The sequence below is a fragment of the Balaenoptera acutorostrata genome, chromosome 21 (assembly GCF_949987535.1).
Source record: "Balaenoptera acutorostrata chromosome 21, mBalAcu1.1, whole genome shotgun sequence".
Taxonomy (NCBI): domain Eukaryota; kingdom Metazoa; phylum Chordata; class Mammalia; order Artiodactyla; family Balaenopteridae; genus Balaenoptera; species Balaenoptera acutorostrata.
Window position 1 is genome coordinate 8,194,199 of NC_080084.1, and position 118,552 is coordinate 8,312,750.

Consider the following 118,552-nt stretch of genomic DNA (forward strand, 5'->3'; position numbering starts at 1 on the left):
TCTCCCAATTCCTCCCACCCCACCCCTTTCCCCCTCTATTCCTTATTATAGATTCATTATTGATTATTTGTGTCAACAGTTTTCAGATGGCTTAGATTCCCGCTAAGCAAGACCTACCTATGTCATGCATTTTTCTTTAGTATTTTTATAGTATGTACAAAAGAATATTTTAATTTTCATTGAATTTTCCTCTTTGATCCATGGATTAATTAGAAAAGTATTATATCAAATATTTGGGGATTTTTATATTTTTATAATATATTTGTCTTAAATTAACTTTCGTTAGAGAACATAATCTGAAATATTTCGGTCATGAGAAATTGGTTAAGAGTTATACCTAAGCATGTGGTATATATCATTAAATCTTTTTTTTTTTTAAAACTTTTAAAATTTTATTTTATTGATTTACTTATGGCTGTGTTGGGTCTTTGTTTCTATGCGAGGGCTTTCTCTAGTTGTGGCAAGCGGGGGACACTCTTCATCGCGTTGCGCAGGCCTCTCACTATCGCAGACTCTCTTCTTGCGGAGCACAGGCTCCAGACGCGCAGGCTCAGTAATTGTGGCTCACGGGCCTAGTTGCTCCACGGCATGTGGGATCTTCCCAGACCAGGGCTCGAACCCGTGTCCCCTGCATTGGCAGGCGGATTCTCAACCACTGCACCACCAGGGAAGCCCTAAATCTTTTATACATATTTAAAATGTGTATTTTGCAGAGGTTGGGTATACTGTTCTCTATATGAGGTAGGTCATGTGTTTTCATCATATTTTTCAAATCCCTCACTATATTTGTTGATTTTTCTAATTTTTTTCTGACAATATTTGCTTTATGTGTATTGAAGTTATATTAAGATTTATAAAATATTATAATTTTTGTGACTTATTTTATGTGTCACCTTAACTGGGCTAAGGGATGCCCAGGTAGCTGATTAAAACATTATTTCTGAACGTTTCTGTGAGGGAGTCTCTGGAAGAGATTAGCATCTGAGTCAGAAGACTGAGTAAAGACCACTCTCAAGGATGCTGGTGGGCAGCATCTAATCCACTGAGCTCCTGAATAGAATAAAAGGACAGAGGAAGAGTGAATTTGCTCTGTGCTTGATTTGAGACTTCTATTTTCTCCTGCTTTCAGACATTGGCACTCCTGCTTTTCAGACTGGGACTTATACTGTCACCACCCCCATTCCCATTCTAGACTTTCAGACTTGGGCGGAATTCATCATCAGCTTTCCTGGTTCTCCAGTTTGTAGATGGCAGATCATGAGATTTCTTGGCCTCCATAACCACATGAGCCAATTCCTATAATAAATCTCATGTCTCTCTCTCTCTCTCTCTCTCTCTCTCTCTCTCTCTATATATATATATATATGTATATATAAAATCTCCTATTTGTTCTGTTTCTCTGGAGAACCCTGACTAACTGACTAATACAGTTTTGGGGACTTAAAGGATGAGTTTTCTGAATTGGTTTTGGGATTCCTGGAACTGGCTTTGTAATCTGATTAAGTTTAAAGATGCTATTGACTCGGGGACTTCCCTGGTGGTCCAGTGGTTAAGACTTTGCCTTCCAATGCAGGGGTGTGCATTTATTCAATCCCTGGTCAGGCAGCTAAGATCCCACATGCCTCGTGGCCAAAAAACCAAAACATAAAACAGAAGCAATATTGTAAGAAATTCAATAAAGACTTTAAAAAAAAAAATGGTCCATATCAAAAAAAAAAAAAAAAAAAAAAAGATGCTGTTGTGTCTATTTCCAGTAGTAAAAAGAGCACTGATAGTCCATGGAACGAACTGTTTACAGAGATATGCAAAATATCTGCTTTGGATACTTCTAATCAACCACTTATAGGAAGAAAGGAGCCACGTAACTCTATATGATATTTTTGAACATTTTTGGAAAACTAAGGAATATAATAACATTGGTTGATTTCACTGGGGATGTGTGGGATGGGGATGTGTTGGAATATGCTGTTGAAGCTAGGGACATTGACCCCCTAAATCCTGATGAGTCCTCATCGTGCAAGAGGCCTCCCAGCCTCATTGATATTGGCCTTCCCATCCTCAGCAAAAGTCTTCTCCCCAACCCCAGTGGAATTGACCTTCTCACCCACAGTGTTGTCTCCACCCACGGTGGTTTCAGCCTTTCCACCTCAATTTGAGGGAATTAACCCTGAGGAAATGGTCTTGGACTCAAGACACTGCTGATTCTCCTCAGGACTGACCCCCACCATCCTTCTTTGCTTCTAGACCTATAACTAGACTGAGTCTAAGCAGATTCCTGAAGGTGAGGTAAACTACACTCCAAAAGAACTAATTGAGTTCTCTGATTTATATAAGCAGACATCGAGAGAAGCTCTGTGGGAAGGGATATTAAGGGTGTGGGATAAAAGTGGAAGGAACATAAACTTGCATCAAGCCAAATGTATTGACATGGGCTCACTAAGAAGAGATTCTGCATTTAATGCTGCAGCTTAGGAGTTAAAAGTGCTCTAACAGTTCGGTTGGTTGGCCAAAACATAGACCAAAAATAGCCATGATGAGCAAATTGTAAATGTCCAACCTCCTCTGATTTAATTTAGAGAAAGAGATTCAGAGGTTAGTGTCACCATCAAGGACTTGAAAGATGTACAGGTGGTGGTTCCCACCACATACTCATTCAACTCTCCTATTTAGCCTGCAAAGAAGACAGATGGATTTTGGAGAATAACCACAGATTACATTAAGCTTAACCAGGTGCTGACTCCAATTGCATCTGCCATACCCGTTGTGGTTTCATTGCTTGAGCAAATTAACACATCCTCTGGTCCCTGGTATGCAGCAGTTTGTTTCAGCAGGCAAAGTCAGCAATACACCTTCACTGTCCTACCTACCCGGGGTCTATCAACTCTCTAGCCCTATGTCATAATATAGATCTTGATCACCTTTCCCTTTCACAAGATATCATACTGGTCCATTACATTGATAACATGATGCTGATTGGACCTAGTGAGTGAGAAGTAGCAGCTATTCTAGACTTATCGGTAAGACATTTGCTGTCAGAAGGTGGGAAATAAATCCGACTAAAATTTTGGGGCCATCTATCTCGATTTCCAGTGAAATTTCTAGGAGATCAGTGGTGTGCGGCTTGTTGAGATACTCTTTCTAAGGTGAAAGATAAATTTTTGATTCTGGACAGTCCTATAGCCAAGAAAGAGGTACAATGCCTATTGGGCTTCTTTGAATTTTGGAGACAGCATATTCCACATTTGAGTGTGTTACTCCAACCCATTTGCCAAGTGACCCATAAAGCTGCTAGTTTTGTATGGGGCCCAGAGCAGGAGAAGGCTCTGCAACAGGTCCAGGCTGCAATGCAAGCTGCTCTTCCACTTGGGCCACATAAACCAGCAGATCCAATGGTACTTGAAGTGGGAAGTGGCAGATAGGGGTGCTGTTTGGAGCCTTTGGCAGGCCCCGTATGTGTATCACGGTGCAGGCCATTAGGATTATAGAGAAAGGCCCTGATGTAATCTAAAGAGAACTATTTTCCTTTTCAAAAACAACTTTTGGTCAGCTACTGGTAGAGCCTTAGTAGAGACGAACACACTTGACCATAGGCCACCAAATTATACTGCAACCTCAGCTGTTGATCATAAACAAGTGTTTTCTGACCACCAAGTCATAAAATTGGGCTGCACAGAAACATTCCATCATCACATGGAAATGGAAACTGTGATCAGGCCCAAGCAGGCCCTGAAGGCACAGGTAAGTTACAAGAAGAAGTGGAATAGATGCCTATAGTCCCAACTACCACTAGAGTGCCTTCTCTCAGCTTGCATTTATGGACTCACAAGGAGTTCCCTATAATCAGCTGACAGAGGAAGAGAAGACTTGGGCCTGGTTTACAGATGGTTCTGCCTGGTGTGCAGGTACCACAGTAACACTACAGCCCCTCTCTTGGACATCCTTGAAGGATAGTGGTGAACGGAAATCCTATTAAAAGGGCAGAACTTCAGGCAGTGTACCTGGCTGTGCAATTTGCTTGGAAGGAGAAATAGCCAGACATACGATTATATACCAGTTCTGGGCTGTAGCCAATGGTTTGGCTGGATGATCAGGGACTTGGAAGGAATGTAAATGGAAAACTGATGACAAAATTATTTGGGGAAGAAGTATGTGGCTAGACCTCCCTGAATGGGCAAGAAACATGAAGATGTTTGTGTCCCATGTGAATGTTCACTAAGGGTGATCTCCGCAGAGGACAATTTTAATAATCAGGTGGAAACAATGACCCATTTTGTGGATACTAGTCAGCCTATTTCCTAGGCATGCCTGTTATCACCAAATGGGCTAATGAATGAAGTGATCATGGTGGCAGGATGGGCTTAGCAACCTGGCAGCACCACTGCTGAGGGCCTGACCTTCCAGCAGCAGAGGCCAACACCGAGCCCAGGGTACGGTACCATTCTCAGGATGATCAGCCACCTACCTGCTGGCGGGTTGATTACATCGGACCACTTCCGTCAAGGAAGGGGCAGTGTTTTTTCCTTATTGGAATAGACACTCTGGGTTCAGATTTACCTTCCCTATATGTAATGCTTCTGCCAAAACTGCCATCCACTGATTGACAGGATGACTTACCCACCGTCACAGTATTCTACGCAGCATTGCTTCTGATCAAGGAACTAACTTCACAGCAAAAGAACTGCAGCAGTGGCCCTGGGCTCATGGAATTCACTCGTTCACCACCATCCTGAAGCTGCTGGCTTGATAGAATGGTGGAATGGCCTTTTGAACACTCTACTACAGTGCTGGCTAGGTGGCAGTGTTTCTCAGGGTTGGGGCAAGGTTCTCCAGAAGACCGTCCAATATATGATGCTGTTTCTCCAATAACCAGGATTCATGGGTCCAGGAATTGAAGGGTGGAAAGAGGAGTGACACCACTCACTATTACCCCAAGTGATCCACTAGCAAAATTTTTGCTTCCTGTTTCCTGACTTTAAGTTCTCTTGGCCTAGAGGTCTTAGTCCCAGAGGGAAGAATGCTGTTGCCAGGAAACACAACAGTGATATCTTTAATTGGAATTAAGACTGCTACATGGCTACTTCGGTTCCTCATACCTCTGAATCAATAGGAAAACAAGGGAGGTAAGGTATTGGCTGTGGTTAATGATCTTGACTACCAAAGGGCACTGTACTACTACTCAACAATGGCAGTAAGGGAGAGTATGTATGAAATACAGGAAATCCCGTGGAATGTCTCCTAGTATTACCGTGCTCTGTAATTAAGGTCAGTGAAGAACTACAACTCCATCCAGGAAGGATTACTAATGGTGCAGACCTTTCAGAAATGAAGGTTTGGGTCAGCAAAGCAGCTCAGGTGCTTGATGAAGTCAAAGGGAATGCAGAGCGGAGAGTAGAAGAAGGTAGTTATAAATACCAGCTACAACCATGTGACTAGTTACAGAAATGCAGACTGTAATTTCACAAGTATATTCTCCTTATTTTGTTATGAATACATTTGTCTGTATATAAACATATATTAAGAAAATATCTTTGCTTTCTTTCCTCTCTTATTCCGTTATCATGTATCGACTTTATTTAAGTATTTAAATATTTTAAATTTTACATCATGGTATTTAAGTTATAAAATATCAGGAGAAGAGTAAACATCACTCAAGGGTTTTATCTCCTCTTCTGGAAAGGAATTAGGGCATTTTTGGTTGTATACAGGATAGTTATATCACTTTAGGCAGAGGTATGACCTTTATTTGGAGATTAAGTATGGCTTAAGGAGATGCATATGGGTGCCAAGTTGACAAGGGGGAGACTTGTCATGGTTAATTTCATGTGTCAACTTAGGGATGTCCAAATGTCTGATAAAAACAGTATTTCTGGGTGTGTCTGTGTGTCTTGGGAAGATATTAGTATTTGAATCATTAGACTGAGTGAAGGAGACTACCCTTACCAATTCGAGTGGGCATCATTCAATCTTTTGAGGACTCGAGCAGAACAAAAATGTAGAGGAAGGTCAATATGCTTTCTGCTTGAGCTGAGACATCCACCTTCTCCTAACCTGGGACACCCACTGGCACTCCTGGTCCTCAGGTTTTTGGACTCAGATTGGGACTTACATCATTGGCCCCCCATTTCTCAGGCCTTCAGACTCACACTGAATTACACTACCAGTGCTTTCCTGGCTCTCCAGCTTGCAGATGGCAGATCTTGGGACTTCTTTGCCTCCAGAACCATGTGAGCCAATTCCTTTAATAAATGTCCTCATCCCTCCCACCCCCCATCTATCTATATAACTCCTATTGCTTCTGTTTCTCTGGAGAACCCTAACTCACACAATTATATTATTGTAGCTTCTTCTTAGATTTACCTTTTGCACTATGATATGTTCTTTATATCTACTAATGCTTTTTGTGTTAAAGTCTACCAAGCTTTCTTTTGTTTAAAGTTCCATGGTATATATATCTGTCTTTTACTTTGAACCTTTATATAACTGAAATTGTCTTTTATAAGCAGCATATAGTTGAAATTTTTTTCCAAATCTTTTTTTTTAAATTTTTACTGTTGTCTTTTGATTGGTTATGGACCATGAGACTATATCACAACCACATACCATTGCAACTTAAAATATAACAGTGGCCTTTAATCATGGTATTGCATGTATTATATTATAAACTTTCCTTACCTCATGCCTACTCATTAACAGAGTTAATGCCTACTGACTAACAGAATTAATATGAGGTAACTTTAAAAATAAGAAATATGTAATATAAAAACTCATAAACATGCATTCCTTGCAAATAAGTTATTTGTGGTATTATGTTATATATGAAAACTTCTCTTTTCTTGACAGATGAAAGACATAATGCACAGGTTTTGAATCCCAGGTAATCAGGCAAGGCATGTACGTTTTCTTTTCCATTTTTCCTGTCCATCAAAGATAATTACTCTGGTAGAATAAATAAAGGGGGAAAAGTCACCTGTATGATCAATCAAGTTAAAAATGATGATTAATTCAACAAATGGCATGAGGGTACACTTATTTTGAAGTAGAGTTCTATCATGTATCAATAATTTATTTGTAACCAACATTTTGAACACACAAATGCTAAAGAATTAAGCATTATTAGAAAAAAAGAGAAAAGATAGCACTCCAAGACATATTTTAGGTGACAGATTTACCATGTCTATGATATAGCTTACAATATTGAAAAATATGCCTCAATTTGATTTTTATTATATGCAGCTATATTACTATCTTCATTTAATATACATTTATGTTTACCTATCTAATATGTTGAATTTTCTGTTTGTCTGTTTCTTCCTCTCATCCTAAAATAGTTGATACTTACTGTGATACCATGGATTCTTTGTTTTCCAGGCTAGTCTTTGGTCCCACTCTCACTTTCCAGTTGCCTGTATATTTAAAAATAAAAATAATCATTTAAAATTGTATTTTCCTCAAAGATGGTTCTACAAAACTCTGTACCATTTATCAGTATTGAAATAGTTTTGAATCCCTATCTGAGATCTGGGAGTAGTCACTACTTAAGAATATCTTACCACTGAGAGCACCTCTTAACTGGTAAGAAAGACTAATATGAGAAAAAGCAAAGTAATATAAGTTTACCTGGAAATGGACTCAGATCATATTTATATTCATAACATTATTAGCTAGTTTTACACTTTTTTTTACCATTCATATTCTGCCCAGTTTTTCCACAATAAAGTCATCTAATATAAGAAAATTCCTTTAATATGTTTAAATATTATCTGAATTATGTGACTATTTTATGTGTTGCATATTACTTCAGCAATTTTACATAAACTTCTCAAAATATTTCTATGAAATGTATTCTCTTTTAATTAGTATTATCTTATCAACTTTAAATACTTCAATAAAATTCTTTAAATATTTGAATAAAATTCATTTCATTTTAATTAAGATGGAGGGCATAGATGTAAAACTCAAAGGCAGAAATTATTTTATAGCAATTTCCATGAAAGGAAATAAACCAATTTTAATATTTATTTTATTCTTGAAGTATATTTTCAGATATTTATAAGGTTATTTAATTAAAAAAATTTTTTGTCTGTAGATTAGCCATGGCTATATCTAGATTTTTCAGTTTTACTATTATATATTAATTTCTAATCTTTTCCAACTCTGGCTGCCTCTCAATTTATTTAAGTGCCTTAAAGCTTAACTACTCTCCTAAATTTCCATGCTATGTTTTAATAAAATAGTGTATGCAAAATTCTTTGAAATATATAAATATTAAAAAGTAAAGTAATAATATTTAATACATATTTAATAATTAAGATCAAATAGTAAAAGGAGGTAGATAAACACTAACTAGAAATCATTTATACTTAAATTTACCCTTAACACAGTCCAAGTTATTTTAAGATTAAAGAAATTTATTATTCATTATATTGATCATTAATATATTACATATTAAATTTCCATATAAAGATAAATATATAATCGGAATTATTACTAGTTATATCACCATAATGTTATTTATTGATAAGTTACTATGTAGGCCAACTAATTACAAAAGTAATGAATCTTAAATATGAAATTAATATACTCATCGCTTGTATAGTCCTCAGTTCTCCATTTTTTTCTTTGGAAATAAACTTTTACCAGTGTAGCAATCAGTACACAGAGAATAATGAAAAAAGGAATGAGTAAGAAAAATGGCCATCTCATAGGTTTGGAATAGTAAACATTCTCAATATAGCGCCTGTCTAGGAGAGAAAACACCAGTGATTTGAAAGCAACTACCAGGAATATAGCAAAACCATTTCTGCATTTTAATATGACTATTAGAATAAAATGTTTAAACATTTAACAATTTTATAATTAACATATTTAATATGAAGTGGGTAAGTTGACATCATAAGTGCTAAAAGTTAGACTTTCTCTTACATAATAGTCCTATATTCCTTGCTTGTTTATTAAGAACCTTCTATTCCATGTAGTCTCTTTTCAGATCTGTCTCATAATACGAAAAGGATTATAGTGTGATCCCAGGAAGAACTGAATTTTCCCTCAATACTCAATTTTTTTGTGTGTGTAAGAAATATTGCATATGTAAGAGCATTTCAATGAAGTCCAAATTCTTTTCTTTTATTGCACTGGTATTTATTTTCATGTTTCATCTAAGAAATTAATTGCTTATCTCAAGGTCATGTAGACATTTCCCGTGTTTCTTTCAAGAATAGTTTTAGCTTCTACATTTAGATTTGTCGTCTATCCCATATGAATTGTGAAGTAAGTTGTAATTTTGAGATTCATTTAGCCTTATGTGGATAGCCAGTTGTTAGAATACAATGTTTTGAACTGACTTTCCTTTCCCTTTGAACTATCTTTGTACTTTTCTTGATTACTGTAACTATATACTAAATCTATATTATTCTAAATTTAATATAAGGCAAATAGACTAAGTTGTCCTTCTTTGTTGTACTTTTTCAGAGCTCTTTCACTATTCTAAGCACTTTTGTGTATATTTTAGAATCAAATTGTTGATATCTAAAATGTTGCATGCTTTTATGATTGGTTATTTTTATGTATAGATTTAATTTGGTGAGAATTGACATCTTGCCAATAATAAACTTTCCAATAGGTGAGCATGGCATATTTCTCCATTTACTTGTATGTTTAGCGTCTATCTGCATTTTTGTTTTAGTTTCAGTCTTACACATCTTTTGTTAAACTTATTCCTAATATTTTATATTTTGATAGTATTGTACATGGTACTGATTTTAAGTTGGTTTTCATTTACTGCTGCTAGTATATAGCAATACTATCCACTTTTAAACATTTTCTTTGACCTTTCGAAAGGTTTTTATTACTTCTAGGAGTATTTTTGTAGAGTCCTTAGGATTTTTGATGTAATTAATCATATCGTCTGCAGTCTAATTTCATCCTTTCTAATCTTCATGCTCCTGATTTTTTGTTCTTTACTTATTGCACTGGCTAGGACTTAGGGTAAAATATTGACATGGTGAGAGCAGACTTCATTGCCTTGCTCTCAAATTTTGGAAAAAACAATGTATTTTATCATAAGATATATTGGCTAAGATATTTTTTGTTGATGCTTTTTATCATATTGATGAAGTTTGCTTCTGTTGGTAGTTTGTTGCCTTTAAAAAATTCATAAATAGGTGTTGAATTTTGTCAAATGACTTTTATGCATCAAAAGAGAAAATGATATACATTTAAAAAATTCTTAATTTGGTGAATTGCACTGATTGACTTTCAAATGAATGCTTATATTTGTGCTTATGAAGTATATTGTTCTGTAATTTTTTCTTTGTTAACTTTCTTTCTGGATTTGGAATCAGGGATATGTTTTCCTCATACAGCGAGGTGACAGGAGTCACTTCCACCACTACTTTTTAAAATGGTGTTTCTTCCTTGCAAAAACTTGCCAGAATTAACCTGTGAAACCATATACATCTGTACTTCTTGTTGCTGTTATTTTTGTTGGTGGTGATTTTCAAAAATCACAAATGCACAAATCATGAAGTTTGGGCTTCTGATTTCTTGGTTATACCCTATGATTTATAATTCCTTTTCCATAAGGAGTAGCCATTATAACCTTTTTACATTAGAGTAGCTTCAGTCTACTTTTACCCATAATTGATTAGTACTTGAAGAACATATGTATTATCTTGACCATTTTCAGTCTGACTGATGTAATTCCTTAAAAATGTATGGATTTCTTGTGTATTAAATAAAATATACACCCCATTAAATGAAACCACACCCACAAATCTTTTTGACATAAATCTGTCTATATTGGACTCTGGTGAGGCTGCTATAAAATAACCTATTTAAGATTCATAGTAACCTTATTGTTTGAGAGTTTTTAAGAGGCAGTCCAGTACAATACTTAGAAGGCTTTTTGTATATTGAGAGATGAAGATGTCTAAGAGGCATCACTTTAAGTTTTTCTGAGGTCTTAACAGAGGGGTTTACATACGCTTGACAATTTTTATCTGAGATCAAATTTTATTGCTTAGTATCTCAAATTTAGCTGTTAGCCATTTCTTACTTTAAGAATGTTTTGCTGGAAGAATTCAGGAATAAAAATTAATTTTATTTTCAAACCAAATAAATTCCAGCTCTTTTCAAGTAAAATAGACATTTTACTTGAAAACTGAATTGTTCCTTCATTAATAATTACTATCGTCTTGTATTTTATCATAGGTAACTTAAGTCACCCAACCTGGAAATCTTGCTGACCAGAACCATGAATTCTACTTTCCACATTACCACAGGCAGCAAGGATGCCACACAATTCACTGCTTCATAATAAATGTCCTCAATTTCTCCAACTTCTAATAACATGTTTTAAAGCTGTCTTTGAATTGCTCACCAACAGTCTTCTCAAGACAATGTCAACATACATCAATAGTCTTCAACAGTTTCCTGTCCTACCTTCTATGCACCATCCAATTCCAAAGCTAATGGCACATGTTTTAGATTCTTGTTATATAAATATAAATACACCATCTGGTACCAAACTGTATGTGTGTGTGTGTCTGTGTGTGTGTGGAGAGAGAGAGAGAGAGAGGTTGTGCAAGAAAGTACCCCTAAATTTAGTAACTTAATCATTTAATTTTAATTTTGTGTGTCATGAATTTGGGGAGGGCTTAGTTGCATGGTTGTATTTTTATTTTTATGTCTCAATGTAGTCAAATTTCATATACAGCAGATAATTTTCAACAGAATGAGTGTTCCAATAATGAGAGTTCCAATCATTAGTATTCTAAAAAACCCAATCAGAATCTGCAGGAAGACCATGGAAGTCTCCGAATCTCACTTCTGTATATTTTATTGCTCAGTCACATCGCTAAAACCAACCTGGATTCTAGGAAACAGTCCTCTTCTCACTGGGGAAGCAGCATGCATGTGCATGGATAGAAGCAGTTAATTGCTGTTAATTTGAAGATAAGCTGACCGTTCCCACTAACATAGAAATAGCTTGGTGATACGTAAGTATGTTATAATGTTTTTTACTTAATCTATTACTGTATGGTCTTAAATACTATATTTCAAATGCTGGAATGAATGTGGAAATGTTAAGAACTAAGTCTGGCTCAAAATCTGCTTGCTTTGATTTTCTGTAAATATAGGTTTTTATATGAAAGAAATCTGGTCCTAAGCAACACTGGATCTGCCAGCTTGCTCTAAAATCCATCTCTACTTTGAACCAAAAAATGTAGAAAATTATATCTCCTAAGCTCCTTAACCTTTGGTCTTCTAGTTAGATTTGGCTAATGGGATTCACTGGATAAAATTTGGAGGGTAAGAAGACAGAAATTGCCATGGTATTTAACCCTCTTCGTCTCTAGCATCTGCAATTGTGTCCCTGTATCCTCTACACCTTCACCTCATGCTGGAGAGTACCTCTACCTGTGTTCTAGACCCTGGTATATAGCCCTGACCACAGTTACATGTCATGCGAGATGGCTTAGATTCTGGTTCTAGTAATAACATCTCCATTTAATGTGCCTTTAGCCCTAAGAAGTGGTACTGGATTCCTGTGTTGCTAATCTCTGGTTGCCTCACTGTTCTCTGATTGGCTTTTATCTCTGCCGTTATGTGTTACCCCATGCCTTGTATTGAATTCCTTCTGTATGAAAGGCTAAAGTGATTTCTATTTTCATGCCTGGGCCTTTACTGACATACCTTATTTATAACATATATTTAATATGTTATAACACATTAGTCTCTGGAAGGAAAATGTAAATTAAATAGCCATATATGGTGTATTGTTTTATGTCCAAACATAATCTAAATATAAATTGGTAGACAAAATACTTATTTTATTAAATTTAATACATGAAAATGTTATTTTAATTATAATTTCAATTGAAATCAATATCAATCAAGTATCAATCAATACTTACCAGGTAAACGGTCTGGTAGGCCTGGTACTGAGGGTGGAAAGTTGCCACTGTCAATACTTCCACCTTCCCATGACTCTAGTGAAACTTGGCAATTTGGAGGTAAATATGTAGGGTTACAGTGACAGTGCCTTTTATTATTACATAGCTGAAACAGGAGAAATATCATCTTATAAAATAAGTAGCTAAAATTATTTGTGTTCACTTAAAATTTTAAAATAATACCTAGGTCAGATAAGACTGATTTTCTTATGTGGTTTATGAATATGACTGTGTGTGTGTGTGTTTAGCTGTGCGTTTGCTTTCCAACTATCAATCTCAGTGATTTCTATTCTAGTCTCATAGTGCTGATACTTACACCTTGATTGTGGCATTTTTCTGGAGTACAGTCATAATTCAAGACTGAAGAATCTACACATTTCTTATTCTTGCAAACCTAAATAGGAGATATCCCAAAGTAAGTTAACTGTACCACCATCTGCATTTGGCATCTAATTAAAAGGATTCCTTATTATACTGACATAAGAGGTATTCATTTAATAATAAATATTAATATACTAACAATAAGTGATTAATTCATAGTGCTACTGTGTTTTCAGCACTAGATGAGACTGATTATCTGAAAGTAAATAAAATAAAAGCATCTTCCCTGCTTATACTGGGATAGGAAGTACAGACATGAAATAAATAACAGGAAAGGTAAATGTGTAATAAATACTATAATAAAATAGTTTTATGAAATAATAAAAACACAGAATTTAATATATGAGGACAGTGAAACTTTTTTTTTAAATATTTTTTTAAGTACATTTTTTTAAAAATTAATTTATTTATTTTTGGCTGTGTTGGGTCTTCGCTTCTGTGCGAGGGCTTTCTCTAGTTGTGGCAAGTGGGGGCCACTCTTCATCGCAGTGCACGGGCCTCTCACTATCGCGGCCTCTCTTGTTGCAGAGCACAGGCTCCAGACGCGCAGGCTCAGTAGTTGTGGCTCACGGGCCCAGTCGCTCCGCGGCATGTGGGATCCTCCCAGACCAGGGCTCGAACCCGTGTCCCCTGCATTAGCAGGCGGACTCTCAACCACTGCGCCACCAGGGAAGCCCCAGTGAAACTTTTTTATTGAGCTCTGATGTTGAACATGATTTAAGCATAGAAATGAAAGACAAAGCACATATAGAAAAAGAATAAATATTGAAAATGACCCTACATCATATCTATTATGAAACTTTTAAGAAATATTAAGGGCAGTGCAGTTCTTACACAAAGAACAACCATTCAAACATTAATTAACTAAATATTTGAGTCTTACGATGCGCCTGGCCCTGAGAACACAGCAGTGAACAACAACAACAACAAAACTCATGTTGCTCATATTGCAGTAAAAGATATAGAAACACACACACAACAAAAAATCTATACGTGATGTGACAGAGGTTATTATGGAGGGTTTGTCTGTGTCTTATAGTCTTAATCAGAAAATTGGTCTATAACCTATAAGCAATTGGTGGTGTTTAGAGATTTAATTGGAAGATGGAAAGCTGATAAAAGGAGGTTTTGAAAAAGAGAATGTAAAAGGCAAGAGAAAATATAAAAAGACAAACTAGAATAACATTACAGTAGTCCAGAAAAATGACAACCATAGAGTGAAATTGAGTGGTAGTGGTGTTGATGAAAAACAGTGGTTGTGTTTGAGACAGAGTTAAATAGTTTGATCCACCTAAGTTCAGTGATAGATTGTATATAAAGGATGAAAAGAGAGATGGGGCAATGACACCAAGGTCTCTGGTATGTCTTAACTTTCTTGGTTGTGGTACAAGTAATGGAATAAGAAAGCTAAGCATAAAGCTCAAAAGTTTAGAAATATTATTTTTTGAGACTTCTTTTTACTTGTAATATCAAATAATACTACACACTTGAGATAAAATAAAAATTATTTTTAGGCACAGAAAATGTGAGACAATGTGATTCCACAAAAGTAACCAAAACCTGAAGCCAGCATTCCTCCCGTGGTCATCAATGGCTAAGGATGTAGTATTTAAGTGATTATATGCACCGTACACCAGTGACAGAATTAAAAGCAGGTTTTACCAAATCCTGAAAAAATAATCTGGAGGGTGACATCAGCAAAATGGTGCACTAGGAAGCCCCAAGTCTTGTTCTCCTTTAGAGATCCTAGAAGAAGAAGATGAAGAAGGAGGAGGAGGGGGAGGAATGGGGGAGGAGGAGGAGGTGGGGGTGGAGGGGGAGAAGAACTGGCTAAAGCAACCCATAGGAGCTCTGTAAGCAGTCAAAGGTCTACTGCAAATGCCCAAACAAACAAACAAAAAGCCACAATCAAAATGTTAGAAAGTTTTGTAGTATTTTGCTCAAACCTTGTCCCACTACTTTTTGGGCATGCCATAGTCTTGGTCTGGAGGAGACAGCAGCTGAGTTTCCAATTCCCTCCCTTGAACTGAACGGAGTAGAGGACACCTTATTTTCAATATTCTAACCTGTCTGGGAACTGCGTGAAGACTGGTCTCTGTTCCACCTAATTCAGATCTCAGATGCACACTGCTCAGGAAAACTGCAGGGAAACTAAGACTTGTAGACATCTGGAGCAGAGAGAATGGGTGGAAACATACCATAGACCATCTAAGGCTCCAAGGCAACCCTGGCATGAGACTATTTGGAAAAATAAGACATTAAAAAACATACATGTATGTGGGGAATAAGAAAAGCCACAAAAAGACCCAGGAAAGATGCATATTCACAAAGATCTCAGAGACCACAAGCTTTCTCCTCAGGCTACTCCCAAGGCTCAGAGCACACCCAAGAAATTAGAAAAGGACTACGCTAGCACAGAGCCAGACTGCAAACACTGGGAGAAACGGCTGTTTTTCAAAAGTCCAATTTTTAGCAAAAAAATCACATGCTATAAAAAGAAACAGGAGAAAAAGGAAGAAAGAATATGCAATGGAGATAAGACAGTATCACCAACAAGTGGTGCTGGGAAAACTGGACAGCCACATGTAAAACAATAAGATTAGAACAATCCCTCACAGCATTTACAAAAATAAACTCAAAATGGTTTGAAGACCTAAATGTAAGGCCTGTAACCATAAGACTCTTAGAAGAGAACATAGGTGGGATACATTTTGACATAAATTGTAGCAGTATTTTCGTGGCTCAGTCTCCTAAGACAAAAGAAGTAAAATCAAAACTAAACAAAAGGGAGCTAATTAAACTTAAAAGCTTTTGCACAGCAAAGGAAACTATCAACAAAATAAAAAGAAACCTATGGAATTGGAGAAAATATTTGCTAATTATGCAACTAACAAGATGTTAATATCCAAAATATATAGACAGCTCATTCAACACAATATCAAAACAAAAACAAAACAGTTAAACAACGGGCAGAAGACTGAATAGACATATTTCCATAGAAGATAAAAAGATGGCCCACGGGCTCATGAAAAGATGTTCAACATCACTAATTATTAGAGAGATGCAAATCAAAAACACAATGAGGTATCACCTCACACCTGTTTGAATGGCTCTCATCAAAAAGTCTACAAATAACAAATATTGGGGAGAATGTGGAGAAAAGGGAGCTCTTGTACACTTTTGCTAGCAATGCAAATTGGTACAGCCACTATGGAAAACACTATGGACGTTCCTTAAAAAAGTAAAAATAGAATTACCATACAACCCAGCAATCCCACTCCTGGGTATACATCTGGAAAAAAGAAAGACACTAATTCAAAAAGATACATGTTCCCCAATGTTCACAGCAGCACTGTTTACAACAGCCAAGACTCAGAAGCAACTCAAGTGCCCATCAACAGACTATTGCATTTAAAAATGTGATTTTTAAATATATATATATGTATATATATATGTATAAATTTATTTATATAATGGAATATTACTCAGCCATAAAAAAAGAATGAAATACTGTCATTTGCAGTAATGTGGGTGTGCTTAAAGAAAATTATGCTTAGTGAAATAAGTCAAAGAGAAAGTCAAATACTATATGATATCACTTATATGTGGAAACTTAAAAAGAATGCAAAGGAATATATATGCAAAACTGAAACAGATATAGAAAACAAACCTATGGTTGCCAAAGGGGAGATCAAAGTGGGGAGGGACAAATTAGGGGTATGGGATTAACAGATGCAAAGTGGTATATATAAAACAGATAGGCAACAAAGATATACTGTATAGCACAGGGAATTATACCCATTATCTTGTAATAACCTATAATGGAATATAATCTGCAAAAATACTGAATCACTATGCTGTACACCTGAAGCTAACACAATATTGTAAATCAATTATACTTCAATTAATAAAAAGAGTTGATGGAAGGTTCATGAAAATGGAGAGTAGTTATATCTCAGATTTATGTGCCTTTGATTGATTTTTCCTTTACTCTGTGAATCCTTTATTATTTTCATCACTAAAATGGGCATATGTTACTTTAACTGCTATTTTAAGTAATTATATCAAAATATAATTCATGACATTAAAAATACTCCCTGTGTAACATGAGATAATTAATAAAACAGTTAATGAACTGTATGATTCTCAGTTCAGTTAATATATATGACTTCCATGAAAAAAGTACTAAATAGCCAATGAAATATTCATAGTGATAATATCTATGCATGAATGCAGGTTATATTTTTTCTTTTAAAAATTTTCTCATTTTCAAAACTTTCTACTTTCTTATTTTTTGAAATTAAATGTGCACTTAAATTATGAGAAAAATACCAAATATGCATTTAAAATTTGAAATTAGGAAATTAGTTGGTAATAAAAGACTATATACCTTATTTAGACCACAAACAGTTCCATCTTTTACCCACATGTTTCCGCTGTCTTTATCATCATATGCATATTCCAATCCAACGCAGATGTGTCCATCTATGTTGCTATACAAAACAGTGGCGTTTGGAATATTAATTATAATTCCTTTATCATATGTACACAGTAATTTTCCACATCGCACATCCCTATAATTTACCAACAAATAAAAATCATTAGTTTTCAATACAGAGAAATATTAGAATATCATTTCTAAAGCAAACAGATTTAAATAAAGCATTAAGGGCTGCTAAAAGATGCATGCAATTAATTGTGCAACACCAAAAAATATGAGGGCCTTTCCTGCATTGTTAATAGTAACAACGTCTTAGTAATTATGAACTACTTTCTATTTAGACTTATCACTTTTTTGGTAACAATTCTTTATTCCTTTTTTGATTCTTAAACATGATTCCAAGCTTATTCTATTCTAAAAAATTAGTAAAATTTAAAAAATTACTGGTATGATTGGATTTCCTTTTCTGTTTTTCAAACATAATACGTACTCTCCACATCATGGGTCCCAAACTGACAAGACACTGAGGCATACACTCAAGAAGCAGTACATGCAATAAATATTAACGCTGAACCACTAAGATACATCACAATGATAGTGCCTAAACCACAGACAAAATCATGAAAGTAACCAGAAAATAAAAAAGCATTAACAACAAAAGAACAATAATACAACTTAAGGGCTTCCCTGGTAGCGCAGTGGTTGAGAGTCTGCCTGCCAGTGCAGGGCACACGGGTTCGAGTCCTGGTCTGGGAGGATCCCACATGCCACGGAGCGGCTGGGCCCGTGAGCCACAATTACTGAGCCTGCGCGTCTGGAGCCTGTGCTCCGCAACAGGAGAGGCCGTGATAGTGAGAGGCCCGTGCACCGCGATGAGGAGTGGCCCCCGCTTGCCGCAACTGGAGAGAGCCCTCGCGCAGAGACGAAGACCCAACACAGCCATAAATAAAATAAATAAATAAAATTTGAAAAAAGAAAATGCTCCCTATTAAAAAAATAATAATAATAATAATAATAATACAACTTAAGACTGACTTTCCAAGAGAAATAATGGAGATCAGATTATTGAATGACAGACTCAAAGGTGAGACAAAATATCTAGTGTCTTTCCATTTTGTACATAGAGAAAATATCTTTCAAAAGGAAATATGGCATTTTCAGACAATAATTAATAAAATTTATCAACAGACATCCCAGACTAAAGAAAATGTAAACTGAGTTCTTCCCATTGAAGGAAATTTATCTTAGATGTAACTTGTAGAAGTACAAAACACATATAGCTTTATCAGATTGAGGAAGTTTCTTTCTACTCCTAGTTAGATGAGAGTGTTTATCATGGGTCAGTTCTAGGATTTGTGATAAATCAGGCACAAAATAAATTGTGTAGTTAAATCTTAACAAGGGGGCTAGGAGAGAGAGAAGGTATAGGTAAATTATCTCCCCCCAAATAAGTATAAAAGTGTGCAAATTTGTCACAACAAACATTTCAGGGCTATGAAAACTGATCAAAAGCAAACAACAAATCGAGAAGCACTTATGTAAAGTTGCCATAAAATCAGTAATAATAGTGAAAGGCTGTGGTCTTCTTGCCTGGGTCTGCTTCCATACACTCTCTCAGCTGTCGTTTTACCAGGGTAAGGCTGGCCATTAAAACCAATAAATTCAGTGCCAGAGGGATCATCCTTGATTTGGTGCAGAGAGCAAAATAGTCTCAGCCAGCAGCATTTTGAGTAAAAGTAGCAAGTGTAGTAGGGAATGAATATAAAACCAGCAGCACTGGTTAGCCCAAGCCTGAGGTCACAGTTGAGGTTAGGGACGGAGTAGCTAGAAATTGGAGCCATGATCCTGGAGAGGGTAATTCCATAAAGGCTGGCTGTCAGCTCTCCTTACATCACATCCCTAGCTGGCTGCGAGACTCCATGTATGTGCAGGGAGACTTGACAAGTCTCTATTTGTTATAAAGCGGGAAACTAACACACCATTGTAAAGCAATTATACTCCAATAAAGGTGTTAAAAAATAATAATAATAAAATAAAATAAAATAAAGGGGGAAAACACAGAAGCTTCTCAAAGGACACAGAGAAAGCATTTCATAAAATCCAACACTGAACCATGATGAACTGTCACATCCAGCTAGGAACAGACAGAAACTTCCTCAAACTGATAAAACTGTATGTGTAACCTACTAGTATAGTATCATGGATAAAGTAGAAAGATTGAATGCTATAACCCTACAATCAGGAACTAAACAAACATTTCTGCTTTTATCACTTTTATGCAATGAGGCAAAGATTTCTTAGGTATTGTACCAAAAGCAAGATCTGTTTAAAAAATGAAGGGATAAGTTGGGCTTCATCAAAATTAAAATCTTTTGATCTTCAAAAAGTTGTCATTAAGAAAAGATAGACCTAGATAAAATATTTATAATTCATATATCTGATAAAGATTCTATTCTGATATGTAAAGAATTTTCACAATTCAATAATGACAACAAAACCCAATTTAAACATGGGCTACAGATCTACCAAGACATTTTACCAAAGAAGATATACAAATGCCTTATAATCACATGAAAGGGTGGTAATTTCATAAATCAGTAGGTAAATGCAAATTAGAGCCAGAGTAAGATACCTTTTTAGAATGACACACAAATAAGGAAACAAAAAGTCATGACAATATCAAATGTTGGTGATGTAGAGAAGGATGTAGAGAAGCTAGAACTCTGATACATATTTGCTGGAAATGTAAAATGGTACAGTAACTCTGGAAAATATTTGGGAAGCTTCTTGAAATGTTGAACATATACTTGCCATGTGACCGAGCAATTCTACTTCTAAGTGTGCATCCAAGTGAAATTTTAAAATATGTGTCTACATAAAGACTTGCACCTTCACACTTGTTATATCCCAAGAGAAACAAATACATGGCTTTACAAAGCAAACAAACAAAATACTGCACAAGAATGTTCATAGCAGCATTGTTCTTGATTTTTTTTATTGAAGTATAGTTGATTTACAATGTTGTGTTAATTACTGCTGTACAGCAAAGTGGTTCAGTTATACATATATATATTCAATATTCTTTTCTATTATGGTTTATCATAGGATATTGAATATAGTTCTCTGTGCTCTACAGTAAGACCTTGTTGTTTATCCATTCTCTATATAATAGCTTACGTCCACAGCAGCATTGTTCTTAATGGCCTTAAACTAGAAACATTCTAAATGCCCATTAACTGGTACATAATTTTAAAATGTTTATATCCACACCATATAATATTACCCAGTAATAAGAAGCTACAAACTACTGATATAGGCTACAAAATGGTTGAATCTCAAAAAAGAAGTAAAAGAAACCAGACAAAAAGATTACATATAGTGTGATTTCTCTTATATAAAAATTCCAGAAAAGGCAAATCTATGGAAACAGAAAGTAGGTCACTGGTTGCTTGGGACCGGGATCAGGAGTAAGGATCAATTCCAAATGGGCACAAAGGAAAATTTAGTGATTCTGGATTCTAGTGATTTTGGCATTTCTATAAATTTATCACAAAGTAAATAAATTATCCCATTAAAATAGATTGATTACTTTTTAATTGTTTTAAATATTACTAAAGCCATTAAAAATTATTTATGAGCTCTTACATAAAGTTTAGAAGTCATTTTTCCTGTCATTACAAGAAAATGCTGAGTAAACTGAGATCAGTGACTTTTCTTGGACCCATCAGAGAACTGAGGTTGCAGAGAAAACCACCTACATGGATCTGGAGAGCTAAGTATATGCAGAAACAACAAGTACAACACTTGCTATTTGCTTACCTGGAAAAGAAGCCACTGAATGACATAAGCCACTAATAATACTGACTATGGCAAATTGCTGGCAACTGAGTGTGGACTAACATGAGAATGAGAAGCTCCTAGGGAGTATAGTCATATTTTCACCAGCCTTTTCTCCAGGAACCCTATCAGGTTCTCTTGGGGAGGATCTGAGAAAGTTCTCCATATACACTTGCAGGGGAAGGAAAAAAGTGACCATCATGAAATTCCCAGACCCATCTCCCTAACAAAGACAATCTCCAGGTAGAATGACTTCCATCCCACTCTTGCCAACTCCACTCATCCTGTCTCACATAAAAGAATAAGTATAGGCATGATCAATAACAGAAGGGGTTTAAGAATATAGGTTGGGAATGCTGGAGCTGTAGAGCAGGGACTAAAGGATGGGGGCATGGGATGGGACACTCTACACCTGGAGGAGGAACAAAAACACTTCTGAAAGCCACACCCCTAAGACACAGGCTCATTAAAAGAAAGGCTTACGTGAAATCTAGAGAAGGCCCCCTCCCCACATCCTACAACCATACTGACAAGTCTCCAGCAGCAATAAAAGTAGATTACAATGGAGGGAGCTACATGACACAGGTTCCCTCTGAGGGATGGAATGAAGGGAAGCTCCAAACATAAGAGGGGAGGAAGAATCTACCTCACTAGTGAAATTTGAAGATTCTGGTGCCTATAGCTACAACAAACATTAGACACAATCTATCTCCTAAAAATATTAACATGAATTCTCACATTAGAGATTTATTCACTTCAGTGTCTATTACCCTATATAATATGCCCAGCTTTCAACACAAAAAAGTACAAGTTATGTGAACAGGCAAGAAAAAACAGTCTAAAGAGATAAAATAATCATCAGAATCAAATCAAATATAAAACAGACCTTGGGATTATTAGACATGAAATTTAAAATAACTGTGGTTAATATTTTAAAGGTTATAAAGGCAAAAGTTGACAACATGAAAGACCAGAAAGAAAATATCAACAGTGATATGAAAACTGTAAGAATATAAGAATAAAAAGGAAATAAAAGCAAAACAAAACAAAAAACCCAACAAAAATAAAGAATGGCTTCCAAGGATTCATCAATAAAACTCAAAGCAGCAGAGGAAAAACTTAGCTCAATGATAGATCAATAGAAACTTCCCACACTGAAGCACAATGATACAAAATAATGAAGAAAAAACAGAAAAATCCAAGAACTATGGGGCAATTTTTTAAAAGTGTAACATACTCATAATAAGAGTAACAGAAGGAGAAGAAAGAGAATAGGGTAGAAAAAATGTTTGAAAAAATAATTACCAAGATCTTTCCAAAATTATTGACAGAAATGAAAACACAAATGCAAGAAGCTCAGAAAACGCCAAGCAGGATAAATACCAAAATAAAAACCACCTGCAAATATATCACATCCAAACTGAAGAAAACCAAAATCAATGAGAAAATCTTGAAAGCAACTAGGTTGGGACACACCTTACTTACAGAGGAACAGAGATAAGAATTACAGCAGACTTTTCATTTTAAAATCATGCAATTAAGAAGAGTGTGGAGGGAAGTTCTGAGTGTTGTAAGAAAACAAAAATCTTTTCTACAAAAAGAAAAAAATATCTTTCTTACAAAAAGAAAAAGAAGAATTCTCTGTCCAGTAAAATTATCTTTCAAAAATGAAGACTTTCTCAGACAAACAAAAAGTGATAGAATTCTCAAGAAATGCCAAAAAAAAGGAAAAAAGTTCTTCAGGCAGAAGATAAATTATTTGGGTCCGAAACTTTGATCTACATAAAAAAAGGGAGAGCATCAGAAAATGAAAAAATTGAAAGCAAAATGTGTTTTTTTTTCTTATTCTTAACTGAACTAAAAGATAACTACTCAAAGCAATAATACAAAGAATGTATTGGATATTTATTGCATATGTATAAGTAGAATAAATAACAAGAAATGTCACAAGGGACTGGATGGAGGAATTGGGAAACTATTATAGTACACCTTCACTACACATGAAGGAGTATATAATTACAGTATTTGAAAGTAAACAATTACTGTGTTATATACTGTTATTTGAAGATAGTAGATGAGTTCAAGTACATTAGTAATCACTTTTAATGGGAATGGTCTAAACAACCAATTAAAAGCCAGATATTGTCAGAGTGAATAATAAAAACATGGCCCATGATTTTAACATCTGAAAATCGATAAATGTAATACACTATATCAATAGAATAATGGACAAAAACATAGATAGATTCATGTTAATTGATGTATGAAAAGCATTGAATAAACACAACCACCATTCAAGATTAAAAACTCTCAGCAAAGTAGAAATACAGTGGAACTTTCCCAATAAGATAAAGGGCATCAACAAAAAACCTACAGCTAACAATAAACTTAATGGTTAAAGGCTAAACTTGTCTTCTAAAATTGGAATGAGCAAATCTTTTCTTTCTCCACTTATATTTCAACATTTTAAATAGATATGTATACAGTGTAATCAGGCAAGAAAAACAAATTATACCAATTAGAAAAGAATAAATACTTCAGACTTCATTTGCAGATTACATGATCCTGGACATGGAAATACTATGAAACTCACAAACAAAAAGAGAGAGAGAGAGAGAGATTATGAAGCTCACACAATATAAAAGATCAATATAAGATATGATTTGTATTGTTATTATTATTATTAGATACCAGCAATGAACAATGAGAAAATGAAATTTAGAGAACAACTCTGTTCACAATAGTTTCAAAACTAAAATGTTTAGGAATATACTTAACAAAATAAACGCAACACTTGAACACTGAAAACTAAAACCTTGCTGAGAAAAATTAGAGAAGACTGAAATAAATCAAGACATTCTATATTTATCAGTTGCCAACTCAATATTGTCAAGATGGCAATTCAACACACACACACACACACACACACACACACCCCACAAATGAATCCATGAGGTCTGTGAATTTACCAGTGCCAATTTCCTGGTTTTGATATTTTACTATAGGTAAGATATATAAGTCATTTGAGGTGTTACCATTTGGGGAAAACAACTGGAGTATACAGGGGTTCTCTGGGATATTTATGAAACTTCCCATGAATCTACAATTAGTTCAGAATAAAAATATACACAAGTAAAATTCAATTGTGGGAAGGCTAAACCATTCCAAACAAAATGGAAAATAAATGAACAGATTCATCATACAGGAGGATACACACATTAACAAAAAGGCTTGGAAAATGCTCTAAATAATTATCAATTAGACAAATGCAAATTGAAACAAAAATATGTTACAAATAGAATGGCTAAAATAAAAAAGACTGACATTACCAAGTAGTAGCAAATTACGGAGAAAATAGATTTTTTAGACTCTGCTAGTGTGCATGTAAAATTGCACAGTCACTTTGGAAACCAGTTTGGTAGATTTTTTTAAATGTTAATATGAACTTATCATATGACTCAGCAATTATATTCCTATGTATCTATCTTTCCAACATAAGTGGAAATATATTTACTATAAAGACCTGACCTTGAAGGTTAGAGCAGCTTTATTCATAATAGCCAAAACCAAAAAACAATGCACCACATAACTGATCATCAATAAATGTGTTAATTGTATATATATGTAATTTTAGTGATATTCAGAATTATTCAGTAATAAAAAATGAAATACTATTATAAGAGCAGCTCATTTTAATCACAAAAAATTATCCTGGGCATGTTAAGTGTGACACACACAAAAAGCATATTGTAGGATTCCATTTATACGAAGTTTTTGAACAGGATACATTTGTCTATTATCATTGAGATAAGAACACAGGTTGTATGGGGCAGAGATTGGAGGGAACATTTCTGCATGATGGAAATATTAATCAAGTTGTGTACCTAAAGTATAATCAATTATTATAGTCTATGTAAATTAAAAAATAAAATAAAATCAAGCAAAATGAAGACAAAAGCCTCAACAGGAGTTTATATACACTCTATTATTAGTATGCTATGTTTATACTTGTACTTTAAACAAAACTTTATAAGCGTAAAGAAATAGTGTTTTGGGGGGTGGTGGTGGTGGTGAGATGAATTGGGAGATTGGGATTGACATATATACACTAATATGTATAAAATAGATAACCAGTAAGAACCTGCTGTATAAAAAAAATAAAATTCAAGAAAAAAAGAAATAGTGTTTTCAAATGTTTAACGTGAAAGTTAAATTCTTTAAAAAGTCTTATGAGGGGGCTTCCCTGGTGGCGCAGTGGTTGAGAATCTGCCTGTCAATGCAGGGGACACGGGTTCGAGCCCTGGTCTGGGAAGATCCCACATGCCGCGGAGCAACTGGGCCCGTGAGCCACAACTACTGAGCCTGCGCGTTTGGAGCCTGTGCTCCGCAACAAGAGAGGCCGCGATGGTGAGAGGCCCGCGCACCGCGATGAAGAGTGGCCCCCGCTTGCCGCAACTAGAGAAAGCCCTCGCACAGAAACGAAGACCCAACACAGCCATAAATAAATAAATAAATAAATAAAAAAAAAAAAAAAAAAAAAAAAGTCTTATGAGGTAGGAAGGAAAAGTACTACTAATTTCGCTTCACATACAAGTAACTAGCATTAAAAATGGTAGTTTTATTTTGCAAGACACATGGATAATATGTTGTAGCAGAGAACCTAGAACTACATATATTTTAGTTAGAAAGAGAAGATTATAAGGCTCAGGGTCCAATTATCACCTGCACTAGTCTCTGCAATATTCCTAGATTTTGTCTGTGAGGAAACACAATGACCATGGATAAAGATTTGTGCAGGAACTCTGAGCCATAAACATTATTATTCCTGTCATCCTGTTGTCTCCATTCCCCATACTTTGTTAGCTTCCATCCCTATTTTAGTAAAATTTTCACTGTGATTGAGTTATATAGTGTCTTCCTTAGCATCTTTGTGGATAAGGCCAGCCAATATCTTTTGGCCTTTACTTGGGAAGGAAGGCAATACACCTGGACAGTAATGCCCCAGGGTTTTACCAAAAGTCCCTCCTATTCCCAAACATTAAAAGCAGATTTAGATGATATACAGTTATCTGGAGGCTCTACTTTATTACAATATGTAGATGACTTTCTTCTCTACTTGCTTTCTCAGGCCTCTTTACAAGAAGACAGTATCCACCTGTTAAAACTTTTTGTCTTAAAGGGACACAGAGTCTCCAAGGGAAAATTGAGTTTGCTCAAACTCAGATTTGATATTTGGGGCACCTGATCTCAGAACAAGGGCTACATTTAGATCCAAATAGGAGCTTCATGGCATCCTGAACTTCCCAATATCCCAAACTAAGTGCCAGTTATGAGGTTTTCTTATGCTACCTAGCTAATGTTGAAATTAGGATTCCAAACTTCTCTCGTATGGCCCAACCTCTATATGTTTTACTAAAAATAACAAACCTGACCCTATTATTTGGGATGATCAGGGTGACTTAGCCTTTAAAGTCCTAAAAGAAAGCTTGATAAATCTCCCTGCCCTTGGACACCCCAATTATCAATTTTTCTTTCTCCTGTTTTTACTTTGAAAGGAAGGAAATGTCCTTGGGATACTGACACCAAAACACTGGGAAAACCATTGACCCATAGGGTATTAGAGCCAACAGCTAGACCCTGTAACATGAGGATAAATCTTTTGCCTCTTTACTGCCAGTGTCCCTTTAGTCAAGGCCACCAAGAGATAGTCATGGGATTCTCTTTACCATCTTTGTACCTCATATTAGAAGTCCTGAATTCTCAGCATGCTCAACATCTTCTGGCCAGTCATCTCACCTCCTATAAAATCATCTCGCTAACCATATAACTTTTTCTCATATAACTTTTTCTCACTGTAATAATCGTAATCCTGCCACACTTTCCCCCTCCTCTACATACAATACTCATGATTGTTTGAATCTGACAGATTACTTCCTTACTCTCTGTGATAACTTACAGGAAATTCCTTTGGATAACACTGATATTTCATGGTTTACCATTGCTTTTTATTTGAAAGCTGAAAATGGTAAGTATTATGCTGGGTATGCTATTGGATCTCCTTTTGAAATCATCAAGGCAGCACTTTTGCCCTCAGCGACCTCAGCCCAACAGGCTGAATTGCATGCTCTTGCTTGGGCCTGCATTTCAGCCAAGGGTAAAACTGCAAACAAATATCTATATTGACACTAAGTATGCCTTTGGAGTAACTCATGACTTTGAAATGCTATGAAAACAGCAAGGCTTTCTCACTTCCAATAAATGGGGACAAAATTTAAAATGGCTCTATGTGCAGTAATTATTAGATGCCATATTCTTTCCAGCTGCTTTGTTCATTATAAAAGTCCCTAGGCATTTCAAACTTGATTTCCTGGAGGTTAAAGGAAATCACCTTGCTGATATTTCCACAAAAAATGCTGCTCTCGGGGCTTCCCTGGTGGTGCAGTGGTTGAGAATCTGCCTGCCAATGCAGGGGACACGGGTTCGTGCCCTGGTCTGGGAGGATCCCACATGCCGCGGAGCAACTAGGCCCGTGAGCCACAACTGCTGAGCCTGCGCGTCTGGAGCCTGTGCTCCGCAACAAGAGAGGCCGCGATGGTGCGAGGCCTGCGCACCGCGATGAAGAGTGGCCCCCGCTTGCCGCAACTAGAGAGAAAGCCCTCGCACAGAAACGAAGACCCAACACAGCCAAAAAATAAATAAATAAATAAATAAATAAAAATTAAAAAAAAAAAAAATGCTGCTCTCAAAAGAGCCAACGACTAAATCCCTGTCGTGGTCCAAAGGGATGTTCCCCAAAATGATAACCTAGAAAAAGTGGTTAAAGATGCCCAAAAATTCACCTCAGAAAAAGAAAAATAATATTGGAAATCTAATAACTGTTAGCCCGATAAAAAGAGAAAACTCTGGTTTGAGCCAAATAATAATCCAGTGTGCCAGAGGCTCTAAACTTTCCATTACTGACTACTGGACATGCATTGAATCATTGGTCCACTTTATGAACCAATACTGGTGGAAACATTAACACAAACAGTGCGTACTTTGCCCCTCCTATCTGAAATACGATTCAGGAAAACCTGTCTGCATTTCCCCTGGACACTTTAAATTGCTCAATGTGTTGTACCATTTGAGGATTAGCAAATAGATTTCATTCAGCTTCCACACTTTAAATTGCTCAATGTGTTGTACCATTTGAGGATTAGCAAATAGATTTCATTCAGCTTCCGCCATCTTATGGATATAAACGTCTTGGTAATGGTCTGTATGTTTTCTCACTGGACTGAATCCTTCCCTTCTAGACAGGTTACTGCTACTTTTGTGGCTAAAATTCCCACTAGAAAATATTATCCCTACTAGGGGAAACCCCAGGTCTAGCCCCTTAGGAACCAATAAACCCTCACACTTTGAGATGATCACAGGGCACTCAATGCACTTGGCTCCTGCTTCTTCCAATCCACAGCTGGCAATTGGAATATACTGCAATATTGCAAACGCTAATTACTTCTGTTAAGAATAACCATGCTTTAGTAAGATGGTACAGAAAAAACCCTACTCAACTTTTTGGCCAATCCAAATAGAACTTTCTTTTCACAGTGCATTCCTGAAAAAAACCTCTTCTCTTTAGGCTGGAATGGTTCTATGCAAAATGTCTGTTCCTCATCTTATTCTGTATAATCATTTTTATGCTCTATACCTGTTTACTGTCAAACTTTTGTAGAAATGACATGCCCAATAGAATGATGCTAGCTCAGCACTTCAAAATAATCTCCAGCACTTATGACCTTGATAAGATATAGACCTCAGATGGAGAATGCTTGAGAGTTCTCCCCTTCTACCTTTCCTTGTTACTCAAACGTAGCCTCAACAGTTTCCAATCTGTGCACTTTCCCTCTGACATGGGACATGGCGACCAGGAAAGGTCCTTCCTGGCACCAAGGAATAAAATTACTTTAGTTGACAAAACGACTAAATACAAAAACCTGACTCTTGATCAGCGCTGCTTTCAAGGAAAGATCTTGATCAAAATGGGGAAATGTGAGAGTGAACAAAGGAAACCTCATATAAAGTGAAACTGGGGAGCTTTCGTGCACGTATCACTCACTACAGTTTACATACCCCAGCCGGAAAAATTTCTTTCTGACTCAGCAACAGCAAAAGGTGTGATGGGCACATCACTTGCAGCTGATAAAGAGCCACCACAGCCATCTCTAATTTCCTCCCATTCTCTATGAATACAAACCCCTCTTCTCTGTTCTCTGGACTTGTCTAAGGTTCACTGTAGTTTGCTAGTCCAAAATTTCAATTCTCTGCTATTCTCAAATTAACTTATTTTGCTGGTAAAATAACTAATTATTACTTTTTAAGGTCAACAACACACACACACACACACATACACACACACACACACACACACACACACACACACACAGCACCGAAATGTAACCAGAAAGGGAAGAATTGGATGATAATTGAGCCTTAAGAATGGGAACTGCATCATGAGATATTTTGGATTGTGGGGTTTCTTTTCAATTTACAATAGCACATTCAATTTTTTTAGCTTGAAAAATCAGAGGACAGAATTAGAAGATGGGAATAATGTCAATTAGGTGACTGAAAATTAAGAGTCTGAGCACTAAAATGTGCATATAAACGTCACCCTAAATCCTAGATTACCACTGAACTAAGCATGTGTGGTGAAGACTCCAGGAAGTTCAAAAAAGCATCTGAGGGAGTCAGGATCAAGAAAGTTGAACAGGAAGACCCTGGGCTCACCTCCCAGGAACACACCACAACCACAACTACATATAGAGCGACTCTCTCTGAGAATAACCTGAAGACTAGCTGATGGCTCTTTTACAACCAAGGAGAGATATCTATATCTATATCTATCTATCTATCATCTATCTATATCTATCTATCTATCTATCTATCTATCTATCTATCTATCTATCAGTTATCTAGCATCTATCTATCTATCATCTATCTATATAGATATATAGAGATATCCTACGAAGATGGGTAGGAGGGGAATAGAAATGATGTAGTCAGGACACACACACCTGGTAGTTGACCCAGAAAAGGAGGGTGATATCACAAGATCAGGGATCCTTTCTAAGGAATGAGAGGTTGAGCCCCACATTGGGTCCTCCATCCGTGGGGTCTGTCATTGAAGAGATGAGCCCCCTTGACTGGTTTTGAAAACCAGTGGGACTTACGATCAGGAGAACCACAGAGCTGTAGGAAACCAATACGTCACTCTTAAAAGGCACATGCACAGACTTGTTCGATCCCAGTCCCAGTGCAGAGGCAACAGATTGAAAAGTACTGATGCTCTAGTTGGCTTGCTAAGACTAGCCTAGCGTGCTCTCTAGCTTGCATCTGATGCTGGCTCCAGCCCCTCTGGTTCCAACCTGCCCCCTCCAAGGTGGTAGCTGTCATCATGCTTCATGGAAGCCTCACACCAGCCTTTGACTCCAGCCCCTCCAATTCCAGTTCCACCCCCTGCCAAGATGGCAACCACTAGTGTGCCTGGGGAGAAACCACAGCTTGCACTGGGTTCCAGCTCCAGCCTCTCTGGCACCAGCCTTCTCACCCACCAAGGTGGTGGCCTTCAGCGCTCCTTGGGAGAAGCCCTGGCTCATGCTGGGCTCTAGCTCTAGCCTCCCCCTGGCTCCAGCCCACCTCCACCAAGGCAGTTGTCCCAGCACACCCTGGAAAAAGCCTAGCCTGCACTTGTTTCATATCTAGCTCTTCCACCAAAGCCACTGGGTATATGCATTCTGCATAGGGATGCTCCCACATAGGACACACTTTCAAGACTGGGATAGGTAAGTGTTTTGCCTAATTTAACACAGACAAACAGAGAAAGTCAAACAAAATGAGAAGACAGAGAAATAAGTTCCAAATGAAAGAAAAAATAAAACCCCAGAAATAAACCCTATGAAATGGAGATAAGTAATTTACCTGACAAAGAGTTCAAAGCAATGGTCATAAAAATACTCACCAAACTCAGGATGAAATAGAGGAACACAATGAGAACTTCAACAAAGACTTAGAAAATATAAAAAACAACCAGTCAGAGCTGAAGAATACAATAACTGTAATGAAAAATACACTAGAAGGAATCAACAGCAGATTAGGTGATACAGAATAATGCATAAATGACATGGAAGAAAGAATAGTGGAAATCACCCATACAGAAAAGCAAAAAGCAAAAAACAAATAAATAAATGAGATTAGTTTAAGGGATCTCTGGGACAAGATCAAGCATACTAACATTTGAATTAAGGGTTCCCAGAAGGAGAAAGAGTGAGAAGGGAGCAGGAAAAGTGTTTGAAGAAATAATGGTTGAAAACTTCCCTAACCTGAAGAAGGAAACAGATATCCAGGTCCAGGAAGAAGAGTGTCCCAAACAAGATGAATCCAAAGAGATCCACACCAAGACATATTATAATTATCAATAAAATGGCAAAAGTTAAAGAGAGAATTTTAAAGGCAGCAAGAGGAAAACAAAGAGTCACATACAAGGGAACCTTATAGGCAATCAACTGATTTTTTAGCAGAAATTTTGCAGGCCAGAAGAAGGGAGTGACATAGTGTATTTAAAGTGCTGAAAGAAAAAACCCTGCACCCAAGGATATTATACCTGACAAGATTATCATTCATAATTGAAGGTGAGATAAGAAGTTTCGCAGGTAAGCAAAAACTGAAAGTATTCGTCACCATTAACCCAACCTTACAAGGTGAATTCTACCAAACATTTAAAGAGGAGTTAATGCCTATCCTTCTCGAACTATGCCAAAAAAGGTAAGAGGAAGGAATACTTCCAAACTTGATCTACAAGCCCAGAATCACCAAAACAAGACAGACGCTACAAAAAGAGAACACTATCACCTATGAACACAGATGCGTAAGTCCTCAACAAAATATTAGCAAATCAAATTCAACAATACATTAAAAGTCTCATATAGCATGATCAAGTGGGATTTATTCTGGGGATGATAGGATAATTCAATATTTACAAATCAATCAATGTGATATACTACATTAACAAAACAACAAACAAAAATCATATGATTGGGACTTCCCTGGCAGCCCAGTGGTTAAGACTTCGCCTTCCGATGCAGGGGGTGCAGGTTTGATCCCTGGTCAGGGAGCTAAGATCCCACATGCCTCGTGGCCAAAAAAACAAAAAAAACATAAAACAAAAGCAATATTGTAACAAATTCAATAAAGACTTTAAAAATGGTCCACATCAAAAAAAACTTTAAAAAAAATCATATGATCATCTCAATATATGTAGAAGAAGCATTTGACAAAACTGAATATGCATTCATGATAAAAACTCTCATCAAAGTTGGTATAGAGGGCACATACCTCAACATAATAAAAGCCATTTATGACAAACCCACAGCTAACATTATACTCAATGGTGAAATGCTGAAAACTTTTCCTCTAACATGAGGAACAAGACAAGGATGCCCACTCTTGCCACTTCTATTTAACATGGTATTGGAAGTCCTAGCCGCAGTCCTCAGACAAGAAAAAGAAATAAAATGCATTCAAATTGGAAGGGAAGAAGTAAAACTGTCACTATTTGCAGATGACATGATAGTGCAATATAGAAAACCCTAAAGACTCCACCAAAAAACTATTAGAACAAATAAATGAATTCAGTAAAGTTGCAGGATACAAAATTAAAACAGAAGTTTGCTGCATTTCTATAAACTAATAAGGAACAATCAGAAAGAGAAATCAAGAAAACATTCCCATTTACAACCAAATTAAAAAGAATAAACTACCTATGAATAAGTTTAACTAAGGAAGTGAAAAAAATGTATTCTGAAAACTATGACATTAACTAATTGAAGAAGACAAAAATGAATGGAAAGATTTTTCATGCTCATATGTTAGAAGTATTAATATAGGTAAAATGTCCATACTACCCAAAGCAATCCACAGATTCAAGGCAATCCCTATCAAAGCAACCATGGCATTTTTCAAAGAAATGTTTTTAAAAATCCTGAAATTAGTATAGAACCACAAAAGACCCTGAATAACCAATGCAATCTTGAGAAAAAAACAAAACTGGAGGCAACTGACTTCAAATTATTGCTATAGCAATCAAAACAGTATACTACTGACATAGAAAGACACATAGATCAATGGAACAGAATACAGAGCCCCCAAATAAAACCACACACATATAGTTTATTAATCTATGACAAAGGAGACAAAACAGTGTCTTCAATAAGTGGTACTGGGAAAACTAAACAGCTACATGTAAAAGAATAAAACTAGAACATTTTCTCACATCATATTAAAAAATAAACTCAAAATGGATTAAAGACTTAAATGTAAGACCTAAAACCATAAAACTGCTAAAAGAAAACATAGGCAGTGTGTTCTTTGACATTGATCTTAGCAATATACTTTTTTGATCTGTCTCCTCAGGCAAAGGCAACAAAAGCAAAAATAAACAAATGAGGCCCGATTGAACTAAAAAGATTCTGCACAGGAAAGGAAACCATCATCAAAACAAAAAGGCAACCTACTGAATGGGAAGAAGATACTTGTAAAGGGGTTAATATCCAAAATATATACAGAACTTATACAACTCAATAAAAAAACAACCCCCCAAAATCAATTAAAATATAGGCATAGGACCTGAATAGACATTTTCCCAAAGGCATACAGATGGCCAACAGGTACATGAAAAGACATTAAACATCACTAATCATGAGGGAAATGCAAATCAAAACCACAATGAGATATCATCTCACACCTGTCAGAATGGCTATTATCAAAGAGACCAAAAAAAAAAAAAAAAACAAACGTTGGTCAGATGTGGAGAAACTGTAGTAAATTGTCGGTATGAATGTAAATTGTAATATAAATTGGTACAGCCAAATGGAAAACAGTATGGACTTTCCTAAAGTAGAACTACCATAAAATCCAACAATTCCACTCCTAGATATTTATCTGAAGAAAATGAAAACACTACTTCAAAGAGATATATGTACCCCAATGTTCATAGCAGTATTATTTAAAATAGCTAAGATATGGAAGCAACCTAAGAACCCAGCATTGGATGAATGGATAAAGATGTGAGATATATTTATATTATTTGTATATTATATATGTAATAGAGTATTATTCAGACACAAAAAAAGTGAAATGTTGCCATTTGCAAGAACATGGATGGACCGGGATAGTATATTGCTTCATGCTTTGTGAAATAAATCAGACAGAGAAAAACAAATATTGTATGTTTTTACTTATATGTGGAACCTAAAAATAAAACAAACAAACAAATATAACAAAACAGAAACAGACTCACAGATACAGAGAACAAACTAGCAGTTACCAGAGGGGAGAGGGGTATGGAAAGCACAAAATGGGTGAAAGGGATTAAGAGGTACAAACCACCAATGGCAAAATAAATAAGCCAAAGGGATGTAACATATAGCATAGGGAATATAGTCAGTATTTTATAATAACTTTGTATGGTGTGTAATCTATAAAAAATATTGGATCACTATGTTCTACATCTGAAACTAATATAATGTTTGTAAGTACTTATACAGAAAATCATAAATGTATGCAAAGTTTCTATTATGTATTACTCATAGTATCCAATATAAAGTCAAAAAATTGCTATGCATGCCAAAAAAGTTAAAATGTGATATAGGTGCAAATAAAGCACTAGATATCAATATCCAAATGACCCAGATATTGCAATTAGCAGAGAAGCACTTTATAGCAGCTAATATAAAAAGATCAATGATTTAAAAGAAAATATAATCATAACAGCTAGAAAGCTTCTTTTAGTCAGTATATGCTTTAGCAGTTATGAAACAAACTTTTGTGCTTCTGGGCTTGAGCGTATGAAAAAGCAACTTATGAAGGTAAGATGTATTTTGTATATATTTGTGGTGTCTGATTGGAAATAAAATTATCACTATAAGTTCACGTTTTAAAAACAGAGATATAATACATGGATATAGAAATAAATGTGATACATGTATGCTCTAGGTTTGTTGTCTGAGAAGACTTAGAGATAATGGTAAACGGCAGAAATAAGCACACCTGGTTCTCAGATGTTTACTAAATACTCTTCTCTACTAAAAGGAATCTGGGCTACTTAGAGAAACAGCTGAACCCAGAACAAGGGTAGGAAAAATATAACAGGGGCCAGAACATCTTTTTTTGTGCTGGAAAAATGTGTAAGTTTTTAAAGTGTCATACAGACTTTTGAAAAGAACATTGTGGCCAGCTAAAAGAAACTCTCACTAGCCAAAATTGAGACAATTTGAAAAAGTAAGCCTTAAATGATTGTAATATATTCTATACTACTGAGTCAAATAACAATTGCTGAGTCTAAACTGACATAAATAAATACACAAACATAAATAAATAAATAAATAAAAAGAATACTTCTTTCTACAATACATTTCTAGCTTAAAGGGGGAGGCAATAATGGAGTTAGAAAATCATCAATGAACCTTAATACTAGTGGGTGAAAGTTCGAAGAACAGAATATGTCCATTGTCTCAATATTAACTCCCCCCGGATCACACATTAAACACAAAAGGAAAGAGTAACTTTACAATAGAGACCTAAAAAAATTAACTTTACCAAATAATTTGACTTAAAATATCCAACATTGAGAGAAAATGGCATGTACCTTTTAAAAATTGCACTAGACGGTACAACACCACTTCAGTGACAAGCTTGCCAAAATTTATGACATGAATCTAATGATGAAAAATATCAAACAAACCCAATTTGAGGAAAATATTACAAAATAATTGGCCTGTAGTATTTTTTTTTTAAAAAAAACAGGAAAAGAAATGGAAACAAAAAGAATGTTCTAGATTAAAGTTTAACAAACTTGTGACTCTGGATTTGCTCCTGAACAAGACAAAAGACCTATAAATACTTTATTGAGATAATGAATGAAGTTTTATTGAGAACTGTGGTTGACAGCTACAATAGAGCCATTAAAAAAAAAAAAACCTTTGTTCTCAAGAAAACACAATGACTTATTTAAGGATAATGAAACATAATAACCAATTTACATTCAAATGGTTTAGGAAAATCATTTTGAAGGGAGGAAAGGAGAGGAGAGTTAGAAAAACAGAAGGATAAAGCAAATGGGCAAAATGTAAACCACTGAGTAAAGGCTATATGAAAGTCTTTTTGCTATTCATGCAAGTAAGAAATTTTTTTACAGAATTTTAATTTTTGCTATCAAACCTAGTTTGAAATAGTATCAAAGTAAAATATTACAGTAACAGTAGCATTCTAGTTCTAGTATATATAATAATCATAGTAGTTAACAATTAACCCTCATATGTGTCAGTCCCACTCTAAGTGCTTTTCATAGAGTATCTAAATTCCACACTAGCACAAGCCCAATGATGTTAGTGAAATTGATATGCATATTTTACATATCAGAAAAGTGAGGCACATGTCCAAAGTCACACAAGTGGTAAGTATTGGGATTAGTATTTGAAACTAAGATGTCTGCTTGTAGAGTATATGTTCTTAAACACATTGTTTTACTTCCTGGATAGTAAAAATTCATGCATTTTTATTAGATCACTATGAAGAAAGATCATCCTTTGTAAAATTAAAGTGACAGCATGCAAAATAAAACTGATCAGTCCTTCTAACTAATGGATAATTAATGTACCTATATGTAAATTAAATGCTCTGTGGGATGGTACAAGGGATAGTTTGGATGTGTGAGAAAGATAAGTACAGACATTCTGTACTTGAGACATTTATAATTTGATTAAATATAGCCTTACTTCATGATCAAGTGACATTTCGCTTACATGTAAAATAAATTATCTCATGGTATTTTCAAATATAAAGCAATAAATAAAGTTTCTCAGATAGATTTCCTAGAACATACTTAGGATTACACTGTGTGTACCCTGAAGCAGTTGAGCCACAGTTCCCAGATGGATCAGTCTTAGAATTAAGTTGATCAAAACACTCTTGAGTACCAAAACCTGAACCTGAAAAAAAAAAAATTTGTGGTTAGTCATATTGAACTTACATTAATTTAAAATAATTAATGAGTACACTTAAAATTCTGAGATTGTTTACAATATTGCACAAAATAAGAGCATAATACAAAATTGAAAATAAAACCTAGTTTTAAAATCACAAAAAAACTACTTCAATGAAATATTTAAATATTGAAAGCATCTTGTCTACTATCCAAACAGATACCTTAGGATTAACTACAGTATGCAGTTTATCTTCTAATTTTTAGTAAGTCTAGAATTACATAAGTATATAAGAAACTTTTTTTAAACAAATAATTGATTTATTGGTCAATAGTGTTTTCATATATATGTGTTTTCAAGACAAATCATTAAAATAATATCTTATTTTTTTATCCTAACTTCCCCAGACCAAAAATTCTTGGAGTCACAACTGATTTATTTTCATATTTACTATTCAATCCACACACATTATGTGTTTAATTCTCATAAGATTCAGTCTACTTAAAGAGCGGTTTATTTATCATGACTCAATTAATTCTACTCTAGTGGGAGGACTGAGCAAAAAACTTTTGATAGGGAGATTTAACTGTGAAGAAAAACGACACAACATAAGAGGAGCCCCTGTGGACCCATCAGGATCTCAGCTGAAAGTCTTAGAGGCAGGAGTAAACTGAAAATAAGCAGTTGATTTTCATCCCAGAGGTCATTTGGAAACATAGCTATGTGTGAGAAATCAAAATTATAAGCTTAGCTAGGGAAGCAGGCCATTGGACATAAATAAGGCCAAAGTTGGAGGATCTTTTACGATTATAGTGATAAAATTAGAGATTCAGGGGGCCTCAACATATAGTATAGTCCCCTCTTAAGACATTTTCCTGCTTCTAAACATGTGAAGCAAAGGAGATTAAAATATAAAGAGGTGACTTCCAGAAAGCAGAGCATATTTTTCTGCAGTTTCTGCATTGTGATTACGTATCTGCCAGGGAAGGAGTCTCAGTAAATATACGATCTCTCAGTTGAAAGCCCTGGAGAGTTATGCCCTAGAAACAAGAGTGAACTAGATATAGACTGAACCTAATCAAAACTCTAACTAAACGTTAACAATTATTGGTTTCTGATTTAATTAAAGTGATTAGTCTCTTACTTCATATACTTAACAGAAGAAAAAGATGGATGTATCTATATAAGATGCAGTGTCTATATGAGAGAAGCATTTAGAATGAAGACAGTTTCTGTAAGTCAAAAATTGAAGATGAAGACAGTGAAAAAAATTTTAACTAGGAATATGTCTTTATGTAAAATATTCAAGAAAAAATATAAAATAGAGACATCTACATGTAATTGAGTAGGAGAAACATGGTACATATATACTAAAATTAATTACAAAGGATATAAATCTTCAAGAAGGCAATGTATCAAAAATAAATAAATTGAAATAATTATGGAGAGACAGTTAAATATAAACATAAATTGAAAGTTAAAAATCTGTATAATAATACAGTATTTACACCACAGTTCCAAGACACTCAGGAACACTAAGCAGAATTACATGCACACACATCCACACAAACACACATTCAAACATATAATCTGAGGACTGCTAAAAAACCAAAGACCAAAAAAAATCTTCATGGCTCAAAGAGAAAAGAGACACAATATGACAGATTTTTCTTCAGAAATATGAAAGCCATATGACAACGGAGTAACCTCTTTAAAATGCTGATGGAAATAGAGGTTCCAATTCAAGATGGCAAAGTAGAAAGATCTCGAACTCACAACTTCCCACAAATACACCAAATCTACAGCTACATATGGAACAATTTCCAGTGAAGAAAACCTAAAAACTGGCGGAGTGACCACTTCACACTGAGCAAACAGGAGGAAAGCCACACTGAAGCAGGTAGGCAAGGCTGAGACACAATCTTGTTGTAAACCCACCCTGGCAATGTCAATCCACAGTTGGGAGGGAACTCAAAACGTGGAGCTCCTCCCTGAGGGGTGAAGTGTTTGGATCTCACATCAGGCACCACAACTTTTAAGACCTGCACCAGAAAGATGAGCCCCTAAAACATCCGGCTTTGATAGCCAACAGGCACTCATGCGCACGAGACCCACAAGGCTATAGAGAACTGTGAAATGGTTCTGATGTGTGGTTTATGCTCAAGGCTCCTACGAGACTATAACTACAGGAGAAAGAGTTCTTAACTGGCTACACCCAGGGCACAACAAGAGGCAGCAGTCAGCCCAGTCTTTCCGTGTAGGAGGCCTGTCAGCTTATCTTAGTAGCTGTGGCCTGAGGGGCAGGCTTCTAATGAAACCCGTGTCTAAGGACCTGCCCTAACCCTCCTTCACAGAGACTTTGGTGGGTGAATGCTAACTTCATGTTCTCACCCTGCCACGCTCCGGAGTGCCAGTATTTCCCAGAGGGGAGCCTTTACATGCATCTTGTGCTCTGGTTTTTATGTGTGGTGCTTCCCAGGGACACCCCGAGATCACCTGGCTCTAGTGGCCAGGGGGGTTTGCATTCCTGGGTCCCCTGGAATGCTAACAATTAGAAGTTTTTAGCCAGCTTGCAGCCCCAGGTCACAGCACAGACAGCAGGCTAAAATGCAGCATTAGTCTTGCTGTGAGAGAGACCTCTTTGCTGTCCTGAAGCTCTGGCCTGAGGGGATGGCATCTGATTTGGGTATATAAAGATAAAATAAACAGGGTATGGGGTGGGGGGAAGATTCTGTTTCTCTGGTGGAATCCTGGCTGAAACAGTTGTTAAGACAGAGGGCTCAGTGCTGTATTAATTTGGGGATATTTTCATCTTTCCTCAGTGGCATGGTAGCCAAAAGCCAGCAGCCTTACAGCTAATGAAGAGGTCTGACCTATTTTGAGCTTTGTTAAAAGCACCAGAGCACAGTCTGAAAATTTTCCAAACTTTCACTTACCTAGAAAATCTCTGTTCCCAGGGTGATTTTGTTATTTGGTTTTAGTTAGAGCTCAGCTCAGTGGGAAAAAGAGCCTTACACTCAGGGAATTACTGAAATAATAGTAATATGACAGCAACATTACAGCAGTTGAGGCAAACAAGAGCCTGCTGGGAATTCAAAAGGAAACCTTGGAGAACTAGATGATCATAAGGAATGTTGAAAAGCTTAACACATAAATGGATCTAAAAAGATGTACACATGCCAAGAACAATCCTGAGGAAGAGAAGTCCCCAGTCACTCTTCTCTGGATTATATTTAGGTCCTGAACAAGCAAGAAGTGAAAGCTATGGCGGTTTTGCAAACTGCCTGAAGCTTGAAACTTGAAGCTATCCTTGGCATAGGGTAGAAAATAAACAGTCAAGGCATTGAAGGGTATCTGATCGGTTATTGGCTTGGCACTAAATTGTACTAATTTGGAGTTATCCCTAGGAAGCCTGGCTTAAAAATAAAAACAAGAACTTGGGAGGAAAAAAAAAAAACTATCAAAGAACTCAATGGATGCACACAGCATGGAATACAGAACCTGAAAAATTAGTCCAGGAAAGTCACTAAACAAATAAGCAGTATGACAAACAACAACAACAACAAACCTTAGAGAAATCTGAATCAAAATTGTTAAAATATATTGTCTAAAATTTCTAGTTTTTTTTCTAATTTACACTATATGCAAAAAGATGAAATTACGCTACATATCCAGAAAAAAAAAAAGCCAACAGAAAATGTCCTCAGAGATCCCCAATTTTGAATCCAGTAGACAAAGACTTAAATTAGCTATTACAAATATGTTCAAGTTACAAATATGTTCAAATTACTAGGGGAAACCATCTCTTAAAAACTAAACGGGAAATACTAATATAGACTTTTAAATAAAAAAGGGAACCAAATATAAATTCTGAAGTTGAAAACTGTATTAACTAAAATGAAAAACTTCGCTACAGAAATTTTAAAATCAATAGATTTAATCTGGGAGGTTTTACTGACCTGAAGATAGGTCAATGGAGATTATCTAGTATGAGGAAAGAAAGAAAATCAAATGATGAAAATAGTTTCATGGACCAGTGGGACAACATCAAGCATATGAAATACTGGCACATAGGGATTCCAAGACTGAGCAAAAAACAGAAAAGGGCAGGGAAGTATTTTAAGAAATAATGAATGAAAGCTTTTCAAATTTAATGTATATTTATATCTATATCTATAAATAGATATAAAAATATATAGATATATTTTAGATATATATAGATATATAAAAATAAATAGATATAAAAATATCTATATTTTTACAAGAAGATTTCTTTAAAAACTCCACATGGAATAATCTTAAAGAGATCCACAGATCATGGTCAAATTGATTCCACTCTTCATTAAAGACAAGGAGGCCAGGTGACAGTAGGATGATATCTATAGGGTTTTGAAAGGAAAAGCCTAAGAATTCTATATTTGGCTAAACTGTCCTCAAAAAATTAAGGGAGAAATGATAGCATTCCAAGATAAACACAGTGAGAGAGAACTCATCTTTAGCAAAGCTTTCCAGCAAGACCTACTAAAGTGCATCCTTAAGGCTGACATCAAAGGACACTAGGAGGTAACCAGGATCTACATGAAGTAACACAATGCTAATATAGTAAACTATCAAATAAAGTAAAAGAAAATATAATAGATAGTATAAACATATCTATTGTTTGGACTCTCTTCTATAGACTTTAAAAGATAATTGCATAAAACAATTATTATAAAACTTTTTCATTAGGCTTATATAAAGATGTAAGATGTTTGACAGACATAGAACAAGGGATGGGAAAACAGAGGTATATATATGCTTTTTGTTTACTTTTGATATGAATTCAATATTAATTGAATGTCTTAAGATAGTAATTGTAACACCCAAGCAAACCACTCAGAAATAACTAAATATATATAGTAAAAGAAACCACAAAGAGATTAAACTATTACACTAGAAAATATCTATTCAATACAAATGAAGAGGTTACTGAGGAATAGAGGGTAAAGTATAAGATATACTGAAAACACATAGCAAAATAGCAGATGGAAATACTACCTTACTTACATGAATAGATTAAACACTTCAGTCAAAAAGAAGAGATTGAGAGAATGTATTATAAGACATGATCCAACTATATGATGGTTGGAACAGTTAGGCAGATTGGGCAAGGCAGTGATCACCTATGTCCAATCAGGCAATTATATGGGCCAAGGCTGATGTACAGTTTTATTCTGGGTTCACCTCGTTATCTTGGGTGTGACCCTTGTACCCTAATAACTGAGAGCCTTGCAAACATTTATCTTCTCTTCACTGAAAGTTTGCCAGGGATAAATATATGCCATTTAGTCTCAGCATAGCTTCCTGGCCTACCAACACAGGCACTTCAAAATGTAACAAAAGGTTCTGGAGGAAGACTAAGATTTTTTTTAAGGCAAAATTCCTCTACCATTTGGTCTTTGATCATCTTGTGACTGCAAGAAAATTCGTAATGCCTTAAAATTTTTTTTTTTAATCTATTAAATTGACCAAGTTTCTGAGCAGCTTTTAAGTTCTAAAGATGCGGATACCTCATGGAAAAATGGCCTATGGTTTTGACAGCCCCTCCCCTTCAATTCCAACTGCTAAAACTTTTCTATTTTATCTTTCTTTTTTCTTGAAGATCTTTAGGTAAGGCAAGCTTGATCTTCAACTTTCAGAGTCTGCATATGTCCCTAGGAACATAAATGGCTGTCAGTTGTTCCCTAAGATAGGCAAAGTTTCTCTCCTGTGGAGATTTAAATTAGTTGTCTTTGGTTTCATTGTACTCTAAAGCCTTTAAAAATATCATCAATGCAATACACCTTGATTTTTTTAGTCATTTTCTTGTAGTTGCATTGTCACTTCTTGCTACATCCTTTCCCTAAATTGAATATTGAACACAGGTTTTATATTTAATGTAATTGCTAAATATGTAAATATCAATACATATTACTATTTATTTTCATATCCTTTGTTCTTTTATTTACTCTGTTCTTGCCTTCTTTTGGGTTAATCAAATACATTAATTGCTTTTGTTTTTCTCCCCTTTATTAGTTTTTAGTTTCTAATTTTTATATTATTATTATTCTATTTATCTTAGATTATAAAACAAATACTTGACTTACACCAATTCTTTATTTCTCTGAGTGCAGCCTTTTATTGGAATGATTGAGTTTTGTTTCAGTTTTTTTTTTTTCCTGGTGATACTATCTTTTTCTATTTTTATACCTCTAGAGGTTAATATATTTTTGACATATTAATAGCTTCATTTCATAATATCCTTTGTCTTTTCTAATATATATAAAGATATGTATGTTAGTCAGTTTCCAGAAAAATACATATACAGAAAATCAAATTATGATAAATACCTTCACCAAATATTTCCGAACATTGTTTTATCCCATTCATACATCTTCCGTTCACACAGACCCATTGATTCTCTGCACATGGATGCCCATCCTGAACATAAAGGTCTTCTTGACATGCTGCAGATGTACCATTGCAATATTCAGAGAGATCACATTCATCAGTGGAAACCCTACACACTTGTCCTTTTGCTATAAACTGGTGGGGTGAAGTAAATGATATTGAGTAAAGCAGAATGTGAACACTTAAATATTATAAAAAATGATAACATTACTAATGTAGGTAATACAAAATTTTTAAAAGGCTCTTACAGCACAAGCATCACAGCACGGTCCAGTAGCACAAGCTGACCCAACATTGAGTCTACATGTAGCTTGGTTACAGCATGAGTCTGGCAGAGCTGCACAAGCCTGAAAGGCAAATCAAATGCTCTGAAGTATGTTCCAACTTTCATTTACATTAAATAGATATTTTAATGAGGACAACATATTATATAATATACAGACTGATGCTTAACTTAAATGTTGGCAAACAGAAAAAAATAAAACCACTTATTCATTCATTTATTTAACATTTATTGGTCACCTAGTGTGCTAAACCCAGTTCTCTTTATATCAGTAGGTTTGACTATATTCGTAGTAGGATTTTCCAAAGTCCCGGAGTCCAGCAAAGCCAAGACATCAATAACCATAAGTTTATTTGCAGGGGTCGGGGGGAAGGATAAACTGGAAGATTGGGATTGACACATGCACACTACTATCTATAAAATAGATAACTAATAAGGACCTATAGATAACTAATAAGTACTCTCTATACCCACTTTGGTAAGAGTTTTTATCATGAATTGATATTGAATTTTATCAAATGTGTTTTCTGCATCTATTGAGATAATCATATGATTTTTGTCTTTTCTTTTGTTGATGTGGTATATCACATTAATTGATTTGTGTATGTTGAACCATCCTTGTGAACCTGGGATGAATCCAACTTGGTCGTGGTGTATGCTCTCTTTTATGTGTTGTTGAATTTGGTTTGCTAGTATTTTGTTGAGAATTTTTGTATTTATATTCATCAAAGATATTGGCCTGTAATTTTCTTGTTTGGTAGTGTCTTTTTCTGATTTTGGTATCAGGATGATGGTAGCTTCATAGCATGACTTTGGGAATGTTCCCTCCTCTTCAATCTTTTGGAAGAGTTTGAGAAGGATCAGTATAAGTTCTTCTTTGTATGTTGGTAGAATTTGCCTGTGAAGCCATCTGGTCCTGGACTTTTGTTTGTAGGGAGTTTTTTAAATTACAGATTCTGTTTCACTTCTAGTGATTGGTCTGTTCAAATAATCTATTTCTTCTTGATTCAATTTTTGTGGGCTGTATGTTTCTAGAAAGTCGTCCATTTCTTCTAGGTTGTTGAATTTATTTGCATATAATTGTTCATAGTTCAACTCTCCTACTTTTTTTTTTTTTTTATATTTCTGTGCTATTGGTTGTTATTTCTCCTTTTTCATTTCTTCTTGGTGAGCCTGGCCAGAGGTTTGTCAATTTTGTTCAGTCTTTCAAAGAACCAGCTCTTAATTTTATTGATTTTTTCTATTTTTAAATCTCTATTTTATTTATTTCCTCTCTGATCTTTATTATTTCCTTCCTTCTGCTGACTTTAGGTTTTATTTGTTCTTCTTTTTCTAATTCCTTTAAGTGGTAGGTTACATTGTTTATTTGAGATTTTTCTTGTTTTTTGAGGAAGGCCTGTATAGCTCTGAACTTCCTTCTAAAAACTGCTTTTGCTGCATCCCATAGATTTTGTATGTTTGTGTTTTCATTGTCATTTGTCTCAAGGTATTTTTTAACTTCCTCTTTGATTTCATCATTAACCCATTGTTTTTTAGTAGCATATTGCTTAGTCTCCATGTAATCATTTTTTTCTCATTTCCTTTTCTGTGGTTGATTTCTAGTTTCATGCCATTGTGGTCAGAAAAGATACTTTAAATAATTTTTATGCTCTTAAATTTGTTGAGGCTTCTTTTGTGCCCTAGTATGTGGTCAATCTTAGAGAATGTTCCAGGTGCACTTGAAAAGAATGTGTATTCTGGGGTTTTTTTGGATGTAATGTCCTGAAAATATCAATTAAGTCTTACTGTTCTATTGTACCATTTAGGATCTCTGTTGCCTTATTGATTTCCTGTCTAGAAGATCTGTCCATTGATATGAGTGGGTTGTTATACTATATATTGGAAACCCTAAAGACTCCACATAAAACTACTAGAACTGATAAATGAATTCAGCTAGGTAGCAGGATATAAATTTAACATACAGAAATCGGTTGCATTTCTTTACACTAATAATGAAATATCAGAAAGGGAATGTAAAAAAAAAAATCTCTTTTAAGATAGCATCCAAAAAAAAAAAAAAAAACTTAGGAATAAACCTGACCAAGGAGGTGAAAGACTTATATGCTAAGAACTATAAAATATTAATAAAGGACATTGAAGATGATTCAAAGAAAAGGAAGGATATCCCATGCTCTTGGAAGAATTAATATTGTTAAAATGGCCATACTGCCTAAAGCAATCTACAGATTTAATGCACTCTCTATCAAATTACCCATGACATTTTTCACAGAACTAGAACAAATAATCCTAAAATGTGTATGGAACCATAAAAGACTCCGAATTGCCAAAGCAATCCTGAGGAAAAAGAACAAAGCAGGAGGCATAATGCTCCTAGACTTCAGACACTACTACAAAGCTACAGTGTGGTATTGGCACAAAAACAGACACATGGATCAATGGAAAAGAATAGAGAACCCAGAAATAAACCTACACACCTATGGTCAATTAATCTTTGACAAAGGAGTCAAGAATATACAATGGAGAAAAGAAAGTCTCTTTGGCAAGTGGTGTTGGGAAAGCTGGACAGCCACATGTAAATCAATGAAGTTGGGCCATTCCCCCACACCATACACAAAAGTAAACTCAAAATGGCTTAAAGACTTAAATATAAGACATGACACCTAAAACTCCTAGAAGAGAATATAGGCAAAATATTCTCTGACATAAATCATAGAAATAAAAGCAAAAATAAACAAAAGGGACCTAATCAAACTTTCAAGCTTTTGTACAGCAAAGGAAACCATAAACTAAATGAAAAGACAACCAACAGACTCAGAGAAAATATTTGCAAATGATGCAACTGACAAGGGCTTAATTTCCAAAATATACAAACTGCTCATACAACTCAACAACAAAAAAACAAACAACCCAATGGAAAAATGGGCAGAAGATCTAAACAGACATTTCCCCAAAGAAGACATACAGATGGCCAATAGACACATGAAAAAATGCTCAACATAGTTAATTTTTAGAGAAATACAAATCAAAACTACAATGAGGTATCACTTCACACTGGTCTGAACAGCCATCATTAAGAAGTCTATAAATAACAAATGCTGGAGAGGGTGTGGAGAAAGGGGACCCTCCTACACTGTTGGTAGGAATGTAAACTGGCGCAGCCACTATGGAAAACAGCAAGGAGGTTCCCCAAAAAACTGAAAATAAAGTTGCCATATGAACCAGCAATCCCACTCCTGAGCACATATCTGGACAAAACTATAATTCAAAAAGATATATGTGCCCCTATGTTCACAGCAGCGCTATTCACAGTAGCCAAGACATGGAAACAACCTAAATGTCCATCAACAGGTGAATGGATAAAGACGATGTTGTACATATATATAATGGAATATTACTCAGCCATAAAAAAGAATGAAATAATGCCATTTGCAGCAACATGGATGGACCTAGAGATTATCATACCAAGTGAAGTTAAGTCAGAAAGAGAAAGACAGATACCATATGATATCACTTATATGTGGAATCTAAAATATGGCACAAATGAACCTATCTATGAAACTGAAAGAGACTCAGAATAGAGAACAGACTTGTGGTCGCCAAGGTGGGGGAGGGGAGGGATGAATTAGGAGTTTGGGGTTAGTTGATGCAAACTATTACATAGAGAACAGATAAACAACAAGGTCCTATTGTATAGCACAGGGAACTATATTCAATATCTTGTGATAAACTATAATGGAAAAGAATATAATAAAGAACATATATGTATATATATATACATACATATATATATAACTGAATCACTTTGCTGTACAGCAGAAATTAACACAACATTGTAGATCAACTATACTTCAATAAAAAATAAATAAAACTTTTAAAAAAAGAAGACATACTAAGGAAGTGTATGCTCAAGAGGGGAAGTATAAACCTAGGTCAACTCACGTATAGCAGGGGACCAGTACCAGTCCGTGGCCTGTTAGGAACCGGGCCATACAGCGAGAGGTGAGAAGTGGGTGAGTGAGCAAAGCTTCATCTGTCGCTCCCCATCACTCCCCATCACTCCCCATCACCGGCATTACCACCTGAACCAACTCCCGCCCCCATCCGTGGAAAAATTGTCTTCCACGAAACCATCCTTGGTGCCAAAAGTGTTGGGGACCGCTGAGCTATAGGGTTAAGACCTTGAAAATCACCAGTATGAATAATCTACAAACTGCTGAATTCATATACCAATATTTAAGTGTACTCATTAATATAATCCCAATATACATCCTTAAGGTCTTTGTTGAAAAGGAAGTTTGATAAATTAGGTAAAATGGCAGTGTGACAGTATAAAAATTAACTAATAATTTTTGATGTAATTCTGGTGTGTAATCTTCCAAATTAGTACCAACCTCCTGATTCCCACAGTCACATTGTTCTCCTTCTTCGACTTCTCCGTTACCGCAAACTGCCACTTTGTATGTTGGCTCTAAACGTGGCTGGTTTTGAAGACACTGGGAATTTGACTTAAGAAAATGCGCAAAATCTTCCATGCTGCAGTTACTAAAGATCTTCACACCACTGGAATGACTAAAAATACATCAAACATCAGATTTTTATGTAACCATCACTTCTGTAAGTTGACTAGCCTCAGAAGAAAAGTCTATAATCTAATGATAAATATAGCTAATATAAAATTACTAAATTTTAAGGCAATAGACTCAAATTCTGGTCATGTGGATTATTACAGGAAAATGTTTTTCGCATGAGGACTATGAAAAACATCAGAGATTTTTGGACAAACTACCAATTTTGGTGTTTTTTGTGGTTGCATCCAGTTTGAATATACTCTTTAATTATATTAACCATAAATAATAGATTTATTATTACATTGCCAACAATTCAGATGATTTCTATCTCCAGAAAACAAAAGGAGAAAAATTGATAGAACTTTAATATTATTGAGAAATAGGCAATGCAAGATGTTTACTGTGTGAACTTGTTTATAGAGGGGTACACTTTCTGATAATGAAATTAATGTTGTCATTAGGAAGAGATTATCAATCATAATTATATCCAATTAGATAATTTATTTGCAGCTTGAATCCTTGCACAGATTTGCTGGATGTTCTCATTCTCTATTCTCCCATTTTTCCTTGATAATAGAGCCTCTGATACATGACTTCCTTGTATAATACTTACATTTAGCTTTTGTAAAGCTAGGAGCAGACCATTGGCCTTAAATGAAACCATAAATTTAAGTTATATGAAGTAATGTTTACAGCTGTGCTTTTATCTGCCCTTTTATTCTATTGGCAATAGGCCCCAGTTTCTGGCCATATGGACCTCTATATAAAGTTACTCAACTATCCTCATGATATGGTACCTAGTTTCAACCTGGGCACCTGATCAAAGAGAGAGTACAGAGAAATTTGCAAACTCTTTAATTATCTAATCTTGAAAGTCACACACCATCAATTCTACCATGGTCTATTTGATGAAATCAAGTCACCAAATCCAACCCATGCTCAATAGGAGGGAAATTAAACTCTACCTCTTGAAGGGAGAAGTAGCAACAATTTGTGGATGTATTTGGAAACTACCATTCTCTTTTACTTTCATTTTACTTAAAATTTAAAAAAAAGCTATACTCTGTTCTATCTCAATGTATTTTATTAAACATTCTTTTCCTTAGTCATTGTTTCTAAAGCTCAGATATATTGCTACCTTCAAATGAGCCAAAAAAGCACAGTTTCATAATGACAACTTCTTTATCTAAAGAAACAAAGTTCCTAATTAAAATATTAAAATGTCAAAGAAAGTTGTAATTCGGAAACATATCAGGTAGCATGTCTGACTCGCTGGATACATGGACTGAATAAACCATGGACTACTGATTGTGAGCCCTCAGAAAAATGACAGTCTGTCTTTTGTAAAAAAAATCAGTGTGGGCCATGTATTTTCTATGGATTACAGAAACAAAATAACATGTTAAACTCCTTAAGTACTGCCATTTAATAAGCCAAATTTTAAGGTTAGATTGAGGACAGCTGCCTCAGAAAGGCATATGTCCTATTAGGACTCTGTCCTGTGCAAAATCACTGAATGTGATAGTGTCAAAAGGCATTAAAGATGAATAATTCTAGAAGATGTTTCCCACCAGTTTAAAGACTAGCAATGAATCCTTTTCAAATATGCCCTCTTTATTCAGATTTTCCTTCAAATAGTAGATTTTCACATCATTTTTTTGCCATTCAATGATGAATAAAATGTCTGTGTTGTCCAAAATTTTAGAATGATGCAATGCTATTCAAATGATGCAATGCATTTAAAGATATGATTAATAAGCATTTTTTGCAAGATTGTAATTTGTCAAACTAAGCTTTTTAAAAAAGCATTTCCACAGATGAATGGTTTCTATATGTGTATTAATAATTCCACCAATTTTATACAGGCCATAATTTTATATTTTATATTTATATTTATATTAAGTGGAATTTCTATTTTTTTCATATCTACACAAGAATCAAAGTTATGTTAAAAAATTAATGAAAAAAATTTCAACACTCATTAAGATTGTAGGTTAAGTTTTTTTGTTGATTAAGTTGCTTTGGGGAGAAATTGGAAAGTGAAAAAAAGGCAAAATATTAGAGATAATATAAAAGAAATTAAATGTATTGTTAAATAAAATTAAATAAAATGTACTGTTGGATTACAGTTTAAAAAAAATAAAAAAAATAAAAAGTATAAGAGACTGGGTCCAGTCACTGACTGGATGATGGTTTCTGTAAATCTCCTGACTATTTGGTTCTAATTCTGTAAAATCTCATAGCATATTCTAAATACTGAGGATAATAGCAAAAACTTCAGTAGGCCTTTGAGGCATGATAACTATTGCAAAAGGCCTCCTCTAATAAATCATTCTTGTATAATGAACACAAGACCATATTTGCCTTATCAAATCATGCATTAAATTATAAAATCATGCAAGTAACATAGTGATAAATGTAGAGGTAGGTCACATGAGAAAGCAAGTGTGACATTAGATTACAAGAAATATTGAGATATGCAGCAGGGGCACTGGAATACATATTTTGATCTGGGGTCATTGGCCACAGTTTATATTCGACCATTAATAATTACTTTAATAGCACAGACTTTCATAAACAAAATACACCAAACTTATTTTCATATAAACTATATACGTAAAGCATATAAAAGCAAAGCATCTTACATTGCTTCTGGGTTCATTACGCAGACAGCTCCTGGGCAATGGCATTTGTTGATGTCATCATAAGTTATTCCCATACTAAGGCTCAGTAATTGAGCTATAATAACTGCAAGTGATTCCAGACTTATGGTTCTGGGGTGCTGGGGAAAAAAACATACATGTATACATTCACGTTTTAGGAGATAATTTATTTACCTGGAGTATAATGTAATTATTAAAAATAGTCACATGATAAAATAGAATAGAGACATCAAATATGTTAATCACAGAAGTGCCATCCATGTTGGCCTAATATGTTACAGGTACCATTATCAATATAAGGAAAATATGAAAAGTGAAGTGTGAAATTTTACAAAAATGTAAATGTATGGTTCATTTGGTGGCATCAGGCCAAGAACATATTTGTCCTAATAACTTGTTAATCATATATAACAAAAGCTATAACCATGTTTGTACTCATAAAAGAAAGTCTTTAAAGACACACACATATACACACACAGTATCAATTATAAATGAACAGTTTGTGCTCATTTATAATTTAATTATAAGAGATAATATTTTATATGCTGTTTCATGCATTTAAAAAAAAAGCATAAATTAGCTCATTGAATTAATTTATATTATGGTAATAATGACTGATGATAAGAATGCTGACTCTTCACAGTGGCTTAAACTTTATTTTCAAAACTAAATGCTTTTATCACTTTTTAACAAATGTAAGATGCTTATTATAGCACGCTTAGACCATACTGAACATACGATTTTTAAGAAAAATCCACAAATCACAATATCCCTTCAAATATATCTAATAACATTGATGACTATACTTCAAGATAGATTCCTAGGGATATATTTTGGTATCTTCTGTTTGCCTCTCTCAATCAACTTTCCATTACTTTCCACCCTACTCTCCAGCTCAGAAGGACTATACCAATGGATTATGTCAAAGTGTTCCTTTGCCCTCTTCTCTTACCTTGATTTGGTCTAATGGGGAGGAAAGGGTGAGAAAAGAGCAGGGTATTTATTACCATCACTTCCAGGGTACCTATGACTGTCCGAACCCTTGAGTAGAGGTTTCTACCTTCCAGGTATAACTCTAATAAACTGACGTCCTTTCCTTCAAGCCTGGGTGACAATTACATTTCTTTATTACTAGCCCTGAGGTAATGCAACGTCCCTACATCTTGCGTACACATTGATAAATGGTCCCTCTATCAAAATAACACAGGTGAATGTACCATCCATTTTCAGAGAGAGAGGGGTGCAGGAGAGAGGGGGAGAGAGGGAGGGAGGAGGGATGGAGGGAGAAGAACAAAAAGAAGAGAAGAAGGAGGGGGAGGGGGCAAAGGGAGGTAGATGAGGAGGAGGAGGAATGCTTGATTCTATGGGGAAGAAAATGATGGATTCTGATAAATTTTGAACATTTACATAATAGGATATTATAAATAATAATATAATAAATAAGAGAATATTATGTTATCAGTGTAGTTATTCAGCTTTTCTTATCTTCAGGATATTGTAGAAAAGGCCTGGCAATCATTCTATCAATATATCTTTACAATTGCTTCTTTTTCTCCATCTCTCCTGTTCCTTATTATCACTCATAGCGCAGTAAGAGGGAAATAACAACATCCAAAAAATTTCATGTTATTTGTATAAAATCCCAATATACAGCTGCTCTTTTATTCTTTATCTTCTGATTAGTGCATATGTTCTGGTCTCTCCTTTCCTTGTATCATAGGATCAAAGACACGGTTTTGTATTTGAGATGGAATTTCTTTACATTCCCTTTCTGACACTCTTACTTCTATTAGTCAGCTTGGGCTGCCCTCAAACAATATCACAGAGAACGTTGCTCAAGGTGCCAGCAGGGTCAGTTTCTGGTGAGGTCTGTCTCCCAGGCTTCTGGAGGGCTGCCTTTGCCCTGCGTCCTCAGTGGCCTTCCCTCCTTGTGTGCTGGCTCCTCCTCTTCCCACAAAGACACCAATCCTATTGGATTAGGGGCCCAGGCTTATGACCTGCTTTAAGCTTAATGACTCCCTTAAAGACCCCTTCTCCAAATACAGCCACACTGGGGGTTAGGGCTTCAATATATGAATTTTAGGGGGACACAACTTAGTCCATAACAGACTAGTACAAAAACCTTGAAAAACGTATGGACTGGAGTACGAGAATTTACTAAAAGTTATGGTTATGACTACTTCTGTTATGAAAATAACGTAAGGGAAAAAGTAAAATTATATTTAGCATTGGATTTTTAAAAATATTTTTAGAAAAAATTTACAACTAAGCAGACTAGTTTCTTTTGGTGAATAATGCCTGCTTAGGACAACAGTTGTCAAATAACAAGAACGACACCTGGTGTTTGTTATGGCTTCTTATGTGCCAATCACTAGGCTGAGAAATTTCCTGACAAGTATTGAGACTTCCTTTATTGTGTACTATGTGGTCATTTTCTATAAATGTGTCTGCCATGTATGTTTTATAGTCTCTAATTTAGGAATCAAGATTCTACATAGGCCTTTCAGACAAAGCTTATCAATAGTGTTCAAATTTTCTAAATTTTGTTCTGAGAGATTAATTATTGCTTTGTCTATTTTATAGTTATTTAGCTAGGTACATATGAGTTCAGGTTTATTCATATAAGGATAGTCAAAGTATGTTTCATCCTAAATAATGAATCACTTAAAATTCATATTTATTTTACTTGAAAAACATTTTGCTGTTTTATGTTAACATTGATACATTAATTTTCCTTTGGTGACATAGTCTGTTCTTTTTCTTATTCTTAGGGTTAAAATTTCTGTAGCATTATACATGAGTTTAAAACTTATAAAGAGAAAACAACCTGATAATTTTTAATAGCTGAAATTAAAACTTAAAAAAAAATCTTGATTATTGTCCCTCTGAAATTAATAATAACATTTTATTCTGTATGATGGCTTCATGCTTTTTAAATAATTTTATCTTAAGGCAAGTGTACAAATCTTAAGTGCCTTGATGCAGTTTTATATAAATATACATACACATACATATATGTATATATATAATATCTATATACACACATATACACATTCATAATTTATTTATACATATTATTTGTGCATACATATATACACACATATTTGTGAAGTGCATGTATGTGTGCATGTGACACATACCTACACAACCACTACAGTGAATAAGATACAAAATATTTTTATCACTCAGGAAGTTCTCTCCAGCAAGTTTTCAGGAATTATCTCTCCACAAAATTTAACTTCTATTCTGATGTTTAACAATATGGTTTATCTTTCCTACACTTTATCTTCAGAAAAATGGCATACGAAGTAAAGATTCTTTTGTTTGTGGCTTCTTTTGCCCAACATACAGTTTTTGAGATCAATGGTGAGTATAACAGTACTTCTTTTTATCGGTTACATTATATGAAGCGTTATACGAAGCAATAAAAAGCACTTGTTTATCAATGTCATGGATAATCAGTATTGTTAAGATGTCAAATTGACCTAAAGATTCAATTCAAAAACCAAAGTCCGAGTAGGTTTTGTTGAAATGGACAAGCTGATTTTAAAAGAGAAAGCCAGAAAACCTAGAAAAGCTAAATCAGTCTGAAGAGGAAGTAGTAGGGTTTACACTATCATTTTCAATGATTTACCATAAAACTATAGTTATTGAGACAAGGTGGTGCTGGAGAAAGGAGCCATAAAGCTGTCTATCTATGTATCTATCATCTATTCATCATCATCAACCCTATCTTGTACCTATCGTTTAATATTTAAGTATATATTTATGTTTAATTATTAGCCATTGTATTAATCAGGCTTCTCTAGAGAAATAGAATCAATAGCACACATATGATAAGGAATATTATACATGAAGAGGCTTATTATAAGGAATTGGCTCACACAATTCTGAAGGCTGGCAAGTCTAAACCTGCAGAGTGCGCTGGCAGCCTGGACACACAGGAGAGCCGATGGCACAGAGGAAGCCTGAAGGTATTCTGATGAAGAATTTCTTCTTGCTTGAAGAGGATGGACTTTTTGTTCTATTCAAGCCTTCAACTGATTAGATGAGGCCAACCCACATTATGGAGGGCAATGTGCTTTACTCAGATTTCACTGATTTAAATAATCTCATCAAATCCCTCCAAGTTGACTTATAAAATTCACCACCACAAGCATCTCTCAAACTTTACAGGTTCAGGTTCAAAATGAAACTTTCTTCCACCCTTATATTCCCCTCTGCCTCCAAAGCCAGCTGCCCTGCCTTCCTCTACCTAGCTTCTCAAGAATAATCTTGAGCATAATCAAGATGTTTAGATGTTTCCATGCCATTCATGGCATGTATCCAGTAAGTCAGCAAGCCCTATATGTTCTGCTTTCATGATATATACCAGATAAAAGCTACTTCTCGCATATCCAAGAATAAAACACCAGTTAATACCATTCATCTGCAATTGTCTCCTATATGGTCTCCTTGTTGTGGATCCTCACCCCTCTACGATCACTTTTCTATAAGGTAACCAGAGAAATATTTCTCTCTGGCTTCAAAACTCCCAGTGCCTTTTCCTTGCAAAGAGGATAAAATCCAAAACGATTTACCAAGATCCATAAGGCTCTATATGATTAGTCTGTTGTTTACTTCGACAATCAATATTTTCACAACCATCTTGTTCTTGATATTCATTTCCATCTGAAAGCCTTGAATTTAATGATCATTTTCATGGGTTCTGATTTCCTAGGTCTTGCAATGACTGCCTTTGTCTCATCATTCATTCCTCTTCTTAAAAACCTTCTCCTCGAAGTTTTTCTCTGATCACCCCAGCTAAAATAGCCTACTCCAGATCCCATCAATTTTTATCATATTATTCTAATGTATCTTCTTATTAGGAAATGCAAATATAAGATTGAAATAATTGGTTCCCTCAAAATTGTGTAGAATGTGTTCCTAAAAGCATTGTTTCTCCCCTTGGGAGATTTTTAAATAATATATCAATTCTTTTAATAGTTTGGTGTTATTCTGAATTTCTAGTTCTTCTTGTGTAACTTTTAGTAAATTATGGGCTCCTATTAACAATGTACTATTTGTCTAAGTTTTCAAATTTATTTAAGTTATAAATTGTTCTATTATCTCTTAAATGTTATTTATATCTGTAGTAGTTCCCCATTATTTTTGTAATTTTATTAATATATTCCTACTCTGTCTTTAAAATTTTTAAAATCCATCAGAGACTCTACCTCTTACTTGGTGAGTTTAATTCATTTACATTCACATGATTGTCATTATGTTGGGGTATGTTTAAAACATTTCATTTGATTATTTTCTATTCATTTTATTTTACATTATTGTTTGTAAGTTTCTCCTTCCTTGGCTGTCTTTACATTTCTTCCATTAGACTATTATATGGTGTAGTTTTCTTCTTATTTGTTCTTAAGACCAACATTCATTTCATATACCCTTACTTCTTTCTAAAACATACCAATATCTTTGCTGTTTTCTTAAGAAGACAAGTTCTATAATATGTTTTCATGTCATTTTTATCTCTCCCTTAAAGATCTCTACACTATCATAGAATATGAGTTCTGGTTTAGTATTGACATACCTTTCTTTGCCACACACCCCAACCCAGGTATTTTCATTTTAAGGTAACGATAAAATTCAGCAACAGTTATTCTCTTTAGTTTTCATAATCCCTGTGGCTTTTCATAAATATAAGTAATTTCTACAAATATGTTCTGAATGTTAGTCTTTTGTTTGGCAAATCTTTTGAGGACTTATGTGCCTGAGAGTATTTTTATTGTCCCTTCTGTTTGAATGAATTTTTTTTAGATATGAATCATGCCCTCAAAGTACTTTTAGCTCCATATTTTAAGCGTAAAGTCTTTTTGCATCCAGTGTGGCTTTTCTGACTATTGAACGTCTTCATTGTTATATGATTTATTTCTTTTTAGAAACATAACAATTTTCCTTTGACATTTTCATTTCATTGTTGGTATGCATTTTTATCTCTTCTTTTTTGGCTTTCCATGTGTCCTTTTCACCAGACAACCCACTTTCCTCCCCTCCTGCCAGGGATCATGGGGCGACTCCAGGAGGGATTTCCTGGTGTAGGCACCTTGCTGATCTGGTAGTGGCTGGAGACAGTGTTCTGTGACTGTCATTCTGTGAAATTATCACCATTTTTTCTTTAGAACTGTTCTTTTGACTTTAATCATCCATGTCTCTTAATTTTATCTTTCCTTGAACTTTTCTGATGTCTTCTGAGAGAGATCCTAATTCGATAATTTATCTCCATATGTATCAATTGTATCCCTCATGCAATTTATTATAACTATTATATTGTTCATATCTAATGTTTCTAACTAGTCTTTTTCTATGATATTGTACACTTTGTTTTGTTTGAAATTCCTGGCCTACAACTACTCATAGTTCTGCTTCAAGTGGTCAATGTTGTGTAGTGTGCTTTTTTCTGAGGAAGTTTAATACCCATGATCTGTATAGTCCATGAACTGAGGTCAACAGATAATGTGTCTGGTAGTATGTAATGTATAAAACTCGTGATGCCAAGAACTAATTTGTCTGTCCTTGTGAGTGAACTTGCGTCAGGACAGATAAGTGGATGACCCAAGGGCAAACAGCTGCAGACATCAAAAATCTCCTGCTGATTATATTTACTTGCTTCTACTCACCCCAAAACTACTTGGGTTGTGGTTTCACCCATAAACTTTAGGAAGAAGCAGCTTCAGAAGAATGTGTTTCCTAGATTTTATTCCACAGCTCTGGGTGATTAGGTAGGGAGGGTGGTGGATGTTTAAATATCAGAGGACAGAGCTTCACCTGTTTTCTTCAACATCACATTCCTGTGAACATTAGCTACTGCTGATTTTTTCCAGCGAAAAGTTCGGCAATGATTACCCCAGTGAAGTGTGGAGAATAAGAAAGAAGAATACGAGAAGGGTTCCTCTCTGCTCCTTTCACTACAGAGACCACTGCCCTCTTTTTCAGTAAACAAGATTTCCTTCCACTTGGTAACTAAGCCTGCTCCATGTGAAAGTCTTAAGATTTCTGTGTTGCATATGACTAGGTAAATCAGCCAAATTCGAGCTTTTGAGACTAGGTAATGATTTGCCCATAAAAGATAAGCCATATTTTCATGAATTATGAATTTTAAAGATGAAATTTGTCTCCATTTCATTGACTCATCTTCTTATATCTTCACTTAACTTGTGTACTTAAACAAGAGTATTATGCATAGCCCTCCTCAATCTCCAGATTATTTTGTACAAACACACAACAAATTTTAAAAGGCAAGTTTTATACTTCAGAATAACCAAAGCGTTATTAAATAGGAGCAAAAACATACCAATTTTAAGCAAACCAAGATTTTCTACTAAGATAGAAATGCCAATTAGTGCATTTGATTCTGTTATTCTTCACCTATGTCCCAGGAAGCATTTTGCGGCAATTGATAAATAGTTTCAAAAGTTTTATTTTAACTTGCTTCATAATTGAATCAGCTACATAATTAAGAAAATGATCAAAATCTAAGCTTGAAATTAAAATTAGTTATTAAATATTGAGTATATGAAAAATTTATGAGCTTCTTATAAGACTATAAAATAGATCACTACCTTAACTTTCTAAAAGAGGATAATTTGAACTCACAAGAGGAAAATTGTAAAAATTTTATATGTATTAAGTTAAATGAGGACTTCTTATAGTTCACACATTTCTGTCAGCAGCAGGAACAAAGATCCCTAGAATCATTATGCAAATTTTAATATACTTAGCCATAATAAAATACAGAAATAGTTAATCATATATTACTCTAAACAGCATCGTACTTATACATCTTAGCCAAGTAACTTAAACCATACCATACCAGAGCAACACCTCCTCCATAGTATTTATCACACAGCCTCCCTTGAAAGGTTGCACCAACATAATTTGGTTTTTCTCTGTAACTTAAGTTTAAAAAAGAAGCAAATCATAAAGTTTTGTAAAATTAAGAACAATTAATATTAAATTTACCTAATATTTTTTGTTTTGCATATTTATATAACAAATTCATAGATATTTCCACTTTAACACTAGGATAACAAAGCATAGAAAGGGACTAAACGTGTCTGCTTATTTTGCAAATAGATTTAAAAAACAAATAATAAAAAGTGTATTATCATATGGATTTTTAGAGAATAATGAAGATTTTTTTATGTAATTTAAAAAAATTATACTGATTCCTATAATGTAAAAATAATAAAAATAAATAAAATTCCTTAAAAGTAGAAAGCTAAGCCAATGAAGTTGACAAATGGGCAGAGTAAGCTTATGTGTTGAAGTCTCCCCTTAATCAGATAGAATTAGCCTGCCCTAGCCATGCAAAGTCATGCGTATTTGTGGGACAAAAAATAACTTAAAAGATTATAATTTTATAATTATATACACGATTTTTACATAATATGATAATATATAATACATATAGGTTCTGAATATTGATAAGAGAAAACCAAAGAGATTATTAAATAGAAAGGGAGGCTTATATTTTTTAAAGTGCAGCTCACTGTGAATATAGTGTGTCAGAGATACTGAAATGTACAATAGTGTTTCCATTTCATCACTATTTTGTTTTGATTTTATGGAAATGAAGCATTAAAAGAAGGTCATATTACTATATTCATAGAATTCAGGTATATTTTTTCAGATAGATATTGTTAATATTTTATGTATAGTTAGGCACATTTAATGATATGTTATCTACTCAAGGTAAGAAAACATGGTAATAAGATTGAAGTGAGTTTTAGCTATCAGCCAATAAATAGAGTAATTGATATTAGTAATTCTGCTATAAAACCTGTGTTGTGAAAAATAATATTCACAGGATGTTGTACATAAAAAAATGACACAAGATTTTTTTCCCTAAGGTCCTGCCAACTGTCAGAAATTAGGTCAAATTACATATGCTTTCTAATGTATAAGATGTAGTAATGCCAAGATATACTTACACAAGTAAAAATGCCACATCATGTGGACGCAAAACAAGATAAGATCGTTTCCATTTTAAAAATCTTTGTAATAATTCATTGGCATCTCCAGTTACCGGAATTTTATTTTCGTCTATCCAAAGCTCTAATGAAGATAGAATTACTGTAATATTAAATGAATCAAAAATCTAAAATAGAAGACATAAAGAAAATATGTTCAAACTACATGGTTTAAATAGATTTGGGAATTTATCTGCAAAAATAAACACTATACTGATGTAAATATTAAAAACCTAAACTCTAAATCCGGATTGGATCTTATAAATTCTATTAGCAAGTAATAAATATCACTAATAAAACAAGTAATAAGTAACATTTTGATATGCTTGTGCTTAAGCCAGCCCAACGTCAAGTGTTTAATTTAAGCCTTACAAAACCCTAATTAGGTATTTACAATTATTATTACTCCAATTAAACAGTTAGAAAACTGAAACTTAAGATGATTATATATTTGCCCTCTTTCACACAATATGTGTATTCAGGCAGGGTCATAATAAAAGTCTGAGAATTGTTTAAGTAACACAAACAAATGCAAAAGCAAACACTTACAGCATTGGTCAATCCAATCAACTGGAAAATTTTTTGAGTGACAACAGTTGTATCAGAACCCATACGATTATACTGAAAAAGATAATTGCCTTTTAGATCTAAATATATATTGCTTAATACTTAATGATGGTTATTATGTTTAAAATTTAAAAGCATGAGTTAAGAAGTTATTTAAATGACCAATTTATTAGTTTTAAAATATTATTTATTATTATAGATGTAACATGTGAAAATGAAAAATATTAAAAAAATACAAAAAGGCACTACAAAAAAAAAAAAAAAGGCACTACAAACTCTTGCAAAATTAAGAGTAGAAGGAAGCCTTCCAAACACATTTTATGAGGCCAGCATTATCCTAATATCGAAACCAGACAAAAACACCCCAAGAAAAGAAAATTACAGGCCAATATTCCTGATGAATATAGGTGGAAAAATCCTCAGAATATTGGCAATGCGAATTCAACAGCACACTAAAAGGATCATACATCATGATCAAGTGGGATTTATTCCAGGGATGCAAGAATGGTTCTATTTCTGTGAATCAGTCAATGTGATACACACCACGTTAACAAAATAAAGAATAAAAAATCATATGATCATCTCAATAGATGCAGAAAAAGCATTTGACAAAATTCAACCTCCTTTCAGGATAAAAACTTTCAACAAAGTGAATACAGAGAGAATGTGTCTCAGCATAATAAAGGCCACGGCCAACATCATGCTCAACAGTGTAAAGCTAAAAACTTTCCCTATAAGACCAAGAACAAGGGAAGGATACCTACTATCGCCACTCTTATCTAGCATAGTATTGGAAGTCCTGGCCAGAGAGATTAAGCAAGAAAAAGAAATACAATGTATTCAAATTGGGAAAAAAGAAGTAAAACTGTCACTGTTTGCAGCTGACATATATAGAAAACCTTAAAGACTCCACCAAAAAACTGTTGGAACTAAGAAAAATTCACCAAAGTTGCAGGATAAAAAACCAATATGCAAAAATCTGTTACATTTCTTTATAATAATAACAGGCTATCAGAAAGAGAAATTAAGAAAACAATCCCACTTACAATTGCATCAAAAGAATAAAATACCTAGGAAAAATTTAACCAAGGAGATAAGGTCTTTACACTGAAAGCTAAAAGACATTGATGAAAGCAACTGAAGAAGGCACAAATGAGTGGAAAGTTTTTCCAAGCTCATAAATTAGAATAGTTAATATTGTTAAAATGTTCACACTACCCAAAGCAATATACATATTCAATGCAATCCTTATCAAAATGTCAATGGCATTTTTCACAGAAATAGAAAAAACAGACCTAAAATTTGTATAGAACTACAAAGACCCTGACTAGCCAAAGCAAATGTGAGAAAGAACAAAGCTGGAGACATCATGTTCCCTGATTTCAAACTATATTACTGATACAAAGCACTGTGGGTGGTATTGTCATTAAAACAGACACATAAATCAATGGAACAGAATAGAGAGTTCAGGAAAAAAACCAACACATTATCGTGGGTTAATTAGTTTACAACAAATGGGGAAAGGACAGTCTCTTTAATAAATAATGTAGGGAAAACTGTACAACACATGCGAAAGAATGAAACTGTACTATCTTACACCATACACAAAAAAATAATTCAAAATGTATTAAAGACTTGAATGCAAGACCTGAAACCATAAAACACCTAGAAGAAAACAGGTGATATGCTACTTCACATTGAGTGGATAATGAACAAAGCATGAATATTTTTAATATTCAAAGTTTTCTTATAAGTTGACAAGAAGGCAAACAGCCATTAATAAAATGAGCAAAAGGATTAAGTTGTCAGTTCAGTGAAAAGAAAATACTAGTGGCCAGTAAACATTAAATGATGTTCAAATTAATTCTCAGTTAAGGAATGGAAGTTAAAATTACAATGAGATATAATTTTATACCCATTGCCTGACAAAAATTAAAGAGAAATATAAAACTAATCGTTGGCAGGTATGAGAGGAAAATACTACTTTCAGTTTTACCTTGGAGATGCAAAAAGTTACAGCCTTTTTATAAAGCAATGAACAATATCTATTAAAATTAAACTACATACATATCCTTTGACCCATCATCCATACTCCTGGTGACCTACTTTCACAGAGATTAAATTCCCAAGGTGTAGGAACTCATGACTAAGGATACTTCATGTAGCATTATTTATAGTGACAAAGCAACATTTAAAAAACGGGAAACAAAGTGAATACTCACCAATAATAGAATAAATGAATAAATTATGGTATATAAATACAATGGTATGCTGTGCTGTCCTTAAAAAATAAATTAGCTATTCAGTTGATTTGAAAGACCTCCCACCAAAAAAATTAATGAGTGTATTAAATAATCCAAGCAAACATCAGAGACTGACAGACTTAATTAAGGAAAGAAAACAATTAAATATAAATTGTTACAGAAGGGATGTCCCTGGTGGTCCAGTGGTTAAAACTCCATGCTTCCACTGCAGGGAAGCACAGTTTGATCCCTGTTCAGGGAACTAAGATCCCACATGCCGTGCGGCATGGCCAAAAAAAAAAAAATTGTTACAGAAGACATAGTACATTTTCAAGGACTGGGATGTCTATCAGGAAGACATAAAACTATAAACATTATATGCATCTAAGAACTGAGCCTAAAAATTACACAAAATACAAAATGAGCAAATGAAGGGAGAAATAGAAAATTCAACAATAATGTTTGGAGATTTAAGAACACAATTTCAGTAGTAGAATAACTGGTCAAAAACTCAACACAGATATAGAAGACTAAAACTAAACCCTAAACCAACAGATATTTATAGAATATTCCACCCCAAAACAGCACAACATGCGCTTCTCAAGAGCTCATGGAACATGATCTAGGAATAGACTATATACTAGGTTATAGGATAAGCTTCAACTGAGTTAAAACAATTAAAAAATAGAAAATTGCTCTCTGACCCCAAAAATTAAATAAAAAATCAACAACAGAAAGAAATCTGAGAAATTCAAAGTATGTGGAAATTAAACAATAGATTATAAATAACCAGTAATCAAAGAAGAAATCACAGGGAAATTAGAAAATACTATAATACAACATAGTAAAACTTATGGTATTCAGCTAAAGCAGTGCTCAGAAGGCAACTTATCAGAAATAGCTATATTAAAAAAAAGAAGCACCATCTCAAATAACTAATTTCCACTTAGGAAATTAGTGAAAGGAAAGCAAACACAAAGAACTCAAAGGAAGGAAATGGAAGAAATTAATAAAAATCAGAGCAAAATGATTGAAGTATGAATATAAAAAACAACATATATTAACAAAACAAAAATTATTAATTCAGGATAAAAGGTTATAGTCACTAACCAACAGAGAAATAACTAGCCTTGTAAATGAACACTGTGAAAAATAATGTGGCAACAATTTAGGTAACTTAGATGAAATGAATGATTTCTTGTAATAAACAGATACTGAAACTGACTCAAGAAGAAACAGAATATGTAACAAGCAAGAAGATTAAATATGCATTTAAAAAATCCCCACAAAGAAAAACCTAGTTCTAGAAGGCTTTATTGGTGAATCCAATCAAACATTTAGAGAAGAATTAACACCAACTCGTTACAAATTCTCCTATAAAATCGGAGAGAACCCATTTCTATTCATTCAATAAGGTCAGTATTACCCTGATACGAAAACCAGAAAAGACATAACAAGAAAATAAAAGTCCAAAGCAAACTACATTCCTCATGAATATTATTGTAAAAATCCTAATCAGAATACTAACCAATTTATGCAACACATAAAAAGAATTATACACGACGACCAAGTTGGATTTATCTCAGAAATACAAGCTTGGCTTAATGTCTAAAAACCAATAGATGTATTTCAAAACATTGTAGAATAAGGAACATAATGACCAAAACCCACATGGTTCTTTTTTTCCTTTTTACATCTTTATTGGAGTATAATTGTTTTACAATGTTGTGTTAGTTTCTGCTGTATAACAAAGTGAATCAGCTATACGTATACATATATCCCCATATCCCCTCCCTCTTGCATCTCTCTCCCACCCTCCCTGTCCCATCCCTCTAGGTGGTCACAAAGCACTGAGCTGATCTCCCTGTGCTATGCAGCTGCTTCCCACTAGCTGTCTATTTTACATTTGGTAGTGTATTTATGTCAATGCTACTCTTTCACTTTGTCCCAGCTTCCCCTCCCCACCCCGTGTCCTCAATTTCATTCTCTACATCTGCGTCTTTATTCTTGTCCTGTCCCTACGTTCATCAGAACTTTTTTTTTTTTTAGATTCCATATATATGTGTTAACATACAGTATTTGTTTTTCTCTTCACTCTGTATGACAGACTCTAGGTCCATCCACCTCACTACAAATAACTCAATTTCGTTTCTTTTTATGGCTCAGTAATATTCCATTGTATATATGTGCCACATCTTCTTTATTCATTCATCTGTCGATGGACATTTAGGTTGCTTCCATGTCCTGGCTATTGTAAATAGTGCTGCAATGAACATTGTGGTACATGTCTCTTTTTGAATTATGGTTTTCTCAGGGTATATGCCCAGTAGTGGGATTGCTGGGTCATATGGTAGTTCTATTTTTTTTCTCCATAGTGGCTATATCAATTTACATTCCCACTAACAGTGCAAGAGGGTTCTGTTTTCTCCACACCCTCTCTAGCATTTATTGTTTGTAGATTTTTGGGAAGCTGGACATTCTTTCAAAAGACACAGAAGAAGCATTTGACTAACGAAAAAAAAAAGCTCAATAAACTAGGGATAGATGAGAACTCCCTCAACCTGATAAAGCACATCTATTAAAAACCCACAGATAGCATCACACTTAATGGTGAAAGAATAAGTGTTACTTCTCTTAGATCAGGAAAAAGATAAGTATATCTGTTCTCATTGTTACTATCTCAGCTTCCACTGGAGGCTCTAGACAAAGCATTTAGTAAAGGAAAAGAAACAAGAGGCATCTGCATAGAAAAAGAAGTTAAACACTCTATTAACAGACAAAAAGATGCGTATATATAAAAATCCTAAGAAAACCACTAAAAAACATTAGCACTAATAAGTGATTTCAGCAGAATTGGAGAATACAAGATCAATATATAAATCAATTGCATTTCCATACACCAGCAATAAACAATCTAAAATTAAATTAAGAAAATAAATCCATTTACGATAGTATCAAAAAATGATAATATGCCAAAAAATAAATTTAACAAAAGAAGTACAAAACAGGCACTGAAAACTACAAAACACCATTGAAAGAAAGTAAAGAAGATACAAATAAATGGAAAGTGAACCTGTGTTCATGGATTGGAAGACCTATTATTGTTAAGATGGCAATAATTTCCAAATTGATCTATAGAAATAATATAATCCTTATTAAAATTCCAGCATTGTTTTGCAGGAATTGGCAAGTTTACCTTATTATGTATATGAAAGTGAAAGAGATCCAGAATGTCTGCAAAAATTTTAAGTAAGAAGAACAAAGTTGGAAGACTCATACACCCCAATTTGAAAACTAACTGCAAAGCTGTAATGATCAAGGCAGTGTGCTTTTGGCATTCGATTAGAGTTATAGATCAATAAAATAACAATTTCTAGAAGTAAATTCTAACACTTATGGTCAATTGATATTTGGAGAGAGCAAGAACATTAAATGGAGAAAGACTGATGTTTTCAAAATTTTAAAATGTTATGCTTCAAATGACACAATCAAAATATGAAAAGATAACCCACAGAATGGATAAAAATATTTACAAATCATATATTGGATAGGGGTCTAGCATCCACAATATATAATGAATACTTAGCTACAACAATAAAAAGACAACCCAATGAAATATGTGTAAAGAATTCAAATAATTTCTCAAATAAAATATGCTAATAGCTAATAAGAAAATGCAAATATTCTCAACATTATTACACAATAGGGAATGCAAATCAAAAGCACAGTGAGAAACTAATTCACACCCACCAGGATGGCTAAAGTCCAAAAGACAGACAATAACAAACACAGTTGAGAATTTAGAGGAACTGGAACTCATACATTTGTTCATTGCTGGTGCAATATATAATGGTGAAAATTGTTTTTTAGGATCTCAAAATGTGAAACATAGAGTTACCACACAACTCGGCAATTCTTACCTTTTGCATCTACCTAATAGAAATAAAAGCTTATGTCCACACAAAAACTTGTACAAAAATAACATTATTATGATACAAATATCATTGGAAAGCAGAGATAAGACATGCCAGCTGAGACACCCAGTGGACCAGCCAACTCCAAGCAAAATCAGTAGCTTACTAACAGTACACAAGTGAGGCCAGTCCAGCACAAGGAGATCTTAATGAGATCAGAGGATATTTAAGAATTGTGAGCTAAATAAATAGTTGTTCTTTTAAGCCACTAAATTTTGGAGTAGTTTGTTATGGAGCAACAAAAAGTGTCTCAGGAATCTATACATGACTACAACAAGGAATAGAAGTAAGAATATATGAAAATATCTAATTTTCAAACACAGTAAGACAAAATACCTAGCAAATATGTGAAACCTATAAGAAGAAAAGTTCACAAACTAAGGGTGATTAAAAAATTAATTACAGAGAGTGGGACTCCTGAGATGGTGAAATAATGAGGTCTGCAAATCCTTTCCACAATAAGCAATGATAAAAGACAAAAATGTCAAAAACATTTCAAGAATCTGGCAATTGACTAAGGGCATTAAAATGAGAAATATTAATTAAAGAAAAACTATTAATTCTATGGTAAGAGCAGTGGGAATCTGTGACATTTCACCTGAGGTTGTCCCCAACCACATCTCAAATTGTATTGTGTGGTAATTCTACCATGGTAGGTCAAGCCATAAAATCCAGACACTTCCCTATCAGAGGAGGATAACTTGATTTGGTGCAGAGTAGGGCAAAACTACGTGCCCAGATATATTGTCAAAAACAATAGTGATCTCTGTGGCAAATGAATATTGAAGGACATCATCACAGATAAACTTAGGCTGTGATACTGGTTATTTCAAGCAACAGACCAGAAGATGAGCCAGAAATCTAACATGGAATTGGGGGGGGATACAATAGCCATAATGGGTCTTGACAACCTTCCATATATCCTTTACAGTCTGTAATATTCCATTCATGCACCAGGTAACACTCATGCTCAGGAGAGACTGAAAAGGGTCTAAGATATCGACAAGTTCATGGCTGAACTTGAAACATTACTCACTACCTGAGATGTGAGAAAGTCCTATAAAAATCAAAACCTACCTGACTTGAAAATTACATGAAAATTGAATACTTTCCCTAACAGACAAATCAATTTGCAAAGGGTAGAAGCCTTACTAGCTCAAATGTTGGAGCATAGCCTCTGACCAGTCATTAGCTGACTGCTAAGATATGTTCACCCACGGTCAACCACAAAAATCCTGGCTTAAAAGTAGAAACAAGAATTTAAAAAATAGTAAGCACAATAAAACAATGTTATCCACACATTTGAAAATGCAGTCATTAGAAACTATGAGGTAGACCTTATTGGATTTAGCACACGAAACTTTAAAGCAACTATGGTAAACATGGAACTGATAGGAGCCATGTTTAAAGAAGTAAAGGAATGATGACACTGACTCGTAAAAAAGAGAGTATCAGTAAAGAATATAAATTATACATTATAATGTACAGCTTGGTGATGATGGCTAATAACACTGCATCATATACTTGAATGTTGCTAAGAGAGTAGATCTTAAATGTTCTCACCACAAAAGAGAAATAAAAATTAATTATGCGATGGGACGGATGTGGTAGCCAATACTACAGTGGTAATCATTTTGTAATTTATAAATGTATCAAGTCAACACATACACATTAAACTTACACAGTTATGTGTCAATTATATCTCAATAAACCTGAGTGAAACAGAAAAAAACAAATAATAATTATAAAATTATAAAAAAGAACTAAATAGATACTTGAGTTGAAAATATAATAACTAGGCGGTCTAGGCAAGATGGCGGAAGAGTAAGACACGGAGATCACCTTCCTTCCCACAGATACAGTAGAAATACAACTACACGTGGAACTGCTCCTACAGAACACCCACTGAACGCTGGCAGAAGACGTCAGACCTCCCAAAAGGCAAGAAACTCCCCCTGTACTTGGGTAGGGCAAAAGAAAAAAGAAATAACAGAGACAAAAGAATAGGGACGGGACCCGCGCCAGTGGGAGGGAGCTGTGAAGGAGGAAAGGTTTCCACACACTAGGAAGCCCCTTCGTGGGCGGAAACTGTGGGTGGCGGAGGGGGGAAGCTTCGGAGCCACGGAGGAGAGCGCAGCCACAGGGGTGCGGAGGGCAAAGCGGAGAGATTCCCACACAGAGGCTCGGCGCCGAGCAGCACTTACCAGCCCGAGAGGCTTGTCTGCTCCCCCGCTGGGGCGGGCGGGGCTGGGAGCTGAGGCTTGGCTTCGGTCGGATCGCAGGGAGAGGACTGGGGTTGGCGGCGTGAACACAGCCTGAAGGGGTTAGCGCACCACAGCTAGCCGGGAGGGAGTCCGGGAAAAGTCTGCAGCTGCCGAAGAGGCAAGAGACTTTTTCTTGCCTCTTTGTTTCGCGGCGCGCAAGGAGAGGGGATTCAGAGCGCCGCCTAAACGAACTCCAGAGAAGGGTGCGAGCCGAAGCTCTCAGCGCAGATCCCACAGCAACAGGGGCGCAGAGGGAAAAACGGAGAGATTCCCGCACAGAGGCTCGGCGCCGAGCGGCACTTACCAGCCCGAGAGGCTTGTCTGTTCACCCACCGGGGCGGGCGGGGGCTGGGAGCTGAGGCTCGGGCTTCGGTGCTAGCCGGGAGGGAGTCCGGGAAAAAGTCTGCAGCTGCCGAAGAGGCAAGAGACTTTTTCTTTCCTCTTTGTTTCACGGCATGCAAGGAGAGGGGATTCAGAGCGCCGCCTAAACGAACTCCAGAGACAGGCGCGAGCCGTGGCGATCAGCTCGGACCCCAGAGGCGGGCATGAGACGCTAAGGCTGCTGCTGCCGCCACCAAGAAGCCTGTGTGCGAGCACAGGTCACTCTCCACACCGCCCCTCCCAGGAGCCTGTGCCGCCCGCCACCACCAGGCTCCCGGGATCCAGGGACAACTTCCCTGGGAGAACGCACGGCGCGCCTCGGGCTGGAGCAACGTCACGACGCCTCTGACGCCGCAGGCTCGCCCCGCCTCCTCCGTACCGCTCCCTCCCCGCGGCCTGGGTGAGCCAGAGCCCCCGAAGAAGCTGCTCCTTTAACCCCGTCCTGTCTGGGCGGGAACAGACGCCCTCAGGCGACCTACATGCAGAGGCGGGTCCAAATCCAAAGCTGAACCCCGGGAGGTGTATGAACAAAGAATAGAAAGGGAAACCTCTCCCAGCAGCCTCAGAAGCAGCGGATTAAAGCTCCACAAACAACTTGATGTACCTGCATCTGTGGAATACCTGAATAGACAACGAATCATCCCAAATTCAGGAGGTGGACTTTGGGAGCAGGATATATTAATTTTTCCCCTTTTCCTTTTTTTGTGAGTGTATGTGTGTATGCTTCTGGGTGAGATTTTGTCTGTATAGCTTTGCTCTCACCGTTAGTCCTAGGGTTAGGTCCGTCCGTTTCTGTTTTTTTTTTTACTTAAAAAATTTTTTTCCCTAATATATGTTTCCTTAATAATTTTTTCCTTATTTTCTATTTTTAAAAAATTTAAAAAAATTTTTTAATAAGTTTTTTCACATTTTTTATTTTAAAAAATTAAAAAAAATTTTCTTAATAAATTTTTTTCTTAATAATTTTTTCTTACTTTTTCTTATAAAAAATTAATAAATCTATTTTTAAGAATTAAAAAAAATTTTTCTCAATAAATTTATTCTTAATAATTTTTTTCTTATTTTTTATTATAATAGCTTTATTTTATTATATTTTATCCTCTTTCTTTCTATTTTTTCTCCCTTTTATTCTGAGCCGTGTGGATGAAAGGCTCTTGGTGCTCCAGCCAGGCATCAGGGCTGTGCCTCTGAGGTGGGAGAGCCAACTTCAGGACACTGGTCCACAAGAGACCTCCCAGCTCCACGTAATACCAAATGGAGAAAATCTCTCAGAGAGCTCCATCTCAACATCAGGACCCAGCTTCACTCAATGACCAGCAAGCTACAGTGCTGGACACCCTATGCCAAACAACTAGCAAGACAGGAACACAGCCCCATCCATTAGCAGAGAGGCTGCCTAAAATCATAATAAGGCCACAGACACCCCAAAAGACACCACCAGACGTGGACGTGCCCACCAGAAAGACAAGATCCAACCTCATCCACCAGAACACAGGCACTAGTCCCCTCCACCAGGAAGCCTACACAACCCACTGAACCAACTTTAGCCACTGGGGGCAGATACCAAAAACAACGGGAACTACGAACCTGCAGCCTGTGAAAAGGAGACCCCAAACACAGTAAGATAAGCAAAATGAGAAGACAAAAAACCACACAGCAGGTGAAGGAGCAGGGTCAAAACACACCAGACCTAACAAATGAAGAGGAAATAGGCAGTCTACCTGAAAAAGAATTCAGAATAATGATAGTAAAGATGATCCAAAATCTTGGAAATAGAATAGACAAAATGCAAGAAACATTTAACAAGGATGTAGAAGAACTAAAGAGGAACCAAGCAACGATGAAAAACACAATAAATGAAATTAAAAATACTCTAGATGGGATCAATAGTAGAATAACTGAGGCAGAAGAAAGGATAAGTGCCCTGGAAGATAAAATGGTGGAAATAACTACTACAGAGCAGGATAAAGAAAAAAGAATGAAAAGAACTGAGGACAGTCCCAGGGACCTCTGGGACAACATTAAACGCTCCAACATTCGAATTATAGGGGCACCAGAAGAAGAAGAGAAAAAGAAAGGGACTGAGAAAATATTTGAAGAGATTATAGTTGAAAACTTCCCTAATATGGGAAAGGAAATAGTTAATCAAGTCCTGGAAGCACAGAGAGTCCCATACAGGATAAACCCAAGGAGGAACACGCCAAGACACATATTAATCAAACTGTCAAAAATTAAATATAAGGAAAACATATTAAAGGCAGCAAGGGAAAAAAAACAAATAACACACAAGGGAATCCCCATAAGGTTAACATCTGATCTATCAGCAGAAACTCTGCAAGCCAGAAGGGAGTGGCAGGATATACTTAAAGTCATGAAGGAGAAAAACCTACAACCAAGATTACTCTACCCAGCAAGGATCTCATTCAGATTCGATGGAGAAATTAAAACCTTTACAGACAAGCAAAAGCTGAGAGAGTTCAGCACCACCAAACCAGCTTTACAACAAATGCTAAAGGAACTTCTCTAGGCAAGACACACAAGAGAAGGAAAACACCTACAATAACAAACTCAATACATTTAAGAAAATGGGAATAGGAACATACATATCGATAATTACCTTGAATGTAAATGGATTAAATGCTCCCACCAAAAGACACAGGCTGGCTGAATGGATACAAAAACAAGACCCATATATATGCTGTCTACAAGAGACCCACTTCAGACCTAGAGACACATACAGAATGAAACTGAGGGGATGGAAAAAGATATTCCATGCAAATGGAAATCAAAAGAAAGCTGGAGTAGCAATTCTCATATCAGACAAAATAGACTTTAAAATAAAGACTATTACAAGAGACAAAGAAGGACACTATATAATGATCAAGGGATCGATCCAAGAGGAAGGTATAACAATTGTAAATATTTATGCACCCAATATAGGAGCACCTCAATACATAAGGCAAATACTAACAGCCATAAAAGGGGAAATCGACAGCAACACAATCATAGTAGGGGACTTTAACACCCCACTTTCACCAATGGACAGATCATCCAAAATGAAAATAAATAAGGAAACACAAGCTTTAAATGATACATTAAACAATATGGACTTAATTGATATTTATAGGACATTCCATCCAAAAACAACAGATTACACATTTTTCTCAAGTGCTCATGGAACATTCTCCAGGATAGATCATATCTTGGGTCACACACAAATCAAGCCTTGGTAAATTTAAGAAAATTGAAATCGTATCAAGTATCTTTTCCGACCACAACGCTATGAGACTAGATATCAATTACAGGAAAAGATCTGTAAAAAATACAAACACATGGAGGCTACACAATACATTACTTAATAACGAAGTGATTACTGAAGAAATCAAAGGGGAAATCAAAAAATACCTAGAAACAAATGACAACGGAGATACGACGACCCAAAACCTATGGGACGCAGCAAAAGCAGTGCTAAGAGGGAAGTTTATAGCAATACAAGCCTACCTCAAGAAACAGGAAACATCTCGAATAAACAACCTAACCTTGCACCTAAAGCAATTAGAGAAAGAAGAACAAAAAAACCCCAAAGCCAGCAGAAGGAAAGAAATTATAAAGATCAGGTCAGAAATAAATGAAAAAGAAATGAAGGAAACAATAGCAAAAATCAATGAAACTAAAAGCTGGTTCTTTGAGAAGATAAACAAAATTGATAAACCATTAGCCAGACTCATCAAGAGAAAAAGGGAGAAGACTCAGATCAATAGAATTAGAAATGAAAAAGGAGAAGTAACCACTGACACTGCAGAAATACAAATGATCATGAGAGATTACTACAAGCAACTCTACGCCAATAAAATGGGCAACCTGGAAGAAATGGACAGATTCTTAGAAATGCACAACCTACCGAGACTGAACCAGGAAGAAATAGAAAATATGAACAGACCAGTCACAAGCACTGAAATTGAAACTGCGATTAAAAATCTTCCAACACACAAAAGCCCAGGACCAGATGGCTTCACAGACGAATTCTATCAAACATTTAGAGAAGAGCTAACACCTATCCTTCTCAAACTCTTCCAAAATATTGCAGAGGGAGGAACACTCCTCAACTCATTCTATGAGGCCACCATCACCCTGATACCAAAACCAGACAAAGATGTCACAAAGAAAGAAAACTACAGGCCAATATCACTGATGAACATAGATGCAAAAATCCTCAACAAAATACTAGCAAACAGAATCCAACAGCACATTAAAAGGATCATACACCATGATCAAGTGGGGTTTATCCCAGGAATGCAAGGATTCTTCAATATACGCAAATCAATCAATGTGATACACCATATTAACAAATTGAAGGAGAAAAACCATATGATCATCTCAATAGATGCAGAGAAAGCTTTCGACAAAATTCAACACCCATTTATGATAAAAGCCCTGCAGAAAGTAGGCATAGAGGGAACCTACCTCAACATAATAAAGGCCATATATGACAAACCCACAGCCAACATTGTCCTCAATGGTGAAAAACTGAAACCATTTCCACTAAGATCAGGAACAAGACAAGGTTGCCCACTCTCACCACTATTATTCAACATAGTTTTGGAAGTGTTAGCCACAGCAATCAGAGAAGAAAAAGAAATAAAAGGAATCCAAATCGGAAAAGAAGAAGTAAAGCTGTCACTGTTTGCAGATGACATGATACTATACATAGAGAATCCTAAAGATGCTACCAGAAAACTACTAGAGCTAATCAATGAATTTGGTAAAGTAGCAGGATACAAAATTAATGCACAGAAATCTCTTGCATTCCTATATACTAATGATGAAAAATCTGAAAGTGAAATAAAGAAAACACTCCCATTTACCACTGCAACAAAAAGAATAAAATATCTAGGAATAAACCTACCTAAGGAGACAAAAGACCTGTATGCAGAAAATTATAGGACACTGATGAAAGAAATTTAAGGTGATACAAATAGATGGAGAGATATACCATGTTCTTGGATTGGAAGAATCAACATTGTGAAAATGACTCTACTACCCAAAGCAATCTACAGATTCAATACAATCCCTATCAAACTACCACTAGCATTTTTCACAGAACTAGAACAAAAAATTTCACAATTTGTATGGAGACACAAAAGACCCTGAATAGCCAAAGCAATCTTGAGAACGAACAATGGAGCTGGAGGAATCAGGCTCCCTGACTTCAGACTATATTACAAAGCTTCAGTAATCAAGACAGTTTGGTACTGGCACAAAAACAGAAATATAGATCAATGGAACAGGATAGAAAGCCCAGAGATAAGCCCATGCACATATGGTCACCTTATCTTTGATAAAGGAGGCAAGCATATACAGTGGAGAAAAGACAGCCTCTTCAATAAGTGGTGCTGGGAAAATTGGACAGGTACATGTAAAAGTATGAAATTAGAACACTCCCTGACACCATACACGAAAATAAACTCAAAATGGATTAAAGACCTAAGTGTAAGGCCAGACACTATCAAACTCTTAGAGGAAAACATAGGCAGAACACTCTATGACATACATCACAGCAAGATCCTTTTTGACCCAGCTCCTAGAGAAATGGAAATAAAAACACAAATAGACAAATGGGACCTAATGAAACTTAAAAGCTTTTGCACAGCAAAGGAAACCATAAACAAGACCAAAAGACAACCCTCAGAATGGGAGAAAATATTTGCAAATGAAGCAACTGACAAAGGATTAATCTCCAAGATTTACAAGCAGCTCATGCAGCTCAATAACAAAAAAACAAACAACCCAATCCAAAAATGGGCAGAAGACCTAACCAGACATTTCTCCAAAGAAGATATACAGATTGCCAACAGACACATGAAAGAATGCTCAACATCATTAATCATTAGAGAAATGCAAATCAAAACTACAATGAGGTATCATCTCACACCAGTCAGAATGGCCATCATCAAAATATCTAGAAACAATAAATGCTGGAGAGGGTGTGGAGAAAAGGGAACACTCTTGCACTGTTGGTGGGAATGTAAATTGATACAGCCACTATGGAGAACAGTATGGAGGTTCCTTAAAAAACTGAAAATAGAACTACCATATGACCCAGCAATCCCACTACTGGGCATATACCCTGAGAAAACCATAATTCAGAAAGAGTCATGTACCAAAATATTCATTGCAGCTCTGTTTACAATAGCCAGGACATGGAAGCAACCTAGGTGTCCATCATCGGATGAATGGATAAAGAAGATGTGGCACATATATACAATGGAATATTACTCAGCCATAAAAAGAAATGAAATGGAGGTATTTGTAATGAGGTGGATGGAGTTAGAGTCTGTCATACAGAGTGAAGTAAGTCAGAAAGAGAAAAACAAATACAGTATGCTAACACATATATATGGATTCTATGGAAAAAAAAAAAAGGTCATGAAGAACCTAGTGGCAAGACAGTAATAAAGACACAGACCTACTAGAGAATGGACTTGAGGATATGGGGAGTGGGAGGGGTGAGATGTGACAGGGTGAGAGAGTGTCATGGACATATATACACTACCAAATGTAAAATAGATAGCTAGTGGGAAGCAGCCGCATAGCACAGGGAGATGAGCTCGGTGCTTTGTGACCACCTAGAGGGGTGGGATAGGGAGGGTGGGAGGGAGGGAGATGCAAGTGGGAAGAGATATGGGAACATATGTATATGTATAACTGATTCACTTTGTTATAAAGCAGAAACTAACACACCATTGTAAAGCAATTATACTTCAATAAAGATGTTTTTAAAAAAAGAAAATATAATAACTAAAATTATATAAGCTCACTAGCAGAAAGAATAAATAAAAATAATAATGTATCAATAGAAATTATTCAACATAAAGAACAGAAAGGAAAAACAAGAAAGAAGTAAAGTGAACAGAATCTCAGACACCTGTTTGACACCATAACGCAAATACACATTACATAATGAGCATCTTAGAAGGAGAGGAGAGATAGAAATGATCAAAAAACAAAACAAAACAAAACAAACAAAAACAAAAAAACAAAACTTGAGTAAATAATAGCTAAAAACTCCCAAACAATGAAAATCTCTAACCTACACAGTACTTAGGCTCAACAAACTTCAAGTAAGATAAAATCAAAGACAATCACACATAGACACGTCATAGTTAAGTTACTGGACAACAGCCACAAGGAGAAAATCTTTATACTGAGAAGAAAAAAATGGTACATCACCTATAGGAGAGACACAGCAAGGTTCAGAGCTGACTTCTCATTAGAATCAATGGAGGCCAGGTGGGGTTACAAATTCAAAGTGCTACTACAAAATACTCTCAATCAAGAATTCTATACTCAGCAAAACCATTCTTCATAAGTAAAGGCAACAGAAAGCCATTCTCAAATTTTAAAGAGAGAGAGAGAGAGAGAGATAAATCAGTGATAGCAGAGCTGCTCTGACAGAAATAATAAGGCAAGAAATGATAATAATCAGGAAATTCTCAGGTTGAAAAGATGACACAAAACAGTGACTCATAGCTACATAAGTATAATAAAGAACATTGGTACTAGCAATAACAAAGTATAAAACAATAAATATCTTGTCTTTTCTTCTCTAAAATCAGTTTAAAAAAACTTGCAAAAGACAGTAATTTATCCTCTTTTTTTTTTCTTTTTGGGCCAAGCGGCTTGTGGGATCTTAGTTCCCCGACCAGGGATTGAACCTGGGCCCCCGGCAGTAAAAAAGCCTGCATCCTAACCACCGGGCCGTCAAGGAATTCCCACAAAAGACAATAATTTAAATTTCAAGAAAGGGTGGTATAAACTCATCTCTCCCTCTTCCTCCAAGCTGATGAAAATTATAAAAAAGTATAAACCCTGAAATAACATAAAAAAATCATAGGAAGTCTCTAAAAGGTGGAAGCAAGAAGGTACCTGTACAGGTATGCTAGGAATGGAAGAACAATATAGCACCTCAGCAATTCCCAACACCCCATCCAGTGGCAAAAGAGTAGTCCAGGTAGAAGTGGAATGAGAAACCCATTAACACTGTGGTGCCTAGAGTAGTAACCTCTGCCCCACAGCATGGAACGTCTCATTAACGAGCTTGAGACAACAGGTGGCCTGGACCAGGAAACAGCCATTTGGTCCTGTTGGCAGTATCAGCAGGGAAGAGTGAAACTCTTCTGACAAAATAGCTCCACCCCCACAGGCTTGATGTCTCCTGTACCTACCTAGAAACACTAGGCAGAATGACCCTGGGAAGTAACTCCCATCCACACAAACAGTACTAGTGTCCCACTGGCACTGGATGGACCAGGGAGACACTTTCCACCTGCACAGGCCCACCATCTACAATATTCCACTCAGAGGCCATAGGAGGAGACAGGGGAAGGTCCTTCCACTCCTGCAGGCGGGACAGGCAAGTATCACTGAGACCCGCAGAAACAGCGACTGAACCAAGAAGGCCAAAACAGCATTACGAAGGCTCTGAGAACTTTTGTCATTGAATTCAACCCATATAACTTGGTCAGGACTTATGTGCTACAACTAAGGAGTCTGAATGAACAATATAAAAGATTTAAGTAGAATGAAGAACTGCATAACATAATAGTCAAAATTTCCAGAAAGCAACTGAAAACCATTTGCCATACTAAGAACCAGGAAAATCACAACTTGAGGGAGAAAAGTCAGTCAATGCATGTCAACACCAAAGTACATCACTTGTTAGAATTATCTGACAAAGATTTTAAAGTAGCCTTTGTAAAATGATGGCAACAAATAATTAAAAATATCCTTCATGGGGAGTGAAGTCAGCAAAATGGAGAACTAGAAAACACCAAGCCTTTGTTTTTCTCTGGAAACATCAAAAGACAACCAGAAACTGGCTGAAATAACCTCATTGGGGTCTCCAGAAAACCTCAGGAAAACATTCAAAGGTCTACAAATGTCCAAACAAGAAAAAAAATCTTGAAAATGACAGGAAATTTTGTGGTGTTTTTACTCCCCTATGCCCTATTCCCTTCCCCAGTGTGGCATGGTTTAATCTGGAGGAAATGGTAGTCTGTTTCACAATTCCTTCCATTATACCAGGTGGAGCAGAGAAGACCTTATCTGCAATGTTCTAACCTGTCTGGAAGGTGCCTGAATGGCTGTTTTCCATGTCACCTGCTTATTTTTTCAAATGCTGAATTTTCAACAAAAATCACAAGGTGTCTTAGTCAGTTTGGGCTGCCCTAACAAAAACACCATAGACTGGGTGCTCAAACAACAAACATTATTTCTCACAGTTCTGGAGGCCAGGAAGTTTAAAGATTAGGTTTCCAGCATGCCCTGTGTCTGATGAGAACATGCTCCCTGGTTCAGAGATGGCCATCTTGCCATCTTCCTGCTCTGTCCTCACATGGTAGAAGAGGTGAGGGAGCTCTTTGGCCTCTCTTTTATAAGGGCACTAATCCCATTCATGAGGGCTCCACCTTCATGACCTAAGCCACTCCCAAAGGCTCCACTTCCCAATACCATCACTATGCATTAGTATAAATTTTAGAGGAACAGAAACATTCAGTCTATGTTACAAGGCAAACAAAGAAAAAAAGCATGGCCCAAATGAAGGAAATAAATTGGCAGAAACCATTCCTGAGGACGTAGAGACGTACTAGACAAAGTCTTTAAAACAACTGTCTAAAATATGCTCAAAGAGCTAAAGGAAAACAAAAAGAATGAAGGGAAGTCGGGAAAATGATATATGACTAAAATGAAAATATCAACAAAGATATATAAATTATAAAAAGAAACCAAACAGAAATTCTGGCATTGAAAAATGCGATAACTGAACTGAAAATTGAGTAGAAGGATTCAACAGCAGATTTAAAGGGGCAGCAGAAAGAAGCAGTAAACTTGAGAATAGGATAACTGAAATTATTGAGTCTGAGAACCAGAAAGAAAAAAAAGGAGGGACTTGTGGGATACCATTATGCAGAACAATATATGACTTAAGGGAATCCCAGGAGAAGAGAGATTATTTAAAGACATAATGGTCAAAAGCTTGCCAGATCTGATGAACCACATGAACACACAAATCCTTGAGCTTAAATTTTAAGAAGGATAAAGCCAAAGAGACCCACACCAAGACAAATTATAATCAAACTGTCAAAAGCTAAAGAGAATATTAATATTGAAGACAGCAAGAGAAAAATAACTAAACACATAAAAGGGGTGATAATAAGATTACTAGCCAATTTCTTAGCAAAAACTTTAGAGGCCAGAAGACAAGGGGATGATATATTTAAAGTGCAGAATGCAAAATGAAACAGGTACTTTGGAATACAGCCTGGCAGTTTCTCACAAAAAAATCAAACAAAAAAAACATACTGTTACCATATGATGCAGCAATCGTGTTGCTTGATATTTACCCAAAGGAGTTAAAATATGTCAATACAAAAACCTGTGAATGGGGGCTTCCCTGGTTGTGCAGTGGTTGAGAGTCTGCCTGCCAATGCAGGGGACACAGGTTCGAGCCCTGGTCTGGGAAGATCCCACATGCCGCGGAGCGACTAGGCCCGTGAGCCACAGTTGCTGAGCCTGTGCATCCGGAGCCTGTGCTCCGCAACAAGGGAGGCCTCAATAGTGAGAGGCCCGCGCACCACGATGAAGAGTGGCCTCCACTCGCCGCAACTAGAGAAAGCCCTCGCACAGAAACGAAGACCCAACACAGCCATAAATAAATAAATAAATAAATAAATAAATAAATAAAATGAAAACCTGTGAATGGATGTTTATAGCAGCCTGATTCATCTGCCAAAATGTGGAAGCAACCAAGATGTCCTTTAGTAGATGAATGGATAAATAAACTGTGGTACATACAGACAATACAATATTGCTCAGTACTAAAAAGAAATCAGCTCTCAAGCCATGATAAGGCATGTAGTAAAGTTAAATGCATGTTACCAAGGTAAAGAAGCCAATATGTAACTGCTACATACTGTACATTTCAACTATATGATCTTCTGAAAAAGGCAAAATTATGGAGACAGTAAAAAGGTCAAAGGTTATTAGACATTATAGGTATGGGAATGATGAATAAAAATTACTAAGAAACTATTTTATAGGTAACAGATGTTTTAATATGTTAATTATATAAAATTAAAAATAAACTAATAGAGATTTGATTTCCAATTTACTACTGATACTAGTAAATTAAATTCATTAAGGCAGAGATAGAGCGAAAATTATTATTTATTGTCCTGTGTTAAAAATTTATTCCAACACTTTTTATAAACTCCCATTGCTAATATAAATTAACATAAGCCAAATAAATGAAAGTATACTTACTAAATTTTTTTCAACTACAACATGCATTTCTATATACTGAGAGAAGTCTGCAAGTGGCTGAAAAAGAATCACAAACTTTAGATAAAAATTGAAGAATCATTTAATTATTTTAAGTAATATACTACTTCACAAATTCAACACTGAAAATTCAATTTTCTATATGAAAATAGAAATCATTTTCAGAATATTGCCTTTGTCATGTCTTTCACACCTGATCAATCACTTAATTTATTCAGAAAATAACTTTCCTCTACCTTCCATTCTCCATATTCTCACTGGTACTGGGCTACTCATATGATTCTCTTCCCTGAGGAAATTCTTCCCTTGACTTGCCATTATGTGTGTATTTATGTTCGTTTAATGATTCCATTATACATTATTATGCTGTATGATTTTATCTATGGCCTTGAAAGAGTAGGGGCCCATCTCTGTGTTTAGAGGGGTGGGATTTCATCTGAAGGATAAAGTTAATCCTTGTATAAATCACCGCAGAAAAAAGTGAGCAACAGAGAAACAAAATGACTGGGTTTCTTAAACTGCACCATAGATATCTCAGGATATCTGGTTATGATGTCATTCAACTAGACCACAGTGGTTAAATTAGGCACAAATGTGAGGCCCGATGGGCTTATGATCTGTGTGACTTACACTCTGCCAACAAGTAATAATTGTTGTAACTACGTTTAATAAAATATTACTTATGTTCATCATTATTTTTACATGACGTTAACCTAGGAGGAATGCACTAGGGAAAACTTGGAAGACAGTCTTTGTGGGCACTTTAAGACTGTAGTGCAGTTAACTCAAAATGGTTTGTTACTAAAATAGCATACCATGTATAAGCACTGGACAAATATATAGAAGCAGAAAAGGAGGATCAAATTTCAAAAATTGATAAAACTTTTATTATGCGTATTTTAATGTCTGAATTTTTTTCTTTTTACACTGGTATTTAATACTTCGAAAGTTCAAAACTATCACACTGGGCTTCCCTGGTGGCGCAGTGGTTGAGAATCCGCCTGCCAATGCAGGGGACACGGATTCGAGCCCTGGTCTGGGAGGATCCCACATGCCACGGAGCAACTAGGCCCGTGAGCCACAATTACTGAGCCTGCGCATCTGGAGCCTGTGCTCCGCAACAAGAGAGGCCACGATAGTGAGAGCCCCGCGCACCGCGATGAAGAGTGGCCCCCGCTTGCCACAACTAGAGAAAGCCCTCGCACAGAAACGAAGACCCAACACAGCCATAAAATAAATAAATAAATAAATAAATAAATATTAAAAAAAAAAACTATCACATTTTAGTTAAACCATTTTCCTTAACATAAAGAGGAGCAATAAAGAGGGAAAAACAAATCTAGTATTTAGCAGAGAAAAGTGAAGATTATAGTAATTTAAAGGAAAAAAAGTCAATAAGGTCAGTAAGACAAATTTAGGGGTGAATGATCATTCATTTTTTCCCTCCATTTAAAAATTCTCTTTTAAAACCTTGGAGACTTGAGGGTTCTTTTTTTTTTTTTTTTAATGCAAATGAAATCCCCTTATGGTCTAATTGGTTTATTTTCATTTCCATCCAAAAGGAAGCACCGAATGCTTCATGATAGTTTTGCTTATAGGATTCCATCCTTTCATTGAAGTGCCTAAACAAGGAAATGACACTACTTTACTGGAGGAGAAAAATAAACATTTATATTAATTGAAAGTAACAAAATATTAATGCTTTGAGGGATTCAAAGCTATTTCTTTGTTTTAACCAACATAAGTGTTAGTTGACTTACATTTCCTGAACTAATCCTTGTTTATTTTCATCTTTGAGATAGGGATTGATGATATTTATTTGATTATAATTTATTCATTTATTTACTGGACAATAAGCTTTCATGGGGTAAAGATATAGTCCGTTTTAGCAAAATAATTAAAAATTTAAGACAAAGATGCATAAAAGAATGCCAAGAAATCTGTATATTGGGAAGGTGGGCAGGTATTAAGATTTCAGAAGACCTCAAAAGCTATTTTATTTAGTAAAAGAAAGTAGCCAATAAAGAAAACCAATTTCTTGGAAATGTGCTATATAAAGTTGACATCAATTGCATGAAAGTTTGCTTTGGTCAAATAAATACTAAAGAATTGGAGCTAGGGAAGAAGACTGGAGAACACTACTAAATGATCCAATTGCAATATAGTTGGATTAAAAAGTTAAAGTTAAAAGATACCAAAGCCCACTGGTAAGAATATTCAGGAAGTGAGAGGGACATGAAGATGACTATAGATAGATAGATGATAGACGATATAGATAGATAAATAGATAAGTAGGTAGATAGTTAATGTGTGTGTTTGTGTATTTTGTTTAACTTGGGCAGTCATTATGTCCAATGTAAGATAAATTACTCAGAAAAAAATTGGAATGAGAGTGGGAGATCTATAAATCACAGTAGATAAAGCCATGAAAAAATATACAAGACAATATACAAGACAAACAAAAACCTGAGACATAACACAAGAAATATCATTATCTAGAACATGAGTATATAAGGAAAAGTCAGAGAAAGTGAGATAGAAAGTGAAGCAGGAGAATTTTATCAGAGAGTAAAGTGAGTTGAAAATTCCAGAAAGTTTTTATATTATTTCACCATTAACATTATACTTAATGGTGGTGGACTTTCTTCTTAAAATTGGTCCAAGACAAGGATATTCTTCTCACCTATTCAACACCATGCTAACCAGGGCATGTAGGCAATAAAAGAGAAGTTAAAAGCATCATAATTGAAAAGGAAGAACACTATATTTAAGATGACATCATCTTGTACATAGAAAACTACAAAGAGTACAATAAAAAACTAATACCCAATTTAAACAAGTTTGCAGAATATGAAATCAGTATACAAAAGTCAATAATTTCCAAACATGAATAATGAGAAATCCAAATTTGAAATAAAATTTTAAATGTGAAATAGCATTTAAATAACAAAATTTGTAGAGATAAATTTGACATAAGAAGTTTGGCTGACAACTTGAAGACAACTATACAAAAGATTGTGGCAAAAAATTAAAGAAGACCTAAAAACAAAAGACTGTTCAATGTTCATGGATAGGACGAGTTAATATTGTTAAGTGACAATATTTCCAAGATTAATCTACAGAATCAACAGAATCCCAGCTTGCTTTTTCAGGGAATTGAAAATAAGTGAATTTTAAAATTTATTTGGAGATTGATAGTATCAAGAATAGCCAAAACAATCTTGAGAAAGAACATTACTGAAGGATGTACACTTACTAATCCCAAAACTTATTTCAAAGGTATAGTAGTAAAAAAAAAAAAAAAGTGTGGCTCTGGCATAAGAATAGACATAAGATCAATGGAGTATTATTGCAAGTGCAGAAATAATCCCTAACATCTATGGTCAACTGATCTTTGAAAAAAAGGGCCATGAAGATTCAGTGGAACAAACATGAGTCTTTTCAAAAAATGGTGTTGGGAAAACTAGATATGCATATGAAAAATGATGAATTTAGAGATTCCTTCACTCCATACAAAAATTAAATTAAATTGGATCATAAATTGAAATGTAAGGGATTAAAGAATAAAACTTTTGGAGGAAATATGAAATAAATTTTGTAAACCTGGTGTGATGGTTAATTTTTTCTGTGAACTTGCCTGGGTCACAATGCCCAGATTTTTGTTCAAAAATTATTCTGGATGTCTCTGTGAAAATGATTTTGGATAAGATAAACATTTAAATTGGTGGACTTTTAGTGGAGTAGATTATCCCTCATCATATGTGTGGAGCTCATCTGATTAGTTGAAGGCCTTATTAGAGCAAAGACTACCTTGTAAGCAAGAAAGAATCCTTCCAGGTGACTGCCTTTGGACTTGAATACAACTTTTCCCTTGTCTCCAGCCTGCCAGTCTACAGTCTACCCTAAATTCTCTCATTCTCCCTCTCTTTGTGTGTGTGTGTGTGTGTGTGTGTGTGTTTATATCAAATATATATGTGTGTGTATACACACACACCCACACACATATACATATATCCTGTTGGTTCTGTTTCCCTGGAGAAGTGTCTTTCCTGAAAGATACCCTTAGCCACTGTTGGTGCAGAGCTGAGATTGTTGAAAACCAAACCCAGAATCTCATTTTGTGAGTGGATGAACTACAACACAAATTGAATTTCCACACTCACAGGGTGTCTACTGGAAGAAATAAGATCCTAAAAATTGGAATGGGGGTATATGGGAAACTCTGATGAAGCTGGGGTCACTAAATCTCTAAATTCTTTTTTTTATAAATATTTGTTTATTTATTTATTTATTTTGGCTGTGTTGGGTCTTCGTTGCTGCGCGCGGGCTTTCTCTAGTTGTGGCGGGTGGGGGCTACTCTTAGTTGTTGTGCACAGGCTTCTCATTGTGGTGGCTTCTGCTGTTGTGGAGCATGGGCTCTAGGCATGCGGGCTTCAGTAGCTGTGGCACACGGGTTCAGTAGTTGTGGCTCGTGGGCTCTAGAGCTCAGGCTCAGTAGCTGTGGCACACGGGCTTAGTTGCTCCATGGCACGTGGGATCTTCCCAGACCAGGGATTGAAACCATGTCCCCTGCATTGGCAGGTGGATTCCTAACTACTGTACCACCAGGGAAGTCCCTAAACTTCTAAATTCTGATGAGTCTTCTTTGCCAGTAGAAGCAAAAAAAAAAAAATATCTATCTATCTATCTATCTATCTCCTGGATAAGGATATAAGGAAAATATAATGGCCTACCCTGAGGCAGTTGCCTTAAAAGACACTAGTGATTCTTCTCAGGATCCTAGGTAAGCATCTTCAATGTTTGTGTGAATGTCACTTATGTTTATTATATCAAAACTTTGATATAACGGATATGGAGAAAGGAGAGCATCTACAGACAACAAAGGTCTGGATCACAGGGAAAAATGCCACTAACAGCAGAAAATGCCATCTTGGTGTTCTGGAAAACTGAATGACTACTTTTAAGACTTACAATATGTTATGAAGTTTCTGGTATCACTCTCTCTCTCTTTCTCTCTCTCATATACATATGTTAATGTAAATAATTTTTTATCAGAAAAAATACATTGTTTATATTGCTGCATAGTAATAACCATACAGCTTACTCAATTGATCACTTACCTCTACACTTTGTATTTTATAGGGCTTTTCTCTTGACTCAATATCCTTCTCAGCATATAAAGAAGCACCTGTATTCCTATATTTTACTTGATAAATCACATGTTCAAAACCAATTGAAGGCTCCAAGGGCTCAATTCCATAACTTATATTTTCAAATTGTAGTAAGCCCCTACAAATTCCAAAAACTAAGTGAATAAATAAAATAGTTCATTTTTCACAAAGTCAATAAAATGACACAATCAGTTTTTTTTAATAGTATGCAGATTATTTTCATTCTTAGCCTTATGTGGTGAAGTAAGGAAAAGTTACCGAGTGTCCACAAATTTACTGAGTGGAACAGAGTAGTGATACTATTGGTATTTACCAAGCTATTAGTACTCCGTTGTCTCCACATACACTAAAAAATCTTAATTCAGGAGAAGAGTAGGAGACAGTACAAGAGTCTCCATGCTGTGCTTTTCCAATGACAATTTCCCACTATAAGCCATGCCTCACTTTAAAACTTAGCAAAGATCAAGGAAACTAAAAGCTGGTTCTTTGAGAAGATAAATAAAATTGATAAACCTTTAGCCAGACTTATGAAGAAAAAAAAGGGAGAGGAGTCAAATTAATACAACTAGAAATAAAAAGGAGAAGTTGAAACTGACACCATAGAAACACAAAGGATCATAAGAGACTACTACAAGCAATTATATGCCAATAAAATGAACAGCCTAGAAGAAATGGACAAATTCTTAGAAAGATACAACCCTCCAAGACTGAACCAGGAAGAAATAGAAAATATAAACAGACCAATCACAAGTACTGAAATTGAAACAGTGATTTAAAAACTTCCAACAAACAAAAGTCCAGGACCAGATGGCTTCACAGGCGAATTCTATCAAACATTTAGAGAAGAGCTAACACATGTCCTTCTCAAACCATTCCAAAAAATTGCAGAGAAAGGAACACTCAGAAGCTCATTCTATGAGGTCACTATCACCCTGATACCAAAACCAGACAAAGATATCACACACACACACACACACACACACAAATTACAGGTCAATATCACTGATGAACATAGACGCAAAAATCCTCAACAAAATACTAGCTAACCAAATCCAACAACACATTAAAAGAATCACACACCATGATCAAGTGGGATTTATCCCAATGATGCAACGATTCTTCAACATACGTAAACCAATCAGTGTGATACACCACATTAACAAACTGAAGAATAAAAACAATATGATCATCACAATAGATGCAGAAAAGGCTTTTGACAAAATTCAACACCCATATATGATAAAAACTCTCCAGAAAGTGGGCACAGAGGGAACCTACCTCAACATAATAAAGGCCATATACGACAAACCCACAGCAAACATCATTCTCAACAGTGAAAAACTGAAAGCATTTCCTCTAAGATCAGGAGCAAGACAAGGATGTCCAGTCTCTCCACTTTCATTCAACATAGTTTTGGAAGTCCTAGCCATGGCAATCAGAGAAGAAAAATAAATAAAAGGAATACAAATTGGAAAAGAAGTTAAACTGTCTGCAGATGACATGATATTATACATAGAAAATCCTAAAGATGCCACCAGAAAACTACTAGGGCTCATCAATGAATTTGGTAAAGTCACAGGATACAAAATTAATGTGCAGAAATCTGTTGCATTCCTATACACTACTAATGAAAGATCAGAAAGAGAAATTAAGGAAACAATCCCATTTACCATCACATCAAAAAGGATAAAGTACCTAGCAATAAACCTACCTAAGGAGGCAAAAGACCTGTATTCAGACAACTATAAGATACTGATGAAAGAAATCAAAGATGACACAAACAGATGGAGAGATATACCATGTTCTTAGATTGGAACAACCAATATTGTGAAAATGACTATACTACCCAAAGCAATATACAGATTCAATGCAATCTCTGTCAAACTACCAATGGCATTTTTCACAGAACTAGAACAAACAATTCCACAGTTTGTATGAAAACACAAAAGACCCCGAATAGCCAAAGCAATCTTGAGAAAGAAAAACAGACTAGAGGAATCAGGCTCCCTGACTTCAGACTATACTACAAAGGTACAGTAATCAAGACAGTATGGTACTGGCACAATAACACAAATATAGATCAACGGAACAGGCTAGAAAGTCCAGATATAAACCTATGCACCTATGGTCACCTTATCTATGACAAAGGAGGTAAGAATATACAATGGAGAAAAGACAGTCTCTTCAATAAGTGGTGCTGGGAAAACTGGACCGCTACATGGAAAAGAATGAAATTAGAACACTCCCTAACACCATACACAAAAATAAACTCAAAATGGATTAAAGACCTAAATGTAAGATTGGATACTATAAAACTCTTAGAGGAAAACATAGGCAGAACACTCTCTGACATAAATCGAAGCAAGATCTTTTTTTGATCTACCTCCTAGAGTAATGAAAATAAAAACAAAAATAAACAAATGAGACCTAATTAAACTCAAAGGCTTTTACACAGCAAAGGAAACCATCAACAAAACAAAAAGACCATCCACAGAATGGGAGAAAATATTTGCAAATGAAGTGACCGACAAGGGATTAATCTCCAAAATATACAAACAGCTCATACAGCTCAATATCAAAAAAATGAAACAACCCAATCAAAAAATGGGTGGAAGATCTAAATACACATTCCTCCAAAGAAGACATACAGATTGCCAAGAGGCACATGAAAAGGTGCATCACATCACCACTTATTAGAGAAATGCAAATCAAAACTACAATGGGGTATCACTTCACACTGGTCAGAATGGCCATCATCAAAAAATCTACAAGCAATAAATACTGGAGAGGGTGTGGAGAAAAGGGAACCCTCCTACACTATTGGTGGGAACGTAAATTGGTGTTGCCACTATGGAGAACAGTATGGACGTTCCTTAAAAAACTAAAAATAGAGCTACTATATGATCCAGCAATCCTACTCCTGGGTATATATCTGCAGAAAAGCATAATTTGAAAAGATACATGTACCCCAAAGTTCACTGCAGCACTTTTTACAATAGCCAGGACATGGACGCAACCTAAATGTCCATCAACAGAGAAATGGATAAAGAAGATGTGGTACATATATACAATGGAACATTACTCAGCCATAAATACAGAATGAAATAATGCCATTTTTAGCAAAATCGATGGACCTAAAGATTGTCATACTGAGTGAAGTAAGTCAGACAGAGAAAGATAAATATCATATGATATCACTTATATGTGGAATATAAAAAAAAATGGTACAAATGAACCTATTTACAAAACATAAATAGAGTCACAGATGTAGAAAACAAACTTATGGTTACCAAGGGGGGAAGGTGGGGTGGAATGAATTGGGAGATTGGGATTGACATATACACACTACTATATATAAAATAGATAACTGATAAGAACCTACCATATAGCACAGGGAACTCTACTCAATACTCTGTAATGACCTATATATGGGAATAGAATCTAAAAAAGAGTGGGTATATGTATATGTATAACTGATTCACTTTGCTGTACAGCAGAAACTAATAGAACATTGTAAATCAACTATACTCCAATAAAATTAATTTAAAAATAAAAATAAAGCTTCTGATTATAATTTTTCAAATTTGAAAATTATTTCTTAAAAATTCCATTTTTTGTAACCATAAAATTATGTATAACAACCTGAGTCCAGTACATGTGCTAACGATCACCATAGAATTTGGATAACCTTCAATATACCCTTGGTAGTAGCATAAGTTCTGAAAAATAAAGATAAACACATATATTTCTATTAGAATAATTCATGTTAAATGCACTATTCTCAAATACTTAAAACACACACACACACACACACACACACACACACATATATATATATGTATGTGTCAAACACTAATTGTTTCCAAAATGGATTTATAACATCATTAGATGAACATTTGGCTCAATTTTCCAAAACTGTCCCTACATGTCCCAAAGAATAAGTACACTACCATGATTTTTTCTGTTATAAATGAAACATGACAACCCAATCATTAGGATCAAGGTAAAAATCATCAAAAACTTGTTTCTTCAAACTCTTCTGACTTAATTTTTCAAGGTAGATGTAAAAAATAAATAAACCCAAAAGATAATTTTTTCTTTTCAAGATTACTTTAGTATAATGGCAGAGTAGCTTGCATTGGATTAGCCTTCTCATCAATGACAAATGTAGACTCTGAAAAATTATTTTTTAAACTCCAACAACAAAGGCAGGCAAGAAAAGGTGAGAGAAGGAAATCAACAATAGAAAGAGGAAACTGCATTTACTGAGTTTTGTGTTATATTGGTTTTCACCTGAGGGCCTCCCCTTGGCAGGGCAGCACAAAGTAGCAAATGTTCCAACAAAAAACACAATCTTACTGACCCTGAGAACTCTTTAGAGGAAAGAATCACAAGCTCTCCAATGTATCATGGAATATTACCAGTATATGATTTAAAATATTAGATATATGAATAAAAGAAAAATGTGGCCCATAGTCAAAAGAAAAACCAGAAAGAAACTGACTTCAAAATAACACTGGATTTTGGAATTAGTAAATAAATGGATTTAAAACAGATATTAAAAACATGATGAAGAACATAAAGGAAATTTTGGGCATAATAAGGGAAGCAATTAGGAAATTCAGCAGAGAAATAAAATGTTACAAAAATGTCAACTCTAAATTCTAGAACAAAGAAATACATTTAAAATGAAATATACTGGGTATGTTTTACTGACACTGCAGATGGCAAAAAAAAAACAACCCAGTAAAAACAAAAAACAAAAAACAAAAACCCTAGAATACAGATCTATAGAAACCATCGAATCTGAAAGAAACCTGAGAGAAAACAAGCTTTAAAAATGGAATATGGCTGCAGCAACCTGTGGGACAATGTTATCTAAAATACGTTTAATTGGAGGTCCAGAAAAATGGAAAGAGAAAATAGGTATAAAATTATTTGAGGGCTTCCCTGGTGGCGCAGTGGTTGAGAATCTGCCTGCTAATGCAGGGGACACGGGTTCGAGCCCTGGTCTGGGAAGATCCCACATGCCACGGAGCAGCTGGGCCCGTGAGCCACAACTACTGAGCCTGCGCGTCTGGAGCCTGTGCCCCGCAACGGGAGGGGCCGCAATAGTGAAAGGCCCGCGCACCGCGATGAAGAGCGGTCCCCACACCGCGATGAAGAGTGGCCCCCACTTGCCGCAACTAGAGAAAGCCCTCGCACGAACCGAAGACACAACACAGCCAAAAATAAATAAATAAATAAATAAAGTAGCTATAAAATTAAAAAAAAAAAAATTATTTGAAAAAATCATGGCCAAAATTTCCCCAAATTTAGTGAGAAACCACATTTATAGATTGAGGCAGTGAATAAACAAATGGGCAATGGCCACACCATATATAAAAATAGAACTCTGACCTGCAGGAAACCAACCTCTTTACTGACAATAAATAGCTGACTTTGTGGGAAGTCATGCTGCTATCTCCAGTAACAATCCAGGAAGCTAACCAATAACTTATATAGCAATCAGTCCCAATAACAAGGACTTGATTAAAAACTATCAGCTTGTTCTTCTCTGGTGGCGCAGTGGTTGAGAATCTGCCTGCCAATGCAGGGGACACCCGTTCAATCCCTGGTCCAGGACGATCCCACATGCCCAGAGCAACTAAGCCCGTGTGCTACAACTCCTGAGCCTGTGCTCTAGAGCCCGTGAGCCACAACTACTGAGCCTGCGAGCCACAGCTACTGAAGCCCATGCGCCTAGAGCCCGTGCTCCACAGCAAGAGAAGCCACCTCAATGAGAAGCCCGTGCACTGCAACGAAGAGTAACCACAGCTCAACACAACTAGAGGAAGCCCACGCACAGCAACAAAGGCCCAGCACAGCCAAAAATAAATAAATAAAATAAAATTTAAAATTTTAAATAAATAAATATATAAAAAATAAAATAAAAACTTTCAGCTTCCCTAATTTTTGTCCCTGCTTCCACCTTAGAACCAAGGAGAGAAAAGCCAAATAAACACTCCAATCACATAGTTAACCCATCTACAGCAGCCCCCACCAACAACCTTCAATCAGAGCACACCTGAGGTCTTCCCTTCCTTCCACTATAAAGCTTTCCCACTCTTCTGCCTGCCTTTGAGTATCTGCCAAAATGCAAGTGACAGTGGATGACTTCCTTGCTATGAATAGGTAACCTTTGTTTATTCTCATTTGCTTGGTTTTTATTTATTTCCACAAGACCTAAGGAACCAATCATATAATAAACTGCTGAAAACCAAAAATGAAGAGGACATCTTGAAATAAACCAGAGAAAAGTAACACATAACATTCATAGGAGTAGTGATGTAAATAATGGTACTTCTTTACATATATACACACACACACACACACACACACACACACATATGTAAGGAGGCAGGACACAATGAACAAAAAAAAAATGCTGAGAGAGAAAAAAAACCCTGGCACTTAAAATTATATATTAAGCAAAATTATTCTTCAAAAATAAAGATATGGAGAGTTAACTTTTGGTATGACATCATGAGGAACTCTATAGATCTGATCCCTAGTGAAACTGATGAAAATAATTAAATGACAATTTAAATCCCCCCAGAAGTGGACATAAGGACAAATAGTCCTAAGAGAAAATAAATAAATAGCCATACAAGAAAATATGAAAAATTCAGTAAGAAAAATGAGAAACAAAATCAAACTAAAGACATTTCCATATAAATGAAAACTTTGAGAATTTGTTGTTAATTGCCCTGCCTTACAAGTAATACTTAAGGAAATTCTTCAGGTTGAAAGCAAGCGATCTCAGATAGTGATTCAAATCCACATAAACATCCAAAGAGAGCTCATACAGGTTATTATGTAATTAAAAAACATAATATAAATGCGTATTTCCCCCTTTTTTCTCTTAACTAATTTAAAAATCAATTGAGTAAAATAATATGAATAGGGCCTATTATTGGGGCCAGGAAATATATTTGCCAATAACAGCATATAGGAGGTGAGTGGAAACAAAGAGGTACTGGGTTAAGGAAATGACTGCAGATAGTAAAGTAATTATAACAATGTACTGTTGGGTTTGTAACATTAATAGATGTAATATGTACAACAATAATACCATAAATGTGAAGGAAGTAGAGTTTTATAGGAGCAATGTTTCTATATATCACTGGAATCAAGGTAATATAAATCTAAATCTGCATCTGATAAGTTAAAATGTGTAAGGTAAGCCCTAGGGAAATCACTAAAAATATGACTCAAAAATATTGAAAAATCATTAAGGAAATTTAAATTCTTCAGTAGAATATATCCAACTAACAGGGAAAAAAAACACTAAAAAGAGAAAAAAGAGGAACAAAAGCACGAGACACATAAAAACAAAAAGTAAAAAGCAGATGCAAATATAACTATATCAATAATAGCATTAAATGTGATTGAATTAAACAATCCAATAAAAGGCAGATTGTCAGACAAGGTGAAAAGACAACTATAAACTGTTGAAAGACAACATGCTTTAAGTTCAAAGACACAGACAGACTCAAATTAAAGGAATGAAAAAAGATTATCATGTAAATAGCAACCAGGAGCAAACTGGACTGACTATATTTATATCAGACAAAGTAGACTTTAAAAGAAAAAATTGTTACTAGAAATAAAGAGCAGTATTTTATACTAATAAAAGGTTTAATGCATCAGGAAGATATAACACTTGTAAACATAGGTACCAAATACAGCACCATAGTGCATAAAAAAATAGGTAGACATGAAGGGAGAAATAGAGAACTCAACACATAGTTGAAGACTTCTTTTCTTCTTCTCTGCCACTTTCAACGATCGATGGAACAACTAGGCAGAAGATCAGCAAGGAAATATAAGACTTGAAAAAAAAATCATAAACTAAGTAAACCTAGCAAACATCTGTAATATGCTCCACCAAAGAACAACAAGATATGCATTCTTCTTAACGTGTACACAAAATATTTTCCAGGATAGACCATACGCTAATCCATTAAAAAAGCCTCAGTTTAAAAGTATAGAACTAATAAAAGTATGTTTTCTGATAATAAAGACATTTTTTTAGAAATAATTAACAGAAAACATTTGGAGAAACTCACAGACATGTGGAAATTAAATATCATATCCCTAAATAACCTATGGATTAAATAATAAATCAAATATGAAACCAGAAGATATTTAAGGAAAATGAAAATGAAGACACACCATACTAAAATGTATGGGATGCAGCTAAAGTAGTGCTTTCGATAAATTTATATATATAAAAGCATGTATTAATAAAGAAGAAAGATCTCAAAGTAATATCCTATCCAACCACCTATAACACAGGAAAAAGAAGAACATATTAAACCTAAATTAAGCAGAAGAAAAGGAATAATAAAGATTAGAGTGAAATTAATAAGAACAGATAATAGAACAAATCAATGAAACCAGAAGCTGGCTCTGTGAAAAGATAAACAAAATTGACAAATCTTTATTTAGCTAGATTGACTATGAAAAGAAAGGAATCAAATTACTAAAATCAGAAATAAAAGTGGGATATTACTACCATCCTTATAGAAGGATTATTAAGGGAATGCTAAGAATAATTGTATGGCAACATTAGATGATGTAGGTAAATGGATTAAATTCCCTGAAAAAACAAAAACTACCTTCCCTGTCCATGGTGCTTCTTCTAGCACCAGAACTTGTGGACTCACAGAATGCCTTATCCACTGCCGTGGCTTCTGCACAGTGTTGTGTCTGATACAGAAACTTATTTCTCAGCAAATTAAGGGCAGCAAGTGGTTTATATACATGTCTTACCGTATACTCTGTCATCTGGAAGCAGATGGCCTAACTAAAAGGTAGACCAGGTTACTGAATACTCATTTACCATAGTAGTTGGGAGACATTACTCTGAAAGGCTGGGGTTATGTTTGAATCAAAACCATTATAGGGCATGGTTTTCTGGGAACCACAATACATAGGTCCAGGAAGTAAGGTGTTGAAATGGGAGTGTCTCTTCCCACCATTGTACCTAATAACCATTTTGTAGCATTTTGCTTTCTGTCCCAGTAACTTTTAGCTTCTAGCCCCCAGTGGGGAATTTGTTCACCTGGGGACACAATAAAAATTCCACTAATCTGGAAGATGAAACTTCCAACTGGATATTTCGAGCTCCTTTTGCCACTGCACAAACAGGCTAACCCAATGGCTGGAGTGACTGATTCTGAACACGATAGGGAAATTTGTTGCTTAAAGAAGTGCTGTGTCTTGAACCCACCTGAGTCTAATAGCAACCAAAATAAAATATGATTAAGGATGCAAACCCTTTGGGAGTGAAGATTTGTGCTATTCTGCTAGGTAAATATCCGTAACAAGCTTAGGTTCTGGTTGAGAGCAATGGAAATGGGGAGCAGGTAGTGGGAAAAAGAAGTCATACATAGCAATCATGACTTATTACAGAAATGAAGACTATAGTAGCTTTACATATTTTTCTCTTGGCTTGTCATATGCATATGTATCTTTATTTGTACGTGCTAACCATTTTCTTCCTTTTCCCTCTTCCTGTTATTAGTTTGCATGCAAGTGGTTGGAGGTCAACTTTACAAGTTAATTTAACCTCATGTTAACATAGTATTCAGTTGGATTGTGAATAAATTTGTGGAGAACTTAATATAGCTAGCAATGGACACAGTGACTTGTGATTGTGTGTGTCATCATTTTGAGGGAAGAATGAGAATTTCTTTACTTGGGAAAAGGTTGGCTGAATCTTGATAAATAGAAATGTAGGGTGATTTTGTTGTTTTTCCAGAGTTCAAATGTGTATAAAAGAGTGCATACAGACACTAAGTAGTCAAAGTTGTAGGCTCTGTCAATTATTGATGTATTGTATGAACTCAGCAACAGTAAGAATGTTGCTGCTGTGTGTGGTCACCTACAAATGTTGATGAGATCAAGTTGATAGTTCTCCTCAAGGCATCAACATATTTGCTGAGTTTCTTTCTACTTCATCTATCAATTATTGAGAGAGAAATGTTTAAATCTTCAATAATATTAATTTACCTATTTCTTTTTTCATTTCTGTCAATTTCTGCCTCTTATAATTTGAAGTCTATTTTTATGTGCATACACATTTTGGATTGTTATGCCATCTGGTAATTTTACTTTTTAACAATTATGAGTATCTCTCTGTCCTGGAGAGATCATAAAGTAAACTGCAGATACTAGGAACAAACTCTTCCTGTGTCTAACTGGTTGCTTTGTTTTCGTGTAGATACATCTTTAGTTAGCAAGATAACATAACTTTTAGGGATGAAAATCATTTGTGGAATTTATGAAAAATAGATTTATATGCTTCTAACCTAATTTAATAAACTTTCCTGGTTTTTCCTACACTGAAGATAGGCTTGCAGCTTTGGCAAACATAATTTACCCACATGGCATTTGAGGCCAGCATTCAATAACTTATTACATCCAGGTTATAAATAAAACATCTTTGCTTTTTCTTTTGAATTATACATCTGTCTCTCATGATTACCTCCTGGGAGGTAGGAAGTAGAGTTAGGTGTTAGGTATGGCAGAATTACATAAAATGCAGGTGCGGGATATTGCGGCCCTGTGCATCTCGTTGTCTCATTGTTTTAACTCTGTTTCTCTCCCTCTCTTTTTCACCACACTCACACACAAAAATTGCCACACACACACACATATTGTGTGTGTATACATAAGTATGTCTATAATATTATGTATATATGCACGTGTGTATGTATCATAAAACTTTTTGACAGTATGCATTATTTATATATATGTATAGAGAACTCCATAGATGATTCACGTGTATTTGCTTACTCTGTTAGGCAAAATTTAAAGAACTCACCATACCTATTATTTCTCCTGTTAAGAGCTTAGTCTCTATAAAAATGCTTTAATTTCAAAGTAGTGGTTAATTCGCTATGTAGAAATCAGGAATGCAAATTTAAAAAAATACAGGAATTGGTAAGGCAGGGCAAATGTAAAAAGCAAAACAGCGTTTCAGGCATGGGTATTCCTTGAAATTCTATGCACACTTCTCTATTATATTTACAACAGATGGCAAACTTTATTAAATGAAGCTCCAAGCATTCCAAGTAGATGAAAATTTAATATATTCCTAAATGTGCATGAAATTTAATGTGTATTTATTTGGCCCCTGAACATACTTCAGACAAGTCTTTGGATTTTCCTTTTCTTCCTAGATTTAGCTTTCCTGATTTAAGTCATGTTTTTTCATTTTAAGTATTTCACTCCATATTCAACCCTTTTGGCCCAGGTACATAAACACATACGTGTGCCTCATCATGAAATAATAGCTTAAATGCATCACTATCATTTGTGGTTTGGTTAATCATCTGTGTCACAAAGCTAATTCAAGACACATCATCAAAAGGAAATGGTTACATTCATGCAAAAACAAAACAAAACATAACTCCAGCCTGTTATACTCTAGCGACATGTGGACCCTAAGTAAAACAGTCACAGAAACTCATACAACAAAGGTAAAACAGGCAATAAAAATCATACCTGAAACTGTTGTTCAAGAGGTTTCTTACTTCCTGTGCCATTATAACCATAAACCCTAAAATTATGTGGTAAGAAAGCTCTGTAAAATAATGATAAAAAGTATTTATTGGAAAATTTGTTTCCTAGATTTTATTTTGAAAAGGTATTTCTTTTATTATACTTATTATAGATAGGTAGGGAGAGGAGAGAGAGTGCACGAGGGAGAGATTATCTGAGTACATGGATTTAGTTTTAATTTTGCTCAAAAAATTCTAGTCTTCAGACCTCTCCTCATTCACCTTACTGTCACAATGTCCTCCTTCCTGTTTTTTAAACACAACAAGCAAACTTTTGTCTCAGGGTATTTGCACTAGCTGTTGCCCCTTCCTGGGATGTTCTTCAACATGGCTCATTGTCTCATCTACTTCAAGTCTTTGCTTATATATCCACGTCTCACTGAGGCTTCTCTTGACAAGTTTATAAAAATTTGCAACTTTCTCAATTATTAAAGCATAGGATTTCCAAATGACACTTTTTAGTTTGCTCTATATTTTTGCTTAAGCATTTATCACTTTCTAACATTCTTCCTAATCCATTATTTATCATACCATTATTAGTCTCATCTGATAACAATATAAAATTCATATCCATTTTGTTTACTAATGCATCTCAAGCTCTTAGAAGAATATCTGGAAAATAGCAAATGGTCAATAAGTATTGAACTAATATGAAATGAATTCAACAGATCAGGTGGAGATCTCACATTAAAATACATTGTAACATGGGAAGAATATGCTTAAAAGGCTCTATAAAGAGAAAGTGTGGGTGTAGGTATCTCATTTTCATTTTTCCAATTAGTATAGTATAAAGATTTGTGACAGCCGTGGCAGTCTGGATTTGTGAAAGCAAAAGGTCAAAGAGCCAAACCGCTGACAAACAGAGCAAAACTTTTTGTATTCTTGTAACAAAAAAAGAAAATAACCCACAGTGGGGTGGAGCTCCAGGGAACACACAGATTCTGGGTTGAAAGTCCTATAAAGAGACTTAGCTAGTGATATACAGGCACTGTTTTTTGGCAAAGAAAGAAGTCAAATATCCATGCTTGGCCCAGGGATAAAGCTATTATTGGGGAACCTAGAAACAAGCAGAACTTTTGGTGGCTGTGCAGTCCTGGAATAAAAATATGAATATTTAAGTTGCATCAGATTCATAGCTTCTTTCTCTGTAAAATCATTTGCCAAATTTTGAAGTTGCACAGAGAAGCCAAGGAGCTAAACTTAAAAATCTCTGAAAATAAGAGCAAATTTTTTTCAAAATTGATGATATAGACTCAGTAAGTCCTATTTTATTTGAGCATGATAAAAGCAAAGACAAATCACCCCTAAATATAGTTTTAAAGACTGATGAAAACCTAAATAAAACCTTCGAAGTATCAAGAAGAAAACGAAGATGTTCCCTTCAAAGAACAGCAATAAGACTGATAGCTTAAGTTGTCAATAGAAACGAGGAAAGCCAGAAGACAACGGAATAATACTTTTAAAGGACAAAAGTCATTTTTAAAAGGTCATCCTAGAATTTATTCCAGCAAAAAAGGTCTTAAGAGTAAGGTTAATATTTAACATTGAATACAAATGAATCAAAAACAAGCAGACCTACAATAGAAATATAGAGAATTCCTGAGACATATAGAAATTAACTGCAGATAGAAACAAACGCAGGAAAAAATGAAGAGCAACAGAATGGGTAAATTTATGCTTAATTAAAAGGGATATTGACTATACAAAAAATAATAGTCATATCTCATTGGGGTTTAAAAGCATACAGGAAAAATAATGAAAAGGTAGAAGGTAAGTGAAATTAAAAGGTTTGAAGATCTAACAATGTATGATAACTGGCAAAATAATAATGTGTATTAGATTTAATAATAAGGGATTAATATGATAATCTAGAGAAAATACTAAAAGAATAGTAAAAATTTGTATAACAAAGAATTTAATTGAGGGAAAATGGTATAATATAAAATAATAGATTCATTAAAGTGGAGACTATGAACGAAAAAGAATATAAAATAAAAGGTACAAAGAGAAAAGGTGACTTCAGACATTATATGGAAAATTAAAGGATCAAGAAAAACAAGGACATCTTAAAATTGTTGAACAAGGCTGGGTAACAAGACCTAGTACAGTATTTAATATAGTGTGATATCTGTTCAGATAAATAGGCTCGGGAGTAAACATATAAAATAAGAGAAAACAGTCCAGAAAGATATCCCACTCATAAACAGTCATTTGATTTATTACAAACATTTCATTACAGTGCAATGAGGAAAGTATTTTTTTTCCAATAGCATGTGTTGGATCCACTGGATGCTAATATGATAAAATATTTGAATCTTGATCCCCATGCTCATGAAACACACAAACATCAATTCTGGATGAACCCTAGAGTTGAATATGAAAGTGAAAACAATAAAAGCTATTAGAAAAAAATGACAGCTTGGATTCATGACTGTATGAAGACAATGATTTTTTTTAAATATGAAAAGAGGGAGGGGGAAGGGTAAGCTGTGACAAAGTGAGAGAGTGGCATGGACATATATACACTACCAAACGTAAAATAGATAGCTAGTGGGAAGCAGCTGCATAGCACAGGGAGATCAGCTTGGTGCTTTGTGACCACCTAGAGGGGTGGGATAGGGAGGGTGGGAGGGAGGGAGATGCAAGAGGAAAGAGATATGGGAACATATGTATATGTATAACTGATTCACTTTGTTATAAAGCTGAAACTAACACACCATTGTAAAGCAATTATACTCCAATAAAGATGTTAAAAAATAAATAAATTAATTAATTAAATAAAATATGAAAAGAATAATAGCTACAAAGAAAATAATAATTTGGACTGCATTAAAAGAATTTCAGACTCAGTAAAAAAAATCCAGACTGAATAAAAAATTGAAAGGGAATGACAGGAAAAATTCCTCCAAAAGTACTCTGTAGATTCAATGAAGTCACAATCAATATCTATGGATGTATCTTTGTGGAAGAGTTTATTATAAAATATATGAAAGTGAAAAGTAGTAAGAAAAGCCAGAACATTCTTGATGAAGAAAAGGATGGAAAGACCTTATCTTTAAGCTATCAAGATTTATTATAAAGAGACAAATTGACCAAAACTTTTAATAAAGGACCCATTTTAAAAACGACCACTACTGTTTTGATTTATCTTTATTCCCAAATATGGTGTGCTTATTTTTTTTCCCAATTTCATTAGCTGGCATGGGATTGAGTTTGGCTAATTACAGTTGTATTCTAAGTCCTTAATACATTCTGATATGTAAACTAATTTAAAGAATCACTGTTCTTACCACTCAAAAATCCACTATGCTCTTTCAAATATAGTTGAATGTAAGACAACTCAAAAACAAGTCGTATTTATGTCTTGATAAAAATAGAAAAATATCAAAATTCATCCTCCATGAAACCACATAAATAGTCAAATAGAAATCTGATGCTGCTGGGAAGGAAAAAGATGGGAGCATACATATGGATTCAGGTCCTAGATATTTATTATATAGGCTTAAAATGTTTTTCTTAAGCATAAAATAGGAGACAAATAGCCAGCAACTAGAAATATTTACAAATGCAAAATAGTTACTTTCTGGATAAATATGAACAATAATTATAAATAGAACAAAGACAGGTAATAAAATAATGTAGATCACCTACTTTTGCATTAGGTTCACAGTGTATGTTTTCCCTTCAATTACAATTTTGTAGGACACCTGGCAGGAGAGTATATTAAAAAAGCAAAGAAAAGTGAGAAGAATGTTAAAAAGAAAAACTATCACTTTATATTAACAATAATAACATTCTAAAGCACACTAATACAATAAAAAAAGAGGAAAATTTATAATTTAATATTGATTTATTCCAATGGAATCAGATATTTAAATATTTGCTTTCATAATAAAGATAGATGGAAGAATATAACTGGTACACTTTCTTATTAATTTTAACACTTATGCAATAAGATAGACCCTGAAATATTGTTGATTTGCATCCAGTAATTGTGTTAGCTTAATATTGAGGCCATTGCAAAATTTATGCTTAAAATGGAAGAGTATAACTAAATTACTGAATAGAAAATTTATATAGTATAGCAAGAATTAACAGCACAGAATGTTTAATATTTGTAGATTTTATAAAATTTGTTCCAAGTTTGGATGCAATGCTCATGGATTTTATTAAGAAAGAATGTCTACAAATGGAAAATTTGGTCTTTATAGATCAGTTTGAGGAACCTTGACCTCTTTCCATTATTGGGCTTTCCAATCCATGAGCATAGGATCTACTCAATTTATATAGATCTTTACCTCCTCTCATCTGGTTTTGTTGTCTTCAGTGAGGAGGTTTTGCTTTCCTTTGTTACATTTATTTAGACTTTGATTTTTATGTAGTGTAAATTATATCTTTAAAATTTATTTTAAGTTTTAAAATGTTTAATGTTTATTTAAATTTTATAGGATTAAGAGGTTTATTTTATAGGATTAACAAAGTTAAGTTACATTCTTCTATTGCTAAGTTATTTTATCATATATGGTATTGAACTTTGACCAATAGTTTTACTGCTCCTAATGCTATATGTATATTCATTTCCTAATATAATTCTAAAAAGTAGTTAATTCACTGATATTCTAAGATTCAATCATCTTAACAATTTAGATGTAAATTGCATTTTGCCATTGGTCATTTCTTTCTTTTTTTTTCTTTTTTTAGTTGAAGTACAGTTGATTTAGAATGTTGTGTTAGTTTCTGGTGTACAGCAAAGTGACTCAGTTATACATACCTATGTATATTCTTTTTCATATTCTCTTTTATTATGGGTTATTATAAGATATTGAATGTAGTTCTCTGTGCTACACCTTGTTGTTTATTTTATATACAGTAGTTTGTATCTGCTAATCTCAAACTCCTAATTTATACCCCCCTTTTCCCCTTAGGTAACCATAAGTTTGTTTTCTATGTCTGTGAGTTTGGTTCCCTTTTGTAAATAAGTTCATTTGTATCATTTTTTAGATTCCACAGATAAGTGATATCATATGATATTTGTCTTTGTCTGTCTGACTTATGTCACTTAGTGTGATAACCTCTAGGTCCATCCATGTTGCTGCAGTTGGCATTATTTCATTCTTTTTTATGGCTGAGTAGTATTACATTGTATATATAAACCGCATCTTCTTTATCCATTCATCTGTTGATGCACATTTAGGTTGCTTCTTTGTCTTGGCTATTGTAAATAGTGCTGCTTTGAACACTGGGGTGCAGGTATCTTTTCGATTAGAGTTTTTGTCTTTTCCAGATATATGCCCAGGAATGGGATTGCTGGATCATATGGTAACACTGTTTTTAATTGTTTAAGAAACTTCCATACTATTTTCCACAGTGGCTGCCCCAGTTTACATTCCCACAAACAGTGTAGAAGGGTTCCCTTTTCCCCATACCCTCTCCAGCATTTACTGTTTGTGGACATTTTAATGATGGCCAGTTTGACTGGAATGAGGTGATACCTCATTGCAGTTTTGATTTTCATTTCTCTAATAATTAGCAATGTCGAGCATCTTTTCATGTGCCTGTTGGCCATCTGTATGTCTTCTTTGGAGAAATGTCTATTTCTGTCTTCTGCCCATATTTAGACTCCACACAAAACCTACTAGAACTGACAAACAAATTCACCAAGGTAGCAGAATACAAGATTAACACATATAAATCTTTTGCATCTCTTTACACTAACAATGAAATGTCAGGAAGGGAATGTTAAAAAAAAAAATAACCCTTTTAAAATCAGATCCAAAAAAATACTTAAGAATAAACCTAACAAAGGAGGTGAAAACTTATATGCTGAGAACTATAAAACATTGATAAAGGAAGTTAAAGATGCTTTAAAGAAATGGAAAGCTATCCCATGCTCTTGGATTGGAAGAATAATATTATTAAAATGACCATACCACTCAAAGTAATCTACAGATTTAATGTGATCCCTATCAAATTGCCCATGACATTTTTCACAGAAGTAGAACAAATAACCCTATAATTTATATGGAATCACAAAAGACGCAGAACTGCCAAAGTAATCCTGAGGAAAAAGAACAAAGCAGGAGGCATAACCTTCCCAGACTTCAGACAATACTACAAAGCTACAGTAATCAAAACAGCATGGTATTGGCATAAAAACAGACATATGGATCAATGGAACAGAATAGAGAGCCCAGAAATAAACCTACACACCTATGGTCAATTAATCTTCGACAAAGGAGGCAAGAATATACAATGGATGAAAGATAGTCTCTTTGGCAAGTGGTATTGGGAAAGTTGGACAGCCGCATGTAAATCAATGAAGTTAGAACACTCCCTCACACCATACACAAAAATAAACTCAAAATGTCTTAAAGACTTAGATATAAGACATGACACCATAAAACATTTAGAAGAGAACATAGGTAAAACGTTCTCTGACATAAAACATAGCAATGTTTTCTTAGGTCAGTCTCCCAAGGCAATAGAAATAAAAGTAAAAATAAACAAATGGGACCTAATCAAACTTATAAGCTTTTGCACTACAAAAAAAACCATAAACAAAACAAAAGACAACCAACTAACTGGGAGCAAATATTTGCAAATGGTGTGAACAACAAGGGCTTAATTTCCAAAATATACAAACAGCTCATACAACTCAATAACAAAAAAACAAACAAGCCATTGGTCATTTCTTAATACTTTGTTATATTAGATTTTCTCATATTTCTTATGTTTGCCACATATACTCATGAACTAATTCAGTCCCAAATTTTCTTTCTTATATTGACCTTCTTTGTTTTTGGTGTCAAGGTAATATTGCCTTTATGTATTCAGCAGTATTAACTCTTTTTCTTTTTGCTGGTTGAGTTTTTATGAGTTTTAATTATGTCTTTCTTAAATGTTCGGTTGTATTTATTTGTAAAATAATTTAGCTTTTGACTTAGTTTTAATGGTTGTTTTTGTATTTTTGAGGAGGGAGAAAGAGACATTTATATTCAGATTCAAATTTTTTAAAGTGTTGGGCATTTTCATCTTTCCCTATATCCCAGGAGTTTGTTTTTCTATGAAATTGCTTATTTCCTCAAGGTTTTTTGAATTTGTTGACACATTTATTCATTGTATTATTCATTTGTTAAATTTCTGCTCTATGTATCACTATGTCCACTTTTTTCATCCCTATTAAAATCTTTCATACTTTTATTTGTGTTGCCTTACAGACAACTTGTGCCTGATAAAATATTTTACTATTTGCTTTGTATAATTTTTCTTATTTTTGTGCTAGACCTTTCTATTCCCTTGTGATTTAGGTGTTTCTCTTGTAGGTATATATTTTTAAATTCAATTTGAAATATATGTAATTTCTCATAAATTTAATCAATCAAAATTTTTAACAGTTTTATTTAAATTTTAATTCCCTTTAAACCAAGATGTATATATACTTTATATTCTTTTATTTGTTACAGTTACAATTGTATATTCAATTTGTTTTGTTTTGAGGTATACATATTCATACTTTTTCATCAATTCCAGCTTTTATGTTATTCTTTGTCCCAGTTTCAATTTCTAACTGCTGAAGTACATTATTTAAATTATTTTCTTCTCTTGTAGTCTGAAAAGTGTTAATGTACTCTAACTTTTATTTATTCTGTGTTGTGATACCTGATCTCAGTTCATCTATGTTTAATATAACCTCTTCTCCAGATTTTTTTCTCTCTTTTCCAGGAATTCTAATTGTTCTGTACTTAAGCCTCTAATTCTCCTCTTTTTCCTTGAGTTGTTTATATGTTGCATCTGTTTAGTTTCTTCAGCTGTCTCTGGCTACTGTTAATTCTTGATTTTACTCTCATACTATATTTTTCATGTACAGAAGCTCCATTCAGTTATTTTTAAAACCTCCTAGTCTTTTTAAGTTGAATATTCTCTTGTGGTATATTCTTTATTAATTATAATAATTATAAACATACACTTTTCATATTATGTTTGTTGCATTTGTTAAGTTGGTAGGTACAATAGCCTTATCAGTTCAAAAAATACTATTAATCCTTTATTATGTATCCAGCACTGTTCTAGGCACTGGAGTTAGAGACATTAACAAAATAGTCAAAATTTTTCCCTCATGAATTTGACAGTTGAGGACAGATTTTTTTTTTTTTTTACTTCTCTTATGAGAATTACTGTCATAGTATCTGGTGAAACCCGTTTGAAGATATTTCCCTCTAAGTAGATTCTGTGTACATTTTCTAATATAACCAAGTAATTCCACAGATTTTTCCATTAAAAAAATAAAATACTCTTAAAATGCTGTTAAATGTCTCACCTCTTTTTTTCTATTTAAATGATTTAAAGTTTTCATAAATATTCATTCCCTTATAAATTATATATTGAAAATTTTAAGCTTGTGATATCTGTATTAGGGTGGCAACTAGGTAGCTGATAAGGAAATATTTGCATTCAAATTATCTAAACATTTACTACCAATCAAAAAGAAAATTAAGGTGTGGTGTTTTAAAAAAACACACTTCACTTCTTTAGAAATGATTCTAGAATTTAGTAAAAAAGATAAGAAACTTTCAATTAATTCAAAGAATAAAAAAGAGAAAACTAATACCTGAACCAAGATACACTAAGATGGCATAAAAAGAATTCTTAATGATTAACATATTTGCAATCAAGACATAAAAATTATTCATACAACACTTCATTAAATCAAATGATTGCCATCCCCTATAGGGATGCCATAGGCTTACTTAACAACTACTAAAAATCCTCCAAATATTGTATGGTGAATGAGTGACAAGAGACTCTAAATGGATCAGGTCAGGTATTATTCAGACACTCAAGAGGGAAAGAGATTTAGAAGATGGGCCTTGGGACTTTGATAATAAGCATCTCTGCACGATATTTCTATGAAACATTGTTAATCTTGGTTTATTTTCAAAAGGGCTCTTCCATTTAAGAAAAATTGGGTATAAATATAAAATTCAGAAAGTGTGCAGAGATGAAAAACACCAGGTTTACTTATTAGGAACAAAATATTCACATGCTTTTTAGTTTGCGAAAAATGTTAGGGCTTAATTACGTATGTTTCAACTCCTCCACTTGACGTTGACCGTATTTTCTCTGGAACTGTAATTTGCACACGTAGCCTTTCTGAATCTGCAAGGTGCAAAATGTTTTATAGGGGCAACACTCACCACCTCATAGCTTCCTTCATTATTTCCTCATCTAAATGCATAATATTCTATATGCCATCCCTCATTTTTACTCTCTTTTTAATACCCACTTCTTTCTAGAATTACAAATCTTTTAAAGAGAAACAGGTATACTGCTTTAGAAATATTGCCCTGTGGGCAGGTTCTGGTAACCCTGAGGTAATAGGCCCAAGTGCTCGCAGAATAAATAAAGTCAGGTCCTTTGGACCTTCCAACTACAGAATCCAGATATCAGAAATGCAGAGCAGTATATGAAACTCTAATCTTAAGGCACCTACTCAAGCCACGGCATCTCCCGTCTTTACCACGGTCCCGAGAAGAGTGGGAAAGACCCTCGCAACCAAAGTGGATTTTGATTGGGGAAGGTGGCAATGTGGGAGTGGATTCGGGCTTGCACAGTTGGAGCTCCCACGAGAAAAACATTTTCAAAGGGATATCCAGCCTCTCAGAGGGAAACAGAAAGGAGACCTGACAGTCCCTAAAGGTCAGAAGAGGGTTTTAGTACTTACTATCGTCTGTCTGAAGCCCCATGAGCCCCAGGAGCAGGAACAGAAAGCACAGCATGGCTGGACGTCCTGGATGGCAGCCCGAATAACGGCCGGACGCTTGACTACAGGGCAGTTGTGAGCGCGAGGAGACCCTGCCTGACCGCACACACCGCAGGAGGCAGGCGGCTGGGAGGGCAGCGGAGGGTCGAGAGGCTGCCTGCTGTGCACCGTTCCACGTGGGCGACCTTGGCCCTTAAATCTATGCAGGAGGAGGCTTCGACGCCTTATGACTCCGCTTTCCGGCTAAGAAAGTGCAGAATCATTTCCGAAAGGCAAGGTTGAAGAAACAGCTAATGAACAGGAAGATTCATCTACACTTAAGTGAACTTTTATATAATATATATATAAATATTCATACTACTAAATATATAATATATATAGGCACAGCTCAATATTCCAGTGAACAAACCAGTGTAATTAACACCTAGATCCAGATCCAGAAATAAAATATAGGACCACTAAAGCTGCCAGATTGTCCCCTGACAATCACTACTTCTAACACCATAGATTAGTTTTGTCTGTTTTTGAACCTATATAAATGGAGCCAATCACCATGTATTCTCTTTATGTTTAAGTTTTTTTAACATGATAATTAGGAGATCCATCCACGTTGTGAGTAGCAATAGTTTTTTTTTTCCTCTTGTTGCTGTATATCACACATTGAATGAATATGTGTCCATCTGTTTTTCTATTTTACTATTGATTAGAATTTTTTGTTCATTTATAGTTGGAGCTATTAAAAAACATATTTGGCCTAATACCTTCCAGGTCCATCCATGTGGTTGCAAATGGTATTATGCTTGCTGAAATAAGTCAGACAGAGAAAGACAAATACTGTATGTTCTCACTTATATTTCGAATCTAAAAAATAAAACAAACAAATGAATATAACAAAACAGACTCACAGATACAGAGAACAAACTAGTGGTTACCAGTGGGGAGAAGAAAAGGGGGAGGGGCATGATAGGGGTAGTAGATTAAGAGGTACAAACTCCTATGTATAAATTAAATAAGCTACAAGGATATATTGTACAGCACAGGGAATATAGCCAGTATTTCATAATAACTTTAAATGGAGTGTAACGTATAAAAATATTGAATCACTATGTTGTACACTTGGAACGAACATAATATTGTAAATGAACCATACCATACTTCAATTAAAACAAAAGTTTTGGATCAGTGAAAATAACCAAAAACCAAAAAACCAACCATGTTTGGCTATTTTATTTCCTTAATTACTATCAATTTTTGATTATTCTATTTTGAAGCTATGTTACTTTTTAAACTTTTTATTTAAGCATAACATTCTCTAGGTCCATCCATGTTGCTGCAAATGGAAGAATTTCATCCTTTTTATGGCTGAGTAATATTCCATTGTGTATATATGCTGCATCTTCTTTTTCCATTCATCTGTCATGGATACTTGGGTTGTTTCCATGTCCTGGCTATTGTACGTAGTGCTGCTATGGACACTGGGGTGCATGTATCTTTTCAAATTAATTTTCATCTTTTCTGGATATATGCCCAGTAGTAGGATTGCAGGGTCATATGGTAGTTCTATTTTTAGTTTATTGAGGAACCTCCATAATGTTTTCCATAGTGGCTGCACCAGTTTACATTCCCACCAACAGTGCAGGAGGGTTCCCTTTTCTCCACGTCCCTTCCAACATTTGTTATTTGTAGACTTTTAAATTCTACATTCTATCAGGTTTGAGGTGATATCTCTTTGGGCTTTTGAGTTGCATTTTTCTAATAATTGGTGATGCTGAGAATCTTTTCACCTGCCTGTTAGCCATGTTGTATGACTTCTTTGGAAAAATGTCTATTCAGGTCTTCTGACCAATTTTTGACTGGCCTGTTTGTTTTTTGATATTGATTTCTATGTGCTGTTTATATGTTTTGGATATAAGCCCCCTGTTGATCATTTGCAAATATTTTCTCCCATTCCGTAGGTTGTCTTTTAGTTTTGTCAATGGTTTCCGTTGCTGTGCAAAAGTGTTTAAGTTTAAATAGGTCCCATTTGTTTATTTTTGCTTTTATTGCTTTTGCTTTATGAGACAGATCTGAAAAAATACTGCTATAAATTATGTCAAAGAATGTTCTGCCTATGTTATCTTCTTAGAGTTTTAAGGTTTTGGGTCTTACCTTTAGATCTTTAATCCATTTTGTGTATGGTGTGAGGAAATATTCTAATTTCATTCTTTCACATGTAGATAACCAGTTTTCCCAGCACCAGTCTTTTTGAGCCCCATTCTGCCACATCTCTCTGACTTCACCTGGAGAATATTCTCTGTTTTTAAGGGCTCATGAGATTAGATTGGACCCATCCAGGTAATCTAGGATAGTGTCCCTACTTGAAGGTCCATCACCTTAATTACTTCTGCAACTTACCTTCTACCATGTAACATACATATCCACAAATTCCAGGGATTAGAGTGAGGCCATCTCTGAAGGTCCATTCTGCCTACCACCAAAGCACTGGTATGGGATGTTAGAGAAGGGAAGCAAGCCAGCACATGTGAGTCTGTGAGCTGGTTACTGCTCCTGTAAGATAAAACTAAATCCCACAAGCAGCTCTTGGCAATGTGCGATGGTCCAGCCACCGCAGAGGGTCTTCCAGGTCCCAACGGAGAGGGGCAAGGGACTGAATAGCACCGCGAGTATGGGATCAGAAGGACCAAGACAACTGATGGTTGCAAGGCACTTTATTTAGAATCTACTGAATCTTATATAGACAGAAGAGGAACCCATAAAATTGCTTCTCGTCTCAGTTCAATCACCACCACAAACGTCAGAAAGTTTACAACGATCATTCCTGAACAATAACTTCCCTTAACCAGGCACGCACAGCCCTCAGCCATAAGGAACAACCAGGACTCTCAGTTCCCTGAGGTCTCCTGGCCTGAGATAGATTTGCTAATCTCTTTTACATCCCTCAGGCCTGGAACAGAGTGCATTCCAAGTCAAGGGGGCAAAGCCCTTAAGTGACTTTGCTTTTTGTGAGAGACATACTGTCTCCACCAGGAGTTACCTCCGGCTAAGACTGCATGCCTCCCACAGCAATGCTATAGAATAGGGTACAGCAAACATTTTCTGCAAAGAATGAAATAGAAAATAGTTTCAGCTTTGCTGAAATAGTGTGCCACATGGTCTCTGTTGCAACCGTTACCAACCAGGGTTCTTGGTCTCCTTAATCAATAGAAATTGGTCAGAGGCCAGACAAGAAATTCAGGTAAGGCTTTACTGGGGCCCCTGCTGCAAGCAGTGGTGGGGGAGTGAAAACAATGAACAGTTTCCCTTGCTGGCTCTCCCCCTGAAGCAGGGGGGGTGGGCAAGCTTGTTCCTTATATGGGGTGAGGGTAGGGGTGTGTCCAGGGGTCAGGCCAGAAGGGTGGCTTAGGTGGTTTGCTCACCCCTTAGGTGGTGTTTTGTGCAGGGGACATGCACAGGACCCTGCTTTTGCCCCAGGCTCTTCAAAGGAGGCAGTTGGGTGTTTATTTTTTTGGGTCATTTTGTATCTTTTGTCCAGAATTTGTCCCAACTCAGCATGCACGCAGTTATTTTCAGTCCCATATAGCTTCTTTGTATTTTGTTGCTCAAAGAGAGGTTTGTCCAAGTGGAAGCACTGCAGCACTGCAGCAAAGGGTCCCAGTCCCAGACTGTCTCACAGCTATTCAACTACCTTCATATCTATCTATTTACCCTCCAAATACTCTAGCACAATAATTGAATATGCCCAGCTCTGATAAAAGCCAGTCCCTTTTTTTAACATACCAGATCCTCTCCTCTCTAGTTTACTCCATGATTTTGCTCTTGAGTCTTCATTATATCCAACATCATCATCTTTCCCCCATCTCTTTATTTCTACAAATCTGTAGACAATATGTAGTGTCTCCCCAAAATAAAATCCCTCCTTTGATCATAAATTGCACCTCATAATCCCCAAAAGGTTTTCTATGTATACCATCTTCATTTTATCACTTCCCATAGAGTTTATCAAGTTCCTTAAAAAATAATCTAAAATACAGATTGGGATTTTACTGAACTTATAGATCTCTTCTGGAAAAATTAGAAATTTTACAATAGGTCATCCATTTTCTTAGTGCTGATATACAGATACTAGCGTTTTCCAAGATTGATCATCCTGATGAATTTTTTAATGTTGTTGTTCTAATTGTATACTGATTCTGTTGATTTAAGTAGGTAGTTAATCGTAATTTCTGCAAATGAGGGCAATTCTTTTTCCTCTTCAAATCTTTCCTCCTTTTTATTTCCATCAAAATAATAGTCAAAGCTGCCAGTTCTATGTTATATTTTTAAGCATGATTTTAGACATCTTTGCCTTGGCAATAGATACTACAACAACAAAAACAAAAATGGTATTATATTTTATAAAATATTTCATAGTCTTCATAAATATTTAAAATTTCCCTCTAATTCCCTTTAGTGAATATTTCATTATCATGAGATTTACCACCTTCTGGAGTCTTGTATCATTTGGACAAATTTGTGATATCTCTTCAGGCACAACATACCTTTCCAACTTCTGATGTGGAACGGAGTATAAAGAATAAGAAACTCATCATGTCTTGTAAACAACCTCACAAATGTATGCGTGAAATTAATTCAAAAGAAAAACAAGGCTTACACTGGTTCATGATTCATTATGCATGTAGCTCTTGGACAGGAACACTTATGGATGTCATCATATGTTAATCTTAATTTAAGGCCAAATAATTGAGCTATAATAACTAAAAATCCCTCCAATGTTATTGCACCTGGATACTAAAATAAAGAAGATTGAAGAGAACACCATTATGTAAGAAGAAATCAAAAGCAAGTAATGTATTAAAACAGTTTTGATCCTATAAAATTTTATATTTTAGTACTTTATGTTGAGCACATTTTACACTTTATTTTGATAAATCTTTGATACAAATATCCATACTAGTTAATTGATTAAGAAGCATGAAACAATGGAAAAAAGTAATTAAACTACCAATGTTCTCTGGTGAAAAATTTGGCATGCCCAAATCCCATAGCCTTAAACACACTTAGTATTTCTGATGCAATCAATATAAAACACATTTATTTAACTTTCTTATTAAATCAAATCATTCAATTAGCAAAACTAATTCAATATACATACATGTCAGGCACTACAATAGAAAATAAGAATATAGTGGCATACTGGGGACTTCCCTGGTGGTCCAGTGGTTAAGATTCAACGTTTCCACTGCAGGGGGCACGGGCTCAATCCCTTTTGGGGAACTAAGACCCCACATGCCGCGTGGTGCAGCCAAAAAAGAAAAAAACAATATAGTGGCACATGTGAAAGAAAGGGACTTTGTCCACACTTGGAGCTTATATTACAGACAAGGAGAGAGAAAATTAAGAGGAAATTAATGACAAACTTCCCAAATATAAAGAGATCATGAAAAGTGCTCTGAAGAAATGGAGTGCTCGAATAGAGAATTTTGAGGAGGGGTATAACCATATAAATAATATAGTTAGAAAAACCTATTTGTAGAATTGATGCTTAGGCTGAGATAGAAAGTTTGGGAAATGTTCCAGCATTTTGAATAGCAGTAGGGAACTTGTATGGGAACCTGTTCAAAGCCTGTAGTATAATGAGTGAAGTGAAGGAACGACAAGACGGAAGTTCTAAATATAGGCAAGGCTATGGTAAAGAAATTTGGAGTGAGATATTACCAAAAAAAAAAAAAAAAAAAAAATTGGGGGTAGTATAGAGTGGCATTTCATATGATTTAACCTTGATAAATAAAATGATACTTTTCTCATCTTTTTAATCATTACAAGCTAAATTCTTAGAACTTCTCTAATTTTTCTATATCAATAAAAATTTATAGTGAGTAAAATTTAATTTATACCTAAAAGAAAAATATTGTGTGTATGTGAGTGCATGTGTGTGAATGAAAACATGGAATATTATCTAGCAACATGGGAAAATGGGTTAGTAGTGACCCTCTCCTGTTATCCTATAAGAGCTAAGCTTGAAAAAAAGGGAAAATCCCAGTATCAGAATTTGAAAGAAGGTTAAAGACAAATCAGAACATGAGAGATGATATCTGGCTAACCACCAGGTTTTAAGGCAAGATGTAGGAACCAGAAGCTGGACTTCTAGTGCTCATTCAGAAAGGAAAAATAGTCTTCTACTTTCATATTTATGTAGTTGAAAATAAATCCCCTGTATAAGGACATGCTACCAAATAAAACAAGTCCTTAGTTATACTGTGCAGGAAGAGAAGATAGAAGACCTAAATGTAAGAACTGAAGCCATAAAAGTCCTACAAGGGAACATAGGCAGAATACTCTTTGACATAAATTGTATCAATTTTGTTTTGGTGGGGGATCAGTCTCCTAAGGCAAAATAAATAAAAGCAAAAGTAAACAAGTGTCATCTAATTAAACTTAAAAGGTTTTGTACAGCAAAGGAAACCATCAACAAAACAAAAAGACAACGTGGTCTGGGAGAAAATATTTGCAAACAATGAGGCCAATAACGGCTTAATATCAAAAATATACAAACAGCTCATACAATTCAAAATTCACAAAACAACCTATTAATAAGTAGGAAGAGGATATAAATTGTTGTTTTTCCAAAGAAGATACATAGATGTCCAACAGGAACATGAACAGATGTTCAACCTCACTAATTGTTAGGGAAATGATGCAAATCAAAACTGGAATGAGGTATCACCTTATGCCTTTTAGAATGGCTATTATCAAAAAGGCAAGAAGTAACAAGTGTTGTAGAGGGTGTGGAGAAAAGGGAGCCCTCATACACTATTTGGAGGAATTTAACTTGTGTAGCCACTAGGAAAACTAGTATAGAGATTCCTCAAAAAATTAAGAATGGAATTACCATATGATCCAGCTGTTCTGCTTCTGGGTATTTATCCAAAGAAACTGAAAACATTAATTCAAAAAGATATATGCACCCCTATGTTCATTACAGAATTATCTATAATAGCCCAGATAAGGAAACAACCTAAGTGACCACTGACAGATGAATGGATAAAGATGCGGTATGTATATACAATGGAATAGGAGTCGTAAAAAAGATGAAATCTTGCCATTTGTGACAACATGGTTGCACCTTGATGGTATCATGCTAAATGAAATAAGTCAGGTGGAGAAAGACAAATACTGTATGATTTCACTCATATGCTGAAAAAAATAAATTAAGAAACCAAACCAAACCAGAACAGACACATAGGAGAGAACAGAGTAATGGTAATCAGAAGGGAAGAAGGGTGGGGGATGGAAACTAAAATTTGGTGGTGGGTACACTGAAAGAAGTTGAAAAATGTTGTACACATGCAACTTACACAATGTTAAAAAGCAATGTTACCTCAATTAAAAAAAAAAGAATATTGGACTCAATTCTGCATGAGGCAATAAAAAGCACAATTCTTCAACTGTGTGCCTATTCTTACAATGTTCGATTATAATCTGTTGATAAAAGGGAAGAAAACTTTGAATTGGAACCTTAGTGCATCTTGTTAACAGTTACTGTTAGAACCGTAAAAAGGAAGCTTTAGAAACGGGAAGGCCAGCAAGACAAACTCAGAGAGGGAAAGTGACACCACTTCAGAAGACAGAACATGTAATTGTCTTTGAATTTTCTGACAAATATCTTAAGCTGCACATGCTCAAAACCTAACTCAGCTTCTGCCTGCCACTCACCCACACCTTCCTTTATCCCAGGACACTCCACAGCAAGGATGTATAGTACCAACAGTGGCAAAAATAAACTCTGCTCAGGTCTAAAACTTGGACCTGCTAGGTGGTAGTACTCCTGGGAAACTGATCCTGAGAAATTATGATTAAATAAGGCAGGACCGTGATCATAATGGCCCCAGATAAGTTAGTGGCAAAGGGGATGAGGGAAAGTTATGGTAGAGTCATCCCGATGTGTATTATGTTTACCACAGAGTTCACCCGCTTAAAGCACACAGGTGAATGATTGTAGGGTTCTTAGTGTATTCACAGATATGTGCAACCATTACCACAGTCAATTTCAGTTCCCTCATCTCAAAAACAAGTCCTCTACCCTTTAGTTATTACCATCACCCACCCCAGCTTTTCATTCTCTACCCCCACTTTCAGCAGTAAACAACCACTAATCTTAGTCTCTCTAGATGTCCCTGTTCTGGATGTTTCATACAGATGCATAATACGTGGTTTCTGTGACTGGCTTTAGTCACTTAGCATAACGGTTTCAAGGTTCATCCACGTTGTAGCAGTATCAGTGCTTCCTTCCTTTTTGTGGCTGAATACTATCCCATTGTATGGATGGACCACATCTTGTGTAGCCATTCATCAATTGCTCATTTGGAAAAGGAAACTCTTGGTCTTTGTGATGAGATGCTCCCACCCCCGACCCACGAGCACCTTCATTTATATTGATGGAAATTCTGTCGGTCCTAATTAGACTCCAGATAGGCTGATGGATCTCTAATCCGCAAATAATGCTTTGAGGTGTGCAGAAGTGCACCCATCTAAGGAAGAGGGAGAGGAAGAGAGGGGGCACTGAAGCAAGAAACTGTCACCCAGAAAAGCTCAGCTTCAGTCAGGAAAGAGCAGCAAGTCTGGGTTCCTTCAAAGGACAAAGATATATTCTAGAGCTCAATTTCCGCGAGGGCAGGGAAGTATCACCTGGAGACAGGACAGTTATCCATGACCAGGAACTCAGTGTGAGCAATTCCTTGAAGATAGAATGGATTCTAGTGACTCTCTGAGGGCTCTGGGGCTGACCTTGTCTAGCAACCCTTCCTCTCAATATCCCGAAGCTTGGAATGGGTTGGGGATGAGAATCATGAACTACTGGAGAGGTGCAGATTCTAGGTGTCCTCTCTTAAGAAGGGAGCGATTAGCAGGGCCATAGGTATCTGAGGGCAGTCGGCGGCAGGAGTGCACAATGGAATGTTTTCCGTTTGGGATGCAGCAGCCTCGCAGGTTCAAAAGAGGCCAACCTGCTTATTTCCTACCAGAGGACCATAGTAGAAGGACTGAAACTGAGCAGGACCCTGTGGAGCCCTCCTGGGCACAAAAGTGTTTCCGAGTCCCCAGTTTCCAGTGTGTCGGAAAAAAGCTTTCAGCTTCCTAGACCTTCCCTGAGTTCCAAAGCGGGTATTCAAATGGTTACTAATCAGGGAAGTGAGGGAAGGCAGGAAGAAACAACAGTGCAGCATGGGTCCTGGTGCTGTTCCTCCTCGGGGATGTGCAGAACCATCTGACGCGTATGTCTGAGCTCTTAAACAGGAACTAGGGCCCCCTCAAGCCAGATGCAGGAAGTCACTTCAGGCTGAGCACAAGCATGTGGACCCACACTGGCAGGAAAGGCTGATGACTGAGATTCCTGGAGCAGCACCCTGTTACCTCACCACCAACCAATCAGGGGAAGGTTCCACACCCTGCAGCCCTTGCCCCAAATTCTGCCTATAAACACTCTTCCCCAAAAGCCATCAGAGAGTTTGGCATTTTTGAGCATGAGCTGTCCGTTCTCCTTGGTTGGTCCTTGCAATAAACCTTTCTCTGCTCCAAACACTGACGTTTCCCTTTGTTTGGCCTCACTGTGCATCGGGCACACAAACTTGGGCTCGAGAACAGAATGAATCGACACAAGGCGACATACTTTCACTCACAGGATTTACTTTTGTTTTTGAAATTGAAAGCTTTAAGCCATCACAAAGGGAGAGAAAAGCAGATTTTTTTCTTCTTGAATCAGGCCAGTTAATGGTGTGTTTCTTGGCAATATCTTTTCTCCAAGTTATGGCTTTTGACAGTATTGTTTAGTTACCATTCTAAAAGAAATACAGAAAAAAGAAATGCTACATTTTTAATTGTTAATAAAAGCTGTCTAATTTTACTACAAAACTACAGGTATATCAATTAATTAATATAAGACAGTTGATACTGTCACAATCTATACCTGTGCTCTACAGAATTTGTAAACCTAAGTTTTTTTTGTTTCTTTGGTTTGATTTTTTCCAGAAACATTTGTGATAGCCACATTAAAAGGAAATGCTATGAACTGGTATTTATATATGTCTCATTTACACGGACTCTATGTTTTACATGGGTCAAAGAAAATCATGAACAAGGCAACAGTGAGAAAAAGAGCAATACAATATGTGAAGAAGGAAATAATTACTCTTTTCCCTATTTTTATCTGCAGGGAAGAGAACTGCCAACAGTCCTCTGTGTGTTTCCAACAGGTGTCCCACACACACATGTTCAGAACAAACTCCTTCTTACTCCCCTCCGCTTCATCGCTCCAAAACCAAGCTGGTTCTCAGCTGCTGTACAACATGCCATTAGTAAAAGCTGTCATTATCCATTGTGTCAGAAATGTTTGTCTTTGTAGTTCTCTTTCATTCTAACCCAAATACATCCATCCAGTCACCACTTCAACCAAGTCTACCCCTGTTAGGTCTCTGAAAACTTTGTTCTTTCCGTCTTACACAATCCTGCCCTCATCACACTTTTCCTGTGCATTCCATTTCACTAGTCTCCAGTTCTGACTGAATCTGACTGAATTTTCTCCTAATTTATCCCTGTGAATTTTGTAAAAAGCACACCATATCTTGCTAAATCCCTCCCTTAGCAAGTCAAAA

The 118,552-nt window shown here is 35.3% G+C and overlaps 1 protein-coding gene across 1 annotated transcript; it reads right to left on the reverse strand.

Moving 5' to 3' along the window:
• Nucleotides 1-7,369: 7,369 nt before the first annotated feature.
• On the reverse strand, nucleotides 7,370-107,922 carry ADAM2 (ADAM metallopeptidase domain 2). Its single transcript, XM_007178418.2, has 20 exons — nucleotides 107,868-107,922; nucleotides 107,226-107,302; nucleotides 101,798-101,853; nucleotides 98,091-98,169; nucleotides 90,177-90,253; nucleotides 86,484-86,652; nucleotides 81,346-81,402; nucleotides 61,144-61,215; nucleotides 60,556-60,722; nucleotides 59,436-59,517; nucleotides 51,557-51,693; nucleotides 48,735-48,912; nucleotides 44,309-44,407; nucleotides 44,000-44,195; nucleotides 37,532-37,637; nucleotides 17,725-17,908; nucleotides 13,270-13,347; nucleotides 12,915-13,059; nucleotides 8,582-8,741; nucleotides 7,370-7,403 (listed from the first exon to the last, which is right to left on the reverse strand). Exons 1-20 carry the CDS (start codon nucleotides 107,920-107,922, stop codon nucleotides 7,370-7,372), a joined length of 2,208 nt encoding a protein of 735 aa, XP_007178480.1.
• Between the last annotated feature and the right edge of the window lie 10,630 nt (nucleotides 107,923-118,552).

Coding starts and splice junctions, on each gene's coding strand:
- ADAM2 (XM_007178418.2), bottom strand. CDS start 107,922: ATGCTGTGCTTTCTGTTCCTGCTCCTGGGGCTCATGGGGCTTCAGACA. Junction 86,653..90,176: donor AGCACATGTACTGGACTCAG/GTTGTTATACAT, acceptor TGGAATTTGTAG/GGGCTTACTACAATTTGAAA. Junction 61,216..81,345: donor TTGTAGTTGAAAAAAATTTA/GTAAGTATACTT, acceptor TATCTTTTTCAG/TATAATCGTATGGGTTCTGA.